The 130,618-nt window shown below is 39.7% G+C and overlaps 5 protein-coding genes, 1 long non-coding RNA gene and 1 pseudogene across 9 annotated transcripts in view; 4 read left to right on the forward strand and 3 right to left on the reverse strand.

Annotated features, from left to right (window-relative positions):
- Window positions 1-9,299, forward strand: part of LOC311087805 (GTPase IMAP family member 8-like) — a 12,580-nt pseudogene extending 3,281 nt beyond the window's left edge. The window contains exons 3-8 of the transcript XR_014609556.1: window positions 4,469-5,108; window positions 5,188-6,973; window positions 7,275-7,406; window positions 7,493-8,927; window positions 9,012-9,057; window positions 9,161-9,299. The product of XR_014609556.1 is annotated as a GTPase IMAP family member 8-like (transcript). The remainder of the gene's footprint in view (window positions 1-4,468; window positions 5,109-5,187; window positions 6,974-7,274; window positions 7,407-7,492; window positions 8,928-9,011; window positions 9,058-9,160) is intronic.
- A 78-nt stretch (window positions 9,300-9,377) lies between these two features.
- LOC311087756 (GTPase IMAP family member 8-like) lies at window positions 9,378-31,925 on the forward strand. Its single transcript, XM_084121157.1, has 5 exons — window positions 9,378-9,500; window positions 10,244-10,290; window positions 10,410-10,499; window positions 26,535-27,188; window positions 27,386-31,925. Exons 4-5 carry the CDS (start codon window positions 26,537-26,539, stop codon window positions 28,366-28,368), a joined length of 1,635 nt encoding a protein of 544 aa, XP_083977283.1. The 5' UTR covers window positions 9,378-9,500; window positions 10,244-10,290; window positions 10,410-10,499; window positions 26,535-26,536; the 3' UTR covers window positions 28,369-31,925.
- Window positions 31,926-40,010: 8,085 nt separating this feature from the next.
- On the reverse strand, window positions 40,011-55,432 carry LOC311087722 (uncharacterized protein). Its single transcript, XM_084121126.1, has 3 exons — window positions 55,346-55,432; window positions 45,310-45,622; window positions 40,011-41,941 (listed from the first exon to the last, which is right to left on the reverse strand). The coding sequence occupies exons 2-3, from the start codon at window positions 45,461-45,463 to the stop codon at window positions 40,284-40,286; spliced, it is 1,812 nt and encodes a 603-aa protein (XP_083977252.1). The 5' UTR covers window positions 45,464-45,622; window positions 55,346-55,432; the 3' UTR covers window positions 40,011-40,283.
- A 70-nt stretch (window positions 55,433-55,502) lies between these two features.
- On the forward strand, window positions 55,503-62,232 carry LOC311087961. The gene is made up of 2 exons (XR_014607402.1): window positions 55,503-55,591; window positions 60,179-62,232. It is a non-coding gene; the product is annotated as an uncharacterized lncRNA (long non-coding RNA).
- A 6,706-nt stretch (window positions 62,233-68,938) lies between these two features.
- LOC311087843 (uncharacterized protein) lies at window positions 68,939-80,539 on the reverse strand. Its single transcript, XM_084121313.1, has 6 exons — window positions 73,666-80,539; window positions 73,336-73,445; window positions 73,197-73,237; window positions 72,516-72,580; window positions 70,820-70,921; window positions 68,939-69,353 (listed from the first exon to the last, which is right to left on the reverse strand). The coding sequence occupies exon 1, from the start codon at window positions 79,943-79,945 to the stop codon at window positions 78,896-78,898; it is 1,050 nt and encodes a 349-aa protein (XP_083977439.1). The 5' UTR covers window positions 79,946-80,539; the 3' UTR covers window positions 68,939-69,353; window positions 70,820-70,921; window positions 72,516-72,580; window positions 73,197-73,237; window positions 73,336-73,445; window positions 73,666-78,895.
- Window positions 80,540-80,650: 111 nt separating this feature from the next.
- On the reverse strand, window positions 80,651-107,669 carry LOC311087762 (uncharacterized protein). 3 transcript variants are annotated; one of them, XM_084121166.1, is made up of 3 exons: window positions 107,450-107,669; window positions 107,158-107,198; window positions 80,651-82,313 (listed from the first exon to the last, which is right to left on the reverse strand). In XM_084121166.1, exons 1-3 carry the CDS (start codon window positions 107,491-107,493, stop codon window positions 80,899-80,901), a joined length of 1,500 nt encoding a protein of 499 aa, XP_083977292.1. In that variant the 5' UTR covers window positions 107,494-107,669; the 3' UTR covers window positions 80,651-80,898. The 3 variants fall into 3 exon arrangements, with proteins under 3 accessions (XP_083977292.1, XP_083977293.1, XP_083977294.1); XM_084121167.1 differs by having other exon boundaries at window positions 107,158-107,668; XM_084121168.1 differs by lacking the exons at window positions 107,158-107,198; window positions 107,450-107,669 and adding an exon at window positions 103,940-104,093.
- On the forward strand, window positions 103,397-121,640 carry LOC311087797 (uncharacterized protein). The gene is made up of 3 exons (XM_084121262.1): window positions 103,397-103,493; window positions 111,646-111,933; window positions 118,342-121,640. The coding sequence occupies exons 2-3, from the start codon at window positions 111,816-111,818 to the stop codon at window positions 119,505-119,507; spliced, it is 1,284 nt and encodes a 427-aa protein (XP_083977388.1). The 5' UTR covers window positions 103,397-103,493; window positions 111,646-111,815; the 3' UTR covers window positions 119,508-121,640.
- Window positions 121,641-130,618: the final 8,978 nt, after the last annotated feature.

Below are 130,618 nucleotides of genomic sequence, written 5' to 3' on the forward strand. Positions count from 1 at the left end.
TTCCACTACAGGTAACACTTCCTTCAGTAGTTTAGTTGGTATAGGATCTAATAAACATGTTGTTGTTTTAGATGAAGTGATAAGTTTATTTAACTCTTTTTGTTCTATAGTTGTAAAGCACTGTAATTGTTCTTGCGGGGGGAAAATTGAGGCTGAATTATAAGGCGCGATTGAGGATTGAACGTTTACAATTGTGGTTCTGATGTTTTCTATTTTCTCAGTGAAGAAGTTCATGAAATCATTACTACTAAACTGTAACGGGATATTTTGTTCGGGTGACGTCTGTTTATTTGTTAGTCTAGCCACGGTGTTAAATAAAAACCTAGGATTGTTTTGGTTGTTTTCTATTAGTTTGCGGAGATGCTCAGCCCTGGCCGCTTTTAGGGCCTTTTTATAACGTGACACTGTCTTTCCACGCGATTCTAAAGACCTCTAAATTAGTTTGTTTCCATTTACGCTCTAAATTACGGGTTTCTCTCTTTAGAACATGCGTAGTATTATTGTACCATGGTGCTTTAATTTTCTCTGTAACCTTTTTTAATCTAACGGGTGCAACAACATCCAATGTTCTAGAGAGAATGGTGCTCATAGTGCTAGTTAGTTCTTCTAGTTCATCTGTTTGTTTGGGTTCAGGCAGCAGCTGAGACAGATCAGACAAGCAACTCGAGAAATTATCTATGGTGGATGGAAGGATTGTTCTGCCTGGTCGATAACGCGGCGCCGCATGACATATTACAGCAGTACGTAATATGCAAGTTACCAAGTAATGGTCAGTGACATCATCACTTTGTGGAATGATATCTATATCGGTTGGATCGGTTCCATATGATATAATTAAATCGAGTGTGTGATTAAGACGATTTGTTGGTCCGGTGACGTTTTGTTTGACCCCAAAGGAATTTAATAAATCTATAAACGCAGCCCCTAACGCATCATTTGGATTATCTACGTGTATGTTAAAATCTCCAACAATTAATGCTTTATCTACATTGACCAATAGATCTGAGAGAAAATCTGCAAACTCTTTTAGGAAATCAGCGTAAGGCCCAGGCGGTCTATATACGGTCGCCAAGGCTAGAGATAATATGGATTTTTTTCTAACATCTAAGAGCGTAACATTTAGTACAAGTATTTCAAACGAAATAAACTTATAACCCGTTTTCTGAGTAACATTGAGAATATCTCTATAGACCGCTGCAACACCGCCGCCAAGACCAATCAGACGGGGTTCGTGCTTATAGGAGTATCCTGATGGAGTAGACTCATTTAGACCGAAATAATCATTAGGTTTAAGCCAAGTTTCAGTAAGGCAAAGTACATCGAAGCTATTATCCGTGACTATTTCATTTACAATAACTGCCTTAGGTGTGAGTGATCTAATGTTTAGAAGACCTAGCTTTAGAAATTGTTTTTGGTTACTAATAGCAACATTTTCTGGTTTAATAACAATTAGATTTTTTCTAGATCCTGCAGTAGATTTATTATTTGATCTCACTAAACGAGGAATAGACACAGTTTCTATGCAATGTTCTACACTATTTATATCAGTTAATTTGGTGCAGCAGAGACTATGATTTGAACTTTTGGTTACTAGTCAAAAGGTATTTAACATTTTGGAGATGTTATCTGACAGAAGATCCGATCCGAATCTGCTTGGGTGTAAGCCATCAGCACGGTAAAGCCTAGGACGCTCCCAAAACAGATTCCAATTATTTACAAAGAGCAGTTTCTGCTCATTGCACCATGATATTAACCATTCATTTAGCGCGAATAATCTACTAAACTTTTCATGACCTAGTCGGTACGTGGGAAGCGGTCCTGACACAATGATCGTTATATCAGGCGATGTGCTGCGTACCGTATCGATCAGATTCCTGAAGTCTTTCTTCAGAACCTCTGTCTGTCGCAGCCTGATGTCGGCCCCTCCCGCGTGCAGGACCACAGTTCCGACGCGCTCGTTCAGAATCTCGGGAATGTGAGCAGCGATTTCAGAAACACGAGCACCAGGAAAGCAGTGACTATGCACCTTACTTTTATTTAACGTAGCTTGTACGTGTCGAACGATGGAATCACCGATGATCACAGCATCGCGTTCTGTTTCGCTAAGAGGGGAGAAGCGGTTTTGTGTGGATATCTCGAAAACCGGGAGGGTCGGAGAGAGTTTTCTTGGTCTAGACCTGACTCGCGTCTTCCGCTGCGGAAATATCCAGGCTTCGTGGTGGCATGTTGGAGCCGGCGTAAACGAGACCATAGCTGATCGCGGCCTCGACGCTCGTGACCGATGCTGAGTAACGCACGGAGTAGACGAGGTCGGAGTCAGCGGGTTAGTAACGTTGATCACTGATTTGTGTGCAATTGCATCGGCGCGTGATGTTTCAAGAGCTAACCGCCGGTCTATCAGCTCGGCTTTTCTCACTAAAAGGTCGTGGATCTGTTTCTCAACAGCTTCCAGCTCAGACTGCAACGCGTGTAGCTCAAATGTATCCTCACCTGCACCAAAAGGTAGACTACTTACATCTGATATATTCGCCATTTTAACAGATGGACAGTAAGTTAAGTTAGCAACGACGCTACCAGTGATGCTATCAATATTAATACTAATTTATGGCTTAAGTCTTGGATATAATCCGTCTTTTTAGTGTTACGGGTGTGGAGTAGACGCACGATAGGCGAAAAAAAAAAATGTTTGTTTATAAATGAGTGCGGAGAAGACGCGTTCAGCCGTGATCCACGGACGTAACCTATAAGAGTATCCAGCGTTGGATCACTAGGCTTGAGACACGTCTGCTCAACAGTCCGCGTTGTAACTATGAGGTGAGGAAAAATAGAAAATGTTCGTTGTAAGTGAGTTTAAAGAGAAATCAAGAATTATAAATCAATCGATGGAGCTCCAAAGACAACAACGCGTTCAGACGCGACGCATGCGCATTCACCACCATTTACTTTACCATAATACTTTACAGTACATTTTTGGTCTTTTCTATTCTGACTGTGAAAGGTTGTTACAGTACAGTTTTGGTCAGTTAACCCTTCCCTGAATGTTGAACTTCACTATTGTAATTTGTGAAAGGTTTCACAGTACACAGACACATTAAACACATTAACTGATTAAAACTGTACTGTGAAAGTTATCACAAATCAGAATAACGATGTTAGGGTCTCAGGGAAGGGTACTGACCAAAACTGCACTGTCAATGTTTTCATGAATCATAATGGTTAAGTTAAGCACTCAATGAAGGATTAACTTAACAAAAATGTACTGTAAAATATTTCACATATCAGAATGGTTAAGTTAAGGACTCAATAAAGGGTTAACTGACCAAAAATGTACTGGAAATTTTCACAATTCAGAATAAATAAAGGACTCAGGAAAGAGTTAACTGACAAAAACTACTTTAAAACCTTTCACAAATCAAAATATTGAAGTTAAGGACTCAAGGAAGGGTTTACTAATCAAAATTGTACTGTGAAATATTTCACAAATCAGAATAGTTAAGTTAAGCACACAGGGAAGGTTTAACTGACTAACTGAAGGGTTATTGAACGTTTTCAATAATCATAAGTTATGGTCAGGGACTCAAGGGAGGGTTAACTGACCAACAATGTACTTAATCCAACACATCAAATAGTCTGCTTGAGTCTAGTATGACCTGTTAAGTTAAGGACTCAGGAAAGGGTTATCTGGCCAAAAATCTATAGTGAATTATTTCACAAATCAGAGTAGTGAAGTTAAGCACTCAAAAAAGGGTTTAACTGTTCAAAAATGTGTTGTGAAATATTTCACATATCAAACATCTTAATAATTATATAAATATAATATACGGAACCCCCATAAATAAATAAAAAAAACAAAAAACAAATGTAAACTTACAAAAATGTATTTTCCACATTTTTTAATATATTGTAACATGTTCAAAATGCTGTTCTGTTGCAAATAAGGTTGCATTTAATGTTAATGTTGTACTTTATTCATTTTGTGTGATTGGATGTTCAAGTTGAATATGGAAAAATGCTCCGCCCCTTGGGGAGTTGTGGGGGGAACCACAGAGAGCGGAGTTCGTTAGAGAGTGCCTTGCTGCGCTGGTTCAAGTGCGGCTCTCTTATAAGTCGGGGTGTGTACGGCGTGGGCTGTGGCCAACAACAGCCAATAATAAACACCCCTTGATGTTAAAAACGTCTCGCCATTGTCTGAGAACGCTACAATATAGATCATAATAAAAATAAGATGTCAATGATATTTTGACTACTGAACTAGGAAATGTTCCTAGTTTCTACTTCAAAATGCTCACCTAATATCTTTACAGGAATATTTTTACTTTTAAAATTATTTATTGCCACTTCTCGTGTGTTTGTAGCAGATGAATGCTTTATTTTTCTCCTAATTTTTTAAGATGTCAATACACTTCAATCTTACCTTTACTTGACCTTATATTTACATATTGTACTACTTATTTTCTGTCTTTTTCAGAGATGTCAGGGATCAGCTCCAGTACAGATGATTCGGATCACCGTATCCTTCTGAATGGCAGAAACGGTTCTGGGAAAGTTCCTCAGGAAACACTATACTGGGAAAAGGAACATTTAAAGTCCAAAAGCGTAAGAACATGAATCTGAAGTTTGTGAGGGTAAAACTCAGATGGGAGAGAAGCAGGTGTGTGTGATTGATTGTCCAGATCTACTGGATCCAGATCTGAATAAAGAGAAGCTGATCAAACTATGTTCAGCAGGTCTCAGTGCAGTTCTGCTCACCGTTCCTCTAGAGGAACCTGTGCAAAATGAGGAAGAGATCCTGGATTTCATTAAAGGTTTATTTGGTCCTAAAGTTCAGAAGTACATCATGATTCTGTTCACACGTGGAGACGAACTGGAGGATCTGGATGAACCACAGACCATTAATGAATATCTACAAAACCAAGATCATGCAGATCTTCAGCGACTGGTCACTGAATGTGAAGGAAAGTTTCACTGTTTCAATAACAAGAGTAAATCAGGTGATCAGTTACAAGAACTACTGCAGAAGATTGAAGGAGTGATGGAGGAAAACAGAAGAAAATTGATCAGGGAACGAAAGAGGAGGAGATCAAGCATGGATGATCTTGATATCTTTTGTAAGTTGTCTTCTATAATGTTGCAATTGTAATGCAAACATATGGCAAATATATGCTGACACTGATCTCTCTGTTGTAGATTCAGGAGAGGATCCAGATGAGATTCAGATAACCAAGAGGAAAGGTCAAATCAGGCTGGTTCTGCTGGGAAAAACTGGATGTGGGAAAAGTGCCACTGGAAACACCATCATCGGCAGAAAAGTGTTTGAATCTTCAGTCAGTTCAAACTCTCAGACGAAACAGTGTCAGTCAGAAACTACAGTGAGGATTGGTAAAGAGATCTCAGTGATCGACACACCAGGACTTTATGATAATGAACTCCGTAAAGAGGAAATTATTACTGAAATAGTGAAATGTGTAACATACTCGTCACCTGGGCCACATGCTTTTCTTATTGTGATTAAAGTCGGTCGATTCACTGAGGAGGAGAAAAACACAATTAAGGAGCTAAAAGAAATGTTTGGAGAACAGATAGAAAAATGATCCTCTTCACCCATAAAGATCAGTTAGAGAAGAAAAATAAAACCATTGAGCAGTTTCTACAAGATGGTGATCCAGATCTTAAATCTTGTAGAGAGTTGTGGAAACAGGTTCTTCTGTTTAGACAATGAGTCTGCCAGTTTCCCACAGTTTAAAGATCTGCTCAGTAAAATAGAGAAGATGGTACAGTAGAAGAAAATAGAGGGACACATTTCACCAGTGATATGTTCAAGGGAACAGAGAAACACATTCAGGAGATTCAGAAGAAGAAACTAGATGAGAAAGTGAAGCAGCACAAAGAGCAGAACATGAACGGGTCATGAATGAAACTAAATTTTACTTCACTGTGGCCGATTACCTGGGAATGGACGTGGTTGACACTGATATGGATGAGGTGGAGAGTGCCATAAAGAAGGCTAAGAGCAAAGGATTCAGTAGTATGGAGGCAACTGAATTTGCAGTCAGAGCCATAGGGAAACTTGCAAAAAAGAAATTGTGTAGAGTTCAGTGAGACACATGATCAAACACACTACTCACAAGCTCCTTCAATTAAAACATTGACTTTTATAATTGACTATATTAACAATATAGTAATCTGTTGTTGCTAGAGGCTTGATTGTCATTCCATACACCGTAACAACTGTAAGAACTGCACTGGGTAACACTATTTTAGTGTCCTTGTTACTGTCAGGTTTCGTATAGACGAAGCAGGCAAGATGGTAAGTTTAAATGCTTTAATTTGCAGAATGGATCGGTACACCGTAACAGGCGAGTAAACAGTAAGTTGAAAATCAGATGATAGCTTAAAGCTATAGTAGGTAATCCTGTTCAGAAACACTTTTTTTTATACTGGGTGAAATGGTCCTTCCATCCTGAGAGTAGTCAATACATTATGTGTTCAGAAAAAGGAATGAAAACAATCAGACCTCTGTAGCAGCTGCAGGACAGTAAAAACTCTGACCAATCACTGCCACTCGGTGCGAATGTAAAGAACCAATCAGATGCCTTCATGTCTCGTGCCCGAGCCCCACTGCGCGCACTGCCCTGCGTGCACTCATCACATGTCACCGTTCCCGGAAACATTCAGCTCACTCAGAGACAATTTATATGGCTCACTACACCGAGTAAGCAGGAGTTTGCGGCACAATGGAAGAGAAAATGCAGCAAAATCTACCAATGCCAGCTTTGCTGGTAACTGCTCGCCCTGATAAAAAGCCTAAAAAAAGAAAATCGGAGGCAGAAAAGGCTGCAATGAAACAGGCACTGGATAAAGCCAGAGGACAAACTCGCGTCAACATTGGTGCAGCATTTGAACGGTGGAGACAACTGAGGGAGCTGAAGGGCCTGAAAAGTGATGCCGAGGTTGCAGTCTTTCTGCTGAACAGGTAATTATTTGTTTTGCTTCGGGGGGATTTGTTATTTCCATGATATATGTTACGTTAGGCAACGTAGCTACTTTTGTAGCTAGTATTAGCCCAATGCTAACATTAGCTTCTCTGTCGGTGTAAGCCAGTTGCGTTACAGGTCGTAGGTACATACTGCTTATCTGACTTTTAGGACATGACATTTTGAACATATTGCACAGCCATAGTCGCAAGTGTCTGCATTATAATTGTGATAAAATGACGTTAATATATTGCTTATAAACGGGACAACTGTGGTGATGTGGCATATGTGTTTTGTTAGCTACGAGTAATGTGCTGAAATACTCGGCTTTCCTGTGACCTGCAGCTGACTCCGACTGTGGATGCGCGTTCATGTTTGTGGGGGCGTAGCTTTGGACGGAGTACTGACGGGAGGGGGTGGAGCTTAGAAGAGGTGCCGCTTTCAATTCTTGCTAGCTCTCCAACATTACCTACTATAGCTTTAACTGAATGATAACAAAGTCTCTCTTTCTCTTGCAGATGCAGATGATGAAGATTCTCTTGAAGATGGACTGAAGACAGGCTGAAGAAGATCGGGATCGACGGTAAGTATGCAGGTAGGTGAAGTAGAGAGTCTGTGAGTCATGAATAGATGTGTGTAGACGAGACCAGACAAAGAGTGAGTGACTAAGTGCTGAATATAAAGGGCTTGTTAACGAGGGAGTGCAGGTGATGATGATGATGGGTGATCGAGTGCAGGTGTGCAGGTGTGCCAAGGAGGATGATGGGAAGTGTAGTGCACACACAGATGAAGACAGATGGTGAATGTGACAGTTACATGTTACATGTAGTAATAACAGTAAATTGTGCATAATTATATGCAACTAACCCTCAACCAAACCCTAATCCTATAGTAAGTACATGTAGTTAATTAATATTACTCAGTACTTAAATATATAATTACACTGTATACAATACAATAAAGTGTAACCCTGCACTGCATGAATCTGAGATGGACTGAATCTGTTACTGCGGTTCATTCACATGCTTTCATTCAAGGTTTGCAAATCTATTTCAGTGTTTGATTACAGTATATCCATATCCAAAACTAACAATAAACAATATATGTTTACAGCATTTACTAACCTTTGAATTGGGTATACAAATATAGTTGTTCCTTGTTAATCCCGTGTTCATGTTTGATTAACATTAAGATTAATAAATGCTAGAAGTATGTTCACTCTTATATTAACCAATGTATTTGACTAATGTTCACAAAAGAAATGTTTCTTCTTCTTTTATTTACTTTATCATCAATTTATAAATTTGACTATATTTTAGTTTTTGCCATAAATGGATAAATATATTTGAAATAGCAGCATTTGGATTGTCTATATAAATCTGTCATTTTTTGTATGTTTTGTTTGTTTGTAAAAGTTTGTGCCGTAATATGTCATGCACGATGTTCTGTGAGTGTAGGCTATTATGTGTTCATCTGTCATCAGTATTTGATTTTGTAACGAGGTATGTTGTTATGGGAAGAAGGAGGCGGAAACCGGCAAACATTCACATATTTAATGATAAAAATAAAACAAATACAAAACGAAAGTAAAAGACAGCAGCCCCTCACGGACGACTGCTGTCACAAAACATAACATAAGTCCAGGCCTGTCGCTCATTATCAATCACGCCACCGGCCTCGCGCCGTCCTCCCACGGCCCTCGACCTCGTCGTGCTCGCCACAGATTTGTTTTACTGTCATTATTCTGTTAGCTTTGTGACTGAATAAAGTATATTGAGCAAACTCTCTTATGATTGATTCTCTGCGTCTGTCTGGTGTTTTTGTGCATTAGACGTGTGTTTCTTGTGATTGAGTTTTAACATGAAACTGATGTAGTTTCCAGGTAGTTCCTGCAGTGTTTTTCAGCATGTGGACTAGGACTGAAACAGAAAAGCGAAACAGCAGCTCTTCTCTGTGAGTTTACGTTCCTGCAACATGTTCACATTTAGAAAGCACTTTCTGAAGGTTTGTTCTCACTGACTTTTGTGTTCGGTTTAGAGTTCAATAGAGTTGAAGATGGCAGAGGATCGTTCCACTCTTCCTGGTAAGAGACGTCAACAAATGCCTTCAATATTATTATTTTGTATGCTTAATTTGTAACGCTGTATTATTGTATTTCTCTGGATTGTTGGGAGCGGTTTTTCTAGGACACTTAGAGGACACTTCATCACAAATGATGTGTTTGAGGGAACAGAGAAATGCATGAAGGAGATTCAGAAGCAGAAAATGTGTGAGAAATTGGAGGAGCTCAAACAGAAGCAGGAAGGGGGCATTTCAACAGAATGGGAGCAAATATACTGCAGTTTAGCAGAGGAGTCACGACATGAAGCTGAACGGGAAATGATTTCTTATTTGTTACAACAGCAATGGTTATCCTCATGGGGAAGGTGGGGGTAAATGCTGAGGAGAGGGAGAGTGCCATAAAGGACTCTGAGAGCATAGGAATCAGTCGTGGAGAGGCTGTTCGACTTACATTCAGAGCCACAGGTAAACTAGCAAAACAGAAGATGTGTAGAGTTCAGTGAGAGAATCATTAATGATCAAACACAAACTCTATTAAATTGTCCTTTTGTTATTGTCAATATATAGAAACTATCTATGAAATGGACTCTTACAACAATGAATGCTAAAGCTTCTTTTTTGGCTTCTGTTGATTAGAGAAGCTTATGTGTCACATTGCTTATGCTGAAATATGCATCAGTTACGGCAGCAATGCACTGCAAGTGACGCTGTAACATCTGAGCAGGACTGAATCTATTCACTCAAACACACAGTCACTGCTTTCATAAATGCTTTGTTAATCTATTATATCAGTGTTTGATTCAATATTATATTCCTGCAGTTATACCCCCCCCCCCCCATACTTAATATTAAGTATATTACTAGTAAGAAATAAATAACTGATGTACTTGCTATTTTTACAACACACAAATCTTTGCTAATATTGATATTTCAATTTTTTTAATTAATAATTATTTAAATTCATAATGTTTTGAAGTTGAACTCTTTGATAGTGTATGACAAGCTCTGTGCATGTGAGAATCAAACAGCTGCTGAAGTGAGTCGGCCATCTTGAACATAGCGGCTTATCAAATCTGTTCATGTGACTGTTATTGAGATAAATCTGTACAGCATCACTGTGAGGTAATCATTAGCTCATGCGGGTCATCGGTCAGTGTCTGATCATGTTTATTGAGTGTTGTGCACCAATCAGGCTCCGTCTCTCACAGGTAACAGACAGAACAGGTAAACTAACTGTAGGAGGAGCATTTGAAGTGTAAGTACAGCTTAACACTGCTGCTACTGTCCTCGACGTTTTCTTTTGACTAAATCCTTGACGTGTTTCATTTAAAGAGTGTGCTTTATTAACGTTTTGTGCTGTTTTTGTTTTCTAAGAAGCATTATTCTTGTGATCTGTCTGGAGTCGCATTCACTAAGGATCGATCTTCAACCGTCAAATAAAAAGTTGGACCGTTGCACCTTCAGGTAAGACATCTCTCCACACGGACTCAAGGACTGTGTTTGTTGATGCAATACTGATCCTTTTTTTTATGTTTATCTAAAGTATATAAAGTATTAATTCCTGTGGTAATCATTGTACTCTGAAAAAAAGAGTGAAAATACTTATTTATTTTTTACAATGGGCTAATAAAAAAAGAAAAAAAAAAAGAAAAATGTATGACCTGTTTCGGTCAGTTTGACACTCCCCAATTGGTGTTGGTGTGCAGAACACAGTGACTGCAGAAATTATTTTTGGTTATTTTTAATGTGTTTTTTTATAACTACATATATATGACGTATATTATATACAAAACGCTGACTAAAAAAAAAAATCTGACTAATTTGGCTCTTTGTTTGTTTACCTTAAAAAATAAAGTTGTAAAAAGCAAAAATACCACATTGACCTACATTAAGACTAAAGAAAATGTGTTGATTAAGTATGGTGTGGTTTTTATAATAAATTATTAGTTTACTTTCTAGTTTTTGTTTTTGGAAAATAAAAAAAAGTTTTTGTTTTTGGAAAATAATTATTTGTATCAAAATAAAATCAAAATCAAAATTTAAAGTTTGAACTAAACCATAAATATAATTTGAGAAAAATGAATAAATTTGGCTGTAACAAATCAGAGTATTTTTTTAAGTTGGTCCAAAGTATTATTTTTTTCTCAGTGTAGGTGGCTGGAAAAAACAAAACATTGAGATTAAGTCCATGAATAGAATTGTATTATTTACATCATTATTTTATTGCAAGACTGTATTGAGTTCAGTGTTTGTATTTCACTGGTCATATATATTATTTCTGAGAAATATGTAATCTGTATTTCTGTGCAAGTAAGACAAAAATCTGCTGCAGAAATCTGTCATTTCACAGTTCTTGTTTTTGTTTAATAAAAATGTAGAAGATGTAGGAAATGTGTAACTTTATATTCTATAGTATATATATATATATATACTATTACAGAAAAACAAATTTGAAAGAAATGGTGTTTCAGTATGATGGTTGTAAATGGTGGTTCACAGAGATTTCACGGTTAGGCCTATGCTCTCTTTAGTTTCATTTTCAAGGATTTGAGTTTTAGTCTCTTCCTGGGCCGGGTTTCCCGATAACGATGTATCTTAGCTCTTAAGAGCGCTCTCTACGTGCAAGGATACGAACGCTCGCCGCAATTCCACGCGCATTTCCCAAAAATGCACTTAACATGAACGCGCGAGAACGCGTTCTACGTGCTACTTAAGAATCGCTGTCCATTCGTGAAGTGTTGAAATATAACCTTATATGGAATCGTATTCTGAACGTTTAACCTAATAATCGTCATCTGTTGTGGATTAGCAATCAAGACAAGTCTATATAAAACACCTACCTACAGGCGGAGGCACTGACAAAATTGCTGAACAAAAAAAACAAGAAAAGATACCTTTCAAAAGGTCTTTTGTTTGCTCCACAAAAGTGCTGTGCAGTAATAATGGTAACAGCTATGCTGCACAACATTGCAGCCAGTGCAGATGAGAGTGCCCTTACTTAACAGGGAGGAAGATGAAGAGTAGGTGGAGGACGAAGATGGCATGGGACCACATGATGGCCAACCAAGAAATGACCAATACATGGCTGGTTTTCGTGCAGGTCAGCAAGTCATTGACAGATTTTTTTGAATTCATCCCTATTTTGCCCAGTCTTTGAAGCATATTTCCCACATTACTTCTTTTATAATTTTTTTTGTTCATTCATTTAATTTAGATGTGTATATTTTTCTTCCCTTTTTAATTATTTCATTTATAAATTCATTTAAACAAACAAAAAAAACAAACAAAAAAACGAGTACAATAAAGTGTACAATAAAGTACAATCAAAACCTTATATTTGTACTCACATTGCAGTGTAATCTGTTACATCTAGATAAAAGTGCAATCTGCCGGTTGTCCTGCAGGTGACCTCATAACTCTGTCTTCTTACGATGCACTTGGGGATTTACGATTACTCCTGAGCACTCGTAGATCTACGAAGATTTTCAAGTGCTACTTAAGTTACGATGCTTTTGGGAAACAGACCATAATATTAAGATCAGTCGTACGATCGTTTTTACGAACTTCTTAGGCTTACGATGCTTTTGGGAAACAGCCCTGAACAGCCCTGTTTTTGTCTCTTCCTGAACAGTTACCTGTTCCCTTTGTTCTATAAGTGCAATGTTTAAATCATTTATATGTGTAATGTGTTTATATCTACCCACTAAGCAAAATTATGTCTAAAAGAAGTATTTTCAACTAGGGGTGGGAATCTCTAGGCACCTCACGATTCGATTCGATTACGATTCAGAGGGCAACGATTATCGATTATTAACGATTCTTTTTTTTTTTTTTTTACTTGGTACTTTTAAAGCAAAGTATTTATGATGACCCATAACGAACTTACTTCCATCTTCCTATATTAATTTTATTAATAAAACAAATGGAAGTTATTTGAACATTGCAAAGAACCAACAGGAAAATAAATGTGTGCTGCAGCGTACTTGTAGTAAATTAATACAAACTTCAGCATATTCTGAATCTCTAGCATTTAATAATAGACTTCTAACCAACATCCTCTTGTTATTTCCAATGAGCAATATAATCCTTCAGACAAAAAAAAACATTTTGCTGTAGCAAAATCACAAACAGTTTTTGTTCAAAAATATAGAATTATGTACCAACAGCTCTCATATAATGCTTGTGGACTTATGCATATTCTGAATAATTAGTAACATACAAAGCCTCTCTTATTCACAACTAAATAATACAGAGTTATGACTTGAAATGTTTGCTGTATACCACAATCAAAAACAGCTTATACAAAAAAGTGAATGAACATCTGCAGAGAGCACAGTCAAAATGTAACTTTTTGTGACTGGCATTGCACATATTACAGGGCAGTACAACGTACGTATAACAGATCGGTTTACAGTATATTGATGTGAAAACTAAACAGGCTACTGAAAGCAGCTTTCATACAAAAATACTAAATAGGTAACAATGAAATTGCCAATTTTCCATACGCTAGCTTTTAACGAAGAGGGTGCCGTTCGAATTTGGCGCTCAGCCATCATGTGTCACGGTGTGACAAAAAAATTAGAAAAGAGACTAAAGTCCTTGTGAATGCAGTGTTATTTGGAGACCTCCTGTGGACACTCGTCTCTATTGCACTGCGAATCTGTTGCCATGGCAGCAAGGCCAATTGCCCGATTGACAGCAGGTGTGGAATAATTACAGAGAGCGTTGTGAGAGGGACACGTATTCAGATGGGGCTTTAAAAAGAGAGAGGAAGCAGACTGTCGGGGTGGTTCTCCTCCCGTGAGATACTGTGTTTTGTCGGCGGGTTGTTTGTATTTGAGGCTGGGCTGTGAAGCGGGCGAAGATTGAAGCTGAGAAGTGGAAAGAAGAGAGTGAAGTATTTGTCAACGAAAACCCAAGGGATATCGTCAGCAGTGAGAAAGACGGAAAGTGATGAGTATTGGATTCGTTGTTTATATGCACTAACACTGAAGTGGTGTGGAGAGTTTGGAAAGAGTGTGGCACGAGTGAACTAGTACACCGAGTGAATTATTGATCTGTCTCCAACTTTGTTCTTCCTACGCTGAATGTGACGATTGCTGCACCCGTCTTCTGCTGTCTCCGGAGAGAAGTTGAGCCCTTGCGGGAGACGAGAGTTGATCTGGTGGGAGAAAGACCGGTGGGTGAGTGCTGGCCCGAATGCACGGTGTGCGAGTGGAATGCAGTGCCTGAAGTGACGATTCACACGGTTTGTGTTATGGAGTGAAGTTTATCGTGTGGAGAAGTAATAGTAGTCTGCTGCGCACTCTCTTCTATAGTCTTTCACCCGCTGTCTCCAAGGAAGGGTTTGACCCATCAAACGCCCAACTTACCATTTGAGACAGCCCGGCCCTGTTAATGCCGAATGTTATATATGCTGTTGAACTGTTAAACCCTGCTACATTGTTACAGCGTACAGCTGAAGCGGAGTGACTTGCTTAAAGCATTCTCCCCGCCTGGTGGTCTCCACACGCTCCTATCGAAAGCCGCTGCCCTGTTCAGAACGAGAGAAGGTATTGCAGCTGAATGTTTCATCTACTGTCGAATGGTTAAATCCTGTTGCATTGTTACAGTGTACAGCTGAAGTGGAGTGTCTCGCTTAAAGCATCCTCCCCGTCTGGTGGTCTCCACACGCTCCTATTGAAAGCCGCTGCCCTGTTCAGAACGAGAGAAGGTATTGCAGCTGAATGTTTCATCTACTGTTGAATGGTTAAATCCTGTTGCATTGTTACAGTGTACAGCTGAAGTGGAGTGTCTCGCTTAAAGCATCCTCCCCATCTGGTGGTCTCCACACGCTTCTATTGAAAGCCGCTGCCCTGTTCAGAACGAGAGAAGGTATTGCAGCTGAATGTTTCATCTACTGTTGAATGGTTAAATCCTGTTGCATTGTTACAGTGCACAGCTGAAGTGGAGTGTCTCGCTTAAAGCATCCTCTTCGTCTGGTGGTCTCCACACGCTCCTATTGGAAGCTGCTGCCCTGTTCAGAAGAGAGAAGGTATTTCAACTGAATGTTTCATATGCTGTTGAACAGTTAAACCCTGTTACATTGATACAGTGTACTGCTGAAGTGGAGTGTCTCGCTCTAAGTGTCTTCCCCGTCTGGTGGTCTTCACGCGCCCCATCGAAAGCTTCTGCCCTGTTCAGAAAGAGAGAAGGTATTTCAACTGGATGTTTCATATGCTGTTGAATAGTTAAACCCTGCTACCTGGTTACAGCGCACAGCTGAAGTGGAGTGTCTCGCTCAAAGTGTCCCCTCCGCCTGGTGGTCTCCACATGCCCTGTTGAAGGCCTCCGCCCTGTTCAGAAAGAGAGAAGGTATCACTGTCGAGCGCTCGTATACTGTTGAACCCTGTTGTATTGTTGCAGTGCACAGCCGAGGGGGAGCGTCTCGCTCAAAGTGTCCTCCTGCCTGGTGGCCCTCCATGCCCGCGTTGCAAGCCGCTGTCGTTGTTGAGAAGGAAAGGGAATAGCTGCGGCACGTACCTCGATCGAAGTGTCTTCCTGTTGTCCAAGGTTCCCTCACGCCCCGGCTAAAGGCCCGTTCTACTTGGTCTGGCATAGAGGACACCTACCGGGATATACTTACCTGCTTCCCCTCCTGGCCCGGTCCGCTCGCCACCTGCGTCCCTGTGCTCCGTCCGAGTCTGAGGCCACCGCTCCCTGGGTACTTACCTCTGGACAGCATCCGAGACTTGTTCCATCCCCGCCCGCGAGTACTTACCTGGTTCCAGTCCGAATGGGGTCCGTATAACCACGACTTCCTCTTGAGTCCTGTAAAGAGTACTTACCCAGTGACCTACCTGGACGGCGTGAGCTTTCCTCCTGATCCCCCTCCATCGAGCTGCAGGGCCGCCACGATCATTCTTCCCTCTACGGTCCAGGGGGCTATCGAATTCCCTCTGGTGACAAGGGAGAAGATTTTAATTAGGATTTTTCAAATTACTGTTCTTAACTTAATAAATAAAACTGTTATTCCTTTATTCTCTTGTCTGTCTGGTCCTTGACACGTTCCTCGAGGTGGTACCCGGTTTCCAGGGGTGGGTGCAGTCTGGCTTGGCCCACCCCGACCTGTGACAGAACTTGGCGTAGTCGGCAGGGTTACCACCTCGAGTGGAGCGATCAGGGACCTAAATGGCAGAAGAAGAAGAGCCGGTGGCCCGACAGCCGGTTATGCCTTTCTTTATGGGGGCCCCGTGGGCCCAGAAGTACGGAGGTCCGGGGTCAGAATTGAGCCTGTCAGCATGGAAGACCCAGGTTGAATACCTGGCAGGGCTCCAAGGGCTAAATGCCCCTCAGAAGGTACAGTTCGTGTTAAATTCGTTGGAGGGAGAAGCAAGATGAGAAGTACAGGCAGCGCCGGAAGCAACCCGAATCACAGTCCGAGCCATCTTTGATTTCCTCACGGTACAATACGGAGACACCACCCCGGTAGCTGTCCTGAGAACACAATTCTTTAATTGTAGGCAAGAGCCTCGACAAACTGTTCGGCCATTCGCGTTGCAACTGAGGGAACAGTTTACCAGGCTAAGGGGAAGACGGGATCACGGCCTGGGGGACGAGGAAACCCTATTGCGAGATCAGTTTCTGTTAGGATTACGGGAGGGCCCCGTGCGTCAGAGTTTGCGGGTGCAACTGAGACGGAATCCTGACCTCACGTTCGAAGAACTGCGGCGAGAGGCTCTAGCCCTCGAGCGTGATCACACCGAAGGTGTGGATCCTCCCAGCTGTCTGGCTGCGAACGCTGTTAGTGGGCCTTCGGCCCCTGCTACTTCCGATTGGAAGCATGCCCTCCGGGAAGAATTGAAAAGGGATATCCGTGAACAAATGTCTGATCTGTCCAAATCTGTCCTTGAAGAACTCCGCCGAGAACGCCTCCATTCACTTCCTTCACCGCGGGAGCGAGCCTACTCTGACGGGAGTCGCCCCCCAGAGCGTCATTTCACCCGATCCATGGGTCCCCGATTCCAGTGGGACGAACAGGGGCGTCCTATCTGCAACGGTTGTGGAGAAGCCGGACATTACATTCGTCAGTGCCCCTCCAGACGCGCTTCGCAAGGGGGTTTTTAGAGTCTCCGGCCACTGTGGGTCAAGTGGTCGGGACCCCCTTTTTAGACCCCTCGTTTTCCAAACTGTCTAAGGAACGCCTGGTGGGCCGTTGTCCGGTCATTACGGTCAATGGCCAGAAGGTGCAGTGTCTGTTGGACACGGGGTCGCAAGTCACTCTGTTCGCGGAGAGCCTAGTCCAGGAACTATTCGGTACCCAGGGCCGGCCGACGACTGAAGCCCCCTGGTTAACTCTGCGAGGGGCGAATGGTCTTGACATCCCGTACGTGGGATACGTGGTGACAGACCTAGAAATTCATGGTATGGTTGTACCCCAGAAGGGAGTGGTGGTGGTTTGTGACGCGTGTCTGGGGTCTCACCGCGCCCTGCTGGGCATGAATGTCATTTCCGAATGCTGGGAGGAGCTGTTCCAGAGTAGGCCGGCCCGAGCAACTGCGACACTTGAGGGCAGAGAATGGGAGCGTATTCGAGCGGATTGTCGCCGAGTTTGCCTGGCCGAGCAGCAGGAGGACCGGGAGAGCACTGGGAGAGTGGCTTGCCGCTACGCTTTGTCCATCCTGGCTCGAAGCGAGGCGATGGTTTGGGTCAGGGTGCCCCCTAGACTTTACCACCCGGAAGAGTGGGTGCTGGTGGAACCGTACAACGATGGTCCTAAGGTGGAGGTGGCCAGAGGATTGGCATCCGCCCAAGGAGGCCGAATCCGGGTGAGAGTCCGGAACACGAACCCTTTCCCGATCCAACTGCATCGTCATCAGTGTCTAGCCCGAGTTACCTCGGTGAAACCCCAGCAAGTGCAAGAGCCAGGAGAAGTCAAGTTCAGCCAAGTAGGCCCAACTGTAGTGGAGGTTGCTTTGGCGCAGACGGGGATGCACAGCAGAGATGCTGGAGAAGGACTGCCGGCCCACCTTGGAGGCGAGTCCCTACGGGGAGAAGGGCTGGAGGAGGATCAGACAAGGCGGCTTAAGGCTTTTCTATCTAAATGGCCACAGTTGTTCTCCACCCATGATGAGGACTATGGGTGTACTAACATCGTCAAGCATCAAATTCCCACTGGAGAGGCCACACCCAGTAGAGAGCGCTACCGACCGGTGCCTCCGACATTATACTCTGAGGTTCGTGCTCTTTTGCGAAGGATGCTGGATAGAGGGATCATCCGTGAGAGCAGCAGCCCTTGGGCGGCCCCGATTGTACTGGTGAGGAAGAAGACGGGTGCATGGAGATTCTGTGTGGATTATCGGAGGTTGAATCTAGTGACGAAGCGGGATGCTTTTCCATTGCCTCGAGTCGAGGATTCCCTTACGAGCCTCACACAGGCGGCCTGGTATTCCAAACTGGACTTGGCGAGCGGCTACTGGCAGGTACAGGTGGACGAGCGGGACCGGGAGAAGACGGCCTTTACGACCCCCTTTGGGTTATATGAGTGGGACCGGATGCCGTTCGGCCTCTGCAACGCCCCTGCCACGTTCCAACGACTAATGCAGCGCTGTTTAGGGAGCCAGTTGATGGATACCACCCTGGTGTACCTGGATGACGTGATTATCTATTCCCCTGATTTTGAGTCTCATCTTCAGCATCTTGAGCAGGTGTTCCGCTCTCTTGAAAAGTACGGGCTGAAACTCCAACCGGATAAATGCCAGCTTTTCCGGAAGGAGGTGAAGTTCCTGGGCCATATCGTGAGCGCGGCAGGAATCGCTGTGGACCCAGAGAAGGTGTCGGCCGTACAGGGGTGGGCGGCCCCAAAGACTGTGCGCCAGGTTCGATCCTTCCTCGGCTTCGTGGGGTACTACAGGAGATTCATTAAAGATTTCTCTAAGATCGCCAAACCCATGAACCAGTTGCTGGGTGGAACGGGACATGCCAGGGGCCGAGGGTCCCCAGCGGTTCAGTGGGATCCGGCATGCGAGATTGCCTTTCAGAGGCTCAAGCAAGAGTTGTTACAAGCACCCATTCTGGCATACGCCGATTTCACACAGCCCTTCATTCTTTACACGGACGCTAGCCATCTGGGCTTGGGGGCTGTCTTAGCCCAGAAACAACAGGAGGAAGAGAGAGTTATCGCTTATGCTAGTCGGAGTCTACACCCCGCGGAGAGAAACGATGCCAACTATAGTTCCTTTAAGCTCGAGTTACTGGCCATGAAGTGGGCGCTCAGTGAGAAGTTCAAGGACTACCTATGGGGAGCAAAGGTAACCGTGGTGACCGATAACAATCCGCTGGTACACCTGCAAACCGCCAAGCTGGGGGCGGTAGAACAGAGGTGGGTGGCGCAATTGGCCAGCTTTGATTATCAGCTTCAATACCGGCCAGGAAGGGAGCATACCAACACTGACGTGCTGTCTAGGTGGCCTGAAGGAGGGTCGGAAGATCCGAGACCCATGCTGGAGGCAGACCGCGACGAGGGAATGATGGTGGGCATTGTGGAGGCACCGGGGCAACCACCGGAGGAGCCGCCTGCAAGTTGGGGATGGGATCCACAGTGCTGGAGGATGTGGCAGGGCGAGGAGGAGGACCTGTCATTGGTCCGGGCCTGGTTGGAGCAGGGCAATTGGCCGGAGGGTGCGGAACGCCGGGCTCAAACCCGAATTGTGAGAGGCCTGCTGGGCCAGAAGGAGAGGCTCCATCTGAAGGAGGGGGTGATTTGTCGGTCCCTCCAGGACTCACACTCGGGTGACCCGGTCTGTCAGGTAGTGGTTCCCGAGGGGAGGTGTCACGCTCTGCTGGAGGCTTACCACACCAGGCTTGGTCATCAAGGGCAGGAGAGGATGACGGCACTCTTGCGACGCCACTTCTACTGGCCTGGGATGGAGGGGACTACGAGGGCCTACCTGCGGGGCTGCCCGCGCTGTACCTTGTTTAAAGCCAGGAAAGAGCCTCGAGCTCCAATGGTCCCCATTCGAGCCAAAGCACCGATGCATATCATTGCTATGGACTATCTGACGTTGGGTAGGCCGGTCGATCGTATTCAAAACATCTTAGTGATCACAGATCTGTTCACTAAACACGCCTGGGCCATCCCAACTCTGGACCAGACCGCCATCACCACCGCTAATGCCCTGTGGAGGTACGTCATCCAGCCCTTCGGGTGTCCTGAAGTGTTCCATTCGGATCAAGGACCAAATTTTGAATCCAGGGTAGTACATGAGTTGTGTCAATTGTATGGATGTAGGAAGACCCATACGACGCCCTATCATCCTCAAGGGAACGGAGGGTGTGAGAGGTTTAACCAGACGCTGATCGGTCTCTTGGGGACCTTGGAAGGTGACCAACAGGGACATTGGGTCGACAACCTCCCGGCGATGGTACAGGCATATAATAACAGCATCCACAGCACGACCGGCTACGCACCAACTTACCTGATGTTCGGAAGGCATGTGAGGCTACCAGTGGATCTACTGCTGGGGACTGCGGCAGCTGAAGAGGGAGGCAGCGTAACGGGGTGGGTGGCCAGACACCATCAACGTCTTCAACTGGCCTATGAACGGGTCTCGGACCGAATTCACCAAGCCACAGCCAAGAACAAGAGGTTGTATGACCGTACGTCTCGAAGTGCACCGCTACTGCCTGGCGAGAGAGTTCTGGTGCGAGATAACCGACGACAAGGAAAGGGTAAGCTCAGTGATCGGTGGGAGCCCCAGCCGTATGTGGTCCAACGACAGCCGCATCTCGATCAGCCTGTGTATGCCATCCGTCCCGAAGGGAGAGCAGGTCCAGAGCGGGTGCTCCACCGAAACCTAATGCGCCCTTGTCCAAATTATCCCAAACCAGCTGTAGAGAGACCTCCGACTGAACCAGTGTGGACGCCTCCCGTGGTGGGATGGGGCTGTGGTCCCTCGGAGACTGGGGATAGGGCCAAGGCCCGAGGAACCGAATTCCCCGCCAAGACGGTCCCAACGGGAGAACCGGGGACAACCCCCAGCCAGGTATGGAGATTGGGTGTCCGGATCCCGTTCTAGGGACTAGAACGGTTTGGCAGGGGGATATGTCACGGTGTGACAAAAAAATTTGAAAAGAGACTAAAGTCCTTGTGAATGCAGTGTTATTTGGAGACCTCCTGTGGACACTCGTCTCTATTGCACTGCGAATCTGTTGCCATGGCAGCAAGGCCAATTGCCCGATTGACAGCAGGTGTGGAATAATTACAGAGAGCGTTGTGAGAGGGACACGTATTCAGATGGGGCTTTAAAAAGAGAGAGGAAGCAGACTGTCGGGGTGGTTCTCCTCCCGTGAGATACTGTGTTTTGTCGGCGGGTTGTTTGTATTTGAGGCTGGGCTGTGAAGCGGGCGAAGATTGAAGCTGAGAAGTGGAAAGAAGAGAGTGAAGTATTTGTCAACGAAAACCCAAGGGATATCGTCAGCAGTGAGAAAGACGCAAAGTGATGAGTATTGGATTCGTTGTTTATATGCACTAACACTGAAGTGGTGTGGAGAGTTTGGAAAGCGTGTGGCACGAGTGAACTAGTACACCGAGTGAATTATTGATCTGTCTCCAACTTTGTTCTTCCTGCGCTGAATGTGACGATTGCTGCACCCGTCTTCTGCTGTCTCCGGAGAGAAGTTGAGCCCTTGCGGGAGACGAGAGTTGATCTGGTGGGAGAAAGACCGGTGGGTGAGTGCTGGCCCGAATGCACGGTGTGCGAGTGGAATGCAGTGCCTGAAGTGACGATTCACACGGTTTGTGTTATGGAGTGAAGTTTATCGTGTGGAGAAGTAATAGTAGTCTGCTGCGCACTCTCTTCTATAGTCTTTCACCCGCTGTCTCCAAGGAAGGGTTTGACCCATCAAACGCCCAACTTACCATTTGAGACAGCCCGGCCCTGTTAATGCCGAATGTTATATATGCTGTTGAACTGTTAAACCCTGCTACATTGTTACAGCGTACAGCTGAAGCGGAGTGACTTGCTTAAAGCATTCTCCCCGCCTGGTGGTCTCCACACGCTCCTATCGAAAGCCGCTGCCCTGTTCAGAACGAGAGAAGGTATTGCAGCTGAATGTTTCATCTACTGTCGAATGGTTAAATCCTGTTGCATTGTTACAGTGTACAGCTGAAGTGGAGTGTCTCGCTTAAAGCATCCTCCCCGTCTGGTGGTCTCCACACGCTCCTATTGAAAGCCGCTGCCCTGTTCAGAACGAGAGAAGGTATTGCAGCTGAATGTTTCATCTACTGTTGAATGGTTAAATCCTGTTGCATTGTTACAGTGTACAGCTGAAGTGGAGTGTCTCGCTTAAAGCATCCTCCCCGTCTGGTGGTCTCCACACGCTTCTATTGAAAGCCGCTGCCCTGTTCAGAACGAGAGAAGGTATTGCAGCTGAATGTTTCATCTACTGTTGAATGGTTAAATCCTGTTGCATTGTTACAGTGCACAGCTGAAGTGGAGTGTCTCGCTTAAAGCATCCTCTTCGTCTGGTGGTCTCCACACGCTCCTATTGGAAGCTGCTGCCCTGTTCAGAAGAGAGAAGGTATTTCAACTGAATGTTTCATATGCTGTTGAACAGTTAAACCCTGTTACATTGATACAGTGTACTGCTGAAGTGGAGTGTCTCGCTCTAAGTGTCTTCCCCGTCTGGTGGTCTTCACGCGCCGCATCGAAAGCTTCTGCCCTGTTCAGAAAGAGAGAAGGTATTTCAACTGGATGTTTCATATGCTGTTGAATAGTTAAACCCTGCTACCTGGTTACAGCGCACAGCTGAAGTGGAGTGTCTCGCTCAAAGTGTCCCCTCCGCCTGGTGGTCTCCACATGCCCTGTTGAAGGCCTCCGCCCTGTTCAGAAAGAGAGAAGGTATCACTGTCGAGCGCTCGTATACTGTTGAACCCTGTTGTATTGTTGCAGTGCACAGCCGAGGGAGAGCGTCTCGCTCAAAGTGTCCTCCTGCCTGGTGGCCCTCCATGCCCGCGTTGCAAGCCGCTGTCGTTGTTTAGAAGGAAAGGGAATAGCTGCGGCACGTACCTCGATCGAAGTGTCTTCCTGTTGTCCAAGGTTCCCTCACGCCCCGGCTAAAGGCCCCCGTCCTACTTGGTCTGGCATAGAGGACACCTACCGGGATATACTTACCTGCTTCCCCTCCTGGCCCGGTCCGCTCGCCACCTGCGTCCCTGTGCTCCGTCCGAGTCTGAGGCCACCGCTCCCTGGGTACTTACCTCTGGACAGCATCCGAGACTTGTTTCATCCCCGCCCGCGAGTACTTACCTGGTTCCAGTCCGAATGGGGTCCGTATAACCACGACTTCCTCTTGAGTCCTGTAAAGAGTACTTACCCAGTGACCTACCTGGACGGCGTGAGCTTTCCTCCTGATCCCCCTCCATCGAGCTGCAGGGCCGCCACGATCGTTCTTCCCTCTACGGTCCAGGGGGCTATCGAATTCCCTCTGGTGACAAGGAAGAAGATTTTAATTAGGATTTTTCAAATTACTGTTCTTAACTTAATAAAGAAAACTGTTATTCCTTTATTCTCTTGTCTGTCTGGTCCTTGACACGTTCCTCGAGGTGGTACCCGGTTTCCAGGGGTGGGTGCAGTCTGGCTTGGCCCACCCCGACCTGTGACACATGCGTCTGTTAAGTGCGCGAGTCTGTTATGTGCACGCCACAGACTGCACGCGCACTGCACGTCCGAGTTCCGCCTTTTGCGTTCTTAGGGAATATTACATGAAAATATTAATATACGTTATTAGGGAAATAAAAATAAAAATTAGAGAATCGATTTTTTGACATTTTTGAATCGATTCAGAATCGTCCACGTCTGCATCGCGATGCATCTAAGAATCGATTTTTTCTCCCACCCCTATTTTCAACGTCTTTGTCAGAAAAGTCGTACGTTTAAGAGACGTCCACTGAGGAGCCAGAATGAAAGTTGTATGACGTCTTTTTTGACGTGTTCTGCACGTCTGATAAAGACGTTCATGGATCCTCTGTACAAGGTTAAAAACTGGTTCAAATGTGGCCATTGTGGACATATTTTCAACATCATTTATGGTCTCATTTAGACAATTCATACTTTTTCTGGACCAAATAAACACTCAGGATGCATTAAATTAAAACTCATGTTTATTTCAATGTAATTTACATTTGTAATTGCAAAGCAACTCACAGACAGTTTGTGTTTGTCCAAAAATCATGAACATAAAATACAAATATATAAATCACACATCTTTGGATCATGAGAGAAACCAGATCTGAAGGAAAGACTTTCTGGCTCAGACACTTGTGCTGCTCTTAATCACAGACATAAAATACAGATACTTTGACTATTTCTGTCAGACATCTATAGAAGATCTTAGTGGGAATTAATAGAGGTTTAGATGTTGATATTTCATTTGAAGTGTCACCATTGTGGTGATCAGTGTTTGCTTTAGTAGGGCTCTTGGTCCCCGTTCTTCTTGCTTTAGCTTTTCTTTGGCTGCTGTCAAATAATGTTCATTGTTCAAACATTCATTCAAATGTTTTAAATGTAGTAAGTGGTCTCTTTCTGATCCAAAAACTCCCTCCCTGTATATTAATTTAATTTTTCATTCCGTTTTCAATTTTCTAAGGGCAATAGTGTCACACACGGTTGCAGGAAACACGATGAAGATGAAGATCAGGGTCAAAAGGCTTTAATATTCCACACAGAAGGTTTTCCAAACAAGGCAGGCAAACAAACACAACCGCTATACATTGACATGACCAGACAATGAGTGGCAAAAACAGCAACTTAGGGGCTGTTTTTCAACTATAAAAACATTTTTAAAAAAATGAAAATTTAATACATTTTATTTGACAGGACAATGACGTTCTGGGTGCCTGAAAACGCAAACTTTTGAAAAAGGGTTTCAAAGTACAAGTTTTTGAAAACGGTCTCTGTGTAAACAATAAAAATGCGGTATTATGTGTTCAGTCATCGCCATCTACTGGCCTGGCAGCAGAATACAGGGTTTTCTAGTCATTTTCCGTGTGAATGGGGATCATTTTGACAGTGGTGTCGTCTGTACATCACACCAAGGGTAATTAATTAACGAGGGTAATTAATAACACACAGCTGAACTGAAAACTAATCATATCTGTTACCATGACAACTAAAGAGTGGTGAGAAAACCGAACAAAGGAAGACAGGAAACTGGTGAAAACCAACTAAAAGTCCATGATAATAAAACTAAGAATGAGCGTCTGTGACAGATAGCTTCTGATGATTAAGTTAAATCAGATTTGTGAACTTGACATCAATTACTGCCAATCAATTTATTCAGAAACAAAATTAGGCTGATGTATTATGTGCACACTTTTTTATGTAATTCTGCATGTAATTAGTGATTTTATTAGAGTAGTGCAGTGCTCCCAATTGGCTAATGTAGCCTATAGCATTAACACTGAAGCAGCGTTAAAGTGATAATTAAGTGATTAATTGAGTGATGATTGATCATTATTGAAGACACCTGATGTTTAACAAGCAGAATCACTGACGGAGAAAATAACAAATTTTAAGTCAAATTTTACGTTTTTTTAACAATCATATTCCATGGGCCCTATCTTGCACCTAGCGCAATTGACTTTGTACACCAACGCATGTATCATTCCTATTTTGCACCCGACGCACAGCAGACTTTTCCCTCCACAGACGCACGTCGGTAAACTAGCAAATGCATTTGCGCTCCCGGGGGCGGTTCAGCGAAAAGAGGAGGCGTGTTCCGGCGCAAACGTTCCCTGGTGCTATTTTGCAGGTTTAGAAAACAATTCCGCCACTGACCAGGAAAAACCTAGTCTAAAGTCAGTGGCGCGTTATTCATATGCTATTTTAAGGGCGCATGCTTGGCCATAATCAATGTAGCATGTGCATACGCGCATGCACTTTGCTTATCTCATCTACACACAGATGCAGCAGCTCTCATTTTTAGAAAACCATACATTATTACAAGGAAAAATATTACCACACGAGGGAAATCATTGTTGTGTCCATGAAGATGTGAAAAAATAGGCATAAATCTAGCTTACACATTTACCCAAATGATTATACGCCTGTTTAACCAAAGCTAATTTCGGTGTGTTTCTCCATCCCCAATGTCACTTCTCTGTCTTTTACGGCCCTGATGAGAACGTCGGTCTCCTCGGCTGTGAACCGCTCCTGGTGCGCCTGGCAAATCCGCCGTTATAATAGCAATCCGCCATAAAACAAGCGCGCCTGCTCTTAAAGGGAATGTTAGATGACGCTCTGATTGGTTTATTTCACGTTACGCCCAAACCACACCTATGAATAATGAAGCTACTTCAGACCAACCCATTTTAGATTTGCGTCGGGCGCAAGAGTCATTTATCCCGCCGGTATAATAGCAACAGCGCCCAAGACCCGCCCACAAAGTTACTTGCGTTTCGCGCGTGATACTTGCGTTTCAGATCGTTGAAATAGGGCCCCATTGTTCTTTCTCTTTCAGGGATGTCAGCGATCTGCTCCAGTTCAGGTGATCCAGAGATCCTTCTTCTCCTGATGGGCAGGAACGGTTCTGGAAAAAGCTCATCTGGAAACACTATACTGGGAGAAAAGAAGTTTAAAGTGCACAAACATAAGAAGAAGCAAGAGTCTGAAGTTTGTGAGGGTAAAACACAGATTGGAGAGAAGCAGGTTGCTGTGATTGATTGTCCAGATCTACTGGATCCAGATCTGAATAAAGAGAAGCTGGAGATGATGAAGGATCAGCTGGTCTCTCGATGTTCAGAAGGTCTCAGTGCAGTTCTGCTCACCGTTCCTCTAGAGGAACCTGTAGAAAATGAGGAAGAGATCCTGGATGATATTAAAGGTTTATTTGGTCCTGAAGTTCAGAAGTACATCATGATTCTGTTCACACGTGAGGATGATCTGGAAGATCTGGATGAACCGCAGACCATTGATGAATATCTGGAAAACCATGTGGATCTCCAGCGACTGGTGACTGAATGTGAAGGAAAGTTTCACTGTTTCAATAACAGGAGTAAATCAGTAGATCAGAAACGAGATCTACTGCAGAAGATTGAAGGAGTGATGACGGAGAACGGAGGGAAATATATCATGGAACGGATGAGGACTAACAGCAAGGAGACTGTAACCAATTGTAAGTTGCTTTATTATTGTTAATTACTTCAGTAATAGATTATGCAATGGATTATGCTTTCCTGTTCATTAAATGTAAAGCAGTGATATTTATTGTGCTGTAATTAGTTATGATTATCAGCAAATGCCTTACATGTGTTGTAGAATTCAAAAATCACACTGATACCATGACTGATTTGTGTTTTCGGTTTGATGTAGTTTCAGGAGAAAGTTCAACTGCTGAAGATGAGATTCAGATTCCCGAGAAGAAAGACAAGATCAGGCTGGTTATGCTGGGAAAAACTGGGGCTGGGAAAAGTGCAGCAGGAAACACCATCATCGGCAAAAGTGTGTTCAAATCCTCCATGAGTTCAAACTCTCAGACGAAACAGTGCCAGTTAGAAACCAATGAAAGGATGGGAAAAAAGATCTCAGTGATTGACACACCTGGACTTTATGATAATGAACTCAATAAAGAGGAGGTTATTACTGAATTAGTGAAATGCATAACATACTCGTCACCTGGACCTCACGCTTTTATTATTGTGATTAAACTGGGTCGATTCACTGAGGAGGAGAAAAACACAATAAAGGAGCTAAAAGAAGTGTTTGGAGAAAATATTAAAAAATACACCATGATCCTCTTCACCCATAAAGATCAGTTAGAGAAGAAAAATAAAACCATTGAAGAGTTTCTACTGGAAAGTGATCCAGATCTTAAAAAACTTGTAGAGAGTTGTGGAAACAGGTTCTTCTGTTTAGACAACGAGTCTTCCAGTTACCCACAGTTTAAAGATCTGCTCAGTAAAATAGAGAAGATGGTAGAAGAAAATAGAGGACACTTTACAAATGATTTGTTTGAGGGAACAGAGAAATGCATTAAGGAGATTCAGAAGCAGAAACTGCGTGAGAAAGTGGAGCAGCTCAAACAGAAGCAGAAAGGGGGCATTTTAACAGAATGGCAGGAAATGTACTGGCGTTTAGCAGAGGAGTCACGACATGAAGCTGAACGGATTACGATTTCTGATATTCAAATGACATCTATAGCTAGAATCTTGGGTAAGGTGGTGGTGAGCTCTGAGGAGAGGGAGAGTGCCATAAAGGAGGCTGAGAGCATAGGAATCAGTCGTGGAGAGGCTGTTCGACTTACATTCAGAGCCACAGGTAAACTAGCAAAACAGAAGATGTGTGGAGTTCAGTGAGAGAATCATTAAAGGAGCTGTATGTAAGAAATGTATTTCAATTAATCATAAAATGGCCCTGATATGTCACTAGACATTAAGAAATAATGTTCATTTCAAATACTTATATCACTGACAACAGTAGTCCGGCCAGGATATTGTCATTTAAAAAGTGAAGTTGCAGCCCTCAACTGATGTTGATGTTGTCTTCTTGTGTTTTGACCTGATGCTCCACCCTCCACCTATCTACCAATCACGAAGTCAGTAGTGTTTCGGCATCCGGGTTGCCAGCTCTGCTCTAGTTACCACAGCTACGTAGCAGTCTACGTTCCTGCTGGATCCTGCAGCCTATCTGGCAACCTCGAGTCTGGGGGAGGGGGAGGGGATACACCAATTTGAAAGTGATTGCAGTACCAGTTTTGGCCACAATCTTACATACGGCTCCTTTAATGATCAAACACAAACTCAATTAAATTGTCCTTTTGTTATTGTCAATATATAGAAACTATCTATGAAATGGACTCTTACAACAATGAATGCTAAAGCTTCTTTTTTGGCTTATGTTGATTAGAGAAGCTTATGTGTCACATTGCTTATATTGAAATATGCATCAATTACGGCAATACAGCAATGCACTGCAAGTGACGCTGTAACAACTGAGCAGGACTGAATCTGAAACTGAACACAGTCACTGCTTTCATAACTGCTTTGTTAATCTATTATATCAGTGTTTGATTCAATATATTCCTGAAGTTTCAGGATCAGGATCTTGTTTTTTGTCTCAGCGTAACTTTTTCTACTCCAACAGATTAGACCTGTGTAATGACTGAGATAAATCAGACTCAAGTATTTGTTATATTTAACAAAGAATCTTTAAAACACCTCACAACCAGAAAATAAGGTGTCTGTGACAACCCCAAAAGTAATAGAACCAGGCATCTGCTTGCCATGGTTTTACGACTTAAAAGAATCCAGAACTCATTTGAATCGAGCCATAGGAAAGATCCATAGCCCTTAAAACAGACTTCCCTGCATTCATTTATATATACAAACTGATCTATAAATGAACATGCATCCCAGGACATTGTGTGTTTAATTGTATTATGTCTTGTATACTATCTCTTGCATTTGAGACCCCGACGAGCTGGATCGCCTTGCATGGCTGACACCGCCGTCGGTGTATGAATGAGTGAGTGAATGGGTGAATGTGAGGCAATATTGTAAAGCGCTTTGGTGGCCATTGGGTCTGTGAAAGCGCTATATAAATGCAGTCCATTTACCATTTACCATTTACCATTTGTATTCATTTCATGCATACTTTATGAGAGAACTAATGTAACCCCGCCTGTAACGTGTCTCCTATCTAATTAATACTCTTTTAATGACTCACACTTTAGTGTACATTACCTCCTTACAGAATCCAGTGTGTGTTTGTTATATTTATCATAGTATAAGTATAAATGGACTAAAACGGCAAGGCCCATGTCTAACCACCAACAGAGGAATTTTCCTGCTTGTCATCTACACAAGCTCTTCTCTCTCTTCCTGCTTCCACTGGTCGCTGTGCATGTGTGTGACCGGAAACGTCCGACCATAAGGTCCAACCATGTGGTCGCGGGTCAGCAGGCCCAACACATCAAGCCATGTGCAACTTCCTCAACTATGATGGAGTCAAACTAACCATGCAAGTTCATCATATCTTCTTCAGTCAACGCAGAAAAAAACGATAAGAGCAGGCACCGCCATTTTAATTTTGAATGAACAAGGGTTTCAGTGTCGGGCATCTCCAGTTATTTTAGCTGTGCAAAAACAGTTCATTACTGTTTACGTTGTAAACTGGTATTTGTTTTCAGATTATTTTAATTTATTAACATAATGGACCTTTTTCATGGATTGTGATGACACGTTTCCATAGTTATCAACATCGCAAATCTAGTAAAGTTTTTAATATTTACATTTATGAAAAGTTGTATTCACATTTATAACGCTATACTTTGTGCTGGGTGGTGGTGATGGCGCAGTGGATAAGACACATGCCTTTGGTGTGAGAGACCCGGGTTCGAATCCACTGTGAGACACCAATGTGTCCCTGAGCAAGACACTTAACCCCTAGTTGCTCCAGAGGCGTGCGACCTCTGACATGTATAGCAATTGTAAGTCGCTTTGGATAAAAGCGTCAGCTAAATGAATAAATGTAAATGTAAAATGTAAATGTGTTATATTACATTGGTAGTAAAAAATGTATTATCGCTGCTACAACGTCTGAGGGAGTGACTGCAAATTTGACATCTTTCTTACTTCTGACCAACAGAATCAATCTCTCTATATATTTTTTTCCCTATTTTGGAAAGTTGTGGAAACTATTTTTCTTTTACAAAAATTATATTGGCTGTCGTCTCCCATTCACCACTTTAGAAGTTTACCCAACTATGACAACTTCCACTTCTTGAGAAACCTGGAAATGTGAAAAGGGTCCATAAGCACACTAGTGAAACAGTTTTACCATTTACTGCACATTAAGTCGATCACACATCAGACGAGAATCGCACGGTGAGCTGCGGCTTATGAAAAGGAAGTCTCGTACATACACAGGAAATCTGCTGCTTCCATGCTGTAAAATAAGGGTTTTCTTTTCATCAAAACTGAATTTAAAACACAATTAAAAGCCTCATATATTGAAACAGATTAGGATAAATATTTCAAGTAATTTCATTAAACAACTAAATAATTTCTAAAATTATTATTCAATTTTGTATTTGTATTATTAAGGGCTCTACAACAGTATAAACTTCTAGTAGGCCTACATAACAAAAAGTTAGCCAACTGCAACAGGGTTAAAGAGATGTTAGGTTAATGAGATGTAAGGGTTAATGCCCGACGAGGTGTCCATTATCAGGTATTTGCGCGGAGGACGGTTGCCTCCGCCGAAGTCCATTAATACCTGACAATGGACACCTCGAAGGGCATTAACCCGCTTATACCATGGTCACTTACGAAAGAAAGAAATATTTAATCAATTAATAATACTTTAATGTGTTTTAGAGTAAAAATCGTGAGGGTTTTTATTTATTAAGTCGAGCGCACTATTTAATATCTCCCGTATACAGGCGTTGCCAAGCAACGTGGCCACAGCGACCCGACCGCAGCAGTTGATCAGTGAGTTTGAGCCAGCGCAATCATTTAGAACTGTCATCAGGCAAATTGACAGGACGCCTTTCCTAGGTGTACATTATCACTTTTTAATGGACACCCTGCAGCCAATCAGAATCGAGTATTCACCCAGACCATGGTATAATGGAAATGTTATGCCTTTCACAAAAATGAATAATTTAATAATTGTCAGTAATTGTTGTGGGACCTCTAGTGGCGACATTAGTGAAACCACTCCCCTTCCCCCAGCAGAAGTGCACCTGGTCATGTGCTCCAGCAAAAACATATATTTTTTTGTAATGTAATACATTAATTTTACAAATAATGTTAAATTGAAAGTTCAGTGATGTTGCGTAACAATATAGTAATTGATTGTAATTGTATGTGACCAACTTTGTGAAGTTAAAAATAAAATATGCCAACTCTGTCGCCAGAGGAAATATCTTTCTCCTTGTGTTACAGAAATAAACAATTTCAGTCATTTGACCATTTTATCATTTAACTGTTTTGTTACTGTTTAATTACAGATTATTACATTTGTATGTAAAAAAGAAAGACTAAAAAATACTGTACAAAAATACAGTAATTTTTCCTGTATAAAAAATGGGAATTACTGTAATTTGTCAGTAATGTCAAAATTCTTAAAATAATGGCTGTTGTTAATTCAGAGATATTTTTGTAGGTTTTACAGAGTTTTGTGTACAATTTAAAAGAAAATTACATACCGTCTCATTCTGGTGTTTAATGCTGAGACAGGAATTAACATTTCAACTAGTGAAAATGAATGTAACTCTCAATATCAAGCATTTATATAGTAACTACGTATTTATTGCTATCACAAATTATAGATTTACTAGTAAGAAATAAATAACTGATATGTGTACTTGCTATTTTTACAACACACAAATTTTTGCTAATATTGATATTTCCATTTTTTGAATGAATAATTATTTAAATTCATAATGTTTTGAACTCTTTGATAGAGTATGACAAGTTCTGTGCATGTGAGAATCAAACAGCTGCTGAAGTGAGTCGGCCATCTTGACAAAGCGGCTTATCAGATCTGTTTATGTGACTGTTATTGAAATCATGTAGATAATCATTAGCTCATGCGGGTCATCGGTCAGTGTCTGATCATGTTTATTGAGTGTTGTGCACCAATCAGGGTCCTTCTCTCACAGGTAACACACAGAACAGGTAAACTAACTGCAGGAGGAGCATTTGAAGTGTAAGTACAGCTTAACACTGCTGCTACTATCCTCGACATTTTCTTTTGACTAAATCCTCGACATGTTTCAATTAAAGAGTGCGGTTTATTAACGTTTTTTTTTTTTTTTTTTTCTAAGAAGCATTACTCTTGTGATCTGTCTGGAGTCGCATTCACTAAAGATCGATCTTCGACCTTCAAACAGCAGTTCGCGATTACCGACATCATAATTTCATTCAGCGGGTGTGAGGCGATGCGAAAAATACGCACAGGGGTGAATCTTCCCATCAGAGGAGGAACGCTGGGAAAGGATTGCCCCCACGCCCACCTCCGATGCGTCGACCTCGACGATAAACTGCTTGGAGACATCTGGAGTAGAGAGAATAGGGGCAGACGTAAAGAGAGACTTTAGGAGATCAAAAGCGGCTTGGGCTGGGTTTCCCGAAACCTTCTTAATGCTACGTCGTTCTTAAGTTACACCTTAAGCTGTACCTTATCGTTAATACGTGTTTCCTGAAATGTTCTTAGTCAAGTATACCTTCTGTAAGTCATATGTTCGGAAGGTTGGTCTGAACCTCTCTTAGCTTTACCTTATCACTGTTGCAGGTCTATATGAAAATAATTTTGAAGTTTTAATACACACAGACAGTGTTCATTTAGGCTAATTCAAGTGTTTTCATGCAAAGAATAAAATTGTCAATCACACTGATTGTTGTTAGAATTTTAATTATATTATTATTATATATTATTATTAATTTAATAAAAGAGCGCTTTTAAAGGCCAGTGAAAGCATAGGCTACTGTCAGTTAAGTTCTATTCGGACGCTAATATTGTTTCTCATGGGCTCGTCCGGTATTTTAAACATTTACAGGGGTAAGTTGGTGATTTTAGTGCCGTCCGAATCCATAATATCAGTGTTTTTTCTCTCCCAATCCGCGTAAAAATCCCTGTCCAAATTAGTACCTACTGTTTTTTGACAAACAGGTCATGTGGTAATTTAATTGCCGTCTGAATCCACATCTCTGAGTTTACAACAAGAGATTCAAAATTCAGTGTTTAAATCCTTTTTGATCACTGCTGAGCACCGTACGTAAGATATAAACTTTTATTACTGAAATGCTGGAAAGTATTTACATGAACAATATTTAATCGCAGCTCCACCTCAGCGAACAAAAATGGGAAAGAGATGAAAGCACGTACATTTTTTTTAAATGGTTATTGTGGCAGCAATATATGTTACAATTTTAAAATATGTAGGCTAGGCTATTATAGGCTATTATAGTTTGGATTATTTTTTATAATATTCAATAGTCCTAATAAATGTAATTTCAACTATTTCTGAAGTGCTTCTTTTATAAAGAACACCGCTTTCTAGCATAAAGCAGTGAAACAGCCCCTGCACAAGAGAATAATTGATTCTCGAGCCATCGATGTCAACTAATTCAGCACCATCGCCACGGACAGCACCGGGTAACGTTGCACGTAAGAAGGCATATCTTAAGCAGCTTTATAAGGTATAGTTTGGGAAACACGCCTAGTAATGGTATACCTTTAGTTAAGTTATACCTTATGAGTCTTCGTAGCACGCTAAGAGACAACATTATCGGGAAACCCAGCCCAGAGCGGCCGAGGACCAAACAAAACGGGTCTTGATAGACGTGAGCTCGGTGAGTGGGGCAGCGACTTGACTAAAGTTACGGATGAAGCGTCAAAAAAATTTGCGAACCCCAGAAACCGTTGGAGTGCGACGCGAGAATCAGGAATTGGCCAATTAGTAACAGCGTGGACCTTGGAAGAATCCATGCTGATCCCCTCCGCCAAAATGACCGAGCCCAAGAACGTGACCGACTGGGCATGGAATGTACATTTCTTTGCTTTAACAAATAAACGATTCTCCAAAAGACATTGAAGAACATGCTGAACGTGCTATACATGCACCTGGAGAGAGGTGGATAAAATCAAAATATCATTGAGATACACAAAAACGAAAATGTTCAGCATGTCTCTTAAAAAGTCATTGACTAAAGCCTGAAAGACAGCTGGGGCGTTGACCAAATTGAAAGGTAAAACATGATATTCAAAGTGCCCTAAGGGTGTGTTAAACGTCGTCTTCCACTCATCTCCTTCCTTGATGCGAATCAAATGATAAGCGTTGCGGAGATCCAACTTGGTGAAAACTTTAGCTCCCTGCAAGACTTCAAAAGCCGACGACATAAGCGGCAAGGGATAACGATTCTTAACCGTTATGTCGATCAACCCTCGATAGCCTATGCAGGGACCAAAGGAACCATCCTTAATTTTCACAAAGAAGAACCCCGCACCGGCAGGAGAGGAGGAAGGAACAATGGTACCTGCGTCTAGCGATTCGGAAAGGTAATTCTCGAGTGCCTCATGCTCCGGTCCCGACAGAGAGTAAAGCCTCCCGCGAGGGGGAGAGGTCCCAGGAAGAAGGTCGATAGAGCAGTCATAAGGTCGATGGGGAGGAGAAGATGCCTGGGAACGACTGAAGACCGCCCGAAATCGTGATATTTTCTTGGCACTTCAGACAAATCACGTGGCTCTTCCTGAAACACAGAAGACACAGGAGGAACAGCAGACACTAAACATTTAACATGACACGATAATTTCCAGGAGAGGATAGTTCCTCTGCACCAATTAATCTGAGGACTGTGTTCAACGAGCCAGGGTTGGCCCAAAACCACGGGAGTAAAAGGAGAATGAAAAATTAAAAAAGAAATAGTCTCTCGATAATTGCCAGAGACGGTGAGACTCACCGGAATGTTAGCACGGCGAACATTAGTGAGAATGCTACCATCAAGGGCATAAACAGAAGTAGCCTCCTTAAGATCAATGAGAGGGATGCCCTGATCGAGAGCCCAGGATTCATCCACAAAACTTACCTCAGCTCCTGAGTCGATCAACGCTTGACAGGAGACAGCAGCACTGGGCCAGCCGAGGTTGACCGGAAAAGTAGTTGCTAGTGCGTGAAGGAGGGGCTAGGACAGATGCACTCACCAGTAACCCTCTCTCTACTGGTGAGCGTTGGCTTTTACTTGACAGGATGAGACAAAGTGATCTGCCGCTCCGCAATACAAACAAAGGCGATTAGTGATACGCCGTTGACGCTCCGCGGTGGTTATGCGAATTCCCCCCAGCTGCATGGGTTCAGAGTCAGAGCTAGCGGAGGGAGAGGAAGTGGAAGCAGGAGCAGAAAGGAGTGACTTCTCCAGACTACGAGCTCGGCGGCGTATGTCAAAACGCTTCTCCATGGGGATAGCCAGGTCGATCAGAGGATCTAGACGAGATGGAGTCTCACGGGAGAGTACCTCGTCTTTAATGTCAGCATTCAAACCCTCCAGGAAACGAGTGACCAGAGCGGGTTCGTTCCATTCACAGGAGGTGGCCAGTGTGTGGAATTCAATAGAGAAATCAGCGGCGGACCTCTTCCCTTGGCGGAGAGTAGAAAGAAGGTGCGAAGCTTCAGGTCCATGTGCAGAACGGTCAAACACTCAAATCATCTCCTCCTTGAAGAGAGTGTAATGATCAAGCCAGTCAGCTTCAGCGTTCCACACAGCAGTTCCCCATTCCCGTGCTCATCCTGTCAGAAGGGAGACCACGTAGGCGATTCGGGAGCGATCCTTGGAATAAGTTGAGGGCTGTAGTGAAAACACAACCTCACATTGGGTAAGGAAAGAACGGAACTCGTGGGCTCACCAGCATAGCAGGGAGAATTGTTGACTCTGGGTTCATGAGCATCGAGAGTTCTTGGTGATGGCGGAGCAGCATGGAGATGATGAAGTTGCATTGAAAGATCGGTCACCTGGGTGGCCAAAGCCTCAACGGCTTGACGGGCAGCAGACAACTCTTCTTCGTGTCTGCCCAGCATAGCCCCCTGCATCTCGAGCTGCCCGCTGTACGCTTTCCCTCCGATCTCACTGCTACCACATGTCATCAGGAGAATCAGGGAAGCGCGCCACTCGGTGCTCCTCATAGCCCCGCGATGGGAGAACCAAACGTCATTCCCAGAGCTGATGCGGCTGTCAGACTTAGCCCCATGGCCGATCACGGTGAGAGGAGATCTCTCTCAAGCCGGCGGCTCGATTTGGCATCCTCATCCAGAGCGCTGGTCTCTGCATGCATGGATAATCAACGGATACCCATTGCCCTGCCAGAAGGGGTTGTGAACACGATCATGAAATGATTTTCTCATTTATTCACTGCAAAGGTTTGTATGTTGTTGCACTGCATTTCTAAGCATTTCTCTGCTTCCATGTATTTTGGTTTTCTCTCTCTTTTAAGAAATAGTCACTTCCATGTGACAAATATAAATATATAAAACTATTAATTGATTGAATTTACAGAAAAGGTACTATATTGTTATATTTATTGTTATCAGGATATGAGATTTTGGTTAAGTGTTCACGGAAGAGATGAGTTTTCAGTTGTCTTTTGAATGTTGTCAGGGATTCTGCATTACGGATGAGGGTGGGAAGATCATTTCACCTGCATGGAACCGTGAATGAGAGTGTTCTAGAGAGTAATTATGTGGCTCTCTGTGATGGTGTCACAAACAGTCGCTCTTTGACTGAGTGTAGGCTTCTGGCCTCGTAGGAGACTTGTAGGAGCGAGTGAAAGTAGGAAGAAGCTGAGCCTGTGGTAGATATGTAAACAAGCGTCAATGCCTTGAACTTGATACGAGCAGCAAGTGGTAGCCAGTGCAGACAGATGAATAGAGGAGTGACGTGGGCCCTTTTGGGATCGTTGAAGACAAGACGAGCTGCAGCATTCTTAATCATTTGTAGAGGTTCAGCTGCACATGATGGAAGTCTAGCCAGAAGAGCATTTTATCGTAATCAAGCCTAGAAATGACCAGTAGTTGTCGTCCGATTCCTAGATTTAGTCCTGTGGTGACCTCAGAGGTTGTGGAAAGGTGTCTTTGTTGTTGCATACCTATGCTCCTATACAGGACCTGCATAGAACATCCAATGCACACACAGAAGCACTAAGGAATCGTAGTTTCTCAAAGGTTGAAGAGGGCCTGAGCATGAAAGAGGTACAATTCTGTAAATCAGGTGAAGTCACGTATAGTTGGACGCCTGTAACCTTAACTCGTCAGCTAGAAACATATAGACAACACATGTTGAGGTTTACATCAGAATGTACCCTAAAGCAGCTGGTTAACACTCACAGTAAACATATGATTAAAAGTATATTTGAATTACTCATTGAATATAGAAATAATTTATGTAGAAATGCTTATCCTTGATTATTAATCACTCATTACTTATACACTGAAGCAACAGTGGATTCAATCCAACCACTTCAAAGGGTACTGTTGGTAGTGGAAACGATGGCCGGATCAGGGTTTACCGTCCTGCTTCGTACTGTACTGTACAGTCCCGTACCGCTTGGTGGAAACGAGCCATAAATATAAATAGCCTGTCTTGTTGGCAAATGCTATTTACACTAACGCCACCCACAAATCTCTGACTGGACCACACAATATTCAAAAATACATGTGTAAATTCAGTATCTACAGTGGCGAAGGCTGTAGGGAGTGTGGCGTGGGGAAGTACCTTTTGCCAAACTCGCTTGTCTCCGTTTTCTCATCACATATGGCGCATGGCTTTACACGATGACGATCGCTCTGATTGGTGACACCCCTTTGGAAATTAGTTATTAAAGGGATAGTTCGCCCAAAAATGATATTTAAGCCATGATTTACTCACCCTCAAGCCGTTCGAGATGCATATTTCAATCTTTTTTCAGACGAACACATTTTCAGTTATTTTAGAAAATGTCTTAGATCTTTCAGTGGTTATAATGTGAAGCAATGGGGTCCAGCAGATTCAAGTCGCAAAATGTGCATGCATCCTTCACAAAAATAATCCATCCGGCTCCAGGGGGATAAACGAAGGCCTTCTGAGGGTAATCCGTGCAGTTTTGTCGTAAAAATATACATATTTAAAACTTTATAAACGAAAATAACTGGCTTCCGGTGGCGGTCGGCGCGCGTTTATGGAGATGAATGACGTCATGACGTAGAGCGAACGTAGAGTTTTGTTTTTCTCTGCTCTCTGGCTGCGCTGTCACGCTCGTTCTACGTCACGACGCTTCCTGCGTTACGTCCTACGTCATATGCCAGCAACCATCTCCATGAACGCGCACCGACCACCACCGGAAGCCAGTTATTTTCGTTTTTCGTTTCCTGCAGAATCGTAGGCCGTGCCACATTGGATGGCACCTTAGGCAAATATCCCGGCCTGGGATGTATGATGGCTTTAATGTCACCTGGAGCAAACTCCAGGTAACCATGACATGTAGAGAGCGCCTGAAGATCTCCTACCCTCCTCAAAGAAGTAATGGCCAATAAAAAAGCCACACTTTTAGGGAAAGGTTCTTGGCCTCAGTCGACTCCAGAATTTCAAAGGGGGTCTCAACCAACCCTTTGACAACCACGTGGGAATCCTGAGTAGGGTTGCAAAATTCTGGGAATTTTCAAAGATGTAAACTTTACCACTTTTTTAATTTAAGGGAATTAACAGGAATTTATGTGAATAAACGGGAATAAACTAGGAATTTTCAAATTTGAAGGTTGGCTCTTCATAGGGAACTTAAATATAGTTGAGGAAAGTATATTTTAGTATAATCTTGACTAAAACAAACAGATGCCATTCAAATACACTTGAATATCCATGCCATTCCTCAATCACATGCACATAGCACACTGCTTACTGCATGGCTATTGAGACCACACCCCCTACTGGCCCTGTGCATGCCTCCATCACATGTACAGAAGCCCAAAGCACAAGACTCAACAGTTTATTTTTTACACAAATGTTGGTTTTAAGGGATGAATCTGTTTTGCAGATCCTGGTCTGTTGTTTCTGGTTGCAAATTGCTGTTCACAGGCCTGCAATGCTTTCTGGTTGCAAATTGCTGTTCACAGGCCTGCAATGCTTTTGGGTTGCAAATTGCTGTTCACAGGCCTGCAATGCTTTTGGCCGTATTTTTGCATCAAAAGTTTAAGCACGTTCATTTGCGTTTGAATAGTGCGAGCTCTCTGTGGGCGTGGTCACACTAACACTTAATGAGATGAAATGAGAACGACTGACATCGCTCTCTTTTCATACAGTTTTACATAAACTGAGAATATTTGTTTTTTTATAAAAAAAAATTCATTTAAAAGAAGAGAATTTAAGATATATGCCGGTGTGTCTGTATACCTGTGGGACTGAGTATTCACTGAGTTACAGTTCATTTTCAGACGCAGTTTAGAATGGACTTCACTGACAGAGAGAAGGCAGAACTTGCATCGTGTTTATTTTTCTGTATTTGGCAAAAAGCACAACACTTTCTTTTTATTTTGAGTATACACAAAAATAGACACTTAACAGAATCGAATGATGTATATCACTTATGTAAGATCAAAATCAACAGAGTATTTTGAGTCTCTTTTGCACTGATCGAGCAGAGCGAGCAGATCACGCCGACGTGATTGCCGACCCCAGGGTGTTAAAAGTAAAATCTTCCCAACTAGAGTCCCCCCAATGGATCTCAGCCACTTCCAGTCCTGGATCTAACAGATCTTCTTGTGTATCTTCAGCTGACTTTTAAAAGTGAAGCTCTTTCCACACTGATCACACATGTGCGGCTTCTCTCTGCTGTGGATCCTCTCGTGTGTTTTCAGATTTGATGACTGACTGAATCTCTTGTCACAGTGTGAACACTTGTAATGCTTTTCTCCAGTGTGGATCCTCTCATGTGTTTTCAGATGTGATAACGCATTGCATCTCTTGTCACAGTGTGAACACTTGTAAGGTTTTTCTCCAGTGTGGACCTTCTCATGTGATTTCAGATATGATGAATAATTGAATCTCTTGTCACAGTGTGAACACTTGTAAGGTTTTTCTCCGCTGTGGATCTTCTCATGTTTTTTCAGATTTGATGACTGGCTGAATCTCTGGTCACAGTGTAAACACTTGTAAGGTTTTTCTCCAGTGTGGATCCTCTCATGTGATTTCAAAACTGATGACTGACCGAATCTCTTGTCACAGTGTGAACACTTGTATGGTTTTTCTCCAGTGTAGATCTTCTCATGTGTTTTCAGTTGTGATAACACACTGAATCTCTTGTCACAGTGTGAACACTTGTAAGGTTTTTCTCCAGTGTGAATTCTCTCGTGCTGTTTTAAATGTTCAGCTGTAATAAAAGTCTTCTCACACTCAAAGCACATGTACTCTCTCACACAAGTGTGAGTTTTCTGATGTCTGTGTAAAGATTGCTGCACTGAAAAACTCTTTCCACACACAGAACATGAATGTGGCTTCTCCTTTGTATGAACTGTCAGGTGTGCCTTCAGGTGTGATGCACTAAGAAATGTTTTTCTGCACTGATCACATGTGAACGGCTTCTCTCCGGTGTGGATCCTCATGTGCATCTTAAGACATGTTTTTAGTGTGAAACTCTTCCCACACTGATCACATGTGAACGGCTTCTCTCCAGTGTGAACACTCCTATGCGCATCAAGATGATGTTTGTATGTGAAATTCTTCCCACATTGATCACATGTGAACGGCTTCTCTCCAGTGTGAACTCTCATGTGACGCTCTAAACTATGTTTGGTTGTGTAACTCTTTCCGCACTGAGTGCAGGTGAAAGATTTCTTGGCTCTTCTTTTATTTAAAAATGTCTTTGAGCGACTCAAAGGTTTTTCTCCAGGTTTGACATGGTGTTTCTCCTCCTTCACTTCACTCAGTTCTTCACTCTCCTCCTTCACTTCACTCAGTTCTTCACTCTCCTCCTTCACTTTCATCAGTTCTTCACTCTCCTCCTTCACTTTCATCAGTTCTTCACTCTCCTCCTTCACTTTCATCAGTTCTTCACTCTCCTCCTTCACTTCACTCAGTTCTTCACTCTCCTCCTCCACTTCACTCAGTTCTTCACTCTCCTCCTTCACTTCACTCAGTTCTTCACTCTCCTCCTTCACTTCACTCAGTTCTTCACTCTCCTCCTTCACTTTCATCAGTTCTTCACTCTCCTCCTTCACTTCACTCAGTTCTTCACTCTCCTCCTCCACTTCACTCAGTTCTTCACTCTCCTCCTTCACTTCACTCAGTTCTTCACTCTTCTTCACTTCACTCAGTTCTTCACTCTCCTCCTTCACTTCACTCAGTTCTTCACTCTCCTCCTTCACTTTCATCAGTTCTTCACTCTCCTCCTTCACTTCACTCAGGTCTGAAATAAAAGAAAAAATAATTTCATTTTTAGTACATCAAAATAGTGAAATGTGCAGTGAAAGGACATAAAAGTGAGCCCTAAAATATTGTAATAATTTAGAAGAACTTTTATAAATTATTTGCACGTCCTTGAAAATCTCCCATGAATAAGGTACAATGTTAATAATTAGATAAATGAAACTTAACTAGAATAATATTAACCTAAAAATATACATCAACAGGGCCATAATACTGACAACGACTTTTAGATTGATATTCCTTTCCCTTACTGATAAGCTTTTTTATTAAGTCTGGTTGATAAAGCCAACATATTGAAATGCTATTATTATTTAAATATTCTATCTATCTATCTATCTATCTATCTATACTAAGACCCTTAGCTATTTCAAACTACTTACTTTTCTAGCTCAATTGCAGAACTTTGCTTGCTGTCTAGACTGACAGCAACTTTAACTGGTTTTTAACTCATTTTACTCAGGCAACCAATCAGTCTCTCAGGATCATTGTGAAGCTATCAAGCCACGCCCTAGCAACCATTAAGAGCACCCTAGCAACCCAAACAGAGAGGGATATCTTCAAATCCGAACATTTTTCATGAATTTATAGCCTAGCAGCTCATTGTTTAACAATTTAAACACTTGTTCCAAGACCAATTAAAGGAGTAGTTCACTTTAAATTGAAATGAAATCATATACTCACCCTCAAGTTGTTTCAAACATGTATGAATTTATTTCTTCTGCTGAACACAAAGGAAGATATTTAGAAGAATGTCAGTAACCAGACAGTTTTTGGGTCCCATTGACTTCCATAGTATATTTTTTTCCTACTATGGAAGTCAATGGGACCCAGAAACTGTCTGGTTACTGACATTCTTCTAAAAATCTTCCTTTGTGTTCAGCAGAAGAAAGAAATTCTTACAGGTTTGAGACAACATGAGGGTGAGTATATGATGACGGAATTTTCATTTTAAAGTGAACTACTTTAAATGCTTTAATCTTTTAGGGCCCTATCTTGCACCCAGCGCAATTGACTTTGTACACCAATGCATGTATCATTCCGATTTTGCACCCGCACACAGAAGACTTTTCCCTCCACAGACACACGCCGGTAAATTTGGAAATGAACTTGCACTCCCAGGGGCGGTTCAGCGAAAAGAGGAGGCGTGTTCCGGCGCAAACGGTGCTATTTTGCAGGTTTAGAAAACTATTCCGCCACAGACCAGGAAAAACCTAGTCTAAAGTTGCGTTGCGCATGTTATTCATTTGCTATTTTAAGGGTGCATGCTTGGCCATAATCAATGTAGTGTGTGCACAACGCACACACACTTTGCTTCTCTCATCTACACACAGACGCAGCAGTTTTCATTTTTGCAAATCATACATAATTACAAGGAAAATTATTACCACACGAGGGAAATCATTGTGGTGTCCATGAAGATGTGGAAAAAATAGGCATAAATCTAGCTTACACAATTACCCAAATTATTATACGCCTGTTTAACTGAAGCTAATTTGGGTGGGTTTCTCCATCCCCAATGTCACTTCTCTGTGTTTTACGGCCCTGGCGAGAACGTCGGTCTCCTCGGCTGTGAACCGCTCCTGGCATGCACCTGGCAAATCCGCCATTATAATAGGAATCCGCCATGGAACAAGCGTGCCTGCTCTTAAAGGGAATGTGAGATGACGCTCTAATTGTTTTAATTCATGTTACGCCCAAACCACACCTATGATTAATGAAGCTACTTCAAACCAACCCATTTTAGATTTGCGTCGGGCGCAAGACTCATTTATCCTGCCGGTATAATAGCAACAGCGCCCAAGACCCGCCCACAAAGTTACTTGTGTTTCGCGCTTGATACTTGCGTTTCAGATCGTTAAAATAGGGCCCCTAATGTTTTAATTAATATAATTTGCAATACGAGTTATAGCCTATGTTCATTCCAATATCGAAATTAGGTCTGGGAATCACTGGTTACTTCACGATACGATACGATACGCGATACATTGCTGCAGATGATTTTTTGCACTCGGGAGAAATCGAGTGGAATCGATGCTCGCATGGTCGCGGCTCGCAGCGTGTGAGATGAATTACAAGCCGAGCCGAGCACGTTACGAGCACCTCCCGACCTACCGATAATTTTTAAACATGTTTTTTCACCAGCTGTCCTCTATTGCCAAATCATACACAACCATGTCGATGGGGCTATACCTCAGTGGCAGCAACCATACAGTGTGCGCATACACTGTCGTCACTGTCACACACATACACACACTTTTCTCTCTCTCTCTCCCATTCACAACATGACGGTTTAGCGCGAAAGCCCACGTGATTGCTGCTGGCTCGGGATAAAATTCATGCAGGACAGTTGTGCCGTGTACCAGCTGCTTTGACGCGATTATCAGTTAAACTGACTCGCAACGTGTGCAATATCTCACGACCTCCCGAGTGTCCGAACTCGCACCGTGTACGCCCGCCCTAACGGCTTTTAAGATCGATACTTGGCAAGAGCGCATCGAGAATCGATAGCGGGAGAAAATATCGCGAGATATCACCATATCGATATTTTGGCGCACCTCTAATCAAAATGTTGGATATCAAAATGTTTTAATGTTTGAAGTACTTTTTTACTTCATATTACTTTACATTAATTTTTTATTTTACATTAATAGCCTATTATATTAACAATATTGTTAACATATATTAACAATAAATGTGCTTTTGAAGCTATTTGTGTCTGTTTATTGTCTTAAATATTCATAATGTCAAGGGCAGCAGACATGGTCATCCGGTAAAACCGGCCTTGGTCATTCGGTAAAACCGATATAGTAAATATTTAAATGGAATAATATTGCTTTAAATAACTAAAGGAACTACAATAATACAAATATAAAGCAGATAATGTTTTTTTTATCCCTTTTCTCCTTTCCCTGTGCAATGTTTTACTTGAATATGTTGGAGTGTTTAGAGTAGTCCAATAAATTATTACATTTATGAGATCAGTGATAATTTTATTTAATATTTCTCTGTGGTACACACTATATCTCAACATCAATGTCAAATCAGTTTTTTTCATGAATAATTATCTGTAAATTAATAATTTTAGATATATTCATGGTTAAACCGAATGACTTTTTGACAATGACAAAAAAATTAATTGATTGTACAAACCACAAAATCTTATTGTTAACACCTAGGTAAACTAAAAAATGGTTTCAAATATAGTTATATCTCCATTCTATTTTTTTACACTTTAAAAAACCTTATTCGTCAATGACCCAATTGCATATCTAAAAGTGATGAAGTGCTTGAATGTTTCTAACATGAATGTTCTTCAGCTTCATGAATGAATGAAGAATAAACACCAACCTCTTTGTTCTTCAGGATCTTCAGTGTGTTTCATTCTGCAGGGTTCTGGATCACTCATGTTCTCACTGTCCTCTTTAATAAACTCAGTCTTTGCAGATTTCAGCTCTACCTGATGCTCGTCTTCACTTGTAGACTGATGGGAATATTCCAGCATTTATTGGAGAATTACAGTGGGCGGAGCTTCACTGATGATGTGAATGCTGTGGGAGGAGCTTATCTGATGATGTGATTGTTGTGGGAGGAGCTTCACTGGTGATGTGCGTGTTGTGGGAGGAGCTTCACTGATGATGTGATTGCTGTGGGAGGAGCTGATCTGCAAAAACCAAAGTTATCAGTTACTGAGTTTGTTTTAATACTAAATGACACATCTAAGCATTTATGTATCTCTATATAGAAACCAACAATTACTCTTAGTATATTCACACCAATGAAATGAGCTTCAAGTGTCAATTTACAGGAGATCTGAAGACATCAGCATAATAAATGAGGTGAAACCAGGAACTATATTCATGAAATAAAGAGTGTTTTTAGCAGATCTGTTAATATTGATGAGCCTCAGACTATCAACACTCATTCAACAAGCCATTCAGGATCATCAGCAGATCATCTCAATTTATTCTGAGTGTTTGCTGTTAGAAACACACATTATTTGAGTCAGGATAGACGATAAAAGCCTGTAAAACTGCTCTATTGAAAGACAATACGGTAATTTCTCACCATCTGACACGTATAAAAAAAATCTGTGACAAAAACAAACACTAATGACACTCATCTTCAACCATATCTATAAACTGAAACATGGTTTGATTTTATGATAACTAGTAGGGATGGGTGATATCTTATCGTTTGCGATATATCGTTGAAAATTCTCCTCATGATAAAAATTTGTCTCCTCACGATAATAACGATAAGTCTAGTTGATGACGTAGTTTTGTGCGCGCGATTCACTGTTAACGTGTGGACATTCTCTGTGCGGAGTGAAAACAAGTATGGCGGAAGGCGGACGTGAGGCTGAGGAGGAGCTTGTTGTTAAGAGAGGAGCTACCTCTACAATTTGGAACTGGTTTGGTTACAGAAAATCAGATGAGGAGCAAACTACCGTAATGCAAAGTTTGCAGAAAAACGGTGGTTACAAAGAGTGGAAACACGTCCAATTTGTTCCACCATCTGAAACACAAACACAAACCAGAGTATGACGAATGTCTGAAAATACGCGAGGCGACGGAGGCGGAAACTACAAGTGGACCTAGGGGTAAGAAAATTCCCACCCAGATGAAAATTGCCAGCGCATGCTATTTGCGTCCCTTATGATAAGCAAAGTAAACGATGGAACGAATTGATGGAAGCAGTGGCATTTTGTTTGACAAAAGACATGTTGCCATTCCAAACTGTCGAAAAAGAAGGATTCAAGTGAATGATCCATAAACTGGACCCAAGATACAACATGCCCTCAAGGAAGTACTTTTCCAAAACAGCCCTGCCAGCGATGTATGAAGAGTGCCGCGGTAGGGTACAAACATCACTGTCTACGGCGGATTTTTATGCTTCAACTGCAGACTAGTGGAGTAGCAGAGCGACCGAGCCGTACATTAGCCTTACGGTTCACTACATAACGAGTGACTGGAGTTTGAACAGCTGTTGCATCCAGACAAGTTTTTTTCCCAGATGACCACACGGGTGAAAACATCACGAGTGGCTTGAAGCAGTTTCTTCAAGAATGGAATTCAGATGAGGAGAAACAGGTGTGCCTAAAAACGGACAGCGGGGCCAATATAGTAAAAGCAGCCACTCTAAACATGTGGACAAGACTGTCTTGCTTTGGCCATTGTCTACACATTGCTATTGGTAAGTTTACTCTTTTGCCCACAGCGTTTCTTCCAGCTGATTCTCGCGCGCGCGCACACACACACACACACACTTGTCCTGTGTCCTGCCGGCGACGATAAAATGTTCGCACAACGAGGACGTTAATTTGGTGAATTTGAACTAGCCTCGAGTATAGCTGGTGGTGCTGCTGGGAGTAATGTCGAAATAATAAAAGTATAGTGGCAACGATATGCGTCTGTTCATTCATTCTTGTCAAAGTTTTTTTTTTTTTTTTTTTTTCATTCTTGTCAAAGTTACCAGCCGAATTGACAACACGCTGACGTCAGACGCACGTCCGTTTACAAACCAATCAATGTCAAGATGCAGCCCATATAGATGATGACGACAGGACGCAAATACGTCATGTTAAGTTTTTTAGTGCGCTCACATAATTGCAATGTGAAACCAAACCAAAACTAACCTAATGTATACAATGTATCAAAACATGAACTTTGGTTCGGACCTTGGTGCGGACTTTCAGGTGTGAAAGGGCCCTTAGTGTCAATATTTAATGCATGCACACTGAGCAAACATGAGCTTAATATTAACTGTATTTATGTATTTGTTTCTGCATTAGTAACGTGACTGACTATGCAGTATTTTGAACAGCAATTCATTACATTAGCTAATGTTTATATTATATGCATTTAATATTAAATGTTCATTTATTTAAATTATTTTTTTAGTTTCATCTATTTTAATGTTAACTGAACTTTAACTTTTTTCTTTTCTTTTATTTTTATTTTTATTTTTTATTCTTGTGCAAAAGAAACATAAATAAATGCTTAAAAATTAAATAGTTTTGTTGTTGTTTTGCAGAGAGAAGCATGAGGGATACCAGGATTGACAGAGCTGTGGGAGTCTGTAAGAAGATTGTCAGTGTTTTTTCGCACAGCTGGAAAAAGCAGCGAACACTCAAAGATGCTCAAGTAGAACTTGGCCTTCCGCCACACAAACTTGTGACTGAATCGGCAACACGATGGGGATCAAGGCAGAAGATGATCGAGCGGATACCTGAGCAAGAGAAGGCCATTACGCAAGTCTTGGCTGCTGACAGGTCAATCAGGCATCTGGTGCCTACTTGGCAGGATACTGATGTCCTAGACTCTGTCAGTAAAGCACTTGGGCCTCTTCTTGATTTTACAGATGCCCTCTCTTCAGAAAACTATGTCACAGTGTCATGCTTGAAGCCTACTCTTCATCTATTCAACAGTGAGCTGCTGCAGGGGAAAGATGAAGACACAGATCTTACCAGGACAATTAAAAGTTCAATATTGGACTACATGAACACCAAATGGTGACCAAGAGGTTCAGGAACTGATCAACATGGCAACAATTCTTGATCCACGCTTCCGCACTCAGTATATGAGTCAAGAAGAGATCCTGGTCATCAAAGCCAGAGTAGTCAGAGAGGTGGAATCCCTTTCTGTCATGCCAAGTGATGCTGGCTCTTCTATCCCTGTAACGTCATCTGAATCAACAAAAGAAGCTCAGAGCGCATCTTAAAGGCAAAAGAAGAGTCTTGGAAGAAAACTGAGGCTGAATTAAACAACTATCTGCATGGGCCACTTGCAGATGGTGAAAGCAATCCCTTTACGTGGTGGAAGGTACATGAGGTGAATTTCCCTAACATCAGTCCGAGGCTCGAAATTGCGACCATTTTGGTCGCATATGCCCCTGAAATTTAATCTGTGCGACCAAAAAATATATTTGGGAGCATTTGTGCGACTGCAAATAATGGTTGTGGTGCGACCTGTTTTCATTTCTCTAAAAAACGTTTGCAAATTACTTCACAGTGTGTACCTTATGTGCGCTGATACGCGATGGCCGGACCGTCATTCTATCCAACGTTATATAACCAATCCAGGGGTTTTCCTGCATTGAATTTTTTTTGGCGGCCGCCAAAGCCTTATTTGATCGGTGAGTGACTGCTGTGCTTGACAGGGCCGCACGCGCGCGCACTCTCACGCTCTCTCTCCCTGGCGCTCGCGCATATTAATCAAAATCATTTACACGATAGAAAAAGGGCGGAAGACCGAAGTTTCACGTGGAGCATTCGGAGATTTGTTTTCTCCTGAATTACCGCGGAGTGTGAATTGTGCTAAAAAAAAAAAACTGCCGGAATAATCAGGCAACGCGTGCCGTAGGCTACACGTCCACTAATGACACGTCCGATTTGCGAACTAATGACTCATTTGAACCGATTCACTTTAATGAATGGTTAAAACAACTGATCCAACACTGAACTCACGAGACGTCTGAATCGATGTATAACAAATCGGTAACACTTTACAATAATGTTCCATATATTAAATTCTAGTTAACTACATTAGTTAACATGTACTATTAATAAACTGCACTTTGTTAATTTGTTAACCATTGTTAATGTTAATTTCAACATTTAGGCTACTAATACTAGCCTACATTATTGAAATATTTTTTTTATTTGTTAAAGGAGAACTCCAGTCATTTTTTTGTAAATTTGGAGTGCTGTCAATACAGAGAACAACGACAAAAATCGGTGTTGCCTACACCGTGTTATCCTCTTTTTAAAATTTGCACCCTGTTGACTTCAATGGGGCACGTTTTAAACCTGCTTTTAGCCTCTTAACGTCCTTGATGTGTCATACCAAGTGCCCAGCCATGTTAGATGATTCCTTCAGAGTGAACACGGGTGAATCTGACTGCAGTAGATGTGAAAGATATGAATAAAAATGATGTTATTTCAGCCAGCGCTCATACCTGTATTTACATCCTGTTTTCGGTCGAAGTCCAAAGTAGTCGATTGTCGAGTTCACGTGCATAGGTTTAGTTACTATGATCACGCGCGTGAACTCGACAATCTAAATTAACGACCGATTTTTGTCGTTGTTCTCTGTATTGACAACACTCCAAATTTACAAAAAAATTAGCTCAATGTTAAAATTGACCGGAGTTCTCCTTTAACATTAGTTAATGCACTGTGAAGTAACATGAACGAACAATGAACAGCTGTATTTTTATTAACTAAGATTAACAAAGATTAATACAGCATATTAATAGCAATAGAGTGCCAAGTGCCAAGCAAAAAATGCAGGGACAGGTGTGTGGCAAACAAATCAGGTTCATCAGGTTCGATTATTAAGGCTTTTAATGGGCAGGATGCTGCTGGTCGTTCCGCTATATCAGCAAAGCTAATTATATGTCAGATATAACACCGCATACACCATCGCCCAAGAAGAGCTTGCCTTCACTAAATTTAACCCTATGTTGCAGCTCATGGAAAAAGAACGGAGTTGCGATTAACATGACGCATGCAAATGACAAATCATGTGCCAATATCATCGGGGTGAGATGATATAGAGCCAGAAGACCAGAAGACCAAATTTCAAATCTTGGCCACAGGATGTGTAAAGCCCCAGTGAAATGAAATATGTTAATATATAATTTGTAGTTGTGGTGCTCCTAAATTTTTGCTGGTGCTCCTAACTTTTTGAAGTTGGGAGCACCAGTGCTACCAAGTAAAAAAGTTAATTTCGAGCCCTGCAGTCGTTTGGTTGTTCCAAAAAGTACTTGTGCATCCCCGCCACTAGTACACCCTCAGAGAGGGTGTTCAGCGCTGCTGGAAATGTAGTGACATGACAAACATGTGGGTGGTTGACGTGAACTCAAATCCAAAGTGGAAAAAAAAATATTTCTAAAATGTATGTCAAATGTCTTATAATTATATTGCTTAATATGTGAATAACTCAAAACTGAATGTGTCCCTTTCTAATTCCTTATTTATTTAGCATTTTATTAACTTTTTTGTGTGGTAGTCCCAAATATTGTCCACTGCTGTGACAACATTTTTTATGTTAATATTTAATTCAGAGATTGTGTGACAGATAAGACAAATATGCACAATCCTTATCAATTTGTCCTAATTACATTCCCACATCAAAAGTAACTAATAAAAATTCACAATCATGTTATTATCCCACTATAAGATGTACACATAGGGACTTTACCCAAATGTCTGGATTATATTCATTATAATTAGTATAAAACCTAATGAAGCTTCATTCTATCCTTATATGTGCATAGTGATGATATCATTATTATACTATTCAACACCTTTTACATAAATTTGTGCATTTAAATGCCTTTTCCACTTATAATTCAGTTTGTCACACCACAGGACATTTCGTCACACCATTGGACAACAAAAAGTACCGGTATGCCCCTGTTTTGTACAAAGTCACATTTATTATTTCTTGTTCAAATAATTAAAAAAAATCATTAAAATGAAGTTACAACTTCAAGTTCAAATGTGTTTTGTACAATAAAGTCAGAAGAAAGAAGAAGAAACGATGCGCGTGGAATCTGCCTAACAAACATCGATTTCATTGGCCTTTTTATGCAGTGGTATTACGCAACAAGGAAGTGTGTATACAAATTGGATACCACTGTTTTCAGGGGAATCTTAGAAATACAGCAAACAAGACCGCACCTCTCTATCATTAACAGTTTTTAAGATAATTACACATATGTAAAAGTATGCAATTTTGGGCGGTATCGCCTAATCCGTCCCCATAACATTTCTATTCATATCCCATTGAAATGTGCGATCTCGAGAGCTTAAAGGAGAACTTGGTAACTTTTTTAACTTAATAAAACTGTCTAGAAATCATTTGGATGGTTAAACAACCTGTTCTGGTGATATTGGTGACTTTCCCCGCTCCCCCCAGCGTTCCCAGGCGGAAAACCAACCTTGCAACTTGGGGACTACCGTCCCGGCAAGATAGAAATTGGAAGTCTCGTGAGAAACGAGAACGAGCGCGAAACACGAATTGCTTTACGGCAATTCGACATAAACACACACGCATATATGATGTATTACCAGATTACCCACCTCGGTAGACATAGCTCCACACGATGTCTGGCTTGCTCCGATCAAAACAAACGCACATGAGCAGCGGTAGAGAGGGGGAGGAGGCCGCCGCAAGTGAGTTTTTTACGACCGTGTTGTGACATATACGCCCCCCCACAGCTATAGGCGGAGCTCGTGGGGAAAACATGCGACAACAAAAGGGAAAATCAGCAAAGAAGTGAGTAGAGTTCGCTAGAGTTGCCGAGTTCTGCTTTAAAACCATAGACAGTATATAAACTGGACACAGCGACCCCATTGGATTCAACGGAGACAAGTGAAGTCAATTAGAAGCTCTCACTTCCTGATGGCTGAGCGACTGCGCAGACTCAAACTGAGCTTGACGACGTAGATGTGACGTGAACAACCTGTCTGTCTTCTAGTAGCTGTGCCAAGAGAAATCTGAATCATTCCCTTCCGAAACTTGCAGAGACGGAGAGCGTGAGTAGGAGCTGTCCATGAGCTAGGAGCAGGAGCAACTTTTGCTAAGTTTTCTGATGAATTATTTTGTCACTTTGCCTCCACGTCCCCCCGATTGCTCGTGAGCTTCTCCTCCTGTCCATACGGTGATCTTTCTACTGTGCGACAGAGAGTCGCGTGGTTATGACGCATTTGTTAGCCTATTTTTACAAAACTGCATGGGGCCATAACGTAAGATACAAGGGGCCATAACGTAAGATACAAGGTAATGGAGCCTTTTATATATTTTCGTGTTTCTTTAGAAATAAATAATGGACAAATGGAGTCTTTAAATGCCTCGGATGTAAAGTTATTCGCTGTCAAACTGACGCCAAAATGAATGGGAGTCGATGGAATGCTAACAGCAGGTGGGGGTCTGCTAATCAATGGCGGCGCCCAGGAGAAGCTTCAATGTTTTATGAAACCCTGCCCTCCTGCTTAAAACAGCTAACTGAGCTAGCAATGACTCTCCTCTTCCTGATTCGCATCAGCTATGAAATCAGCGTGATATGATTAGTTTCTAAAGCTGTCAGTCATCTCACGTGAACCAACCAGATCATAAGGCTGTTCTAATGCAATGACGTCTGTGTATAGTTCCTCATTCTGAGCTACAAACACAACTAAACACATCTCTTCATCTGATTCAAGAAGCTAATAAATGCAGGATTCAAATATATCTGGTTTGTGTGTGTGATTTCTGTCCGATTTTGGTTATTTTATAGGAACGAAGAATGTTTACGTCCACTGGTGTGACAGCCATTTCCACCAGTGTGACGCTGATTTCATGGCACACTATAGGACAGTGCTGTCACACCAGTGGACATTTTCAAGATCAAGGCCAGTTTGCAGCCTAGCTATATGAGAGACAGTCTTCAATCCTGACTAACAGTGTTAAGGTTTACATTATTTTCAATAGTCAATCAATATAAATTGATGAAAATTTTCAGATCAATACTTAGATTATGTCACACCAAAGGACTGCATAATGGATCCCATTTCCAACAGTGCACGGAAATAGCAATATTATGAAAATATTTGAAACAGAACTCAACTTGTGGGCAGTCCATGTACTCCAGTGAGGTCTACTGTACTTCCTGGATGAAGAAGGGCCCCTCTCAGTAATAGGGTGCCCACATTAATGCCCGTTTTATATAATGGCGTCACACCAGGTGGACACCAGTTTTGCGGACAAAATGTAATGCGTCACAATTATTTTAAATGGGGACCTTATGACTTATAACCTTTAGTTTCATTAAGTTAACACCTCTATAACATCTATTCAAGTATTTTAATGCATTTAGACTTATTTTTCATTTAATTACAGTAGTTTTAAGATAAGCAACGCTACCCCGGACAGTCACGCCAGTGGACAAATGTCATGTTTAAAACGAAATATTTACATATTTGAATTATAATACTCATTAATTACAGATGTATTAGTTCTGGAAGATTAAACTGTATATAACAACAGATATTTTAATGAAATATTATAAATTTTTATTTATATTTGTCACCATGAACACAAAAATGTAGCGTCACGTCAACCACCCATGTGACGAATGCCAAGAGGAGGAAACAGTCAGTCACATTTGTATGTCATGTAGAAAATTTACACAAGAAAGGTGTTGAAACATAATTTACAAGAAATTGGTATATGACAGTATAATGTAAAAAATGTATTAGAAATAAATATTTGTTTTATTTTTTAAAGAGGACTGGACTGGAAAGACGAGTACAAGTATGATGTGACATGATAATTGACAGCAGATGACAGTAATGCGACTTTTTGGATGCCAACTGCCGTAAAACACCGAAGAAGAAGAAGAAGAAGAAGAAGAAGAAGAAGAAGAAGAAGAAGAAGAGAGTTCACACCGGATTCACAAAAAGGTTTGTCCTGAAAGTGGAGCAGTTCCCACTTTAAAAGCAGAAGCCTTTGTTTATGGACCACAACATGTAAGTGCGTTACTCTCTGTTGATGTGTTTTCCATCAGTTTATATCATTTTATTTATGTTGTAGCAACGCTGTTTCAAACACATACAAACTTTATTTTAATCCCACCAGCGAACTTTGAATGTTGGTGTTTATTAGAGCTTTTATGTAGTGTTTATCCACATGCTCGCTTGACTACAGGAACGTTACGTTAAACATGGTTCTATGTAAAAAAAAAATTATTTTTATTTTTTTTACTGTGGTAAACCATGGTTAGACTCGTACTTATAGTTTTGGACAGATATTTGACTACATTCGTTTTGTAGAGTGTGTGTGTGTGTGTGTGTGTGTGTGTGTGTGTGTGTGTGTGTGTGAGAGAGAGAGAGAGAGAGAGAGAGAGAGAGAGAGAGAGAGAGAGAGAGAGAGAGAGAGAGAGAGAGATGATCAAATAAACCCCTCGAGGATTAATAATGAGTCAGAACGTGTGTATGAAATGCATGAACTTTTTTGCCTGTTTTAACATAAACAGTAGCATTAGCAGTAACTTAACATTTACAAATAACAAGCGTAGACTATATAAACAAGTAATAAAAACTCGGTGAGTGTTTTAGCGCAATTTTCTCACTTCATGGGATCACAACACTAAGAGATAGAAAATCTTTTCCTGTTTGTTTTTTTTTTTTTTTTTTTTTTTTTTTTTTGTGCGTTCCCGAGATTAGACCTTCCTTAACATAATGCCGAAAACCCGAAGTCTCTAGGTGGTCTGGTTGAGGAGTAGATAGAAGTGCAAGATTGGTGCGCACAGACAGAACAGAAATAATGAGTTAACAATCGCAATTTTGTCCGTTGGAAAATTGCGCTAAAAAGTATGAGACATCTACAAAATAACATACCTCTCTGAAGCGTCCTGTAACAGCCGTTCGTGTTTACAACAATGCACCGGAGCAACTACTGTTATGGTAACGGCGTGACGTTTCCGGACAGCGTGAACTAGGCGCTTAGCGAATCACAACACACTGGGCCAAGCTGACCAATCAGAGCCCGTCGTGTATTTCTGAGGGAGAGGCTTCTTATAACCAGGAAATCATGGAAATCATCAGATCGGTTTACGAGAAGGGATACAGCGGTGCAGAATATAGGTAAACTAGATGATAAATAATGCTTTTTTTTTTAATGAAGTATAACACCACATAGCCTATTTAAGCCTTCGAAAAAAGCTGATCAAACCCTTTAACAGACGCTGAAAACATATTGTTTAAGTCTTGGAGGCTTACAGTGCTAATTTGTACCAATAATAGGATTAAAAAGCAGAAGGAGAATGAGCATTTAGTTATCTGACTCTAATATAAGTAATCTGACCCTTTTAAAGTTATTCTTGTTCTTTAACATATGTTTCAGTATCTAGATTGTACAGGATACGTTAATATCTTTATTAAGTTCAGCAAAATTCTGTTCAGTTTATAAGCTGTCAGATGAGAAAAAAACCTGTTATAACACACTAGTAGAGAAAGAAAACAAAAATAGGATTTTTTTTTTCTGTTTAACTTTTTTATTTTCATAGAATGCACTTTAAATTCAACATTTTCAATATTCGCTGATCTTAAACTTGTTAAATGTAAAATATTAATACTGAACATCAATGTTCTAACAGAAAAATCTGTCAACTCTGTTATAGACAAATTGGGTTGACGATAACAGTTACCATTTTTCACTATTATGTGCTTTAGCTCAAAAAAACTATATGTCTCTCTCTCTGCTCGTTCTTTCAGTTAAACATGCGCTCTGTCACAAGCGCGGCAGTTCATTAAACATTACTCACCTCAAATAAGACTTTGGCGGGACAAAAAAAATCGCTTTGGTTTGCGCTAAAACAAGTTCAGTGCAGGAAAAACCCTGTTGTTGCTTTAGTAGTTATCCTTGAAGTGCTTTGCACACACAAAAATGACTTTACCCACAGATGTGGGTGCATTTCCGTGAAAAATAAAACTCAACCAGGCACTTCGAAGAGGTTCTGATGCTGGGAGACGGTGTAATGAAGCGTGTGGGTTACTACATCCAACAACCGAACATTTTGACTTACCCTCTCGTAACTTCTGCATCCTTTAGCTTAGACTACAAAATCACAGCGAGAAATAAAAATGGAGGATTGCTCGAAGTGTTGGGCCGAGAGTCGATGTCCTTATTTGGTAGTTCCGCTGCAAATACTGTGACGTTATTGTTAAAAAAAAAACCTAATAATAGAGAATAGAAAAATCGGAACAGGTTGCAAAATATGACCAAAACAGAATATAAAGATATCAACGAAGTACCTGAAGAGACTAATTTCAACTTTTCTGTACTTCTAAACACTCCAAATATACAACAAAATGCATTTAAGGGCTAAAAAAGTGGATTAAGCATGATATGTCCCCTTTAAGTTCTTTCTGCGCAAACTTTAAAAACGTGAACCTGTGAGAACACTGATGGCGTGCACATGTGTATTACGCGTTTAGATTATAGGAATGTTTGAACCTATTTCGATTAATATTTCAAGTTTGCTTGTTACTGATACATTATCACTCCACTGAGTCATCACTATAATACCTTCCTCTCTTTTGTCCAAGATACTCAGCCCTAGCTTTTGCATCTGCGTTTATCCTGGCTCTGAACTGTCTCTGCCTCTCTTTATTAGACAGAGGCATCTGGCAGGACAGAATTGACCTTAAAGGGTTAGATGAATACAAACGCTGCTTTGTAAATATTGAAAATGTTTAAATCATTATCTTATTAATATGACCAGATTTATGGTTCATATTCAGAATCGTCTGTTATTGCCAGTTTACATGGCGATGTTTCCAAGCACTTTCAAGCTAAAATAAAGGCTGTTTTCATTTACATTACAATGCCTAGTATGTCTATTTAATGGTCGCGGGTGCGGGTGCGGGGCGGGGCGGGGCGGGTCAGGGTGGGTCGGGGCGGGTTGTAAAAATAGATACAGTGGTGCGGGGCGGGCTGGGGCGGGCCAAATAATTTCATAAAAGCGGGACCCGCGGGTTGTAAAAAAAGCAATTTAAACAACGTAGGGCTATTATTCCATGCATTACTTCAACTTATATTAAGTTGCTCAAACAAGTGGTCAAATATTTAACCATGTACATATTAAAATCGCAAATATTTTAAATTAAAACTTAAAATTGACAAAAACAGCTGACTCTCATGCCTTTTCTTTTGCATTTAAATTTTAATACAATAAATCTTGCATGTCACAAAGAACTTGTTTTTCCACCTCCACGAATGAGTGCTGTTCATTATTTCGCCTTGAAGTAAATTGTAGTTTTCCTTGCTTTACCCCGGTCTTAAAGTAAAAAGATGACTGTGAAAAATAATGAAATTAGATGCATTTATGGTGAAATGACTACATTTTCAGGTCAATCTGTGTTCATTTTGACCACGAAACATGCGCTGTCACTTAAATTCAGCGTTTGCAGCACAGCAGAAATAGACTCGGTGCGGAAACGATCTCTGCACTGCTGTATACGCACCGCAACTGGAACGGATCGCTGGACCGCATCCGCGTACAGTGTGAAAGCTCTGACCTGTTAACATGGGTACGGAAAAAAATACGCACTGCAAACGGAGTATGTGTGAAATGGGCGTTACACTTGGAACACACTCACAGACCCCTGTGTTGCAGGGAATTAAAAAAAAAACAAACAAACAAAAAAAAATCCACAGTATAAATATTTAATGGCAATTAACCAATTTTTAGATAATCAGTTTCCTCAAATGAAATGAGTTAACTCAAGTTTTAATTCAGTGGTATTATTAACATACTGTAAAGATTACAGTAAAGAACTAAAAATGCTGTTCTTGTTTTTCTGGTTTTACAGTATAATTGTAGTTTATGATTTACAGACTCTTGTAAATGTTCAGGTTTACTGGCTACCGAAATTGCCAGTAAGTGTCTATAAATTTTACAGCATTTTTTTTTTTTTACAGTGGGAACTCAATGAAAGGAGAAGTATAGTGTGGCCGGCCCTTAAAAACTTAAAAAGTTTAGTAACAAATTAAATTTCAGTGTAAAAGTTGGTGTTAAAATATGGCAGTATTGTATATTTTAATGACAATATCACGTTATATATAATTAATTTACAAAAAGGCAAAAATACAAAATGTAAAAAGTAATTACATCGCCAGTGATCAGGTTACCCGCGGTTACGAGTAATCCAGAAATATTTTTAATGATATTCGGGTCGCGGTCAGTCAGGTCGTTGTATATATATATACACACTCACCTATAGGATTATTAGGAACACCATACTAATACTAAGTTTGACCCCCTTTCACCTTCAGAACTGCCTTAATTCTACGTGGCATTGATTCAACAAGGTCCTGAAAGTATTCTTTAGAAATGTTGGCCCATATTGATAGGATAGCATCTTGCAGTTGATGGAGATTTGTGGGATGCACATCCAGGGCACGAAGCTCCCGTTCCACCACATCCCAAAGATGCACTATTGGGTTGAGATCTGGTGACTGTGGGGGCCATTTTAGTACAGTGAACTCATTGTCATGTTCAAGAAACCAATTTGAAATGATTCAAGCTTTGTGACATGGTGCATTATCCTGCTGGAAGTAGCCATCAGAGGATGGGTACATGGTGGTCATAAAGGGATGGACATGGTCAGAAACAATGCTCAGGTAGGCCGTGGCATTTAAACGATGCCCAATTGGCACTAAGGGGCCTAAAGTGTGCCAAGAAAACATCCCCCACACCATTACACCACCACCACCAGCCTGCACAGTGGTAACAAGGCATGATGGATCCATGTTCTCATTCTGTTTACGCCAAATTCTGACTCTACCATCTGAATGTCTCAACAGAAATCGAGACTCATCAGACCAGGCAACATTTTTCCAGTCTTCAACTGTTCAATTTTGGTGAGCTCGTGCAAATTGTAGCCTCTTTTTCCTATTTGTAGTGGAGATGAGTGGTACCCGGTGGGGTCTTCTGCTGTTGTAGCCCATCCGCCTCAAGGTTGTGCGTGTTGTGGCTTCACAAATGCTTTGCTGCATACCTCGGTTGTAACGAGTGGTTATTTCAGTCAAAAGTTGCTCTTCTATCAGCTTGAATCAGTCGGCCCATTCTCCTCTGACCTCTAGCATCAACAAGGCATTTTCGCCCACAGGACTGCCGCATACTGGATGTTTTTCCCTTTTCACACCATTCTTTGTAAACCCTAGAAATGGTTGTGCGTGAAAATCCCAGTAACTGAGCAGATTGTGAAATACTCAGACTGGCCCGTCTGGCACCAACAACCATGCCACGCTCAAAATTGCTTAAATCACCTTTCTTTCCCATTCTGACATTCAGTTTGGAGTTCTGGAGATTGTCTTGACCAGGACCACACCCCTAAATGCACTGAAGCAACTGCCATGTGATTGCTTGATTAGATAATTGCATTAATGAGAAATTGAACAGGTGTTCCTAATAATCCTTTAGGTGAGTATATATATATATATATATATATATATATATATATAATTTTATTTTTTTTTTCATTTATTTTTTTGCGGTCCGAGTTGCGGCCGGGTTAGTTGAAACCGTCGGTTGGGTGCGGGTTGTTTATACATTGACCCGCGCATGACTGATCAGGGCTCACTTTTATGATCTTTCACTTCATATTTCTCTTTTTGAATTTTTTGATTTGCTGAAAATGGATTCAAACTTTTTTCTTTCATTTCAGACCTGATGGAAGTGAAGGAGGAGAGTGAAGAACTGAGTGAAGTGAAGGAGGAGAGTGAAGAACTGAGTGAAGTGAAAGAGAAACATCATGTCCAACCTGGAGGAAAACCTTTGAGTTATTCAAAGACTAAAATCACATTTTTAAATAAAAGAAGAGCCAATAAATATTTCACCTGCACTCAGTGTGGAAAGAGTTTCTCAAGCAAACAAAATCTTGAGCGTCACATGAGAGTTCACACTGGAGAGAAGCTGTTCACATGTGATCAGTGTGGGAAGAGTTTCACGGAAAACTCAAGTCTTAAGTGGCACATGTTAATCCACACAGGAGAGAAGCCGTTCACATGTGATCAATGCGGGAAGAGTTTCACGCAATCATCATCCCGTAAAGAACACATGAGGATCCACACCGGAGAGAAGCCGTTCACATGTGATCAATGTGGGAAGAGTTTCACGCAATCATCATCCCTTAAAGAACACATTAGGATCCACGCCGGAGAGAAGCCGTTCACATGTGATCAATGTGGCAAAACATTTCTTGGGTCATCAGCTCTAAAAGCACACCTGACAGTTCATACGAAGGAGAAGCGACATTCATGTTCTGTGTGTGGAAAGAGTTTTTCACAGCGTCAAACTTTACATGCACATCAGAAAATTCACACTGGTGTGAGAGAGTACATGTGCTTTGAGTGTAAGAAAACTTTTATTAGACAGAACTGTTTAAAACTGCATGAGAGAATTCACACTGGAGAAAAACCTTACAAGTGTTCACACTGTGACAAGAGATTCAGTCGATCAGAATATCTGAAAAGACATGAGAAAATCCACAGCAGAGAGAAACCACACAACCTTGTTTAAAACAACTTGCGATATCACTGATATCTAAATCCAGTGTTAGTTCAGTGTAATTGCCATGTATGCAGTATTTAGTTTGATCAAACTCTTCAGCTGTGTTTCCGTAACTCTTCATCTCATCTCTTTCTGCTGTGATCATGAAATACTGCAGTATGAGATGATGATGAACAGAAGACGACAAACCAGCCCGAGACTCACGGTTATCAAAGCCATCACCACACACCAGCTATAGGTTGAGATGGAGTGATTTGACTGTGACTAACTTACACAGAAGAGATGTTGTTGCTCAGCATGTTGCAATTACACTGAACTAACACTGGATTTAGATCGCAATGTCGCATCTTTGAGTGATCAACTAGAAAAGAAAGCTTTTAAACAAGGTTAATACGAATCCATTTCAGTGTCAGTAGTGTATTTGTCCTAGTTTGCTTTATTCTTGCTGTTTTAAAAAGTGTGTGTGTTTCTGTTCTAAAATCTGTGTGCTTTAGATGGGTTTTTCATCTCCATGGAAGAGAAGAGCTGGTCTGATAGCGGACTAGGACTGTCACGATTACTTGTTTAAAGTCGAGTATTCGATTAAAAAAAATCCTTGATTGCAATTTACCCGCGTCGAGTAACTGGCAAAATACCAGAAGTGTAATACATGCTAGAATCCATGTACCGCATTATTTTACATATTTTCTAAGGCTATGTTCTATATTAAAAACATTTACAATCATAATATATTTTAGTGCTATTGTGAAATCACAAAGGCTGTGATTCAGTTAGATAAATATATTTGCTGTTTTTTTTTTTTTCCTCAGAGAAGTATTTACACTTTAATTATTTACATGCGTGCAGATTAGGCTACTTGTTAAAATGACCTCAGCTACGTTCACAGTAAACGCTGCTCCATGCAAACTCAGTCTCTGTGCTGTTTGTTTAGGTTTCCCATAACTTGCGTTTGGGAACGCAAAAAGTCGGACGTGGTTTGTGTTTTGCATAGTTGTTATCATTCATGTGTGTGGAGCGTCTTGGGATTCTCATGCTGTGAGTTTGGGTTGCTTAACGTTCATCTGGGAATGCAGTCTGTGCCATTTCACAAGATTTGTAAAATTTGTAACTCATTTGTAAATCTATGCAAACACAGGAGAATACATACATATGTTTCTAAATATACAAATTGTTGTTCATCACAAATTCAAAATTAAAGTTTAACCCCTCGCTCTGTGTTTGCATGTTTTGATGTGCACATGTTCTTTTTTAATAAATTACAGTGTAACGTAACGTCAGCGGGTGGATGAAGAAGACGAAGGTAGGCGAAGATACAAAATACTCAATATTTATTTCCATAGGCAGAATCCAAACAAAACTCGAAACAGTGTGCGTGCACAGAGTGCTAACAACACAAAGATAATTGCATTAATGAGAAATTGAACAGGTGTTCCTAATAATCCTTTAGGTGAGTATATATATATATATATATATATATATATATATATATATATATATATATATATATATATATATAATTTTATTTTTTTTTTCATTTATTTTTTTGCGGTCCGAGTTGCGGCCGGGTTAGTTGAAACCGTCGGTTGGGTGCGGGTTGTTTATACATTGACCCGCGCATGACTGATCAGGGCTCACTTTTATGATCTTTCACTTCATATTTCTCTTTTTGAATTTTTTGATTTGCTGAAAATGGATTCAAACTTTTTTCTTTCATTTCAGACCTGATGGAAGTGAAGGAGGAGAGTGAAGAACTGAGTGAAGTGAAGGAGGAGAGTGAAGAACTGAGTGAAGTGAAAGAGAAACATCATGTCCAACCTGGAGGAAAACCTTTGAGTTATTCAAAGACTAAAATCACATTTTTAAATAAAAGAAGAGCCAATAAATATTTCACCTGCACTCAGTGTGGAAAGAGTTTCTCAAGCAAACAAAATCTTGAGCGTCACATGAGAGTTCACACTGGAGAGAAGCTGTTCACATGTGATCAGTGTGGGAAGAGTTTCACGGAAAACTCAAGTCTTAAGTGGCACATGTTAATCCACACAGGAGAGAAGCCGTTCACATGTGATCAATGCGGGAAGAGTTTCACGCAATCATCATCCCGTAAAGAACACATGAGGATCCACACCGGAGAGAAGCCGTTCACATGTGATCAATGTGGGAAGAGTTTCACGCAATCATCATCCCTTAAAGAACACATTAGGATCCACGCCGGAGAGAAGCCGTTCACATGTGATCAATGTGGCAAAACATTTCTTGGGTCATCAGCTCTAAAAGCACACCTGACAGTTCATACGAAGGAGAAGCGACATTCATGTTCTGTGTGTGGAAAGAGTTTTTCACAGCGTCAAACTTTACATGCACATCAGAAAATTCACACTGGTGTGAGAGAGTACATGTGCTTTGAGTGTAAGAAAACTTTTATTAGACAGAACTGTTTAAAACTGCATGAGAGAATTCACACTGGAGAAAAACCTTACAAGTGTTCACACTGTGACAAGAGATTCAGTCGATCAGAATATCTGAAAAGACATGAGAAAATCCACAGCAGAGAGAAACCACACAACCTTGTTTAAAACAACTTGCGATATCACTGATATCTAAATCCAGTGTTAGTTCAGTGTAATTGCCATGTATGCAGTATTTAGTTTGATCAAACTCTTCAGCTGTGTTTCCGTAACTCTTCATCTCATCTCTTTCTGCTGTGATCATGAAATACTGCAGTATGAGATGATGATGAACAGAAGACGACAAACCAGCCCGAGACTCACGGTTATCAAAGCAGTCACCACACACCAGCTATAGGTTGAGATGGAGTGATTTGACTGTGACTAACTTACACAGAAGAGATGTTGTTGCTCAGCATGTTGCAATTACACTGAACTAACACTGGATTTAGATCGCAATGTCGCATCTTTGAGTGATCAACTAGAAAAGAAAGCTTTTAAACAAGGTTAATATGAATCCATTTCAGTGTCAGTAGTGTATTTGTCCTAGTTTGCTTTATTCTTGCTGTTTTAAAAAGTGTGTGTGTTTCTGTTCTAAAATCTGTGTGCTTTAGATGGGTTTTTCATCTCCATGGAAGAGAAGAGCTGGTCTGATAGCGGACTAGGACTGTCACGATTACTTGTTTAAAGTCGAGTATTCGATTAAAAAAAATCCTTGATTGCAATTTACCCGCGTCGAGTAACTGGCAAAATACCAGAAGTGTAATACATGCTAGAATCCATGTACCGCATTATTTTACATATTTTCTAAGGCTATGTTCTATATTAAAAACATTTACAATCATAATATATTTTAGTGCTATTGTGAAATCACAAAGGCTGTGATTCAGTTAGATAAATATATTTGCTGTTTTTTTTTTTTTCCTCAGAGAAGTATTTACACTTTAATTATTTACATGCGTGCAGATTAGGCTACTTGTTAAAATGACCTCAGCTACGTTCACAGTAAACGCTGCTCCATGCAAACTCAGTCTCTGTGCTGTTTGTTTAGGTTTCCCATAACTTGCGTTTGGGAACGCAAAAAGTCGGACGTGGTTTGTGTTTTGCATAGTTGTTATCATTCATGTGTGTGGAGCGTCTTGGGATTCTCATGCTGTGAGTTTGGGTTGCTTAACGTTCATCTGGGAATGCAGTCTGTGCCATTTCACAAGATTTGTAAAATTTGTAACTCATTTGTAAATCTATGCAAACACAGGAGAATACATACATATGTTTCTAAATATACAAATTGTTGTTCATCACAAATTCAAAATTAAAGTTTAACCCCTCGCTCTGTGTTTGCATGTTTTGATGTGCACATGTTCTTTTTTAATAAATTACAGTGTAACGTAACGTCAGCGGGTGGATGAAGAAGACGAAGGTAGGCGAAGATACAAAATACTCAATATTTATTTCCATAGGCAGAATCCAAACAAAACTCGAAACAGTGTGCGTGCACAGAGTGCTAACAACACAAACAATAACCGACCAAGACATGGGTGAGAAGAGAACTTAAATACAGAGAAGATAATGACAAGACAACAGGTGAAGGAGATGATGAAGAGTGAACACAGGTGCTGAGGATGATGATGACGATATGCAGGTGAAGGTGATGAAGACGGAGGATTCTGGGAAGTGTAGTGCAGACACAGACGAGGAAGAAGGCGGTGAATGTGACATAAATCCCCCCTCCCGCTAGGCGCAACCCGCGCCGTAGATGGCAGAACCTGGGAGGGGGGATGGGCATCCTGGAGTCAGTGACCGGAGGGAGAACAGGGACAGGACAGTCAGGAGACTCCAGGTGGCGGAGCAGGCTGAGGAGGAGACCACGGCGGTGCAGGTTGAGCAGGGGGCCAGGGTGGAGAAGACCCCTCGGGCGGCCATGGCGGAGAAGACCCTTCAGTGGTGAAGAGGGCTTTGAGCTGGGCAACAAGGTTTGTTTCTAGTGGATAAAACGTACACGTTTGGTAAGGCTGATCAATAGTATTATTGATTGATTACATTAAATTAAATATCCCCAACTGAGAATTAAATTAAATTAAATGTCCCCAAAATATCCCCAACTGAGCAAGCCAACGGCAACAGTGGCAAGGAACCGAAAAACTTCATCAAGTGACCTAATGGTGACCTAAAACTCCATCAGGTGACCTAATGGAGAAAAAAAACCTTGGGAGAACCCAGGCTCAGTCGGGGGCCAGTTTCTCCTCTGGCGTTTATGAACTAGAGGCCGGATTTAACTGTAAGATTAAAAATATTATATGAATGCCTGGCTGAAGAGATGCATCTTTAATCTAGTTTTAAACTGGGAGAGCAAGTCTGAGCAACGAACAGTATCAGGAAGGCTATTCCAGAGTTTTGGAGCTAGATGTGAAAATGCTCTCCCTCCTTTGGTGGATCTGGATATCCTAGGTATGACCAAAAGCCTTGAATTTAGTGATCTTAAAGAGCGCAATGGATTATAGGGCAATAGAAGATCCGTTAAATAGACTGAAGCTAAGCCGTTTAAGGATTTATAAATCAGTAGCAATACCTTGTAATTAATACAGAACTTTATAGGTAACCAATGTAGTGATGATAAAATCGGTGTTATATGATCATATTTTCTTGATCTAGTAAGAACTTTAGCGGCTGCATTTTGGACTAACTGTAGCTTGTTTATTGAAGATGCAGGACAACCAGCTAATAAAGCATTACAGTAATCTAGTCTCAAGGTCATGAATGCATGAACTAACTTTTCTGCATCAGAAACTGATAGCATATTACGTAGCTTAGCAATGTTTCTAATTTGGAAAAAGGCTGGTTTTGTAACATGGAATATGATTTTCAAAAGACAGGTTGCAGTCTAGTATAACACCCAGGTCTTTTACTGTAGAGGATAAAGTAAAAAGACATCCTACTATGTTAAAGTTGTATTGTGTGAGGTTTTGTGGGCGGTTTTTTGAACTGATAAGTAGTACCTCTGTCTTGTCTGGATTTAATAAAAGAAAATTATGCATCATCTAATCTTTTATATCTTTTAACACACTCTGTCAATTTGGATAATTTAGCGTTTTCATCCGGCCGTGATGAAATATATATTTTAGTGTCATCATCATAAGAATGGAAACTAATACCATGTTTCCTTATAATATTTCCAAGTGGCAGCATATATATTGAGAATAATAGAGGGCCCAACACAGATCCCTGCGGCACTCCATAGTTTACTGAAGTTATGATCGATTTTTCTCCATTTAAATAGACAAAATGGTAGTGGTCAGATTTGAACCAGCTTAATGCTTGTCCTTGAACACCAGCATAATTTTGTAGTCGATCTAAGAGTATTGTGTGATCTATAGTATCGAACACTGCACTAAGATCAAGTAAAACTAGTATTGAGATACAGCCTTGGTCAGATGCTAAAAGTAAATCATTTGTGATTTTAACGAGTGCAGTTTCAGTGCTATGATGCGGCCTGAATCCAGACTGAAACTTTTCATAGATGTGATTTTCTTGCAAGAAAGAGCCCAGTTGAGCGGACACCACTTTTTCTAATATTTTAGATATAAATGGAAGATTTGAAATGGGTCTATAATTTGCTAGATTATGTGGATCGAATTGTGGTTTCTTAATGAGTGGTTTTATAACTGGCAGTTTAAATGTTCTTGGAACATGACCTAAAGATAAAGATGAGTTAATAATATTGAGGAGAGGCTCTTCCACTATAGGTAACACTTCTTTCAGTAGTTTAGTTGGTATAGGATCTAATAAACATGTTGTTGTTTTAGATAAAGTGATAAGTTTATTTAACTCTTTTTGTTCTATAGTTGTAAAGCACTGTAATTGTTCTTGCGGGGTGATAATTGAGGCTGAATTATAAGGCGCGATTGAAGATTGAACGTTTACAATTGTGGTTCTGATGCTTTCTATTTTCTCAGTGAAGAAGTTCATGAAATCATTACTACTAAACTGTAATGGGATATTTTGTTCAGGTGACATCTGTTTATTTGTTAGTCTAGCCACGGTGTTAAATAAGAACCTTGGATTGTTTTGGTTGTTTTCTATTAGTTTGCGGAGGTGCTCAGCCCTGGCCACTTTTAGGGCCTTTTTATAACGTGACACTGTCTTTCCACGTGATTCTAAATATCTCTAAATTAGTTTGTTTCCATTTATGCTCTAAATTACGGGTTTCTCTCTTTAGAACATGCGTAGTATTGTTGTACCATGGTGCTTTACTTTTCTCTCTGACCTTTTTTAATCTAATGGGTGCAACAATATCCAATGTTCTAGAGAGAATGGTGCTCATAGTGCTTGTTAGTTCCTCTAGTTCATCTGTTTGTTTGGGTTCAGGCAGCAGCTGAGACAGATCAGATAAGCAATTTGAGAAATTATCTGTGGTGGATGGAAGGATTGTTCTGCCTGGTTGATAACGCGGCGCCGCATTACATATTACAGGAGTACGTAATATGCAAGTTCCCAGCTAGAAATTTTTTGTTCTAAAAATGTTCTAAGAACATTAGCATGTATTGTTCTATAAATGTTTTCAGCGGCTAGTTTTATTTTTGTTCCCAGAATGTTCTTTTAAAAGTTTGGAGAACATTCTTTAAAAACATTATTAAAATGTTTAGTAGTAACATTCTTTTAACATTATTCTCTAACGTTATTAGAAAGTTTTCAGCGGCTAGTTTTATTTTTGTTCTTAGAATGTTCTTTTAAAAGTTTGGAGAACATTCTTTAAAAACATTATTAAAATGTTTAGTAGTAACATTCTTTTAACATTATTCTCTAACGTTCTTAGAAAGTTTTCAGTGGCTAGTTTTATTTTTGTTCTTAGAATGTTCTTTTAAAAGTTTGGAGAACATTCTTTAAAAACATTTTTAAAATGTTTAGCGATAACATTCTTATAACATTATTCTCTAACGTTCTTAGAAAGTTTTCAGCGGGTAGTTTTATTTTTGTTCCCAGAATGTTCTTTTAAAAGTTTGGAGAACATTCTTTAAAAACATTATTAAAATGTTTAGTAGTAACATTCTTTTAACATTATTCTCTAACGTTCTTAGAACGTTTTCAGCGGGTAGTTTTATTTTTGTTCCCAGAATTTTTTCTTTAAATGTTTGGAGAACATTTTCTAAAAACATTATTAAAATGTTTAGTAGTAACATTTTTATAACATTATTCTCTAACGTTCTTATAATGTTTTCAGCGGGTAGTTTTATTTTTGTTCCCAGAATGTTTTTTTAAATGTTTAGAGAACATTTTTTTAAAAACATTATTAAAATGTTTAGTAATAACATTCTTATAACATTATTCTCTAACGTTCTTATAATGTTGTAAGCAGATAGTTTTATTTTTGTTCCCAGAATGTTCTTTTAAATGTTCGGATAACATTATTTAAAAACATTATTCAAATGTTTAGGTGTAACATTCTTACAACATTATTCTCTAACGTTCTTAGAAAGTTTTCAGGGGGTGTTTTTATTTTTGTTCCCAAAATGTTCTCTTAAACATAAAAAATGCTTAGCTATAACATTGTTAAAACATACAATTTTATTAATCTCTAAAATAAAACAAAAATCTAACAGGATTATGAATGGCATCCACATAAATTATTAGAAGTTCTGCGTACAGTAGATGCCCAACATTACATGAAGAACTCAGTAAAGTCCAATGTGCAATCACACGTCTTGACTGCTGTTTGCTCAGAGCGCTCATCATCAGTCTTTGGTTGTCTTGGTTCTTGCAGAAAAAGAATAAAGTCATCTGCATTAATAGGTGTTCTACTGTTCTTCTCTTCTTGTTTTTCAGCTGCTATCCCAGTTAGCAGAATTGAGCTCCATTCTCTGTGTGCATGGTAGAGTTTTTCCTCATAGCCTATAAAAGAAGATCATGCAACAGTGTAAACAAAAATAATACAAATACATATTACATATTAAGATCACAAGCAATATTGACTTTGAAAACTTTCAAAATTAGCCAGCCTAATTATTAATCAGAAATTAATTAGATTAGTTTATTTAAAAGTATAAATATGATACCTTATGAGTATCTATTTTGTTTCTGTAATTTAAAACATATACTTAATCCATTATATACATGTTAATAACACAACTAGAGGCTAAATTATTTTAACAAACTACAAACTTGGCTTGAGAAGTGTGAACCTTGAACTCAGGTCACCTTGAGCACAGCTGCAGCATGTCACAGCACTGCCCACGATGCTTTTGCACTGCTCTGCTCACGAACAGCTCATTTTCATCAGTTATATTGTCTATGGATTGTTACATTTCTTACAGATTTCTGCTTGTTTTAAATCAGATACAGATAAAGTAGAACTGCATTTGAATGCATTGGCGATGGAACAATTTCTAGTGTGATTTAATCATACCTGTGTATCGTCTCTTTGCTATTAGCTAAGCTGTAAGTTTTAGTTACTTCAAAAGCAGAAAGAAATATGCTATAACTTCTGTTTCTACGCAGTTTCTTATTGAGAAATCACAGGACAGTGTTGACACTAACTTTCTGTGCTCCAGTAGGTTTCTGTGTGCGCACAATCTGCATGTTAAATGTGAGCTACTGTCTGTGCATATGAAAGCTTGTTTCCGCCATGGAATACAATTTTTAAAAAAGGTAATTGCGACTCACAATTCAAACTTTTTTTTCTCAGAAGTGCGATATATAAACTCGCAATTGGCTGTTTGAAAGTCAGAATCACAGGATAAATTAGTAAAACCTGAGAAAAAAAAGCAATTCTGGCTTTTTTTGTTTTTGCTGTCTTTTCTATATGAGGACATTAATGCACTTCATCAATACAGCCGCTCTTCAGCAGCATTTTAGCTTCATTTGAGAAAAACTATCATCATAAAACACAGAGAGACTCAAAGGTCTACACGGCAATCCGTCAAATAAAAGTTTGGTTTAACCTTTGAAGAAAGTTTTGCTTAAATCATTACATTTTAAATAATTGGTTATAGCAATTTAATTAAACCATTAAAATGGAATCAAGAAAACAAAACAAAAAAAAACTTTTGGGAGATGCGAGAGCGAAGTAGTCCAGTGATAATTAACAGGCAGCCATGGTTAATGCAATTTGCAAAGACCCGCCCCCTTTAGTTACTGTTGCTATGTCCAACAAGCCATGGCGCTCTCACGCCACACATCATGTTGTCACGCAATGAAAAATACATTGCGGATCAAAGAAAAAACGTTGAAACGTCTAAACGCCGAGACAAGACAGAGCAGGTTACTTTTGATATGAAACAAAGTCTCAACGTTTAATTTGTGTAATTTCTGTAGAAAAAAAATAATTTTTGTAAAATAGAAATGTAAAAAATAAATACCTGTCAATCAAACTCCCTCGAAGGGTGAATTCTGAGGGGAGTAAAAAAGACAGCTCACAATTCTGATATTTTCTTGCAATTGTGTGTTCCTGCCTCACAATTCTGAGAGAAAAAAAAACAAAAAAAACGGTAATTTTACTGATGGAAACAGACAGTAAAAAAGTGGACTTCAAAGATTTCTTATTCTGTAGCTCCCTGTGGGATTTTTTTGACAAGTCCATAAAAATGCATCCATCCATGATAAAAGTACTCCACATGGCTCTGGCAGGTTAATAAAGGCGAAAGGTGAAGCGAAGTGATGCGTTCGTGTAAGAAACATATCCATATTTTAGGGCTGGGAATCGATTAAAAAAAAGTAACTGATTATTTACACAATTTGCTGTAATTAAATGCAATTAATTGCATTTCCCCCAAGCTTGTAATCATCAATATTTAAACTTAGAATAACCTAATTAAACAACACAGGAAAAAAGGAACAGAAAATAGCCCTGTATTAAAATAATATTAAACATCAATATATCAATATATTATTATTTTTCAATAATCAATCAACATAATCAATTTAACAATTTATTATTATATTTTTTTTTTTTTACTAATTATCAAAATAAAACATAGTCCTACAAAGCTATTATTACAAGAGCATGTGATCAGAGCAGGTAATTTTACCATTGTTGCCAGCATGACTATACCAGCTCAGTAGGGCTATTTCACAGAAGTCTACTACTGAGAAAATTCACGTTATTTGACTTTGCTTTCCAGTGCATGATCGGTACATGATTGGAGCGTTTGGGCCGTTAACGACAGAGCAGAACACGCAGCGCAAACACGGAGCAGAACATTGAGCAAAGAGCTCAATGTTTGCTCAATGTTGTGTGTGTGTGTCAGTGCGCCGACACACACACACGGAATGGAGAGCGCGGCACGAAAAAGACCCGCTCATGAAAGCTGGGTGAGAATAAAACCTGATCGCCGAACACGGAGGGGCGGGACGGCACATTTTGCAGCCTTTTCCGCAACAGGAAGTCATTAAAACGAGGCAAAAAAAGTGCTGCGTTAATTGCGTTATTTTTTTTTAACTCGTTATGCATCTCAAATTAATCGCAAAGATTAACGTGTTAATTCCCCCAGCCCTACCATATTTATAACTTTATCGACTTAAATAACTAGCTTCCAGCAGACAGCCATATGCAAGTCAAATTACGCCCAAAGAGTTACAGAGTCAACGCATCGATACGCATACGCGCCTGCAAGGCTACGCATCGCTACACTTCGGCCGCCATTATGCATCTATGCGTAGCAAAATGTGTCGTCCCAGTTTTTGATACGCGACGCACCATTGTATGCAATACTATGCGTTGTTGGTGGGGGCAAAACTGCAAGTTGCTTGCGTCCGACGTGTAGACTATAAAAGCCTCTTGTCGATGTATGACGTAGGAGTAGCATAAGCTTTGACGGCTCTCGCGGTTCAAACAAACAGGGCTAGGTAATAAATTCAAGCTCCTCCCACATTTCTCTTTATATGATTCTCTTTAATGATAATTTTTCTAAAAATCTCTGTGGAAAGAAAGTCAGATATAAATCTGGGACAGATATAAATCAGGCACGAGGGAGAAAAAAAGAGATCATTTTTATTTTGGAGTGCATTGTGCCTTTAAAATTGACTACGGTTTTATAAAATGCAGTGGATACTTACTAGTGATGGACTTGTTTCTCTGTTGGTGCCTGTTCTGCTCCGTGAACATTGTTCCAATGCTTGATCTTAAGAAAATTTAAAAAGTGTGTTAATGTGTGTTAACAGACTATTGATCTGGGTGACATAGGACCATTTTTTATGTTTTCCTTAAGTGTTAGGCTATATAAATCTGGAGAACCCTTACTAACATTAACCATGGTTTTGCTACACTAACTAAATGGTAATAAATTATTGTAATCAATCCACCATAAAAACATTGTTTCTACACTTTACTATAATAAAAACCATGGTTAATTTAGCAAAGGACCCTGGGAACATGTCCTAAAAAGTTCTCTCGTTATTTACCGGTACTCCATGTTGTTCCAAAACTGTATGAATTTATTTTGTATAACCTTAATTAAGATATCTTGAGAAATGACTTCACTGTTTTGTTTTTTTCCATAAAATGGGTTCCAATGTTGTTTTATTCCCAACATTCTTGTGTTTCACAGAAGTAAGTCATACAGGTTTGAAAATAATTTCATTTTGAAAGGACATTTATGTTTGGGTCAGCTAGGCCCGTAAACTCATATCAAGAAGACAGGTAAAATATTGTCTGGAGGGTTTGGACCAGTGTGCCTTTGAGCAGAGTTTACATGTTCTGCCTCTATTTCACGTGTATTTTACTATGACAATACTCACCGCAAGATCGTGTGGCTGGATAATATTTATTCCCAAAATTCCTAGATAATGGGAAACACACACATACAGCAATATTATTAGCTATTTGTATTTACTTACTAAAAGAGACATTTGCAAAAGCTTGCAAAATTTTACTCACCAGCTCAAAAACATATTATGATGATGACTCATCATTTTGACAGTAGGCCGATATCCCGCGATCAACAATATTCAAAAGCCTAGTTTTCATAGTGTGGTTCGAGTTCCTCTCTGTATAAAGACACAATGTTCTCAGTTCACTCATTGTAAAGCTCCTTTTTTTATTTTTTTTTTATCAAAAACTAAGTTAGCTGACATTTACACATGCTTAGCCTGAAACATTGACATAATGTTGATATTGCTCTAGTCGCATTTAAAATTGGCTTCTCAATTTAACACACTATATTTTGATGTAGCAGAATGTATTTTTATATAAAATAAAGTTATTTACCTTCCGCAGATTGCAATATGTCCGTTACACGTACGTTGTTAAAATTCGTTGTCCATTTACATCCCGCAACTCGCTCAAAATAAAAATGTAACAGTACGATGCAAAATAATCCATGTTTTAAACAATGTAAAAGCCACAGAACCGAAGGAGGCTAGTACTGAAGATCCCGAGCAGCAGCAGCGCGCGCACACACACACACACACACACACATACACACACACACACACACACACTCTAACAGACGAATATTCAAACTTGACCAGTAAAAGGCGCGCATAGCTGCCATTGGCCAGATTCCTGGATGACAGTCTGAATAACCAATCATGCTCAAAACAACTCGAAGAGACAGCCAATAATGTGGTAACATTGCAATTACAGGAAAAGATGACATGTTTTAAAAGAAAGAATATGAAAAAAATGTGCACGTGCTATTTATTTAGTTGTATTTGTAAGCTGGCTGTTATATTTAATCAATTGGTTAAATGGTGTCTTCATTGCAGTGCATGATAAAAATAAAAAAACTTACAATAACATATAAATAATAATAATAAATAACATAAATAATATATACCATATATAACAAAATTATATTTACCACTGCTCTGCCAACAGCAGTTTAAAAGAGCAAACATATTATATATTAAACAGAGCAAACATTGCATATGTAGGCTATTCATATACAATTCTGTATACCTTACCTACATGAAAAAATAATGGATTGGTGTCATGGTGACATTAGAGTTACATTCATGTGACCCATAATGATCCTTTTGCACTTTAACAAAATATTGACCTTTCCTTTAGAAACACTCTTATGCCTAATAATGTCAACTTGCTTTTCACCCTGTGTGGCACTGTTACACAACCTGTTGGTTTAGGGTTAATCCTCTGTCCAACACAACACTTTGCTAACATTGGCATAATTCTATACAAGTTGCAACATATACCCCGGGTTTCACAGGCAAGGTTTAAGCCTGTAGTCCCAGACTAAAATGCACGTTTGAGCTGTTTTACCTGAAAGCAACTTGCACTGACAAATCTTAAAATATGTCAGTGCCATTGTTTTATCTCAAGATGCACACCAGTAATGTTTCTTTTTTCTTTTTTCTAAGGCACATTTTTAAAAGCTAATTAAATGCACTAAGGCCTAATTCTGGCTTAATCTAAACTCTGTGAAACCGGGTCTGGGTTAGAAATTAAGGGTTAAGGTTAACCATAACTCTAACCCTAACCCTTGTCTACAGACTTTTATTTAACAGCATGGATAGACTCCAAGGTGTTGACTGCAGTGGTTAGGCCTTTAGCGTTGATACAGGATGAATAACTTCTCACTGTGACAGTCTGTAATGTATTTTAGCAAAGAGTGTTTGTATGGATTGTCCCTAATTAAGCTAGAGCTATTGGTGCATTCAAGTCATGTCATAAAGATCGTATTTACAAGTTGAACGCCAACACAATGATGAGAATATGAGTAGGAAGCTCAGGATTTTCTTTAACCCCGATCTTGAAGAGTTAGGGGCGTGTCAGTGGGAAACATTGTGGGATACCACTATACTTAGGTATTCAGCAGTGACAATGAAATAAGCTAATGCCTGCACAAAATATGATAGCATTAATATATAACAGTATAATATGTGATGATAAAGTTTACAGTGGCTTCATTAATTTAAAACATTTAAAAAATTGTAAAACCTCATGAATACAAACTTCCCAGGAGGACTTAAACGCACCATATGTTCCATCGTGAACCCTGTTGGCCTGCTGTCAGACCAGCAAGCTCAATTTAACAATAATTGTGTAGTTTGATTGCTAAATGTTACATTTAAAATGTTCTAGTTTTGTTAACATGTCACATTACAAGAACGTTTTTTTAAAAACACTCATCATCTCAGGTCTCAGTGATATCCTCAAAACATTTTACGAACATTGTTTTGATAATGTTCCTCCTGTTATTATGGAACATTGTGCCAATGTTTTACTGAGAACATTATATAATCTGTTATCTCAACAACATCCTCAAAACATCCTCAAAATGTTGCAAGTAAAATGTTCTAATTGTGTTAACACATAACATTACAAGAACGTTTTATAAAGAACATTCAACATCTCATCTCTCAATGATATCCTCAAAACATTTTCCTAATGTGACAGAGAGAATGTTCTTCTTTTGTTATCATGAAACATTGGGACAATGTTATATTGAGATCATTGTACAACTTTAACTTTAGCAACATTCCCAAAATATGCTCAAAATGTTGCAAGTAGAATGTTCTTCTTTTGTTTTCACAAACATTGGGACAATGTTATATTGAGATCATTGTACAAACTTTAACTTTAGCAACATTCCCAAAATATGCTCAAAATGTTGCAAGTAGAATGTTCTTCTTTTGTTTTTACGAAACATTGGGACAATGTTATATTGAGATCATTGTACAAACTTTAACTTTAGCAACATTCCCAAAATATGCTCAAAATGTTGCAAGAAGAATGTTCTTCTTTTGTTATCATGAAACATTGGGACAATGTTATATTGAGATCATTGTACAAACTTTAACTTTAGCAACATTCCCAAAATATGCTCAAAATGTTGCAAGTAGAATGTTCTTCTTTTGTTTTCACGAAACATTGGGACAATGTTATTTTGAGATCATTGTACAAACTTTAACTTTAGCAACATTCCCAAAATATGCTCAAAATGTTGCAAGAAGAATGTTCTTCTTTTGTTTTTATGAAACATTGGGACAATGTTATATTGAGATCATTGTACAAACTTTAACTTTAGCAACATTCCCAAAATATGCTCAAAATGTTGCAAGAAGAATGTTCTTCTTTTGTTATCATGAGACATTGGGACAATGTTATATTGAGATCATTGTACAAACTTTAACTTTAGCAACATTCCCAAAATATGCTCAAAATGTTGCAAGTAGAATGTTCTTCTTTTGTTTTCACGACACATTGGGACAATGTTATTTTGAGATCATTGTACAAACTTTAACTTTAGCAACATTCCCAAAATATGCTCAAAATGTTGCAAGTAGAATGTTCTTCTTTTGTTTTCACGAAACATTGGGACAATGTTATTTTGAGATCATTGTACAAACTTTAACTTTAGCAACATTCCCAAAATATGCTCAAAATGTTGCAAGAAGAATGTTCTTCTTTTGTTTTCACGAAACATTGGGACAATGTTATATTGAGATCATTGTACAAACTTTAACTTTAGCAACATTCCCAAAATATGCTCAAAATGTTGCAAGAAGAATGTTCTTCTTTTGTTATCATGAGACATTGGGACAATGTTATATTGAGATCATTGTACAAACTTTAACTTTAGCAACATTCCCAAAATATGCTCAAAATGTTGCAAGTAGAATGTTCTTCTTTTGTTTTCACGACACATTGGGACAATGTTATTTTGAGATCATTGTACAAACTTTAACTTTAGCAACATTCCCAAAATATGCTCAAAATGTTGCAAGAAGAATGTTCTTCTTTTGTTTTTATGAAACATTGGGACAATGTTATATTGAGATCATTGTACAAACTTTAACTTTAGCAACATTCCCAAAATATTCTCAAAATGTTGCAAATAAAAAGTTATAATTTTGTTAACTCGTCACATTAAAAGAACGTTTTATAAAGAACAATAAACATCTCATCTCTCAATGATATCCTCAAAACATTTTCCTAACGTGACAGAGAGAACATTCTTCATTTGTTATAATGAAACATTGGGACAATGTTATTTTGAGATCATTGTATAAACTTTAACTTTAACAACATTCCCAAAATATGCTCAAAATGTTGCAAGTAAAATGTTTTAATTTAGTTAACTTGTCACATTAAAAGAACGTTTTATAAAGAACAATAAACATCTCATTTCTCAATGATATCCTCAAAACATTTTCCTAATGTGACAGAAAGAACGTTCTTCTTTTGTTATGATGAAACATTAAGACAACGTTATTTTGAGATCATTGTACAAACTTTAACTTTAACAACATTCCCAAAATATTCTCAAAATGTTGCAAATAAAATGTTATAATTTTGTTAACTCGTAACATTAGAAGAACGTTTTATAAAGAACATTAAACATCTCATCTCTCAATGATATCCTCAAAACATTTTCCTAACGTGACAGAGAGAACGTTTTTCTTTTGTTATAATGAAACATAGGGACAATGATATTTTGAGATCATAGTACAACTTGTTACTTCAGAAACATTCCCAAAACATCTTTTGAATGTTGCAGTTAAAATGTTATATCTTAGTTTTCATATAACGTTATAGGAACATTTTTTAAAATGAGAAAACATCCTTAAAATGTTCGGTAAACATTACATTCAAATGTTTTCTTTAGAACATTAACCAAACTTGTAGGGAATGTTAGCGAAAGTTCTGAGAACGTTCCCTGCTAGCTGGGTTACCATGTAATGGTCAGTGACATCATCACTTTGTGGAATGATATCTATATCGGTTGGATCGGTTCCATATGATATAATTAAATCGAGTGTATGATTAAGACGATGAGTTGGTCCGGTGACGTTTTGCTTGACCCCAAAGGAGTTTAATAAATCTGTAAACGCAGCCCCTAACGCATCATTTGAATTATCTACGTGTATGTTAAAATCTCCAACAATTAATGCTTTATCGACGTTGACCAATAGATCTGAGAGAAAATCTGCAAACTCTTTTAGGAAATCAGCGTAAGGCCCTGGCGGTCTATATACCGTAGCCAAGGCTAGAGATAATAGGGATTTTTTTCTTACATCTGAGAGCGTAACATTTAGTACAAGTACTTCAAACTAATTAAACTTGTCACCTGTTTTCTGAGTAACATTAAGAATATCTCTGTAGATTGTTGCAACACCGCCGCCATGACCAATCAGACGGGGCTCATGCTTATAACAGTATCCTGGTGGTTTAAGCCAGGTTTCAGTAAGGCAAAGTACATCGATGCTATTATCTGTGACTATTTCATTTACAATAACTGTGAGTGATCTAATGTTTAGAAGACCTAGCTTTAAAAATTGTTTTTGTTCACTAATAGCGAGATTTTCTGTTTTAATAACAATTAGATTTTTCCTAGATCCTGCAGTGGATTTATTATTTGATCTCACTAAACGAGGAATAGACACAGTTTCTATGTAATGTTCTACACTAGTATTTACAGTATATCAATTAAATTGGTGCAGCAGAGACTGTGATTTGGACTTTTGGTTACTAGTCAAACGGTGTTTAACATCTTGGAGATGTTATCCAACAGAAGATCCGCTCCGATTCTACTTGGGTGTAAGCCATCAGCGTGGAAGAGCCTAGGACACTCCGAAAACAGATTCCAATTATTTACAAAGAGCAGTTTCTGCTCATTGCACCATGACATTAACCATTCATTTAGCGCAAATAATCTACTAAACTTTTCATGCCCTTGTCGGTATGTGGGAAGCGGGCCAGACACAATGATCGTTGTTTCAGGCGATGTGCTGCATACCGTCTCGATCAGGCTCCTGAAGTCTTTCTTCAGGACCTCTGTCTGTCGCAGCCTGATATCGTTCACTCCCGAGTGCAGCACGACAGCTCTGGCGCGCTCGTCACCGTTCAAGATCTCGGGTACCCGCACAGCGATATCGAAAACACAAGCACCAGGAAAGCAGTGACTGTGCCGGACGATGGAATCGCCGATGATGACAGCATCGTGTTCCGTTTCGCGAAGAGGGGAGAAGCGGCTCTGGGTGGATATCTCGAAAACCGGGAGGGGTGGATAGATTCTTGCCCTGGTCCTGGCTCGCGTCTTCCGCTGCGGAACCATCCAGGCTTCGTGGTGGCGTGTCGGAGCCGGAGTGAACGAAACCATGGCTGATCGTGACCTGGGCGGTTGGGACCAATGCTGAGAAACGCACGGAGTAAACGAGGCCGGGGTCATCAGGTTACTAACGTTAATCACTGATTTGTGTGCATCGGCGCGTGATCTTTCAAGAGCTAAACGCCGGTCTCTCAGCTCGGCTTGTCTCTCTAAAAGGTCACGGATCTGCTTCTCTACAGCTTCCAGCTCAGACTGCACCGCGTGCAGCTCGAATGTGTCCTCACCTGCACCAAAAGGTAGGCAACATACATGTGATATATTCACCATTTTAACAGATGGACAGTAAGTTAGCAACGACGCTACCAGTGATGCTATCAATATTAATACTAATTTATGACTAAAGTCTTGGATATAATCCGTCTTTTTAGTGCTACGGGTGTAATGTAGACGCACGATAGGCGAGAAAATTTTCATTTGTTAGTGAGTGTAAAGAAGACGCGCTCAGCTGTGACCCACAGGTGAAAACCGGTGTTGGGTCACAAATCGGCTTGAGACGCGTCTTTTACTGGCCCCTAAGTTAATAACTAATGATTGTTGCGATTGAAGTGAATCAATCAAAACTAACTTTAGCTGGAATATAACTTTTCTGTTACTGTAAGCCTGTTACTTTAATTTCCTATTATCACTGTAATTGTGCGTTCACACCGGACGCGAATAGCGTGTCAAATTCGCGCCTGCCGTGTCTAGTTATACGCTTGACCACTTTGGGCCCTATCTTTCACCCAGCGCAATTGACTTTGTACACCGACGCATGTATCATTCCTATTTTGCACCCGCGCAAAGCGGACTTTTCCCTCCACAGACGCTCGTCGGTTAACTAAGAAATACACTTGCGCTCCCCGGGGCGGTTCAGCGCAAAGAGGAGGCGTGTTCCGGCGCAAATGTTCCCTCATGCCTTTTTTACAGGTTTAGAAAACAATTCAGCCACTGACCAAAAAAAAAACAGTTTAAAGTCAGCTGAGAATATTTGTTTTTTATAAAAATTATTTAATTTAAAAGAAGGGAATTTAAGATCGGTATGTCTGTATGCCTGTGGGACTGAGTATTCACTGAGTTACAGTTCATTTTCGGATGCGTTTCAGAATGGACTTCACTGACAGAGAGAAGGCAGAACTCGCATCATGTTTATTTTTCTTTATTTGGCAAAAAGCACAACACTTTGTTTTTATTGTGAGTATACACCAAAAAATAGACACTTAACAGGATCAAATGATCTTATATGTAAGATCAAAATCGACAGAGTATTTTGATTCTCTTTTGCACTGATAAGAAAAAAATGCGTGATTGCAGACCCCAGGGTGTTAAAAGTAAAAAATCTTCCCATCTAGAGTCCCCCGAATGAATCTCAGCCATTTCCAGCCCTGGATCTAACATATCTTCATGTGTATCTTCAGCTGACTTTTAAAAGTGAAGCTCTTTCCACACTGATCACACGTGTGTTGTTTCTCTCTACTGTGGATCCTCTCATGTTTTTTCAGATGTGGTGACTGACTGAATCTCTTGTCGCAGTGTGAACACTTGTAAGGTTTTTCTCCAGTGTGGATCCTCTCATGTGTTTTCAAATGTTGTAACTGACTGAATCTCTTGTCACAGTGTGAACACTTGTAAGGTTTTTCTCCAGTGTGGATCCTCTCATGTGTTTTCAGATATGATGAATGATTGAATCTATTGTCGCAGTGTGAACACTTGTAAGGTTTTTCTCCAGTGTGGATCCTCTCATGTGTTTTCAGATGTTGTAACTGACTGAATCTCTTGTCACAGTGTGAACACTTGTAAGGATTTTCTCCAGTGTGAATTCTCTCGTGCTGTTTTAAACTGGCTGCTGTTATAAAAGTCTTCTCACACTCAAAGCACATGTACTCTCTCACACCAGTATGAGTTTTCTGATGTCTATGTAAAGAATGCTGCACTGAAAAACTCTTTCCACATTCAGAACATGAATGTGACTTCTCCTTCGTATGAACTGTCAGGTGTGCCTTCAGGTTTGATGACACAAGAAATGTTTTTCTGCACTGATCACATGTGAACGGCTTCTCTCCAGTGTGGATCCTCATGTGCATCTTAAGATTTGTTTTTAGTGTGAAACTCCTCCCACATTGATCACATGTGAACGGCTTCTCTCCAGTGTGGATCCTCATGTGATCATTAAGGTATGATGATTGCCTGAAACTCTTTCCACATTGATCACATGTGAACGGCTTCTCTCCAGTGTGAACTCTCATGTGAAGCTCAAGATTTTGTTTGGTTGTGTAACTCTTTCCACACTGAGTGCAGGTGAAAGATTTATTGGCTCTTCTTTTCTTTAAAAATGTCTTTGAGCGACTCAAAGGTTTTTCCCCAGGTTTGACATGATGTTTCTCCTCCACTTCACTCAGTTCTTCACTCTCCTCCTTCACTTCACTCAGTTCTTCACTCTCCTCCTGCACTTCACTCAGTTCATCACTCTCCTCCTTCACTTCACTCAGTTCTTCACTCTCCTCCTTCACTTCACTCAGTTCTTCACTCTCCTCCTTCACTTTACTCAGTTCTTCACTCTCCTCCTTCACTTCACTCTCCTCCTTCACTTTCATCAGTTCTTCACTCTCCTCCTTCACTTCACTCAGTTCTTCACTCTCCTCCTTCACTTCACTCAGTTCTTCACTCTCCTCCTTCACTTCACTCAGTTCATCACTCTCCTCCTCCACTTCACTCAGTTCTTTACTCTCCTCCTTCACTTCACTCAGTTCTTCACTCTCCTCCTTCACTTCACTCAGTTCTTCACTCTCCTCCACTTCCATCAGGTCTGAAATGAAAGAAAAAATAATTTCATTTTTAGTACATCAAAATAGTGAAATATGAAAAGAGAAATATGAAGTTAAAGGACATAAAAGTGAGCCCTAAAATATTGTATCATTTAGATGAACTTTTATAAATTATTTGCATATGTCCAGGGTTCTCAAGTTTTATCAAAAGCTTGGAGTGAGATCACATGCGGTTAGGGGAGGAGCCCTAATGGAGCCCCGCCCCCGCCCATCCCCGCCCATCCCCGCCCCGCCCCGCAATTTTACCCATTGTTCATAATTAACCAGCACAAATTGAAATGATAACAATTGGTAAATCTGATAAATGACACAGCAATTCATGACATCAAATTTACTCTTTAATGTTATATTTCAAAATTACAAATATACAAAAATTACAAAAATATAACAAATTGCTCCAAACAGTTTGGAAAAACACAATGGCCCTCATTTATCATTCTTGCGTAGAAACGGGCGTATATATTGGCGTAAGATTATGCTTACACTCCTCTCATCGCCTGATTTATGAAGCTGTGCGTACCTTTGAAATCCAGGTGTACGCAATACCTGCCCTTGATAAATGCCGCGGCTGAAAACGATCGTCATTAGAATAACACGCCCCTATATATTCAAGTCTCCGCTTCCCCCACGCCCTCATTTTACGCCATGGACACACGGAAGACGGCAAAGAAGAGAAACTTCTTTGAGAAAGAGAAAGCGAAACCAGGGAAGTGGAAAGAAACAAAATTGATTTCTAGATTTTTATTATTAATGACGCTTATTGTTATTTAGAAGAAGAATGTCGTTATTATTATTATTTGTATTATTATTATTATTATTAAATATTATTTAAAAGAAGAAGAATGTCATTTTTATTATTTTGTCAGTCTGAATTATTTTTTTGGTCATTGAAAGCCTTTCATTACTAAACCCAGTCCGTGCACATCTGCCGGGCCTAACCCTGCCTAACCATCGTTTCAAAGAATAGTACAACGGCGAGCGCGTCGAGTATAAACGCCTCGTCCGTTTGGGGAGGTGCGCGCGCAGTCTGCGGAGACTCGCGCTGCGGAGCCAGGCGAAAGTATAAACAAGGCTTGAAACGTCAGGTAAAGCACACAGGCTCGCAACTGAAGGAATACATATGCCTACAAATCAAATGCTTTGGTAAAATCACACAAATTAAACATTGAAGATGTTGCACAAAAATAAACACTGAAGTTTATAATTACTATGTTCTTGTTTTTTTACAGTGGGTCATAATATATTATATCTTTTAGTTTGTCAGTGCGTTTTGTGGTGTTAGGAATTGTTTTTCTGCGCATTCCCGCACTCAAAACGTGCGTACACCACCTCCTGAGCTGGCGTAGGATTTGAGCGTGCCGTACGCCAACGTCCATATTGATAAATCTCAAAGTCACCGTGGTTTTGGGTGTACGCCAGGTGTACGCTGGAAATTTGGTGTACGCACTTTTGATAAATGAGGGCCAATGTGTCTAGTTGAAATGTTATAATGATTTGTTGTGTGGTGGCGGGACATTGTGAGCAAATGACATATTCGAGTATTGAGGTGTGTGTGTGTGTGTGTGTTTGTGTGTGTGTGTACACAAGAGTACACACTCCAGCTTATGAAATGTGTGTTTTGTGTTGTAAATGTTTGTTGCACATTTTGATGCCTTGATAACAGGGGTAGGGGCTTGAAGCACTGTGGCTCGATGCCAGACATTTTCACTGTTATAATGGATGACAGTATTCCGTCCAGAGCCAACCTGTTTCTAGTTTTGTTTTTGTTCAACTAGTTACTAGTTGTAACTAGAAAGACTATTAATACAGTAAAATATATAATTTAAAATAAAATGAAGAAATACATCTTCATTCCTTCCCATACCCACTAACATTTCCCTTAGTTTCATATAACGTAAGCTAGCCAAACTGAGCCAAAGCTTCTGGCCTGGTTGCAAAGTAGTTGTAGAGTTTTTGACTGCATCAATAATAATGTATACGATGGGCTATATATTAAATGTTCTAGCCTAAAAATGTTAGACAAGCTTTCTTCTAACTTACCTTCTCCATCATGACGTGTGTTCGCGCAATGTTGTTGGTTACCTAGTAACGAACGTACAGTGGCCGAGAATGTTCCGTCAACTTCCGTGTGTTTGCGCATCTATGTTGCCTAGTAACGAACGCAATCTGGCCGAGATACGTGCTGGTGGCAGGAAACTTCACTTTCGTCTCGTATACAACGTTATATATAAAGCTTGCAGGACAACTTGGTTGGCATTGCCTTTTTAGCGTGAGAAATACACGGTGTGGCGTGTGAACTGGTTGAATTGCGTGTGTCTCACGGCCAATGCGTGAGACTTGAGAACCCTGTTATAACTATGTTTATTGTATTAAAGATTAACATTTTAGGTTAAAATGCCTTGTAATGGGAGTGAATGGGGCACTACTATGATAGCATAAAAAAAATCACTATTTTTAAAACACTAAGAAGGCTCGACACGACATGAAACTTTGCTTATCACCAGGGGCTCTACACATGAACTCGAGCATTGAGAACATTGTTTGTGTACACAGAGTTTACTAAAAAGAAAGATTTTGAACAACTCACTGTGTTTCCGTCCGCTGGCATTTTGTCAGTCAAAAATAGTCAATCTCCGAATGCGAATTAACTGACTCTGAATTTAAGTATTGTTTCTTATATGAGGATTCTTTTTCAAATACAAGGTCAATACTGATGTTCACTAACGACAAAACAACAAATTATCCGTGAATTTGTTACGTGAATGTTACGGAGATCGACTATTTTTGTGGTGAGAATTAAAAATCTCGTTCTCTGTCCTTTACCATGGCTGTTCCCTGCTGGTGGAATGATCTGCCTAACTCAACCAGAACTAGAAAAACCAGGGATGAATTTGAATTCCTTAGATTATCTTTACGCTTTACAGGGAGTCTAGATCTCATGATCCAGACTCCCTGGATCTTGTCTCCTAACCACCATCGCTCCCAGGCTCCTCCTACATCAGGCGTGGGGCGGGGCCTATGATGAGTTCAGGAAATTCTCTGATGGCCCGCTTCAGCTTGGTTGATAGGAGTGCCTTCCCTAGGCTTGTGAAACAGTATAAAAAAAAAAAAAGGCTACTGAATTTCTGAGTCCTGGCGTGCTTCATTCCGCACGCTGCAGGTTTTACGTTGAGTGAAAATGTTTTGTGCACAAATAACATTTTTCTCTTCTTTTTCAGAACTCGTCTCCTGTACAGAGCCTGGGACGTTTGGTAAGCAGGTAATGTATTGTAAAAGTGAGCTGAGCTCCCACACACTGTGGTCACCAGGTTACAGGCCTCACCAGGCCTTCCTGGTTATGAGACTCCACATGTCAGGTTACAGGCCTCACCCGGCCTTCCTGAATGTGAGCTCCCACATACTGTGGTTATCAGGTTACAAGCCTCATCCGGCCTTTCTGGTTATGAGCTCCCACATACTGTGGTTATCAGGTTACAAGCCTCATCCGGCCTTTCTGGTTATGAGCTCCCACATACTGTGGTCGCCAGGTGACAGGCCCCAGCCGGCCTTCCTGGTTATGAGCTCCCACATACTGGGGTATCAGGTTACAGGCCTTATTAAGCCTTCCTGAATATGAGCTCCCACGCACGGTGGTCGCCAGGTTACAGGCCTCGCCAGGTCTTCCTGGTTATGAGCTCCCACATACTGTGGTCACCAGGTTACAGGCCTCACCGGCCTTCCTGGTGATAGGCTTCTACATGTCAGGTTACAGGCCTCACGCGGCCTTCCTGAGTATGAGATTCCCACACACCGTGGTCGCCAGGCCTTCCTGGTTATGAGCTTCCACATGTCAGGTTACAGGCCTCATCCGGCCTTCCTGAAGGTGAGTTCCCACATACTGTGGTCACCAGGTTTCAGGCCTCACAGGCCTTCCTGAGTATAAGCTCCCACATACTGTGGTCACCAGGCTTCAGGCCTCCTCAGCCTTCCTGGTTATTAGCTTTCACATGTCAGGTTGCAGGCCTCACCAGGCTCTCACTCACTGTGGTCGCTAGGGTATAGGCCTCACTGGTTGTGAGCTTCCACATGTCAGGTTGCAGGCCTCATCAGGCCTCCCTGAATGTGAGCTCCCACGCATTGTGACTACCAGGTTACAGGCCTCATCTGGCCTTCCTGATCATGGTTCCCACATGATGTGGTTGCCAGGTTACAGGCCTCACCGGCCTTCCTGGATACGAGCTCCCACATTCTGTGGTTGTCAGGTCACAGGCCTCAGCGGCCTTCCTGAGGATGAGCTCCCACTTACTGTGGTCGCCAGGTTATAGTACTAGGCCTCACTAGGCCTTCCTGAATATAGAGTGATGAAGCACATGCAACTTTACTTAATCTATTTTTCACTTCGGGTCCCACTCTAGATGCATCCTGTTTTCGAAGTATGCCACGACAGATGCCTTTCTCTAGCTAACTTATCAGGTAAGACTCTCCAGGCCTTCCTGAGTATGAGCTCCCACATGCGGTGGTTGCCAGGTTAGAGGCCTCACCAGGCCTTCCTGGATTCGGAATGGCTAAATACACGCACTTTCGTTTCGTGTACTTTCTAAAATCCATATTTATGGTAGGGGTTATGCACTGTACGCTTCGTTCCATTTTTTATGTGGCTCAGACTCCGGTTCTTCACCCTGGGTCCCACCCTAGATGCGTCTTGCTGTCGCAATGTATTATAATGAAGGCCTCAATGAAGCCCCACATGGTGTGGTTGTCAGGTTACAGGCCTTACCAGGCCTTCCTGAAAGTAAGCTCCCACAGGTTGTGGTCACCAGGTTTCAGGCCTCACCAGCCTTCCTGAGTATGAGCTCCCACCTACTGTGGTCGCCAGGTTACAGGCCTCACAGGCCTTCCTGAGTATGAGCTCCCACATGCTGTGGTTGCCAGGTTACAGGCCTCACCAGTCACGTGATGTGGTAACAAGCGAAGCACGCAGCGTCTCGCGCCCTCGCTAATGTTTTCACATCTTTAAAGTCATCGTTTGTAACTTAACTCTCTCCTAAACTTATCCAAAGTGGTGGATTTACTAACTTACTGATCTGTTGTGACTATGCCGAAGGCAAAAGCGGTGCAGACCGACTCAAATGCTGAGACGGTCACAATGGCGTCCCTCACCCTCTTGCTTGAGTCCCATCGAACCGCCATCTCCGAGGACTTCAAACAAACTTTCTCATCTCTTGAGACCAAGTTGAACGGTGTCATAACTACCGTGACAGAACACGCTGAGAAACTCGAAATCCTTGAGAGTGAAGGTGACGCACGAGAGCTATGCCTGAAGGCTGCCAAGGAAGCTATCACCAAACTCCAGACAGACCATGCTAAACTAGCAACTAAAATCGTCGACCTTGAATCACGGAGCCGGCGTAACAACATCAGGGTCATTGGTGTACCTGAATCCATGTAGGGGCCACAACCAACAGTTTTCTTCACTAAGATGCTCGAGGAGGTCTTTGGAGGGGTGCTCGATTCGCCTGTGGAGTGTGAACGGGCTCACAGAGCCCTGGCACTCAAACCTCCACCCAACCAGCGGCCAAGACCGATCATCATTCGTCTCCTCAGGTTCCAGGTAAAGGATAAGATCATCCGCCATGCACGGACCATGAGGGGTAAGCTGAAATTCCGGGGCAATTCCATCCTTGTATTTGAGGACTATCCACCAGAGGTTGTGGAGCAGCGGAAAGAGTTTAAAACGGTCATGTCGGAGTTGTACGAGCGTGGATTCAAGCCGGCCTTGCTCTACCCGGCCAGGCTTTACATCAAGATGGAGTTGGGAGGTAGGAAACATTTTCCCACGGTAGCTGAGGCTGAAGCTTTCATTGTCTCCTTACCCTCGTGGAACACCTAGATCATTGCTTGCCCAAATCCATGCGACGAGGGCGAAGAGACCTGCAGGACACGGCTTACTGTCGTTTAAGCTCCTATTTTATTTCCGTTCTCCACTGACAGCGTACAGTGGTGATCTGGTTGCCTCTACTTTTGCGGATTTTGGGCGACAGTCTCTCTATTATGACTTAATGTGTCTAATAAGTTAGCCTACACCCCTCTACGGGAGACTCGATTCTTATTTTCTACCGGAGAGGTGAGAGACATTTTGCTTTCCATTTCTATGAGACTATTTTCACTTCTTTCTTTCTTTTTCTTTGCGAGTTGGCGCGGATGACTGCGGCGTGGTACAAATTGTTTATTCAATGGTACTAGAATATTGTTGTGTGCGTGTGTGTTGTGTATGTGCGTGTGTTTGGTTGCTCCGAGCGTATTTGCGACTATCGCCGTGTCAATGTCTTAATGTAATCCCAGAAAACTCCATGATCAATTTGTACTGTTTATATTATGGGTTTTGATGATTTCAATATTGTTGGAGATTCTCAGCACTGTATTGATATGGATGGCAATACTACTTGTAATGTTTTTGACCCTGATAACTTAAAACAATTAAATGACATATATAATTATTCACTGTTACATTTAAACATCAGAAGCCTAAACAAACATCATTCTGATTTAGTTTCTCTACTATCTAACTCAAGTTGTCATTTTGATGTTATTGGGTGTAGTGAAACCTGGCTCAATGATTTTTCAAATACCGATTTACTTGACCTTGATGGATACAGTCTACACATTAAGAACAGACCAAATAGATCAGGTGGAGGGGTCTGCCTTTATGTTAAAAGTAGCCTCCAAATGAATATCTGTGATTTTTATGAAGGCCATTGCGAACGTCATTGTAGAGCCACTGGCTCATTGTATTAACCTTTCTTTATTTACTGGTATTGTACCTAAAATGACAAAAATCGCAAAGATAATTCCAATTTTTAAATCGGGTGATAGAAATGATATGAATAATTACCGGCCCATATCAATTCTACCCACTTTTTCTAAAGTAATGGAGAAGGTAGTATGCAATAGACTTAGTGGCTATCTTGATAAATTAGATATTCTCGTTCCCTCTCAATACGGTTTCAGAAAAAAGAGCACAACCTGTATGGCAATACTAGACCTAATTGAACAAATTAATGACTGTATTGAAGAGGGAAAATGTGGCATTGGTATTTTCTTGGACCTATCAAAAGCCTTTGATACCATTGATTTTGATATCTTATTGTACAAACTACAACACTATGGTATCAGAGGTTTAGCACTTGAATGGTTCAGAAGTTATCTATTTGAGAGGGAACAGTATGTCCATGTCAATGATCATAATTCTACTTGTAAGCCCATAATCTATGGGGTCCCCCAGGGCTCCATTTTAGGGCCACTCTTATTTATTCTATATATAAATGATTTTGTAAATTCATCGACATTATTCCATAAAATCATCTTTGCAGATGACACAAATCTGTTTACATCACATAATAACCCTATTATTTTAAAAGATATAGTCAATTCAGAGTTAATCAAAGTTGACTCTTGGTTTAAATGCAATAAACTGTCATTAAATGTAAGCAAAACAAATTTTATTATATTCAAATCAACCAAGAAAAAAATATTTAAAAACACTGACCACTGCCTGATTAAAATGACTGACCAAATGATAAAAAGAGTGCATTCTACTAAATTCCTGGGGGTCCTCATTGACGAATCTCTTACCTTTAAATGTCATATTGATTATCTTGTAAACAAACTGTCAAAGTATGTTGGCCTGTTTTATAAGATCAGACACATTCTTCCGCTGTCTGCCCTACTCTTATTGTATAAAACTTTTTTTGAACCACATCCTAACTACTGTAATGTGATATGGTGCAACACCTTCACAAGTCATCTTAAAAAACTTGCATCATTGCAAAAGAAAGCCATACGGGCTCTGTCCTGGTCAGAGATAAATTCTCCTACTCACCTTCTATTTTATCGTTTTGAGTTACTAAGATTAGCTGAGCTAAACAAATATCATAATGCCTGCCTTATGTTTCAAATTGTCAATAGCCTGAACACTACTCTGAGTAGTCTTGTTCCTATCTCCAGCCGCCAGCATACATACCAAACGAGAACCAAACCACTCATATCTGGAAAATATCGCCGACATGTTCGTACCAGTATGAGCGTTGTCTGTAGGGGGCCGCAGATTTGGAACGGGATTGACGATGGCCTTAAGGTGTTGCCCTCTATCTCCAACTTTAAAAGACATCTAAAAAAATATTATCTATCAACCTATATTTAATATATAACTGTCTTCTCATGGACTACTGGGATCTATGTGTATGAATGTATGTGTATGTGTATGTACTTTTATGTATGTACTGGTGCGCTTTTGCACTTTTTTACTTACCATCGTCTGGTTGCAGGTGGTAACTGTGTACCTTGTCTGTACCACTTCTTTTCATGAACTATGGGCCCCCACCTATAAGCTTTTTTCGCTTCTTTGGGGGACCCATTCACTATACCAAATTCTGATTTCTATACCCCCGCTGTATTATAGAATTTGCTGGTAATGGTATTTGTGAATAAATCCAAACAAACAAACCAGGCCTTCCTGGATTCGGAATGGCTAAGCACACGCACTTTCGTTTCGTGTACTTTCTAAAATTATGTATTCATGGTAAGGGTTATGCGCTGTCCGCTTCGTTCCCTTTTTTATGTGGCTCAGACTCTGGTTCTTCACCTTGGGTCCCACTCTAGATGCGTCCTCTGTCGCGACAGGCGCCTCCCTTTCAAGCTATCTCCCACATTCTGTGGTTACAGGCCTCATTATGCCTTTTTGAAGATAGCCCCATATTGTGTGGCTGTCAGGTTACAGGCCTCTCCGGCCTTCCTGAATACGAGCTCCCACTTACTGTGGTCGCCAGGTTTCAGGCCTCACAGGCCTTCCTGAGTATGAGCTCCCACATACTGTGGTCGCCAGGTTACAGGCCTCACTGGCCTTCCTGATATGAGCTCTCACGTACTAGAGCTCCCCACATGAGGGGGTCATCAGGTCTTAGGCCTCAGTAGACCTTCCTGGTTTTGAACCCTCTCTTACTTCCCCAGTGTTCGGAGCGAGCACTGGGTAGATCCGTGGATTGAGTGGACAACTTCCGTCGTTTCTTGAGGTTGAGTCACACTCTCCGGGAGATCCCGTCTCTGTGATCCGGAACTGAATGGTTTTCTGCCAGCTTCACAGGCCTTCGGTTTTTGGATGCCTTATCCAAGGCAACTTCCAGTGGCTCTGTCTCGGATAGTCAGGCAATGGCCAGACTGTCTGTCTTAGTATAGATCACCAGGCCAGCCTGGTTGCATTTCAGGAGGCATGCTCCCCTGAATAGTGACTGGCTGGGAGTCCCTTGGGTCCCCTAGCCACACTCCCTAGAAGTGACCCCTTCTTCAGACACCTGTCACACCTGAGGCGTGAAGTTAAATACTTCTCTTGTTGAATCTTAACTTGTTAAGTTGAGGTTTATTTGTGTACTCTATTACTCAAGTCTCTTATTTCACTACACTGTGGCTGCACTTAGTGTTTTTAAAGGACTACTTAGATTGAGTATAAGTTACTGTTGCACTTTTTGTACTTTTGTATTTAAAAACTAAAAATTCATTTTATTTAACAAAACTGTTTCTGGACATTAAGTTGTAAAGAGATTTTTTTTTTATATATATATAATTTGTTTATATTCCTAGATTTATTTGTTGCTCTGTTTCTTATACAGTTATATTGTAAAAATAAAATACCCTTTTCAGTTTAGTGTTAGATTTGTGGCTGTGGCTAAATAATATATTACTGTCAAATGTATGCCAGATTATACAAATACTCTAGTTCACTGCATGTATTTGTTTCTGTTTTATCAAGGGATACGTCTGAAACACAGCATAAAATAATTATATCAATTCACTCAGGGCTAGTAGTAGCTATACAGCTGTATGCAGACACACACCCATGTTGAGAAGAGGAAGAGTTGCTGCATTAGCGTCATAACGTGGATCTAAGCGAGTTCACAAAACGGCTCCAGGAAAAGATAAAGTGTGTTACAGTATTTTAAAACATCTAAGTATAGAGGGTCTTAGGAAATGATTGAATTTATATAATAAGGTGTGGGAGGAAGGAAGGCTTCCACAAAGCTGGAAGGAGGCGGTAATTATTCCTAAAAGGAAGACTGGAAAATATCCAAGCAATCCTGGTAATTACAGACCAATTGCATTAACATATAGCATATATGCAAGATAATGGAACGCATGATAAATGAAAGACTAATATACTTTTTAGAGAGTAGAAATAAAATGGCTATATGGGCTCTACGCTAACTTTTTTCCCAAGGAGTACATGTGCTCCTAAATGAAAAAATTTAGGAGCACACAAAGAAATATAGGAGCACAGTGAAAAAAGTTGATTAAACTGCTCAATTCATATGGATTAGTTTTATGATCTTTTTATGAACGTTTTTCGAAGCATCAAAGTGGTAGTTGTGTAGGCTGTCAATGGAGGGAAAGAAATCTCTCAATTTCATCAAAAAGTTCTTCATTTGTGTTCCGAAGATGAGTGAAAGTCTTACGGGTTTGGAACGACATGATGGAGAGTAATAAATGACAGAATTTTCTATTTTGGGTGAACTAACGTTACCTGTATAATAATTATGCAATTATTATTTTAAAGGAGCATTGCGTAGGTTTTTACTTAAAAAAATCTTTAAGATAGAGTTTTCATTTGTACATGTTTGAGCCAACCATGATGTAATAAAAAGAATGACACCTCGACTGTCCACCACGGTTGCCTCTATCAGCCTGTAGGCTCAATCGTGTGTGGAGGAGTCGGGCCCGAATCGGCGCGAAAATTCACAAAATGTGACGTCATGCGCGTTCTCGTCTACTTGGGCTTACAACCGTACGGCACGGCAGCCATTATAGTAAGCAGCGGCAATCGGTGTTTTCAAATGGACCAGCCCCCAGCACAACTCAGACACCCACCGACACTCCTCGGAAGTGTAAAAAAAAAACAAAAAACAAATTATTTACTATGACAAGTGTTTTTAGTGCAAAATTTCATGTGGTATTCTGAATGAAAATAAAGCATGACAAGCTCATACATCAAGGTTAGAGTTCCTTTACCTTTAATACCATAATGTTATTGCTATTCTACAAAATAGTATAGTAGTACAACTATAATAGTAATTGTACTGTATCTAAAAATAAGCATAACGTCTTCAACTCAGTTATATAATTTAGCGTTACTCTACAATAGTCAAAATAAGGGGTCTGTGAGTGCTGGGAGTGTGTGTTACAGTGTTGTGTTAAAATACTTTTAGAAGTAGACTTTAGTTGATAATATAAAGCAGCACTGCAACATTTTACTAAAATATGGTCTGTCAAACAATAACCTTACAGTACTGTAACTTTTCCTACCTCAAACATTATGCTGGTGAGTGGTGAATCTCGATGAGCCGTCAGTGGTTGCCGCGGCAACCCTGGTTGATGTGGTCGTGCTCGTACGAGCGTGCGCACCGAGAACGAGCATGAGACTGGCTGCAGTTCCTCTAACGGCCACTGGTGTCAGTAACGGTTAGAAATTTCAGAACTTACGGAATGCTCCTTTAACCTACTTCAAAATATATAAAAAGAATGAACACCTCAATAAAGTAAAGTGCTAAAAACAAAACAAATGCCTGCTTGCTTTTTTCCTTTGCAGTACTTGCAGTAGCCTATATTAAGTTACATCAAAAATTAGTTTTTGTCGTCTTCCTGTCCTCAGTGTGGACTGTTTTGGTCGTAACTTCAGTTTATGCACTTGGTCTTTTGGTGGGACATAATTAAAATAAAATTTGGTGGGTTGCTAATAAAATTTTGATACTCATTTGCAAGTAGGCCTATTGATAGTGTGCGGGAGGTCTTTTTTTTTTTTTTTTTGCACTTGGTCTTTTGAGATAATGACTATAGGCTTCATACTGTGTTGCGTATCTAGCTCACTAAGTGTATACTTTACTTTTTTTATGGTGTAGCGGCCTGTTTACACCTGGTCACTGCATACGTTTTTACTGATCAAAACGATTTCATGCGTTTTTACTGATCAAAACGATTCCATTTACACCTAGTCACATTGTGTGTTTTCGCAAAACTAAATCGGATCTTCTATTCCCGCGTTATATGCAGATTTAATGTAGGCTTAGTTCACGTCACCAAAAGCAACAGATATGACCAGCATTTTATTGATCATCATAAGCTCATTTAAAAAAATCAGCGATAGGAGAGAGCGACAGCAGCACTGGTAACCGTTAGCCTAATATCATTTCGTTTCTTTACTATTAATGAATATAGAGATGGGGAGTCGACTCCAAAAGAGTCGATTCCTCGACTCTCACTAGCCCTAGTGTCGGAATCGACTCCAGGTCAGGAATCGACTCCCAGTGTCGAGTGTTTTTTTCAAGTTCAACACAGCAACAGTTCATTATAACGAAAAGATTATAATGAATGTAAAGATACGGAAATTAAAACAAAAAGATAAAGAAATGAGAGGAAAAAATAAGTAATGCCAGGAAAACAAAGAACAATAATGTATAGATAGTTTTTTTCTGTTGGGTCTGTTTTGCGGCTCAATCAATCATGATGTGGTTCAATACAGTCAATTGGTTGTGATTGGCACAAAACACTGCAGTAGGTTTTACGAACCAATCATGTACCAGTCCTCAGGGTGAGAGTGGGACATGCCCATAATTGGTAAGTGGTGGTTGATTGAGTGATACTGTTGAGTGATGACTGTTTTTGAATCCAGTAACGTTAACTTATAATGGCAACCCCGACCTCAACCGTGTGGAAATATTTCAACCAGACCGAAGACAAAACTAAAGTTCGTTGTGATATTTGTAAACGTTGTTTAAAATTCAACAGTTCAACGTCGTGCATGTTTATGAAATGCAAAAACGGCAATAAAACTGGTAATGTGTTGCAATCAGTCATTAAATATACTTTTTTATTTCATATAGGCATTCTTAGAGGTGATTTTTGTTTCTTGTCTGTGTTGATTAATTTTTCAATATTAAACATTTTAATAATGACCTTTACTTATTTGTATACAAAATTAGACGTTTTCTACAGAAGAGCTTTGATATCTATAATTTCCAGGTAATGTATGTAATCATGTAGGTTATCCCTAAATAAGACATTAAAAGACAAGTGCTGTGTAAATAAGAGTATAGTGTTTAGTGTTGTACTTCTGAAAACTGAAGGGAGTAAATTAAGTGTATAACAAAAACTATGTAATGCTTTGTGTGCTTGTCAATTCTTATATATGCATCCTTGTTTCCTTTCCTCTTACCTCCATCCCCTTAGGATGCGAGGATGGAACATTAACATTAGTGAAATGGCATGTACTCACTCTATATGAAGTTCATTTTCTATTATTAAATGACAAGTGCATTAAAAACTATTATTAAACAACAGTTATTATTGGTAATAATATAACTAATATTTTTCAATGTTAAACAAAAAAAGTTAAAAAATAAAGTTAAACATGCTTAAGTTAAAGTTCATAGCTTCACTACATTAAAATTATATAAAATAATATACAAAATAAATAGATAAATACACTGTCTAAAACAAGTCTGCTTTTACAAGTTTAATGATTAATACTAACATATTGCACACTTAAATATGATTTGAAGAAGCTGCGATGTGAAAAGGAGGGGGATTTATAAGGTTTAGTTGATTAAACATTTTAGTATAGGAAACATTTGTATCCTCGCTCTTGACTCCTCAGGAAGCCTCCTCGTTCCTCGCCCTCCTCCCGGTGGAATTAAAGAATTTAGATGTCCTACATGAGAGCGGAGCTCGATCGGTTTCAGGGTCGTAGGACATACGAGCGAGAAGTGAGGAAACGAGGAAGCATATTGAGACGCACCTTCTGAATCCTGACCCTATTTTAATTCAAAGTAAATGGAGTCGAGGAGTCGATTCCACCGACTCCAAAATTAGGAGTCGGGAGTCGGAGTCGACTCCAAAAAAACCGGAACCGAACACCCCTAAATGAATATGATTGTGTGATGAGCGTCTACGACTTACTTTCACTTTAATTCGCGGCAGTTTGCGCGTTAGCTTGATGAATGGATCGCTCATCTGTCGTGATGCGTGTTGCAGTAGCGTCATCATATCTGGCTATAACATGACATATAGCCAATAACACGCTCTCACACGTTTATTTTTAGCACTGTTGGGAGGACTCTCTCACTTAAAATCCAGCAGTTCCCGCACATTCCCACACTATTTCAGTGATTGGCTCAATGGTTGCGAATCGTCGCTCCCATTTGAATAAAGTTAAGCGCGTCATCATGTTCACATCACGCAGTTGCGACCCCGTCCTCTTGCTTGCTTTCCATGTGAAATCAATGGTATGCTTCGCTTCATCGCGCTGTTGTCTTCAGTGTATTGAGAACAGCCCGTCACTCGCGCACTGTGCTCGTAAATTATTTTTCAAGTTCGCACATAACTATTTTTAGGCGCAAATGCGAGTGAATTACTCGCACTGTAGAGCCCTGAGTAGCTTTAGAAAAGGAAGAAATACAATGGATCATGTGATAAGTTTGGAGGAGGAAATAAGGAAAGCACAAGTAAATGAAACTGTAGTGGCAGTATTCTTTGATGTGGAGAAAGGATATGCTGGAGGGTCTCTTAATCAAAGTACATTTAATGGCAGTTGGAGGGAAAATGTTTAATTGGATTATGGATTTCTTAAAGGGGTCATATAATGCCATTTTTGTACAAGCTAATATGATTATTTAGGGTCTAAATTAAAAGTTTGTAATATACTTTAATTAAAAATTCTCATTAGTATAGTAAGAAAACACTAATTTTACCTGGTCAAAAACAGCTCTGTTTTCAGCACGCCGTTTAAGTGCATGTGTCTTTAAATGATAACCCCCAATTTCCACCAACTGCGGAACGGCTGCGGATCCACTCTGGAACAGCGGCGGAGTCAATAGGTTTCCATTAAAGTCAATGTGTGTATTTTCAATGACTGCGGAACGGCTGCGTTCCGACTCCAGCGATCCGCAGCGCTCCGGAGCAGATACGTAGAGTAGAGATGTGCGGTTGGCGGTTACAGCTGCGGACTCCGTGGATAAACTGCGGATCGGGTGGATGATGTGACGAAAAATAATATTTTAATTCAATTCGGGCGGGTGGCGGGCGGTTGAACCAATCAAATGAAAAATATTATGTATACAGCAATCAGCGGATGGCGGGCGGGTGCGGTTTTGAAAATTGGTCAAAAACGTTGGTGCGGATGGATGGCGGACGGATGATGAGTTTTGTGATGCGGTTGCGGATGAAATAATAGCCCATCCGCGCATCTCTAACGCAGAGCTTCTATTTTTGCTGGATGCCGGAGAGCTCCGCAGCAATTCAGCACTTACATCGCGCAATCATACGTGAATTTGCGAGATCTTGTGGGTCCTCGTGACTTCAGCTGTTAGTCATGGCCGCAGCCGTTCCGCAACAAATCCGGACCTAGTGGGTATTGAAGGACAGCAGAGCACGGATCCGACACACAGCAGAGCCGTTCCGCAGTTGGTGGAAATCCGGGGTAATGAGCTTTGCTCACCCCGCCCCTCTGTTCTGTGTGTACACCGTTTGTTAACACAATAATAACACAATAACCATAACGCGTTGTTCATTATAAATCTGGGATTATGAATTATATTGAGAACGTCGTACATACTTTGCTGCATGCATTCATCGTGAAGCGTGCTAGCGATTTGCAAAGATTAATATAAATATTAATATAAAGGTTAATAAAACATTACACTCACTTCTTCTTGCAGCAGGAACACGAATAGTTGGTACCAATCCTTTTTTCAGGAGCAGCTTCTTAGCAAAACCAGCTTTATAACGTTACTGACCCTTGTTTGTAAAGCAGTCTGGTGTGTGAAATGATTTGCGCAAACATGAAAGCATTGACGTTGATTGTGGGGAATATTCCCTTCGAAAACAAAGCCACTGCGTCTTCAGTGGTTCGGATTTAGGAACATCAAAATGATGTTGTGTTCCTTATTACACCCAAGAACAGAACACCACAATCGCTAAGACGCCATTCTGCTCATAGACAGTGCTCCAGTGAGTATCAACAATGACCGCACGGACTATGATGACAGACAGGTCTGTGTTGAAACGCTGCTGTCAATCAACAATCGTGGAAGGGGCGTCCGATCTTATGACGTCACAAAATCAAACGGCTTGATTTGAGACAGGGGAAAACATATAAGAAGATTTAAAAAAAAAACACTGGATGGATTTTTATCATTTTATGATGGTTGTGTACAGGCACTGCCAACACACATTTCAGTACAATCAACTTGTAAACGTGCATGTACCATTATATGACCCCTTTAAATAAAAGGAATATACAGGTGAAAATCGGGTTCGATTTATCAAAGCAATATGTTGTAGAAAATGGGACACCACAGGGGAAAGTGATTAGTCCAACTTTATTCTCCATAATGATTAATGATATTTATTTAAATCTTCCAGGGGATATATTCCAGGGAGGTCTTTATTTGCAGATGATGGTGTTATAGAAGAGAGGTAGAAATGTTGAGTATATTTTAAAGAAGATGCAGGAAGGAATTGATCAAGTTGAAAATCGGGGAATAAAATGGGGATTTAAGTTCTCAGTGGAAAAATCAAAAGTAATGGCTTTTACAAATAAAAAGAAGGATTAGGAACTTAAGATGAAAATGTATGGAAGTATAGAGAAAGTAGAATGTTTTCGTTTCTTGGGATTATATTTTGATACAAAACGAACATTGAGAGAACATATAGCCTAAAGTATACAGTTAAAGGGACACCACGCAAGCCTGAGGGCCCTATCTTGCACCCAGCGCAATTGACTTTGTACACTGACGCATGTATCATTCCTATTTTGCACCCGCGCAAAGCGCGCTTTTCCCTCCACAGAAGCACGTCGCTAAACTAGGGAATGAACTTGCGCTCCCTGGGCGGTTCAGCGCAAAAAAGGAGGCGTGTTCCGGCACAAACGTTCCTTCATGCTATTTTGCAGGTTTAGAAAACAATTGCGCCACTAACCAGGAAAAAATAGTTTAAAGTCAGTGGCGCGTTGCGCATGTTATTCATATGCTATTTTAAGGGCGCATGCTTGGCCATAATCAATGTAGCGTGTGCACAACGCGCATACACTTTGATTCTCTCATCTACACAGAAGCAGCAGTTTTCATTTTTGCAAATCATACATTATTACGATAGATAGATAGATAGATAGATAGATAGATAGATAGATAGACAATTTATTATAAAAGCATACATCTAGCTTACACATTTACCCAAATTATCATACGCCTTTTTAACCGAAGTTAATTTGGGTGGGTTTCTCCATCCCCAACGTCCCTGACGAGAGCGTTGCTCTCCTTGGCTGTGAACCGCTCCTGGCGCGCGTCTGGCAAATCCGCCGTTATAATAGGAATCCGCTTTAGAGCAAAGCGCGTCTGCTCTTAAAGGGAATGTGAGATGACGCTCTGATTGGTTTATTTCACGTTACGCCCAAACCACACCTATGAATAATGAAGCTACTTCAGACCAACCCATTTTAGATTTGCGCCTGGCGCAAGAGTTATTTATTCCGCTGGGAAAATAGCAACAGCGCCAAGACCCGCCCACAAAGTTACTTGCGCTTTGAGCTTTGACACTTGCGTTTCAGATCGTTAAAATAGGGCCCTGAGTGTTTTTTTCTCTTCGAAGCTCCCCCTAGTGTCTGGTAGTAAATGCTTTCAAACACACTGTCCTAAAAACGAACTGTTGTCCCTCCCCCCTCGCCACGAGCAACCCAGCTGATCAGCTGTCAACCCAGCTGAGCAGAGGAACCGGCTATTTCAAAACCAGTTATGTCTACCGAGATAAGTAAAGTAATATTTTCTTTCCAACTGATGCCGAGTTTTTTTTATTGTGTTGTCATGCATACTAGTATTTTTACCGGGAACGAACGATATGAACGAGGCGAACTACTGCCTTTGTGTTTTGTTTTTTTGGGAGAGTGGGCATGAGCATAAAAAATATATATCGGATGCTAATATTTGTCTAGTTAAGTTATATTAGCAAGGTCTGTAAGTTCATCTGGGTTTCGTTAAGGGGGTCGCACACCGGTCGCGCAGCTCAGCGCCGCGCCACATCTAGGACAACTTTCACCTGAAAATCCAATAACATCAGCAATTTTCTGATTTCTGTAAATAAATATAAAACTAAATGTATATTGCAGCACAGGGTGAAGTCCGTATACATTAACTACGATTTGATTAAATGTAAATTTAATATAAAACTATGTAAATGGCGCTCTGTGGCGTGGCAGGATTTTGAACACGGTCCTGAGCCGTTGCTGGGCGCCGCGGACAGACGCCGAAAGGTGTGTGTACTCTCAGAGAGAATAATGTGTTCGAATTTAAAAGACGTGGCCCTGCGCGGTGCTGAGCTGCGCGTCCGGTGTGCGACCCCCTTTAGTCTGCCTCTGTGCTGGGATGCTTGCCACTGACCCTGCTTCTCGCGATGTCTGAGACTTTGTGAGACTGAAGGACGAGGGCGGCGGGTAGAATACACCGAACTTGCAAGCGGGATATTCTTCCTACAGGCAGTAAGGGCGGGCGAGAGAGATTCTTCTTCATTCGCCCTGTAATGTGTCATTTAACCATATACCGACTTACGAAGATGATTAATTAACACAAAAACGTTGCCTGGTGTCCCTTTAATAAATGTAAAAAAAGTGCTAAATGTGATGAGGTGTCTTGCAGGGTTGGAATGGGTAGCAAGTGTTTCAGCTTTAAAATATATCAACATTGCTCTAATAAGATCTATATTAGACTATGGGAGTGCTGCATATGGGTCAGCAGCAAAGACAACATTAGCAGAAATGGACATCGTGCAAGCGTGTGCTTACAAATATGTTTGGGGGCAATCAAAACTTCCCCAGTATGTGCACTTCAGGTTGAGGTAGGTGAAATGCCATTGTGGCTTCGACGGAAACAATTTTCAGCAAACTATTGGATAAATCTTAGAGGGCACGAGGATAGTCATCCAACAAAAAAGGTTTTACAGAGGTGCTGGGAAAAGGAGAGAAGAAAGAAAGAAAGTTTTGGCTGGACAGGTGATTTAAAATGTGTATAATAAAATATTTCGTAATACTGTGTTATGGCCTGTACGTTAAACTTTGGAAATTCTTAATGTTTTATCAATTAAAGGATGTAACGGAAATATAGATATAACCAATGAATATTATAAATATCAGAACAACAAGTATCTGAACTATAAAGACAGTATTCAGATTTACAGATGGGTCAAAGGACTTACAATCAGATGCAACAGGATATGCAATAGGAATTAGCAAAAGAACATCTGATAATCTAAATGTTTATGCAGTTGAATTGTGTGCTATAGGTATTGCATTAGCATGGATTGAACGATCCAGAGATAACAACATTCGAGTATGTAGTGATTCTGTATCAGCTCTTATGAGTATGACGACTGGAAAAGCTTGTAGTCATCAAGAAGTGTTATATGAAGTCTTGTTTATAAATTCAAGAGTAAGTAGACAAGGGAAAAATATTACACATATGTGGATACCAGCACATGTAGGCAAACAGGGAAATGAGAACGTATATGGATTAGCAAAAGAGGCAACAAAAAAAAGAGCATGTTGACATTGAAATTAAATTGTCAAAATCAGAAGGGAAGAGTCTAGTGTGGAAAAAGATAATGGAAATATGGCAACATCAATGGGATCATGAAAGTAAAGGAAGACATCTATACATGATTCAAAATAAAGTAGGCATTGTAAGAGAGATGACAAATAGAAGGAAATAACAAGTTATAATAACAAGACTTGGGATTGGGCATTGAACATTAAATTGAACTTAGGAAAACATGTGACGAATGCCAAGAGGAGGAAACAGTCAGTCACATTTGTATGTCATGTAGAAAATTTATTTGGTATAGGACAGTATAATGTATATATATATACAGTACCAGTCAAAAGTTTGGAAACACTACTATTTTTAATGCTTTTGAAAGAAGTCTCTTATGCTCATCAAGCCTGCAGTTAAAAACAAAAAAAAACAAAAAAAAAACAGTAATATTATGAAATATTATTACAATTTAAAATAATGGTTCTCTTTTTTAATATACTTTAAAATGTAATTTATTTTTGTGATGCAAAGCTGAATTTTCATCAGCAAGTACTCCAGTCTTTGGTGTCTTATGATCCTTCAGAAATCATTCTAATATGCTGATTTATGATCAATGTTGGAAACAGTTGTGCTGCTTAATTTTTTTTTTATAACCTGAGATACTTTTTTCAGGATTATTTGATGAATAAAAAGTTAAAAAGAACTGTATTTATTTAGAATAGAAATCTTTTGTAACAATATACACTACCGTTCAAAAGTTTGGGAACAATAACTATTTTTTTTAAAAGAAATTAGTACTTTAATTCAACAAGAATGCGTTAAATTGATAAAAGGTGATGGTAACGATTTATATTGTTAGAAATGTTTTTATTTTGAATAAATGCTGTTTTTATGAATAAATGCTGTTAACGTTTTACTCATCAGTGAATCCTGAAAAAAGTATTCCAAAAAAATATATTAAACAGCACAACTGTTTCCATCATTGATAATAACTGAGTATCAAATTATCATATTAGAATGATTTCTGAAGGATCATAAGACACCAAAGACTGGAGTACTTGCTGATGAAAATTCAGCTTTGCATCACAAAAATAAATTACATTTTAAAGTATATTAAAAAAGAGAACCATTATTTTAAATTGTAATAATATTTCATAATATTACTGTTTTTTTTGTTTTGTTTTTTGTTTGTTTTTTTAACTGCAGGCTTGATGAGCATAAGAGACTTCTTTCAAAAACATTAAAAATAGTAACGTTTCCAAACTTTTGACTGATACTGTATATATATATATATATATATATATATATATATTAGAATGTGGAAAAAGTGAAAAAGGAAAGACATTTTGTTCTATTTTTTAAAGAGGACTGGAAAGACGAGTACAAGTATGAAGTGACGACAGCAGATGACAGTAATGCGACTTTTTGGATGCCAACTGCCGTAAAACACCGAAGAAGAAGAAGAAGAAGAAGAAGAGAGTTCACACCGGATTCACAAAAAAAGTTTGTCCTGAAAGATGGAGCAGTTCACACTTTAAAAGCAGAAGCTGATGTTCATGTTCACCTGTAAGTGCGTTTTATTCTTTGTTGATGTGTTTTCCAGTTTCTATCGTTTTATTTATGTTGTAGCAACGCTGTTTCAAACACATACAAACTTTATTTTAATCCCACCAGCGAACTTTGAATGTTGGTGTTTATTAGAGCATGTTTACTCACATGCTCGCTTGGCAAAAGGAACGTTACGTAACGTTAGAGAGAGAAAGAGAGAGTGAGAGTGAGTGAGTGAGTGAGTGAGTGAGTGTGTGTGTGTGTGTGTGTGTGTGTGTGTGTGTGTGTGTGTGTGTGTGTGTGATCAAATAAACCCTTCGAGGATTGTAATATAATGAGTTAGAACGATTGTATGAAACGCATGAACTTTTTGCGTGTTTTAACATAAACAGCAGTAACGTACCATTTACAAATAATAGCGTATGTTTATAAAAATAATGAGACATCTACAAAAAAGAACATACCACTCTGAAACGTCCTGTAACAGCCGTTCGTGCACAAGTTCTGCTCGATTCCTCTCCACTAATATTCTCTGATAATGCAATATTGACGCCTGTGTTTACATTACACCGGAGCACATGCAACTGCTGTTATGGTAACGGCGTGACGTTTCCGGACAGCGTGAACCAGAGGCGTGAACTAGGTTCGAACTTAGCGAATCACAACACAGACTGGGCCAAGCTGACCAATCAGAGCCCGTCGTGTATTTCTGAGGGAGAGGCTTCTTATAACCAGGAAATCATCAGACCGGAGGGGTATTGCACAAAAGTAGAATTAAGAAAGCCAGGATAACAGAACAGTCGCGGCTTGACCTAGTTTAATCAGTGCATCCTGACTTAATCCGTTGCACGTTTGCTGAGCCAGGATGAGAACGCGCGGATATGTCAAGCCAGGTGTATATAGTTTGGATAAATGCACGTTCACGGCATTCTTAAAAAGATAACGAAATCGATCACAGAATCACCGATGCAAAAATGGACAAAACCCGTGCGGCATACTTTTCGCCTAATGAGCAACAGCTTCTTATGGAAACGTATGAAGAAATGAAACATATAATATGTAAAAAAGGCAATACAGCTGCTGTAATAAAGCAAAGAGAGAATGCATGGCAAACAATAGCGGACCGACTGAATGCGTAAGTAGTCCAAATAATAACCAGTGCTAACACAATGTATTAATCATCATATTTTTTTCTCTCCAAAGCTCCAAGCTGACAAGTGATAACAGCAAAATAATAAAAGAAAATTATCCCAAAACCATTGTGGTCTTGTAACTTTTTTTATGAATGTCAAGTACACTTTATAGTTATTGATCCAGTGAAGTGGAACTAGAATTTGGGAAGATAACCACAGTGTGTGCTACCGATGCCAAATAAAATGCATGTACACATGAAAAAGTTATATAGCCTCCTTTATTAAGGGATGGGCTAAATCAAAACTAAATTAACTGAAATAATTTGCAATGCATTGTTCTCTAAAAAGTCTACCATTTCTGTTATCTGGGAATATGGCAGCATTGTCCCAATCAACATCCAAAGCAACTGTGGGAGCCCTTTCTTTTCTTAGGCTGGCAATATTGTGCAGCACTGTGCAGGCAACATTCACGTCACATGCTCTGTCTGGGGAGACCCTCAGGTGGTGCAGGCACTGAAATCGTGATTTCAGGAGGCCGAAGGTCCCTTGGCCTTTGGAATTAAAATAGCCCCACATCATCACATAGCCTTCACCACACCTAGAGATTGGCATGGAGTACTTTCCATAAGATCATCTCTCAATGCAAATCAAACCAGCTATTAGGCTAACTGAAATAAAACCATGCCAATCTCTATGTATGGTGAAGGCTATGTGATGATGTGGGGCTATTTTAATTCCAAAGGCCAAGGGAACTTTATCAGGATGCACAGTATCCTGGATCCATGAAGTAACTGGCCTTTAAAAATAAAAATCTGCCTGCCTCTATGGGAATTTAACATAGGGGTGTCCAGACTTATGCACCCTGTATTTTAAAGAAGAACATTTATTTATTTACGATACATTATTCATTCACAAAGAAAATTGGTGTCCTTAAATGTTGGATGTTTCCTAATTTCTTTAGTTAAGGCATTAAGTTCAATTTCCAAAAGATGATTTTTTTATTCCTCTTTTTAGTCAACTTTAGCATGGGTGTCTAAACTTATGCATAGCACTGTATCTCATCAACTGCAATAAAATATAATATATTGATAATTTTTTCTCATTCAGCAGTACATTTCTACTCTATACTTGCATATATAGATATTTAGTCTATATTCTATTTATCATATTGTATAGTATAGTTATTTTGCACTGTGTTGGCATTCATTGTGGACAGCAAAGTAATAATTGCTCAGGAAAATCTGCTTTCCTCACTAGGTGTATGACAATAAATGCTTTAAATCTCGAATAATATATATATTCATCAAACCTCTGACAGTGAAATGAACAGCAGTTTTCAATAATAACTAAAATAACAGTACGCATACTTAGATGAATGACAGTATATCTAGTATTTAATGCAGGACCATGAAGTGACTAAAACACAATATCTAGTAGGATTTAGGGAGGAACTAGCCGATAAATCACTAGGATTAATCTTAGCCTGGTTGTTAGCCTGCTCCGGAGCAGGCTAGCTGCAAAGTGTAAATCTCCATAGTAACTTAATGTAGATTAATTTAGCCTCCCTTCATGCAACCGAGTCAGGGCTAAATTCAGCCAGGATAACTGGAAAATCCCAGCTTAATCCCTTATCTTGCTTTTGTGCAATACCCCTCGGTTTACGAAAAGGGACACAGTGGTGTAGAATAAAGGTAAATTATCTGAAAAATGTTTTTTCTTTTTTTTTTATTAAAATGAATTTAATAACACATGTTAGACTGCATCCTATAAACACAATCAAGCCTTCGAAAAAAGCTAATCAACCACCCATTTAACTGCTGCTGAAAATACTAGATATTTTGTAAGTCTTGAAGGCTTATAGGGCTATTTTGAACCAATAATAGGACCAAAAAACAGTTGAGGGAGAGCATTTAGCATCTGACTCCTTTTAAGTTTTTGTTGTACTTTAACATACGTGTCAGTATCTAGATTGTACATTAGGATACTTTAATATCTCTATTAAGTTCAGTTAAGTTATAAGCTCTCAGATGAGACAAAACATGTTAGAACACACTAGTAGATCAGTGTATGTAGTGGGAATAAGTGTGTGTGTGTCCTGTAAAGCAAATGGCACAGATGTGTGTTAGAGGTGTAAGAGACACATCAGTCCTCAATCTGCATAATGACGATTCCCTGCATACATTAGCATACTGAGATGATGAAGTCCATTGTCCCACATTTAATTCACATGTACTTCTAAACTGATAACTGTTGTACTGGGGCAGTAAATATAGTTCTACCCATTTTCACGTCAATAGTTCCTGTTTTCACCTCATTTATTATGCTGATGTCTTCAGATCTCCTGTAAATTGTGTGGTGAGATCTGGTATTTATCTCCCTTCCTGAACTATCGAAAAGTAGCTAGGTAGTCTTTTGCTGTCAGGTCAGAATAGGATTAAATCCTCACTAGCTTGTTTAATCTATACCAGTAAATCTAGGTGTGTCCCTACACTGTCGTGTAACAATAACAATTATTGACAACTAGACACATTAATCAAATTCATGCTTACCCTCCAGCAGAATCTTTCCTGGATCCTTCATTGTCCTTGATCTTGCAAGATATAATATAATGCTCCGTCTATTAGGCCTACTTGTCTAGAACTGTCTTTGTAAGCTGAAGTAAAACTTAACAGTGTTTGTCTTTATAAAATAAAAAATTATTTGAACAAAAGATAAAAATACTGGTTACACAATAATTAATATTTGTAGCAAATCATCAAAAGGTTACAGGTTATAAGACTTCAGCTTATCCAATCTCAACAGGGCAGTCCTGTACGAGTGAATATTACACAGGCTAATTACCTTGTAAGCAGTTCAAACAATAGATGTAAAAAATAACTTCTCATCCGAGGTTTTCAAGTTAAGATAATACAGCAGAGCAATATAAGCAAAAATAATCTCAGTTAATAAACTGAACTGGAAGAGAGCTGATTTCTTCCCAGGGATGCACACGACATCAAAATAAAAAATGCAACAACCAGCAGTCAATGAAGCAGTCATATATATAAGGAACTGTGTTATATTGTTCCTATGCAGTTTCTTGGGTTTTTTTCCAGAGGAACTAAATCATGTGACATCAACCTTCTTCTGGTGTCGACATTGTTCCCCATATATGGGCATTCTTCCGTCCTTTCCGTCTTCTGCGCTTCGGGCCTCTGTGTGAGTGTGTGCGTGTGTATGTATGTATCTGGAAGTGTATTTGTAGGTTCAAAATATCAATCAAAATTCAAATAATTCCCTACAATTGACACTTTAAGCTCATTTCACTGGTCTAAGACTAAGGGTAATTTGTTGATTACAAATATGTACGTTTTTCTGACTATTATTAATATTTATTTTTGAATGTACAATACATCATTTGTGTTCTTTTCTGTATTGCTAGATATAGGCCTATATTTTAATTAGCGGTGGGAATTTTTAGGCAACTCACGAATCCGATCCGATCCTGAGAGTCACGATCCGATTACTTTTTTTCTTATTAATTAATTCGTTTACCAACTTGAAAATCTTAATCTTTTTTTATCACATATGTAATTATTAGTACTTTTTGAAAGATTTACAATTGAAAAATGAAATTGAAATTAATTAATTTTAAACTAATATAGCTTGAAAGCATTAAAGCAAGTAGTAAATAATAAAGAGGAACAAATAAACTAGGGGTGTCCCCGACTATGGATTTTCATCGTCGAATCAGAATCGTCATGTCTTGCCTATAGTCGACTAATAGTCGAATCATGTGTATGGGGGTGGGGCTGGGGGCGGGGCTTTAACATATCAAAGCCGCGATGTACAGAAAATCACACAAAGATATAGAAGAAAATGTATAAAAACATTTTGGATCAATAAAACTAAGAAATAACATAAATAACTCCAGAAAGGCCAAAGACAGGATTTGCATTTCACATACAAATCAAATTAAATCGGCGAAATTACCTGTGCGAGCAGGCTCTATACACCACAACATCGATAAACCAAAAAAATAAACAATTAATTTACTAAATTAAATTAGAACAGAATATACCTTTCTAATAAATAAAAATACAAAACAAAATAAATCAGAATCAAGTCACAAGATGAGCAAATGTGTGCAAAATGCCTAAAGTGCAGGGGAACATATATTCAAAACACAAGCCACAAATAGTTTAGATTAGATAACCCTGACGGATCAATAAATAAAATAAAAATAAAGAAATTATTAAAATAACGATAGTAGCCAGAATTTTCAACTTTGTCTTTTTAACTGCAGAAACAACAATAAATGCTAAACTGGAGTGGCAGTCTTTTTAGCTAAAAATGTTCACACTTTTCAAGTCTTTTCAAATTTTGCACGCGGATAAAATACATTCTAACGTGAAACTTGTTAACGTTGGCCGGCAGAAGTGCGATCATGGTTTTCCTGATGCTAAATCCAGCCTTGGAGAATATCCTTTCTGATGGTGTACATCCACACTTTAGATTTTCTTATCCCAGACATTGTTATTTTAAAGATTTAAATCCTTGCCGCCAAGACGCTCCTCTGTCGGTTACGGATTGAAAGTGAAACTCAAATCTGTCACGCGGACGCGGGGTGTTTGGATTTATTCACGCACGTTAAAAAATATTTATTAAAAGCTTATTTCTTTGCACATTTTTATATACAGCATTATCATAATAGGCTGAATATTAACGTATTGACAGAAAACCGGTAGTTCTATGTGAAATCAGACATTGAGTGCCCTCATATAGCCAAAGTGGCATGATCATCGTTTCGTAACACCTCTGCGAAGATTCGACCGTGAGATCGGTAGTCGAATCAGGCTCCTCCAATCGAAGCATCGAATCTTCGACTATTTGGGGTCACCCCTAAAAGAAACATTACAAGCATCATTACAAGCGTAACATCAAGCAAAGCGCACGTTTCTCACAGAGCATATCCTGTGCAATCAAGCCCACGAATGTCCTTGTAATTCGCTTCAACCTTTCCAACCTTCATGAAAGATTATTTTATGGATGGTTCAAGTGTGTGTGTGTGTGTGTGTGAGTGAGTCTGTGGTTAAAAACTAAGTTCAGAATCAATCCAGATTAGTTTGAGAGAGAATCGTGATGCATCCGAGTTTCAATTTTTCCACACCTTTAATTTTAATGAAGAAGCAGGATAATGTTCAGGTTAAAGGTGCCTTATGTAAAAATTGAGGTAAAAATATCCAAAAAATGAGCTACATGCATCAAAAGAATGAGAAGAAATAAGGGCGATGATGTCATTAAAAAAATGTCAAGTTATAGTGCTGCAGAGATATCAACCTGAATTAGCATTAGCATTAATAGCCATGGCCCGACAGGTGTCGTAATACCAGTTTCGGCCATGGGAGGCGGTATGCCGGCAACATAACCACCAGCCAAACATGCAATACACGAATAACTCGCACGGCTTGTGGGCGTACTTGAACCTGATGTCAATCGTGTGGAAAGTAGCCTACAGCCCACTACTACATTCAAATAAAATATGATAAAAAAGGAACAGAACCAGAGTAAACATTGGCACTGCTTTCCATCGCTGGAGACAACTAATGGACATGAAAAAAATGAGGTTTGACTTCGAACTTGCAACATTTCTTTTGGATTGGTAAGTAAGATGCTGTTAGTATTTCGTTAGAAGTTTGTTTTATATGTTTGTGTAGATTTTCGGGAAGTTATAACATAGAAATGTATCGAAGGCTGTTCGATAAACGTATATAACGTTCATAAATACAGTATTGTAATATAGTACACATAGCACAATCTCTATTGCTCTTTTTTTCTTGCCAACTACGTGACCTATATTATGTATATTAAATGGCTTTCCTGAGGTAAATCTGACATAATTGTTCTCCAGCTGTGTTATTGACCTCTTCACGATGATAAAAAACACTGATTGGTCGATATTATGTATGAGGAATACATTTTGGTAAGTTGTAGCCTAACGTTACTGTATCTTTCAGTGTTCGTGATTTTTTTACTATTAGCTAGTAGAGATGATCGGTTCACATGCGCTAGGGATCTGTCGTGTAACATTTACAAGCGCCAAAACGGTATTTAATTGACAGAATCTGAGAGCTGAGATTTTTTTATATCATAACTAACCTGCTCTGTCTAGTCTGTCGGTCTCCGTGTCCTCTTTGCTTCGCGATTTTTCTGTGCGTGAGAAAATTGATGTGTGGGGTGAGAGCGTGTGAAAAGTGTTTGCGTGTGTCTCACGGTTAATGCGTGAGAGTTGGAAGCTCTGGTTACGTTGGCGCTAGCTTGGTCAACATCAGCGAATGCTGTCTGTCAAATTAATGTAATTCAAACTAACAATAAAAATGTAATATGAACAAAACGAATATGAACATATTCACTGGTAAAGGTGAAGGGGAGTAGCTTGAAGATATTCATACTCTAGAGTAGACCAACTCACTTTCTGGAGGTATACTGCCCCCATCTGGTATGGAATGTGGAGTATGAATTTATTTATTTTTACACAAGGCACCTTTAAGGCCGTGTGTCCACCAAAACATTTTTTTTCACGCGGCTCGTGTATTTTTCCAATTGTTTTCAATGGGAGCGCCACATTTTTTAATTTAACGTGTGTATTTAACATTCAAACGTTGAACGCTCAGCGTTTTTTTTTTTACTGGTCGCAGAGAGTTGAAGAATGTTCAACATTGGGTAAAACGAAGCGCTCATCACTGTCACTTTTTACCCAGCCTTCCAATCACAGTGGAGGAGGGGCGGGACTAATACCACACCGACCAATCGCCACATTCTGCTTGTACAACGTCAACGGATGACAACACTGATATTCCCTATCATAACAAGCACTGAAAAAACTAAAACTAGCGTTTTTAGCACAGCTTTGGTGGACAAGTGGCCTTAGTAATAAAATAACTTGTGAATTAGCATCAGTTACTTTACAATATACAGACAAACAGGCATAAATGCTTAGATGTGATATTTAGTACAAAAACAGACTCTGTAACTGATATAATTTTTGACTTTGTCAGATCAGCTCCTCCCACAGTGGAATGCATCATCAGTGAAGCTCCTCCCACAACAATCACATCATCAGCGAAGCTCCTCCCACAACAATCACATCATCAGTGAAGCTCCTCCCACATTAATTCAGCAATAAATACTGGAATATTCCCATCAGCTACAAGTGAAGACGAGCACAATGCATCAGGAAGAGCTGAAATCTGTAAAGACTGAGTTTATTAAAGAGGACAGTGAGAACATGAGTGATCCAGAACCCTGCAGAATGAAACACACTGAAGATCCTGAAGAACAAAGAGGTTAGTGTTTATTCTTCATTCATTCATGATGCTGAAGAACATTCATGTTAGAAACATTCAAGCACTTCAACACATGTGCAGTTACACTATGAAATGGTAATGTTTGTTTTCAACAAATGGTCAGTAAAGGTCATAAATATTATTTTAGCTCTTTTTTGTTACATTTATCTGGTTCAACAATTTTTTGCAACAATGTTGCCAATATTGTAGACATTTTTTCAATATAGTTACCATTATAATTATTTTTGCAATATACAGTTAACGTCAAACTGTATCAAGTAAATTAACTTTCCAGAAAGGCTGACATTGTTGTAATCATAATTTAAGCAAACTCTGATTAATAGTTACTAATAAAGTTGTATTTATCATAAATTATAGAAGTTATTCATATTTATTGAGATTCTTCTTCTTATAATAACCTTAGTATCCGGTCAACACGGTACAGTTTGTGTAAAAACAGAGACAATGGATTGAGATTATTTTCTTGTCCTCCCATCATGCAGTAGAAAAGAGCCCAGATGATGTCACTTCATGGGTGTCACAGTTTTAAGAAATGCTCTGTTTTTAAGGGAGGAGGAAAATCATGTCAGAAGAAACAGGGATGAGATAAACATGTAGGACACAATTATATAATAATAAAAATAGTTAAATTAGAAGTTAAAGCTAGGATGCTCCGATACCACTTTTTCCAGAATCGATCCGATACCAAAAATTCTGAGTATCGACCGATACCGATCCGATACCAATACCAGTGCAGTTTTTTTTAATCAAGTATAATTTCTCTGTGTTGAACTGATAATCACTATTTTGTGTGTTAAACACAATCTACTTAATACAGACAACTTCATTATAAAGAAAAACGACAACAACAACAAAATATATGATCATAATCTGACATAAATGCTATTATGAACTAGATTAGTGGATCATTCAGCAGTAAAATTTAGTCTAGAAAAATCACGAGTGCACAATAATTGTATAAAATCTGAACATCTGTGAAAAAAATGTTTAGTGGGGAACAAATTAGAGACAATAAGTGTAACACTAAATCTGGTAAAACGTTACACATTGCTCTTTGTATCGTTGTTAAATACATTCATGAAAAACAAGATAACAAAAATCAAAAATATCAATTATATATAGCCTACTATAAAATGTAGACATTTTTTAAATGTATAGCACAGCTGTTTAATGAGGTAGCAACACATGATAGATAGGACAGAACAAGAATGGCTATTAATAATCTTTCATTGCGTCACTGTATTATGTAAATATTACAATATGATATAATACAATACACTGTAAATATTGTATTTATTAGTAAGTTGCTTTAGATAAAAGCGTCTGCTAAATGATTAAATGTAATGTAAATGTCATTGTAACCACCCCAAACTCACAATAAGAGTGATTCACAGGTTCTCTACTGGACCAAAGATTTTCGGTGGGTCAAAAACCAAGACACTCAAGTACCCAAAACTCTTTAGATTACAATTTTATTTGTTTAGACAATCATAATATTAAAACCCAGGGGGGCAGTAGGTTAATGCAATCATGACAGGTACAATTCAACTCAGATACTTAGTTAATGATAACCAGCAATAAGTTACCTTAGAGAATAAGACATCAAGAAACAGGATAATATATTCAGCATTAAATCAATTCATATGATCACCTCTCATGCATAATTTCATTGCACTGCAAACCTCAAAGTCATATTAAATACCACACCAATAAATACACACACCAAATATCAATCAGGACAGACCATCAATACCACTCATGCTAAATACATAGCCGTCGTCAATATACAGTATAAGCGTCATATAACCTGCCCACCCCCTTACTCACACACGCGCTCACTTTACAAATAAATAACGCTGGGGGACCAGTAGTTTCACACATAAATTAGGACCTACCTGGCGAACAAGGCAATACCAACACATACATCAACAACCAATACAACAGTAAAAAATAAGAATATACTGCTGGCTACGTGGGTAACCGGGGTAAACTTAAGAGGGGAAAACCCCAGCAAAATGTCCCTCCCAGTCGATTCGCACGCGTCGCACAACCAACCCACCTTCCGGCACAGCAGCCTCGGCAAGGAACTCAGCAGCAGCAACAAGAAAAACCCTCCCAAACAACAAATACATCATACCTTTATAGTTTTGATCTCTGATTGCTAATGCAACACAGGTGTTTCTCTCCCCCAGCACTTAATGAGGAAAACACGGTGGACGCTACTAGTATCGCCACTCCCCTTATTTGGGATGAGCAGCTTGCATCATCTGGCGGATTAAACAACTCCACAAACAGCATTACCAGCTTCAAGTCAAGTCACCTTTATTTATATAGCGCTTTTTACAATACAGATTGTATCAAAGCCGCTTTACAGTGATAATGGGAAAATAACAAAGTTAGTTTCTGTTCAGTTCAGTTCTAATAAAGTCGTGACAATGCAGGAAGGTCAAAAATATTGTTGAATATTAGGTGTCCCCAAATAAGAAAGCCAAGAGACAAAGGCAACAGTGGCAAGGAACCAAAACTCCATCAGTGAAAGAATGGAGAAAAAAACCTTGGGACAACCCAGGCTCAGTTGGGGGCCAGTTCTCCTCTGGCCAATAAATGAACAGTGTATGATTGTGATCCAGGCAGCGTTACAGGTCAGAAGTCAGACTGGATCATAACATTCAGAATATTATCCAGTTCCATCTAGTAGGGCTGAAACGATTAGTCGAAAGTAAAAAAATGTCGACAAAATATCTTTGTTGTCGAGTAGTCGTTTGATCTCACGTGACCTAATGTAAGGGCCTGCAATATCGTGATTTGACCGCTGCGGCGCTGTAGCGCTAGGGTCTAATGCAGCCCTTACCAATGCTATTGTGGTACAAGAAAACAACGCGAAATATATAGGAGTGCAAACTAGCTAGGTGTGTGAAAGTTTCACAATACTTCAAACCAAGAAAGCTGTCGTGTGCAATACATGCAAGGTGGAACTTGCTTTTCACGGGAGCACAACATGCATGTTAAAGCACTTAAAAAGGAAACACCCTGGCATGAGACGAGCCAGTGAGAGGTGAATATTCTCCAGCTGGAGCTAAATAACTAGCAGTAAATCTCTTTATTAGAGAATGCAATAAAACTAATAATAGTAATAATATTAACAATAATAATAGAATTACACATAGAATAAAGCTTGATCGAGCTTAGGAGTCAGGGCTTTTTTTATTATTGTAACACTATAAGGTATTACGGTCTTATCACTTGCCTGTATTTTGTTCCATATTCATGAAGACTTACAAAAGGAGATGTTATGAAGAATATCATGACAGTTACTTTTTTATACTGTAAATTAAAAGGTGAATGAGAATGTCTCTGTCAGCTCAATTGTCATGTCAATTTTTATTTTATTTTATTGTATACTTATAATACTTGTTTGCAGATAACGTTTGTCTGTAATTCAGCTGATTAATTTTTGTTTATTTTTTTCTATTGAAAGAGAACAGAATTTTTAAACAGTGCTTTGAGAGCATTTTTGTGTGATTTGAGTTGGACAGAAATCTGAAAACTTAAAGAGAATGACCTGTTTAGTTGTCTCAAAGTTCATTAAAACAACCATTTCAAAAGAAGAAAGTGATTTTCTTTTTTTATATTATAGTTAAAATATGTATAACTCAGTGTTTTAACTAAATGAAAAAGTTGAATAATCGTTCAAACTTACTGATTAGTGGGCGAAATTATCGACGATTAGGTTATTAATCGTTCTAATAATCGTTAGATTAATCGATTATCAAAATAATCGTTGTTGCAGCCCTACCATCTGGTTGAAGATTGGAGTCATCACACTGGTATGGAGATGAGTTTCATTCGATGAATCATGAATGACTTAATGTAGTTGAACTGAATGTACGAAGGAAACTGCTGAAATAACTACAACATTAATAACACTGAAATAAGTGTGCGTGGTTTATCTATCTATCTATCTATCTATCTATCTATCTATCTATCTATCTATCTATCTATCTATCTATCTATCTATCTATCTATCTATCTATCTATCTATCTATCAATCAATCAATCAATCAGATGCGCATTAAAGTTGCGTTCATAATCGTTAATATAGCAAAAGTAGACACCCGGCACGTTTTCTTTCAGAATCATAAGGAAAATGTTCAGTATAAAGAGAACAAAGAGGGCTTTTCTTACTATTCCATGAGGAAAAGTTAGTTAAGGTTTAGTTGGGAAAGTTCATGGTATTTTTAGTCTCACCATGGAAGGATGTTTAATGTACCAGGAACACTTTAAGGTTATGTATCCATTAACACTATTCTACAAAAATGGCCTTTTTAAATCTTGGCTTATATGCATTTCTACAAATGCTAATTTATAGGCTATTAAAATATATTTTTTATAACAATAGATTCATTAAAAACAAACATGAACTAACATTAAAGGGATACTCCAAATTTTTTTGGAAATAGGCTTATTTTACAACTCCCCCAGAGTTAAACAGTTGAGTTTTACCGTTTTCGAATCCATTCAGCCGATCTCCGGGGCTGGCGGAACCACTTTTAGCATAGCTTAGCATAGATCGTTGAATCGGACAAGACCGTTAGCATCTCTCTCAAAAAAATTACCAAAGAGTTTCAATATTTTTCCTATTTAAAACTTGACTCTTCTGTAGTTACTAAGACCGACGGAAAATGTAAAGTTGCGATTTTCTAGGCTGATATGGCTAGGAACTAAACTCTCATTCCTGCATAATAATCAAGAAACTTTGCTGCTGTGCCATGGGTCCAGGAGGCGTAATGATATGACGCAGCGCCTGAAAATAGGTCTAATAGGTTAGTCAAACTTAGTCATGGTCACATTGGAAGTTACTGAGCTGGGGACTATTTTCAGGCGCTGCGTCATATCATTACGCCTGCTGGACTCATGGTAAAGAAATCTTTCTTTCTTTCTTTCTTTCTTTCTTTATTGTATTTATATAGCACAATTCATTGCAACTGCAGTTGCACCAATGTGCTTTCCAGAGATATAAATATTTAAAAATAAATACATAGACAACATAACACAAAAACAACATAAAACAACTACAGAGAATTTTGACTCAATGCCCAGAGGAATTAAAAGCCTGAGTTGATAGATGAGTTTTTAACAATGATTTAAAACTCAAAATAGTCTGAGCCAATCTGATGTGAACTGGTAACAAATTCCAAAGTTTTGGGGTAGCGATCGAGAAGGCGACCCCTAAGTTTTAATCTAGATCTTGGAATCGTTAAAAGAGACTGATCGGAAGACCGCAGGGATCTATTTGATGTATAACGTTTCACTAAGGAATCAAGATATGTGGGTACCAAACAATTTAAGGATTTAAAAACAAACATTAAAAGTTTATATCCTATACGGAAACGGATCAGCAACCATTGAAGTGAGTACAAAATTGGTGTAATGTGCTCACGCTTTCTTGTACCTGTCTATTTAGCCTATCGGCCGCATTTTGGACTGTCTGCAAACACGCCAAGAGTATTACAGTAATCGAGTCGGGAAAAGATAAAGGAAAAAGTTATCCACTTTCTCAAGGTCATTAAAAGAAAGCACTTAAACTTGTATAGAAGTCTCAGATTAAAAAAGCAGGATTTAACAACATTATTTATTTGCTTATCAAATTTGAGTTCTTTGTCAAAAGTATGCCTAAGTTCTTCACAAACGCCTTATTGTACTTAGCCAAAGGACCAAGATTAGAATTGAGAGAAACTGAATTTTCAATTTGTCATTACGTTTCCGATCATTTAAAGCCATCCAGCTTTTTACGTCAAGCAGATTTAAGGCGTTCTTGTTATTCTTTTTGAATGGCAGATAAATCTGCGTGTTGTTGGCATAACAGTGAAAAAAGACACCATGTTTATTGAAAATAGATCCCAAAGGGAGCATGTTTAACAAAAACAAAAGGGGAGCAAGAATGGACCCTTGAGGTACACCACAAGTAAGTGGAGCTGAAGTCGACAAACATTCGCCAAGTTTAACTGCAAAACTACGGTTTCGTTAGATAGGACTTAAACCACTGAAGGGCCATTCCTCGCACTCCAACATGGTGTTCCAATCGAGAGACCAATATGTTATGATCCACTGCATCAAATGCCGCACTAAGATCTAATAATACCAAAATTGTTGAGGATCCCGAATCAGCACTTAATAGAATATCATTATGAGCCTTTAAAAGAGCAGATTCTGTGCCTATTTTCCCCCTCCGCTGCGCGTCGGACGGTTCACGCCTCGCTGTCGTCCATTAATACCTGACAACGGACACCTCATCGGGCATTAACCCTTACTTATGTCCTCTCACTTCATATTTCTCTTTTTGAATTATTTTGAAAATAAAAATATTTTTTCTTTCTTTCATTTCAGACCTGATAGAAGTGAAAGAGGAGAGTGAAGAACTAAGTGAAGTGGAGGAGAAACATCATGTACAACCTGTAGAAAAACCTTTGAGTCGTTTAAAGACTAAAAATAAATTTTTAAAGAAAAGAAGAGCCAAGAAATCTGCAAGCTGCACTCACTGTGGGAGGAGTTTCTCTACAAAATATAATCTTGAGATGCACATGAGAATTCACACCGGAGAGAAACCACACACATGTGATCAATGTGGGAAGAGATTCACACTAAACTCATATCTTAAGAAACACATGAGAATTCACACCGGAGAGAAGCCGTACACCTGTGATCAGTGTGGGAAGAGTTTTACACATAAAGTAAATCTTAAGGAACACATGAAAATCCACACTGGAGAGAAACCGTTCACCTGTGATCAGTGTTGGAAGAGTTTCACACAAAAAGTAAATCTTAAGGAACACATGATGATCCACAATGGAGAGAAACCGCTCACTTGTGATCAATGTGGCAAAACATTTATTAAGGCATCAAACCTGAAGACACACCAGACAGTTCATACGAAGGAGAAGCCGCATACATGTTCTGAGTGTGGAAAGAGTTTTTCACAGCTGTCAACTTTACATATACATCGTAAAATTCATACTGGTGTGAGAGAGTACATGTGCTTTGAGTGTGAGAAGACTTTTACTACAGCTCAATGTTTGAAACAGCACCAGAGGATTCACACTGGAGAAAAACCTTACAAGTGTTCACACTGTGACAAGAGATTCAGTCTGTCACAACATCTGAAAACACATGAGATGGTCCACACTGGAGAAAAACCTTACAAGTGTTCACACTGTGACAAGAGATTCAGTCTGTCACAACATCTGAAAACACATGAGAGGATCCACACTGGAGAAAAACCTTACAAGTGTTCACATTGTGACAAGAGATTCAGTCTGTCATCATCTCTGAAAAGACATGAGAGGATCCACACTGGAGAAAACCCTTACAAGTGTTCACACTGTGACAAGAGATTCAGTCAGTCAGCAAATCTGAAAACACATGAGAGGATCCACACTGGAGAAACCCCTTACAAGTGTTCACACTGTGACAAGAGATTCAGTCAGTCAGCAAATCTGAAAACACATGAGAGGATCCACACTGGAGAAAAACCTTACAAGTGTTCACTGATTTAAAAAACAAAAAACCTTGTTATGTGTTCTGTGCTAGAATAACTGAGACTTGTTACAACACTTGTATACTGTTGCCCTCTTGCTGGTCTGATTGCTTCTAATGTTCTAATTTTTTTAGTCACTTTGGATAAAAGCTCGTCCTAAATGATACAATGTAAATGTATGTCGTTCACATGTAATCAGCCACATTCATGTGCTGTATGTGGAAAGAGTTTTTCACTTCTGCAATCTTAACATACACATCAGAAAACTCATACTGGTGTGAGAGAGTACATGTGCTTTGAGTATGAGATGACTTTTACTACAGAGAAATGTTTAAAACTGCACCAGAGAATTCACACTGGAGAAAAACCTTACAAGTGTTCACACTGTGACAAGAGATTCAGTCAGTCATCAAATCTGAAAACACATGAGAGGATCCACACTGGAGAGAAGCCGCACACGTGTGATCAGTGTGGGAAGAGTTTCTTTATTAAATTTCAGCTGAAGCCAGGGCTCGACATTAACACTTGTCCGGGACAAAAAGTGGATCTTTTGAAGGGGCAAGTGAATGAGAATTTTACTTGCCCGACCTGAGGAGTAGCCTGATTAAAATGTCAGTAATAAAAAATAACTAGGTAAATGTAAGTGGAGATTGATAGTGGTGTAAGACTGGTGCCAAAATGGCTGAACCCACTCAATCACACTTGAATGGTCAATTCACCTTATTTTTATAGCGCTTTTAACAATATAGATTGTTTCAAAGCAGCTTTACAGAGATACAAGGATAGGTTAAAGTAACAGAGATTGTTTTAGCTTTACAGCAGCTCAAGAATAAAGTTATTGTCCAGCTAAAGTTAGATTTGATTGATTCACTTCTGTCGCACCGATCATTAGTTATTAACTTATTGGCCACTTACATAACACTGTTCTAACTGAAAACCCTTAATGCAATCCGGCCGCTCATATGCACAAAACATGCCTGGTGGCTCAAGAACGCAAACCATGAAATAGGTTCCAAGATACAAGCCTTGAAAAATGTATAATACCGAATTTTGTATCGCTTCCGCGTAGCCATTTGAACCGGAAATGATCCCAACAATACTTTATCTGTACAGAGGTAGAGACTAGTTGACTCTTCAGGACTGCGTTGTCGTCGTGTCCAGGCGCAGGTCCTTCATCAGATTCGGATAAGGCCTGGATCAGGTGGACGGTGGTAAACCTCGGGATAAACCGAGAGACCAATATTAGCATAGACGCCATCCCTCTTATGATGTACCAAGTGGATCAGGGTGTATGAGAAGTGTTCCCGATTCCGGCTGATCTAAACTATGCAGCCTAACATTGAATTATATAAATCTATAATGTGTTATGTGTATGCTAGGCCAAAGAGATTTGTTTTTAGTCTAGCTTTGAACTGACAGAGTGTGTCTGCTTCCCAGACAATGTTAGGAAGACTGTTCCAAAGTTTTGGTCCTAAATAGGAGAAGGATCTACCGCCAGCAGTCGATTTCAATATTCTGGGTATTATCAACTGGCAGGAATTGTGAGATCGCAATAGACGTGAAAGACTATAATGCGTTAAGAGGTCGCTCAAGTACTGCGGAGCTAAACCATTTAGTGCTTTGTAAGTGATAAGCAATATTTAAAAATGTATACAATGTTTAATAGGGAGCCAATGCAGTGTTGACAGAACCGACAATAAACTGATAAAGTTTAGTAGACTGATTTCAGATGATTATTGAGTCTCCAGCAAGAGTCTCCTTTCCTGCCAGACCTGTTTTCTTTATTGTGTTTTAAATGAGTCAGATCACTGAGATTCTCACCTTTCGGAGCCCAGACGTTGAATCGTTAGGTTGATTGACTTTCACCTTTTGTCTTTAATGGCTCTGTGATGGCCCTTGGAACCGGAGTTCCTGGCCAGTATCAGCATTTGAATAGGTATGCTGATTAAATTGAGACTGGTAACACGTTGGGGTCTGGGGCGGGTTCCTTAACCTGTATACCCATTCACATGCTTTGTTTGAATTTGTCTCCACCCCCAAAAGTCCCTCCTCCTAAAATGGCTATAAGATACCATGTAAAGTTATGTTAGATTAAACGACTTTGGAAGAACTGCAGCCACATCAACGCGAAGTCCTCAATAAAGAATTACTTCTTGAACGTGATCCCAAACGTCTCCTGGTTTCTGCTTCGACAAAGAAAAACTTTCCAACAGTAGCATGTACAGCATGAACAGCAACGGTCCTAATACTGATCCTTGTGGTACACCATACTGAACCTTTGATCAATAAGTATAACGTATTCCACTGAAGGCAAGTTTGAAGAGAACCCAAGTGCAGTTTATTTACAAACAAAATCAAACATGAAACAAAAGAATGGCATGGCATGAACTTGTAAGGACCACCCATTGGCCCAATGACGGAATCCAACGGCCTGGCGAAGGTTTAATGCGTGTATGTCTTTTCAGCGCTCCAGTGAAGTTCACTTCATTTATTGGAATTTAGTTTTAGTATTACTATAGCTCTACGCTTAATCTGACTCCAATTTCAAATGATAATCAAATTTAGATCGTATTTCTGATTAGAAAATAATCATAAATATTGATTATGAATTAATTTAGATCTTTGATTATTCTGATTATCCCATACTTTCAATTATTCGTTCATTACGGACCTAGTGTCGCTTTGAGACGTCACGTCGCGACTGCGCGCTCACAATCACAAACTAACCAGTCCTGAAATAGTCAGAGGGTGCAGTGCAAGTATTTTACCCTATGCAGCCACGCACTACAGACCCATAGGTGTATTTTTTTTTAATAATATTTGCAGCGTACAACATGCTAAGTCAGGAGGAGAAATCAGAAGGTCTTCCTAAGATGTGCCCCATGGTCCATTCAAAGTGCCTTCAGTTTGATCTACCCTGGACAGAGATTTGCGGAAACACCAGACTACACATTAATCTACTAAAATGAATGATTTCTCAAACTTCAGAATAATTCAAGATGTAACATTTATTTGTCAGGTAAAAATGTATCATGCCAATTACAGAAGTAAATTATTAAAAGCCAATTCAGAAAATATATGACATCATTTACTCAAAGATGACTCTAAAAGTAAGTAATGTTTTCCTGACAAAGACACAGTAATGTGTCAGGGCTTTCCAACCGAAAAGCACTGAAACATCACTATGGGGAATGATCCTGGTACAGAGTCCCAAAGATTGCTCTGTCCCCTCACCTTAAATACCAGACCAGAACAACAGGGGTTATACAAATGTTGTTTAGAGTTGTTTGGGCCAATCAATGTAATGTTTTACACCTTTGTAGCACCTGGTTTCTTGAGATATCGTAAAGAGATATCAGCCAGAGAGGAGAAACAAGATCCTCCTAAGTTCTCAATCTTTCTCATTAAACCAATGACTGCAATGAAATTAAGACCATTTCACCAATCGCACTGTGACCCCTAAAATGACACCAAACATGAAAAGGAAAAACAACATATTCACAAGATACACCATATGTGTTATATAGACATTCTTAATGAACTTTCAGTGCCTTGAGGAAGGAGAGGGGGGATGAGTTGAAGTCAAACAAGGGGACAAGGAGATAAGTTTGGGCAGGACAAGGTTCTGTGCTCTGTCTTTGCTATCTGCTGTCCAGGGTGCATTTTATGGCTTTATTGCAGGGTGCGTTTTGTTTATAGCAGGAAAATCAGTTCTTACAAACTAAAAAAACATTAACATAGAACAAGATATAAACATGGACAATACTCTTACCAACAGAGGTTACAGATTCGGATGTGCGTTCGAATATGCCTACTTACCTACTATATAGTAGGAGAAAACAGTACGTGAAAGGAGTAGTATGTTCGAAACATCAGTATTCACAAAAGAGTAGGCGAGAAGTTCCCGGATGATCTACTGCTTCCGCCCACATTTTCGAGTGCTCAACCGATGGATACTTTTCTATCCCAGGAGGCCACGCGAGAGGATGCGTCATTATCAAACATCGCAGAGATCAGCGACGCGGGTGCTTTCAAATGTGAGTAAACACGGTTCCTTGTGTTAAAATCGCATGTGTTGAACTACTGTAGAGTAAACTGTTGAATTGTTGAAGGTGTAAAGACGTTAGACCATATAGTATAGTTGTGATTTTGCTGTAAAAATACGTTTTATTATGTATAGCTATCTGGAGAGCTCCAGTAAGCACACGTTTACGTCTCCAAAGTGGATTTATATAAACCATATAGATCTTAAAGACGCTCATTTTAAATGTCTATTTACATCTGACAGGAAAATCTTCTAAAAGTATTGCAGATGAGCACATCACAACATGAAATAGACATCTGAGTGATGAATGTGTGCTTTTATGTAAGAGAATTCACTGTTGTCAACACTGCTTACATTAGATAAATGATCTGTAAGGAAGGTAAATAAACAAATCTATAAACAAAGTTATATATTTTATTTGTACTGTTGATAAATTGAGGAACATTTATGTTGGATAAAAAGTGAGTTAACACATCAGCATTAACACATCAGCAACAACCTCAACATGTAAATGTAGTATTGAGCTCATTAATCACAGAGGTAGCGTGAATCTTGTCTCTATTGGATAAAGCAAAGACCAAATTTGATGAAGCAACAGGTGAATAGCTATTATTGGTCCACTGTGCTTTGCTCTGTGACAGCGGTATCAAGAAAATTCCCAACTGTAATTGCTGTGTCTGTGCCACATTTATTTTTATGCTGACTGTGGAGTAAGATTTTAAATAATCGCACACACTTACCATTAATTAACAGCTCATAGAGAGCCTTCATCCTTTCAAGGCATTTTTTCAGAATGGTCTGACAGCTGCCATTTTAGCTGGAGGTTTTCTGCTTCTTCGTTTTCTTTCCAATGAAGACTATGACCTTGTACACCAATGTGTTTAACTTTTTGACCTGAAAATAAAGATATATATTATATAATATATACAGAAATATAAGCAATTATAAATGTCTGAAATGTGGGCTGTAATTATGTAAATAATAACTACAAACGTTAAACACATACAAAGACAGATGCCTCATCAATAACATGAGAGGTGGTTTGGTTTCTGTTTTTGTTTTTCAACCACGTCTTCTTTCTGGTCTCAAATTTCTGACGTTTTTTCGCCAGTCTTTGCTTTCTTGGCTGTACTGACTGGCAATATTTGCAGGTCTTGGTGGCCACACCAATATCTGCTTTGCAGCTCACGCAGGTTGTTGTTGTTGACCCTCGTGGCATCTTAAAACTAGAATATAAAACAATCAACATTTACTAACCAAAGTGACAAAGGAACTGCATTATTTAAGTGTTACATTACAAATGTTTGTAATTTGGCCTACTTCAGCATTATCAGTAGTGTCAGACTTTCATATTTTCAAACACGATACAGCACGAGATATCGTTAATATCGATATAGTTTATTTTGCATTTAAATAGCTATACATTTCTGCCCTTGAGCCGCCAATTCGTTTTTATGACCTGTGTGCCAGCTGTTGCTGTGCATTGTGGGATTTGCAGTATGAGTGAGTGGTGGGAGTGCGATATACTGCGGGCCATTAATAATAGACGTATGAAATTATCCAGCCACGGAAAAAATATCAATACAGATGTGGCCTTTAAAAACGCGCGTTTTCTCCCGCGGCATTCGGCAATTCATCTCACAGAGTCTGCAAGATTCTACAAGTGCTTTTGGGGGGGCGTACTTAAAAATTCCCTCAATGTGTTTCGCTTCACAGAATATCCACCAGGTGGCGCATAAAAAACTTTACATTAGATTTTTTATTTTACTTCACATTACGTCATGATTGTGAGAAAACATCCACAATAAAATATAAAATATAAATAGTAATAGACACAAATATTTACAGTACTGTATTATACAGACATTTGAAAATATTTTTAAATTCAAAAGGTTCATCAAAGTTGTCTTAAAGGGGGGGGTGAAATGCTATTTCATGCATACTGAGTTTTTTACACTGTTAAAGAGTTGGATTCCAATGCTAAACATGGACAAAGTTTAAAAAATGTAATTGTACGTTTGAAGGAGTATTTCTGTGCCAAAAATTCTCCTTCCGGTTTGTCACAAGTTTCGGAAAGTTTTTTTTTCGAGTATGGGCCTGTGTGACGTCAGATGGGACGGAATTTCCTTATATGGGTCCTAAGGGCACTTCTCCCGGAAAGGCGCGGGCGCGCGCGCATCCATAGACCAGAGAGAGAAGAGAGCCAAAGCAGTTCGCCCATCAAAGCGCTGTGCTCAGCTTTAGGGAAGTCAGTGTCACCAAAGAAGTGTGTTTTTGGTTGCCAGGGCAAGACAACCCTGCACAGATTCCCAAAGAACCCAGCGTTAAGGGACCAGTGGATGGAGTTTGTTTTTCCAGAGCATCAACGGAGTTGTGCAAGACTGTTTGTTCCCTGCATTTCGACGATGATTGTTTTATAAACAAAGCCCAGATCGACGGATTTGCAGATCGTCTAATGCTTAAGGATCGAGCAGTCACAATGATAAAGGTTCGCGGTCGTGCGTTGGAACCGCAGGCGGTGAGTAAAACTGCTTCAAATGTCTCTGTGTGTTGTTAGCTCGGCGCATAAGCACAGCTTTAGCTCCGCTCACACGGCACGCCTCCAGCCGCTCGTTTTTTTCCGGAAAGACTCGGTACAGCCTATATTTCTTTTATAAATATAATAAAACTAAAGACTTCTTGAAGATTTGAAGGATGCAAAACTACTCTATAGGTACTCAAGATTAACATGAGATTGACTGAAAATTAGTGTTTCACCAGGAGATGAGTGCATGCAGAATATTTAACATTGCTTTTATTAAAACAGCAAAGTGACGTTCTTGCCAGCGCATAACTTTTTTGTACAACTATTAAGATTATTGTGCATGCAATTTGCATTTAAGTGCAACAGAGAATTTAGTGTGAGCATAATACACGTGACTCTGCCTGTAAAAACCCAGCAGTATTTTGTTTTATTTTATACACAAAATCATCCTAACATAATGAAAGGCTTAAATAATGTGACTTACCCAGATTCTTAATTCGTGCAGATATTTCTTGTGTGATTGTTCTTGGGCAGATATTTCTTGTGAGGTAATGTTGCAGCACAACGCGTTGCATTTATATTTTGGGCGCATCTGATTTGCCATTACATTATTAACTAGATGTACCGCATGGCGGTACAAAATATGACCGCCGCTCAGGCCTGCACTGGCTTTCCACAAAAAGAAATGACGTGGAGCAATTTGGCTGTATTGCGTGTTTATGTATATACCTAAAAAAAGTAGTAATATGTGCATGTCTGTCTGTGTGTGTGTGTATGTGTGTGTGTTTGTGTATGTGTGTGTCTGTGTGTGTGTGTGTCTGTGCGTGTATGTATGCGTGCGTACATGTGTGTGCGCGTGTGTTTGTGTGTGTGTCTGTGCGTGTGGATGTCAGTGTGTGTGCATGCTTGCGTTTGTTTGTATTCCTGCATGTGTGTGTGTGACAGTTAGGGTTGCCAACTTCAGAAAAGGAAAATGCGGGATAATCGTGGTTATTTATAGGAAAATGAGGGACACTCAAAATATTTGTACTGTATCACACAGTGTACGTCATTTCAGTGTCTGCAGTTAAGTTTGTGTTTAAAAGGTTATCAGACATAAACACATTTGTATTGCTTAACCTATTTATGTATTTAATTCTAAAAATAATTTTAATGTCATACATGAAAAAAGTCACATTACAAACAAACCATAGTTCAAAATAACAGCATTTATCTAAAATAGAAAGCTTTTTTAACATTATACACTAGGCTTACAGTTCAAAAGTTTGGGGTTAGTAAGATTATTTTTTGGGAAAAAAAATAAAGAAAGTAATTGCCTACTTTTATTCAGCAAGGATGCATTACATTAATCAAAAGTGACAGTTAAGATAATGTTACAAAAGCTTTCTATGTACTTTCTAAAAGCTTTAAAACATTAATAATAATCAGAAATGTTTTTTGAGCATATTATTCCCTCAGGTAGATTACATGTTTTCTTGCGTGGCTGGATGTTAGACTCATGAACAATAATCACGTTGTTTGCATTCGCCAAAATTGATTAGCCGAAATCAAAACGTGGACAGTGAAAGGAAATTACCGTTAGCGCGAGACGAGTCCGGCTTGAAGCGGAAGCGACCAGACGGCAGAGGATGTTCGCAAATCAAACAATGATTTGTCTCAAAACAGTGATTAAAAAAAGCTGTGATTGGATGATGACAGGTGTCGGTGATCATTCTCAAGTGTCGTGGTCAGCACTGCTGCTGTTGCTGTTGTATCAGTCAGTGGTTTATCAGCTTGTCAAAAAACGGGACACGGGAGGTCACGCGAGTGACAAATAAATTAGGCCCAAAATGCGGGACGTCCCGCCTAATTCGGGACAGTTGGCAACCTTAGTGACAGTATCATCCTAAACCAGCAACCCTTCGCTCAACACCACCATCTACAGGCCGATGAGTGTACAGTCACTAAATGTGCACATAAATGAATTTATTTTATACCCCCCCCATGGATGAACTTAGCATACCCCCAGAGGATGTCAAGTTAATCATACACATGAAATATGGTGCAGTTCTGAACATCTCAACTGAAGATAGGGGCGATTAAAGCAGAATAATATTGCATTTTCATTTTTTATGGGAGGGGCGCAAATCACAAATGAGTGATTATGGGCTAGGTTGATGTGGGCCCTTAAGAGCAACATACCATAAAAATTTCTTCATCCTCGGTGCCACGGTTCAGGTAGTTATTTAGGAAAAACTGCATTTTTTGGGTTTGGGGGCCCCCAGCGCGGGGGGGTTGTGGCCCCCGGGGACCAAACAAAATTTTTCTGTAAAAGTCTAGTGGGGCTACATGCCCACCAAATTTCATGTTCCCCGGTGTTTCGGTGTCCCTGGTATCGTTGACGAAAAAATTCAGTAGATGACGAAAAAAAAAAAAAAAAAAACTTTGACAATCGATTATGGGCTAGGTTGATGTGGGCCCTTAAGACCAACATACCATAAAAATTTCTTCATCCTCGGTGCCACGGTTCAGGTAGTTATTTAGGAAAAACTGCATTTTTTGGGTTTGGGGGGGCCCAGCGCGGGGGGGGAGTGGCCCCCGGGGACCAAACAAAATTTTTCCGTAAAAGTCTAGTGGGGCTACATGCCCACCAAATCAACAGTTTCATTGTTTTGTTCATAATAATTTGATTCATAATTATGTCATTTCTTTCTAAAAGTAGCAATATTTTAAAGAGATAAAAAGACAGAGAAATGACAGAGAAATTACGTTAGTCTGGTCACATATATGGCCAGATCAATTAATGTATTGCAGAAATACAAGACAAAGTGCATGAGAAAATTAGAAGTATGCAAAAGAGCACAGTTCAGATAACTGTAATTGAAGCGGGTTTTATACACGTTTCTGCTTTATTTAAATTGACAATTTAAAATTTTATTCGCCAACACGTCAACAAGTTTTGTGATTGATTTACAGATTTATTACAGAAACTTGTCAGAAGCAAAGATATTGTACTAGCATAGGCGTCGATTTCGGTGGGGATGGTGGGTACACGCAGATTTCGTCATGAGTCATTTTGTACCCACCACTTTTAACTTCCGTTGACCGTTTTCAGTGGTTATGAGGAGCAATATGAGAGAGAAATTTGGTAATCATTGTCTGACCCAACAAAAAAACATTATAATAATTATTTTATTTTATTTTTCGTGTTCGCATTTATGAGGGAAAAAACAATGTGTCAGTTTACGGTTACGGACGTGAGCGCTCTGAAAGCGGCACTAAAAGACTGCTTTAAAACTTTCACAGAGACCTCAAACAGAACAGCTGCCTTTTTGTAAATTGAATTTCGTTTTGTATTAATTATATCTTAATTTTAATCAATGTTTCATGAACCAATTGCCTGGATTTAACAAATAAGAAGAAATATAGCAGACAATCACGACATTGGAGGCGCCGGCGAATGAACTGGAGTTCGTCTCATAAATGAACCGAAACTCAGCGTATAATGCACATTCACATTCACAGCGTATTTAGACACATTTAGACGCATTCATAATCATTACTTTTACCGGTTCTTTGTGGCAAGCTTTATGTGTGCAGTCGTGTGCTTGAGTGTGGCTATATTACGCTCATTATCCTATAGGCTATATAAGTAATTAAATTAATATAAAGGGGCGATTTGTCCACGAATGACTTAAATGAACAACTAGCCTACTAGTCAACTAGATAAAAAACTTTTAGTCGGAAGCAGCCCTTATTCCACAAAAAATAAAATAAAATGAATATTATAATGTTTTTTTGTTGGGTCAGACAATGATTACCAAATTTCTCTCTCATATTGCTCCTCATAACCACTGAAAACGGTCAAAAAAATCGGACCAAAAGTCAAATTAATATGGACGGAAGTTAAAAGTAGTGGGTACAAAATGACTCATGACGAAATCTGGTGGGTACCGTACGCATACCCACCGTCCCCACCGAAATCGACGCCTATGTCATACCATGTAAAGGGAAACATGATAATATAAAAAGCACTGTACAGTAATGCAGAAAGGCGCATTACAACCATGTTAAAGCTATTTAAAACGTTCAGATGCAAAAAGGAACTAAATGTAAAATTAGATAAACTAGTTAATGATATTGCGCAAATGCTCTCGGCCTCTTCAAAGGTCTTCGCGAATTATTGTGTTATAAGACTCAGTTATCATACATCACGTCTCTTCTACTGTAAGTACACAGAAAAAAAGAAGACAAATGATGCACGTTTGAGTTGGATTTTTATGAAGAATATGTGACTGTTTATGTAACTGGCAAAATAAAACTTTGTCTTCGTCATACTTCGTCAGTATGGCCACATGAAACACGACTGCCATCTACAGGTTTTAGTATTTCCTGCGTCCAACACCTAATCCCCCTTTTGCACGATCCCGCAGAATTTTGGAAGTGCTCGGGGCATTCTTCTCTCTGAGACGCGCATTTTTAAAGGCCACATCTGTATATGACTTTTAGTCCATATTGCACAGCCCTACTACCCATACTCCATAGTTTCTATGGTGTAAAAATAAAAAATCACCCATTGAAC

The sequence above is a fragment of the Abramis brama genome (assembly GCF_963993115.1).
Source record: "Abramis brama genome assembly, chromosome: 1".
Classification (NCBI taxonomy): domain Eukaryota; kingdom Metazoa; phylum Chordata; class Actinopteri; order Cypriniformes; family Leuciscidae; genus Abramis; species Abramis brama.

Excerpts from the sequence above, each read along its gene's own strand:
- LOC311087756 (XM_084121157.1), top strand. The coding sequence starts at position 26,537 with ATGTCAGCGATCTGCTCCAGTTCAGGTGATCCAGAGATCCTTCTTCTC. Across the intron at positions 27,189-27,385 it reads CAAGGAGACTGTAACCAATT|TTTCAGGAGAAAGTTCAACT; the intron begins GTAAGTTGCTTT and ends GGTTTGATGTAG.
- LOC311087722 (XM_084121126.1), bottom strand. The coding sequence starts at position 45,463 with ATGCTGGAATATTCCCATCAGTCTACAAGTGAAGACGAGCATCAGGTA. Across the intron at positions 41,942-45,309 it reads AGATCCTGAAGAACAAAGAG|ACCTGAGTGAAGTGAAGGAG; the intron begins GTTGGTGTTTAT and ends CTTTTATTTCAG.
- LOC311087843 (XM_084121313.1), bottom strand. The coding sequence starts at position 79,945 with ATGAAAATTTTCTCGCCTATCGTGCGTCTACATTACACCCGTAGCACT.
- LOC311087762 (XM_084121166.1), bottom strand. The coding sequence starts at position 107,493 with ATGAGAAGTTATTTTTTACATCTATTGTTTGAACTGCTTACAAG. Across the intron at positions 107,199-107,449 it reads TTGTTTGAACTGCTTACAAG|ATCAAGGACAATGAAGGATC; the intron begins GTAATTAGCCTG and ends ATATCTTGCAAG. Across the intron at positions 82,314-107,157 it reads AGGAAAGATTCTGCTGGAGG|ACCTGATGGAAGTGGAGGAG; the intron begins GTAAGCATGAAT and ends CTTTCATTTCAG.
- LOC311087797 (XM_084121262.1), top strand. The coding sequence starts at position 111,816 with ATGCATCAGGAAGAGCTGAAATCTGTAAAGACTGAGTTTATTAAAGAG. Across the intron at positions 111,934-118,341 it reads AGATCCTGAAGAACAAAGAG|ACCTGATAGAAGTGAAAGAG; the intron begins GTTAGTGTTTAT and ends CTTTCATTTCAG.